Here is a 144,179-nt window from a genome sequence, read left to right on the forward strand (position 1 = left end):
GCTTCGGCGTCAGGCGTTACTATTTAAAGGTCAGAAAATCACCCGCAGTTTGAGCGGTGCCACGCAAGTTTTAAGAGGTGTTAATGTTGCATGAAGACATCCGAGCGATTCACAGCTAGATAAGCAGTCTTGCTCAACATGACCGAAAAGTGAACAGCAAAGAATTCACTTCCGTCTCTTAGAATGGATTCAAGTCTAATCGGAAAAATACGATCAAGATATCAACAGAAACCAATCAAAATGTCTTCTGTACTTCTGTAAACGCTGATAATGTGAAGCTGCTGGTCTCCCTCTAGTGTCACTTGTTGAAGCCTTGCTCTAAATTCCTGATGGTGGTCAGCTCTCGGTCATGTCACTAGACTCAGTGCTGCTAGATCTGATCAATTCTAGGAGCACGTTGGCGATCAGCGTCACACCACAGACTCTCTGACAGAACAGGAGGAACTAGAGGTGAAACTTCGCAGCATTGAGCTGGATGGTGGACCAGTGGAAGACTCTCGGGGATGGAGAAGTGAAAATGGTCACTGCCCAACACTAATAACCACCATCTTACAAACGACGGAAACCAGCATGTGACACATTTTTGGTAACTTTCTGAAACCGAGAATCCAGCTTTCACGCCTGCCTCATCGTGTGTGGCAGGGTGGGACCTCTCGAACTCCATTTTTATATTCTTCACACTTTGGTTTCCGTCACCTGTCGAGCCTTGACTCTTATCAATGACAGCCGTCTTGGGCCCCTGCCTCCAGAACAGACATGCATACTTTAGCTGTTAGTTGGAATGACGCTTACAAAGTAGTTTATCAAAAGGCATAGTTAACGCTTCAATCACCGGCTGCTCAGAGGCCTTCAGACCAGACTGTGGTTGCAGATGTAATTCTCTGAAACGCTCTGAAATCACTTTGTCTGTCCCCATGAGCCACGTATACATCGTATTATGACCTGTAGTCTCAACTGTTCAAGTTGATCTGACAAAGAAGGAGATGGTGTAATATTTACAGCCACAGTCTACACATTTCAACAACATACTTGCACCTAAAGAGCGTTTCATATTCACATATTTATTCTGAAATGCCACGAACAACAGCTGTCTGTGTTGTGCTGCTTCCTGTGCAGCGGTCTGTGACAAAGCTGATAAAAACGCTCTATAAATAAACTTTAACACGACGAGCCCGTAACTCGCCCTCTCTGATACAGGCTCCTTATTTTATGTCTCGTTCTTAATGAAGAGAGATGAGGGCTGAAATCTCTTCAGACTCTGAACTTTTAAACCGATATTTTACGGCCCGAGCTCTGACAAAATGACAAAATTCAGCAATCCAGTTTCATTTTATATGTCCTGTGTTAAGGTGCCATCTGGGCGTGGAGGTGTTGACTGAGGAACTAAAGCGTACGAGGCATTTCAGTCCAGAGCAGAATAAAAATCAGGAGGTTCAAATGGAGTTCAATGGAAATAATCCTCTTAAATGCACAAAAAAAAGAGATAATTACGGTTATTCTCTCAAGCTGCTGCTCTAATTTAGGTCCTGAAAACAGGTGTTCCCATTTAACGCAGCTGATGATGGAGCTGGGTGGAGCCACGCTGAGTTTGTCAAAGTCATCACGATCCATGATAGTTGATTCTCAAGCAGTAGCGTACCGCGGGGAAATGCCCTCTCACACCTCCGAGCCTCGGTGTTAATCTGACACGTACCGGGAAATCTATTCGCTGAACACAAACACCAAACTGATATCAGCCCAACAAAGAACTCCTGCTAATGGCCTGACGATTCCCGGGACATTCATTCATACAGTTTGTAAAAAGTTTTTTGTAGGACGCCAAGACAGAGAGATGGTTAAAGTGAAACTCTCGCCAAAAAGCAACCGAGGCTTTATTTGTGATTGAATATGAGTCAAACCTTTGTGTAAAAGCATAATTACGACGAAAGAGGCACTTTAAAGATTTACCGTAGTTTAGTTTTCAGCCAAACTCATTTTCAATGGGAGTGCTACGGGCACTTTTGCGATAGCATCAAAATCTCTATTTTTAAAACACTAAGAAGGCTCGACACAACATGAAACTTTGCTCGTAGCATCACCAGGGTCTCTACACATGAACACGAGCATTGAGAACATTGTTTGTGTACACAGAGTTTACTAAAAAGAAGGTTTTTGGACAACTAACATACAACACACGTTCCTCCTCTTATAAACATATATACATTCACAAAAAAAGCCTAAGTTTCATTCTATTGAGAGTTTGACTTGAATGCGCGGCTCAGGGAGACTCTGGTCCTAAGTCATAATAATATAAACTGTAAAAAGAGCCCGAAGATCTTTAGCTGCAGCCCCACGTGTATTTACAAACATAATCATTTAAACCAGCATTGAGCATTGAGAACATTGTTTGTGTACACAGAGTTTACTAAAAAGAAGGTTTTTGAACCTCCGCCATAATGGCGGCGTGCCGGAGGTGCTACTGCTAACGTGAGTTGTCCAAAAACCTTCTTTTTAGTAAACTCTGTGTACACAAACAATGTTCTCAATGCTCGTGTTCATGTGTAGAGACCCTGGTGATACTACGAGCAAAGTTTCATGTTGTGTCGAGACTTCTTACTGTTTTAGAATATAGAGATTTTGATGCTAGCGTCAGAGTGCCCCATGCACTCCATTGAAAATCAGCTTGCCCGAAAGCGAAACTACGGTAAATCTTAAAAGTGCCTCTTTCCTTGTAACTATGCATTTACACGAGGTTTGACTCATATTCAATCACAAATAAAGCCTCAGACAGCAGTCTGTCCTTTAATGGTCTCATTTGCTGTTACAGCTCATTCAAAATCATCAGAGGAATCAGAGACTGTTTCATAAACTCTTAAGAGCTCCTCATGGACACTTTAAGTACAATCTGTGATACATATCTTCCTCAAATGTGACTTTTGGGTACTTTTTGGCACGAGTCTCTGGTCACATGACAAGCCCTGAGCCTTCCATGTGCCCCCCTCTTCTCCTTGAGAACCCATAATCCCTTGCTACACCTCTGCTCATCACTCAGTCCCAGTAACGCAGGCTGAGCAGGGAAGTTTCCAAAAGAAGCATTTGCTTTTTGGCAGCTCGTCTTTGCGCGCTGTCAGTGAAGGGACCTCCGCGGACGCATTCCTCCACCCTCCATCCAAGTTATGGCAAGAATGTGGGATGACTCCTTTCTCATTTCTGCATGACCGGGCAGCCTCCTTCTGTTTTTTTTTTGCTGTGTGTGCTCGGATCAGGCTTATGGAAGCAGTGACACAGCGCTGGAGTTAGTGGAACAGAGGAGGAGGTGTTGGTGGAGGGGGAGAAGTGATGATGAGAGGAGTGGCACGCTTCACCAGAAAACTTCCCCGAGTGACGCGCGCCTCCGCCGCTCCTCCCCCCCCTCCTCCCCCTCCCCGTTAACGAGAAAAAGTTTCTCCCTCTTTTGACTTTGAATCCTCCTGATGTAGCGACAGTCGGTCTGAGCAGCGTGAGGAGCGAAAACAAACAGAGGTTTTTTTTTCACGTTTCAAGAGAGAAGTTTGGACATGAGAGATCTCCGCTGGTAGAAAAGCGTCCTGAGTGTTTTCCCCTCCCCGGCATCATGAAGCCACTGCTGCGCCTCAGCGTCTCCCTGCTGGTCCTCGGCGCTCTGCTCAAGGTAACAACACTATTACATTCATATTAAAACCAGATGGTGTTGTTTTGTTGCTGTTTGGATGATGGAGGTCGCCAGTTTTACGCGCACCTGTCGGCGCAGGTGAGCCGCCGCTGCGCTCTCGGCTCCGTCGCTCTCCTCCTGTTGGAGCAGCAAGACAAAGTGACAGCACGGAGAAAGAGCTCGGTGGCGGATAGAGAATGTCGTGGCCTCCTGTATGAGATGAATGATGGCCCTGTGAGAGTTTTAATTGGATTCAAATTTATGTCAGCAAAGTAATTAATAGGCCGACCTTCAGCTGGAGGGAGCTTTAACAATGCTGCTCTATTTATTAGGAGACGTGGACAGAATAAATATGAGCTTTCTTATTATGTTCAGTCTTTTTTTTTTTTTTTTACAAGAATGCTCTAATGAGATTCTTCATATCTGGAATCTGTTTGGACTGTCCAGTTGTTTATTCAGGACTGTACAGGTCAATATCTCAGTGTTCTGTACAGGGCTTGCATAACAGCACATCCACCTGTCCTCGCCCCACTGGTCTTTCTGGAGAGAGGTGGAGGGTGAGAGAGGTTGAGAATGGCATGTGAGGATGTGTGTGGCCAAACACAAAGGGGTCAGGATCGGAATGAGGTGCAGCTTCAGTGTCCCTGTCGCTCCTGAAGACACGGCTCGGGCTCGAACCCACCGAAACAGTTTACTGACTGCAGCCTGGTGGCATCCAGCGCTGCAGAGAGAGAGAGAGAGAGAGGTGTGTGTCGTGACCTCTGGTGATTTTAAAGGCCGTATTAGTTTGAGTGTTGTGTGTGACGACAGTTCTTTGTAATAATCGAGGGTTTTGCTTATGAGGCCTGGTGCTGACAGGCGGTCGCTGGGCGTTTAATTTGTTGCAGCCAAAGTTTAAAACACCAGGAGGTCCTTTGTTTCAACTTTTTCTTTAACACCGACACTTGTGATTATTATTTCCCCACATTTAAAACTTTGTGGAACAGGACAGTTATATATTTGTAGTCATAGTCGCATCAAGGCCCGATCTGCTACATTAGATCAATACTGGCACCGATATCAATCTGGGGAATCTGATCTCGTGGCTTTAATGTGCAATGACTAAAACATTATCTTTCTTTATTTGTTGCACAAATTAAAGCAGAATCTTGCTGCTCTGACTTTCCTTTCTCTAAAGCGAAGGAGGAAGTGACAGAGGTGAGGTGGTTTTTTTTTTGGGTGGGAATCTAAAATGTGCGACTTTGACACCAGAAGTTTGGCGCTTCGAGCAACTTCTCCTCCCCGACGGTCAGCGATGGCTTCCTTTAACATGTTCGCCACACCTCAATGAGAACTTCACCTTCGAAGCGTCAGATTAAAAAACACTCTGACGTACATTTATAACTTTCAGATATGAGGACTCAAAGTCTTCACATCGAGCAGAGAAGCTCTTCCGTCACTCAATATTCAAATACACACATTATGCATCTTCTCACCTGGTACATCCTTTCAGATCTTTTCCTAATTAAAATCCTGTTATGATCGTGGTTATATGACTCACAGCTGTTCTTCCTTTCAGTCAAATTATTATCCCACGCCACTTTCTTCTTCCTGTCCGACACTGGATCTCGATCATGTAGAGGTCAGCAGGTTTAGAGCTCAAAGTTGAACAACAAGTTAAGAAACTGGCAAAGAATCGAGTTAATTCGAGCGTTTATAACTCCTGCAGTTATTCAGAAGAAGCTTCCTTGATTGCAGGTTGAAAGACGGAGATATTTATTTTTCATTCAGCACGAAACTTCAGGAGATGAGACCTCAGTCAGGATTATTTTGTCTCCCTAGTAATTTAATGTTGTGATTACTTGTGCTCAGATGTTCTGTGTCCAGACGACATGAAAACAATAATTCTGTCACGTGTGTGTGTTCAGTTCCTGTGGAGAGGACAGATGTTGAGCAGAGGTGAACAGAGGCCACATTATACACATGCAAATGTGAAGCTGCCACCAAACACAGATGGTTTTAGTACCGTAAAGACGAAGGTCACAGCTTCTGCTTCTGATTGTTAATAAATGTTGTTAATATAAGAAGATGAATCCCGTGTTGCTTCGCTTTAACTTCAAGATCAGTGACCTTAAAGCTGTGATCAGCAATTTCTCCCAAAGTTAGGAGATGTGACAGTCAGGACTTTCTCGTTTAGAGACAAAACCTGCTCTGCTTCCAGCATCTCGTCTTTTGATTGAGAGATTAGAGCTCTGATTGTCTCGTCCGCAGCTTTTGGATAACCTGAAATCTGCCCTCCAGGAAATTATATGAGAGTTGGTCTGTCCGTTTAAACTTTAAACTAAGAAAAATAAAAACAAATGCGTGTTAGAGACTGTTAGAAACAGATGTATTCAGTGTGCTCATGAGAGAGAGAGAGGCAGACGGTACAGTAACAGTTCTCGTCGAGCCTGTTCAGTCCAGGTGTAACCGCCTACCTGAGTGGTCTGAGCGGACGAGTGTGCATCTCAGTTTAACATGTATGTTTATGCACATGAAACAGGTACACCACAGGGACAAAGACAAACAATGTTTTTAACACAAAGACGGAGAAAACTTTACAGCATTAGCCGAATTTACAAGAAGGACCGAATAATTAAGAATTTGTCTTGGACAGTGTTTTACATTGTTGTTAAAGTCTCATACAACTCAAAAACTCACAAAACGGGGCGATTTTTAAAGGGAGTCTGGTGACGGTTCACACTTTACTGGGTCTCAGGGTCCCACACTGGCATGAGGTTATTATTCAGGGACACGAGCATCCTGCACTTGTTGTTGTGATTACAGCTGAGCAGTATTGTCATGATTTGAGTCTATTCTGTATGTCGTGCCTGATTTCTGATAAATCATATGTTGTGTGTTGTCTTTTCCTGGTTTAAAAGGCTGCGTTACAGTAACTGTTCTACATGTTCTGCTACTTCCTTTTACCCGCTCACCTATTATATTCCCATTACTGATTTGGTTCGACCTTTGTCCCCCTCATAGATCATGGAAACAAGTCAGAGAGGACGAGTGCAGACCATCTTAATTATCTTGTTAAAAAATGAGACTTAATACCAAAAATCGAAACAGAAAACAGTATCTTCGTGTGGATTATTCTGCGCAATCCTGAGAATGCATCACAGGTTCGATCTGACCGTCAGATAAGAAACTATGTAAATGTGGAAACAAAGCTGAAGGGAAGTTTCAGTAGAAAAAGGGGAAATATTCTTCTTCCCTGAAGGGCGATTTCTTTTGCATATTGATATTTCCCACCATCAAAAATGTCAATGATCCACTTAACGACGTACACGCTACCGACTGTGTGTCCACTGCCCCTTTAAAGTGGATCGTTCTGGTAAAGATGCTAATCTTAAGTTTCCTTTAATACCTTAATATTTCAGTTCCCCTTTAAAAAGAAGATCTTAAATGTATGTGACCGTCAGATATTGATAAGTCTGATAAGTTTCTTCACACTGTTGGTTGGTTTGTCAGCAGGATTACACAAAAACTTTTGGTGCGGATCCATAAAAAAATGACGGATCCGGAGGTTTTGTTTTGTCACTTTCTTTAAAATTGCTAGATTGCTAGATTCCTCAACATTTCTCTTGATTCCTCAGTGAATAATACTTCTCATTGCCGACTTGAAATTAAACTGAATAATTAAGTGTTAGTCAGTTTCCTTGCAGTGGAATCGGATGTAGCACCTCGCAGCCTTCACTGGAACTCATCATAATGACTTACAATTGTTTTTTTTCTTTCTGTTTTTGGACATGCAGACTTAAGTTCATAAGCTGATATGATGTCCTGATGAACTTTTCAACAGTATAAATGCTCCAGTTTCACATTTGACACGGTTCAGGACGAGTCCAGTTCATGATGGGATGTTAATGATGAGCATAAATACATCAAAAAGCATCTTGTTACAAACGATAAATACTTTCTTATCAGTTATATTAATGTGTGTGTGTATAAAGAACACAAAAAGAAATTCTCTACTAACTGATTTTACATTTTAGCTCATTATTGATGGACTCTGTCGGCCCAGTTGTGAACAGCTACATACGGAGCGCCTCATTTAATATGACGTCATTATTTTAAATTATTTAGTTTTACATCAAAGTAACTTGTTTTTTACTTTATCTGTGACTTTTAACCCTCTAATGTAGCTTTGCATCGAACACAGATCGATTTAGAGGTTAAAACAGTTTGGAAATGGACAATTGTCCGACACATTTTATATATTATTAATCAATAATCGATCGTTAAGGCAGTCGACTATCAAAAGAACTTGTTTATATTATCCGTGATTGATTTTCTAGTTCAATCACACATTTAAAGGTTCACTCTGTAGTTTTCGGGGAAGAAATTGTATTCAGAAGAGACAAACTAAATAAATAAACTCTCTTTTGTTTTCATGACTGAATAAAAAAACTGAGCTTAAAGGACGAAACAATTTACACATTTTACTTTGTTTAAAGTGGATCGTTCTGGTAAAGATGCTAATCTTCAGTTTCCTTTAATACCTTAATATTTCAGTTCCCCTTTAAAAAGAAGATCTTAAATGTATGTGACTGTCAGATGTTGATAAGTCTGATACGTTTCTTCACGCTGTTGGTTGGTTTGTCAGCAGGATTACACAAAAACTACTGAACACATCTCCGTGGATACGGATGGATGGTGGCGGACCCTGCCACCTCTCTAGCCTCAGACAGTGTTCTGGGACCTTGTTTTCCTCTGAGAGCAGCTTGTTTATTCAGTTATGGAAAAATGTTATATTTTACCTCGTTAATAATATCATTATTAAAACTCTGAGTTTGAATTATTTCCAATATATTTAATATATTTGTTTATTCCCTGCTAAACTTAATTTCCTAATGGAGTCTAATAAAGTTTGATGTAAGTGTTTATTATTAATTATTATATATTCAACACTAAATAGAAAGAGAAAATAATAACATCACATCTTCATTCTCCTTCAGTGATTCCTTTCTGTCTGATGTCCACCAGTAGTTAATATAATTGTTTTTTTCTTATACTGAGCAGCTTTTTTAGACTTTCATCTGTCTGACTTCCGACTTCGGACTTAAAAAGACGCCACAAAGTGAAGTTCGGCCTGTTACGCTCAGTTTTGAGTGAATGAGTGTTAAGTAACACGCTGTCACTCGCACGCTGATGATCCTGGAAAAAGTTCAGCACTTTGCATGAGCTCTGTGTCGGAGCCTCACTCTGTTCCCGTCCAATGTTTCAATGCCTCCTCACGGCACGCAGAAATGAGAGGAAGGTGCCGTTTGATATCAGTGGGAAACATCTTGACGTTTGCAAAACACTTAGAAGAAACGTCCCGTCTGTGGCCGCGGGCTGATGAACACTGTCCTCTCGTTTATCTGCCATTCCAACGCTCTACGCTGCTTTAAAACGCGGGTGACGTGTGTTGACGTGTGGTGTGCATCTGAACAGTGCGCTTCTCCTGAAATGTACTATTCTCACTGTATACAAATCAGAAAGCTCGTTGAGTCACGCATGTCGTTGCTGCTCTAAAGTGCAAAAGTGCAAAAGTCAAGTCCTCCTTCACCCGCCGCCCACTCCCGACCGGTCTGCACCAAGACGGTCCAGTTTCAAATTAACGTCCACAAACACGGGTGCGTCTGGAAGCGCTGCATGTACACGACGAATTACAAAGAGTCACAGTTCCCCAGTCCATGTAAATGAGACACAGGCTCCTCTATCGTCCTCAAAGGCCTTATTGTCAGCAGATAGCTATCATTTTACCAGTGGCCTCTGAGCCGGTCATGGCAGGACGAGGCTGCAGCGGGGATGAAGAATTATAAATTCACTTCTCTCTCTATCACTCGGTCATACTGCTCATCTTTTCCAGACTCGAGCGAGACTTTTAATGCCGCATTAGCACAAGATGACCGTTTTACAGGCGATCTGTGGCGGTTTGAGAGGGTTGCTGCTCTCCAATCGATGACGACCTGGTGCTCGACTCAACCCGACTAAATGTGCTGCAGGCTCTGAGGATAGTCTAATGAATCCTAACTAGATTTCAAACCACCTCTCACTGGCGACTGAGACCACTGCTGTCTGCTCAGCTGTGATTCAAAAAGGTGCTTCCTCGTTGAGAGCCTATCAAAATGCCGCAAAAGCCACAGAGACAATCATAATGTGATAACTCGGTCATAAACAGTCGGATGTTGAACTATAAAAACTGCTCGCTGAGCCATCTGGGATCGCTCTCACTCTCCCCCGGCTGCAGATTCATCCTCCTCTCGTCTCTCTCTCAGTCTGGACTCCTTTCCGTTCTGCAGTCCGTGTGAATTCTGTTGCTTTTGCTTTTGAGCTTCGCCTCTCGTGAGTTTGTGTAGTCTGTCCTCTCCTGTCTGAGCTCTTCCTGGTGGAGAGGAAGTCAGGTGACTCACGTCTGTCCCCAAGTGTGATTTATTATGTTGGCTTATTCTGTAGTCACAACAACGACTGCATGTCGGTCCGTCCTGGAGGCAGGGATCCCTGCATTTAAAAAAAAAAATAAAAATAAATGTGTGTTAAAGGTTAGTTTATGGGGGAGTGTGAGTTATTTGAATCAAAGGTCCGGGGATGGAGGGTGTTGTAAACTGTGCGGCGTGAGTATTCGGTTACCGTTTTAGACGGAGCAGATTTGAAGACAGATGCCGGACGTTTACATTTAATGTCTGACGAGGCAATCTATGAATTTAAAGGTGCAAAATAGATTAGAATGGAATAGACTTTTATTCATCCCACATTGGGGAAGGCAGGTAAACAGACATACAATAAGCACAAGTACAGACATTAAACAAGTAGACTAAAAATACTAAAAAACATTTAGATAAGAGAAAGAACGATACAATATATAAAGGACTATACGCTATGTTCATTATATACAGGAGGCTATGTGCTTTGTATACTTTTAAATAAAGTGTAAAAGTATTGCATTGTTGAAGGCTGGATGCATAAATAAATACAGTGTTTGAAATGAACAGACTCAGTGTAAGAATATAAATATATAAATATAAAAATATGTCGTTTTTGGGTATAAATTGTAACCAGAGGAGAAAGATCTTCATTGACTTGAAATGAAATGAATAAACTCTTTACTTTACTTGGCTTCTTTACAGCAGGGGTGCCCAGAGAAATGTTTTATTGGCCAGTGCAAATCTTGAGAAAACCTCTTTATCTGCTGGTACGTAATGAAATGACTGCAACAACTTAGATTAGAAACTCTGACACAAATATTCGTGTTTCCTTCATTATAAAACTTGATCGCACTCTCAGGAGTCACACAGGGATACACTGTGCACTGTTCTTTGGAGTCTAGATGTTTCTAGTCATAGTTTCTTTGATAACTTCAGTAATTACACCCTTGAATAAAGCCCAAGTAGGTCACTAATGAAATGAAACCCACAGCGTGCTTTTTTTTTTTTCAGCTCTTCCTTCCCCGCAGAAGAGCACACATCACACCTTTTGCGCCACTTTGACACTTTCAACCATCACCCCGATCACACATCTCTTCGCTCAGCGTCGTGGCCCGGCCCTCTGCTTCCAGACTCTTTGGGTGTGGGTACATATGTATTCATGCACATTTTTCCTCCTGTGCATGGCGAGAATCATTAACAGGAAGCTCCTCTCACGTACAAGTACACTGTATTCAGATGGGTATCTGCAGCCGGTGGCTCAGCACTCTGTACAGCGCAGCACGGTAAATACCACGTCACTCATTTCCATAGTCGCCGATGAGGCCCGTGATAACAGCGGCAGGACTGAGCCTGATACCGTACCTGCAGACAAACACTCACTCAGAGCTGAAGCCGTCATGTGCCGGGAGTGTTTGGCTGCTGTGGGTATTTTTAGACGTGGCTATCGGCACTTTTTTTTATGATTAGCGCTCCTGTGATATAAGTTATACGGAAGACACAAGCTCACACCCACTTAACAACTGATTAGGCTGTTTGTAAGTGTGCACCGGAACTACATATATATCATTGTTACCAAAACAACATGGCCGTCGCAGCACAACAGCGACACATGTTCACGTACGCCAAAGAAAAGAAAAAATAGAATTTAAATGTTTCTGTACATAATAAATTGGTTTTCTCACAAACTCAATGTGCAAAAAATCACTATGTTGCTGCAGTCTGTCCGTCCTGGCAGCTGATACCAGATAATTAACTCACTCTTGACAATTAATACATGAAAATAGAACATTTTAATGACATCGGTGACTCAGTATTACTAAAAGATTCCTACAAGTTTGTTTGAACAGAGTGGTGTGAGCGATGACGTTAGCATCGCCCAGGTCCCCTACTCAAAAATCTCATGAGGTGTATTAATTAGATTTTAGATTAGGATTAAATAAACCTGATCGTAGGTAAAAATGTCCTCAATACGACCTGTAAGAGGGGTCAAAGGTCAAAGGCCCTGTTATTGTAAATACACAAATAAAGATCTCAGTATTGATGGCAGAAACGGATTTGAATGCACACTTTTACTTTTCAGTTTAAATCAAATATATTTCATAGTTTGCCTGAATTCAAACTAGCGTGATGTCATGCACGTTATTCAGGGAAAGTGGCAGAAGAGCGAGTTTTAAAACATGTTGCTTGATAGTGGAAAAACGACGATACTACACAGGAAGGAGCGGAACAGATTGTCAAGTGATGTTCTGGCAGCAGCATTCCTCTGAGATGGCTCCATGTGAACCGCCATCAGTTTTAAGAGCGACAAGCGTTGATTTATTAGCCGATGTCGTGTGTTTCTTGTCTTCCTATATTTGACCTCTAATGAGCCGCCCGGAGGTGCCGAGTTCAGAGCAATGCTTCTCATGAAAAGCCCTTCATGTTGTTCACATGTGTTATCAGGGGTCTCTGGGCGGGTGCAGGAAGTGCCAGGAAGTTATGCTAGAACAGAAACAATGAGTGTGTCACTCGTGAACTACTGAGGCAATGAACTTAAAATAGAGAACGAGACGCCAATTCATTTAGAGGCGGACGGGAGAAAGTGAGAACTGCAACTTTCACAGATCTCACCACCATCGCGCGAGGACGCTTGGACCGCGAGGAGGGACTTCTGCATTTTGAAGCACAAAGCTAGTAAAGGATGAAGGACAAGGACGCACACATGCAGTTCTTTAAAGCTGAAAACACGACAATATTTGGGAATGAATCAGTGATATAATGAAACAGACCCCAAAACACTCATGTACAAGTATCTCTGAGTAAAATGTGTCAGTATCTGTACTCGTAATGAATGTCAATCCACAGCTGACTGAAGTTTATTAATTCAAGTGTTTAAAAAACTTGTTCTCCTGCTCTTGCGACCAAAAACATTTATATGCAGCTCGAGTCTGAGACTGTTCTGTTGATAGTTTTCAACACATAGTACTTTTAAAGATTCAATTAGAACCTCCTGCTCTCTTCCAGGTGAAGAACGTCCTACCTCGCGTTTAGACCCGGTCGATTCTGAGCGTCACAGTTAAATTAGTTGGTTGAACAGATGTTTATTCAGTTTGTACAGAAAGGTGAAGTCCTTTACATTCAGGTGGACGATCATTTTAGACAAAATGTGCACAATAGCTGAAGGTGAGAGATGTTTTTGTCATCCTGTTTGTCAGTTTGAACGTGATAACTTTAGCAAGTCCCTAAAGTGTGACTGATGAATAATGAGATCGTGAAAATGTGTTTAAGTCTTCGCACCCTGAAGTCTCGATTTCTCATTCGAGAGCCATGTTAGTGTCGGGGACGTATATTGCGCAAGAAGAGAAACAAACTTAAATGAGCGGTTTGCACACACAAATAAATAACAAACTGCAACTTTCCTGACCTGAAGAATTACTTTATAATGTAATGAACATCATATGTATGATTTATGTCATAATTCAAACGGGATCAAACTGATTATTAGTCTTTTGCTGCTGTACTATTGTACATATTTGTATTATTAATTAAAGGGCACTGTAGAGAGGCAATGCACCTCCCTACATTAAAGGGATATTCTGGTGTAAGTTTAATCCATGGTCTAAATCACTGTGAAACTGTGTTAGACTCCCTCTCAAGAGATCAAGTTAGCAGACCGCTAATTTACGGAGTTTTATCAACCTCAGAAACGACCGCACGACAACAATACACTGCAGTAAATGGATCCAAATATAAACCGCCACCAAAAAGCCACAAATAATGCTCAGAACAGCACCAAACTTCAGCAACAGTACAAACAGGGTCTCAGCACATAGTCCGGGGCATCTAACCTCCGCTAGCTTAGCAGGATTTCTATTGGGAAGCTAAAAACAGATTTCAACTCTCCCCCATCAGCTTCCGGGTCGGGGAAGTCCCGACGCGACGATTACCGAGTGTAGTTAGAAATGCTCAATTCTGTTCTTTTCCCTGTTCGCTCTCGATAATAACTGTTATAAACTGGCAGGTAAGACACATATGAACTTTGATTGCTTTTCCATGGAGTCATAATCATACATTTTCATCCATGAGCCGCGGAACTCTACTGCACTCGGTAATCGACTCGTCGGGACTTCCCGTCAACAGGAAGCTGCTGCAGAAGAGTGGTAAATTTAGTCAGCTTTTCAGTAGAAATCCAGCTAAGCTAGCGGAGGTTAGATGCCCCGGACTATGTGCTGAGACCCTATTTGTACTGTTGCTGAAGTTTGGTGCTGTTCTGAGCATTATTTGTGGCTTTTTGGTGGCGGTTTATATTTGGATCCATTTACTGCAGTGTATTGTTGTCGTGCGGTCGTTTCTGAGGTTGATAAAACTCCGTAAATTATCGGTCTGCTAACTTGATCTCTCGAGAGGGAGTCTAACACAGTTTCACGTTGATTTAGACCATGAATTAAATTTACACCGGAATATCCCTTTAAATATCTGTATCAGGCAATCATGGGTAAAGAAACACAGCGAGACAAAAAAGAGAGTTCAGGAAGAGTCCAGTAGAAGAAGGAACAGAAAAACAGCATTATGTACACACACACACACACACATACACTCTTCAGTTTGAGTCAGATAACATGATTTTGCAGAAACCCAATTTCTCCACTCAGCAAGTCAGCGAGGGCACCACCAGCGACTCCTCCGCCGTCCGCAGCTTTGCGTAATTCAAGAAGCAGAAACGAGGCATTGTGCGTTTCTTCCCACTCCGTGTTTTTGTTCCGAGTTATCAGATTCTGAGCAGCTAAGGTGAAACGGGCCGATCCCTGAGCAAACAGCTTTTAAGGTGATTTCTTGATTGTTTTTGGGTCCGAGTGTTGTTATGGAGGAAGGAACCGGGGCGTTATCAGGAGGCGAGCAGCGAAGGCAGACTGTGAGGAATGAAAGGAGGGGGGGATCAGAGAATGGCAGGCGGGCTGCCTTTACTGTTGATGTAATGTTTATATAGTGGTCAGTACAGCCATTTCCTCCTCCTCCTCGTCCTGCAGACGGGCCCAGTCAAAGGGCACGGATACAGTACACAGGGCAAACGGGTCATCGGCTGAGTCGCGGCCAAGTATGTTTCACAATGAACATTAAATATTGCTCGTTGAGTGACAGTAAGGAGAAGTAACCCTTGATAGGCCTCTAAGAACTATAAATCTTCAGACTTTGAGCTCTGTAAACTAACAACCAGCTGAAGTATCATCCACAGAAGATAAAGATGAGTTTAAACAAATTAATTTACCAATAATCTGAGTGATTTTGTAAGAAAAGCAAGAACAGCTCTGGACTGAGACCTCAGCTAAGGGTTAAAGCATAGAGGGAGGATGTACAGATGGGTGGAGCTGAGTCCCAGTGGATGCTTGGAAAAAAAAAAAAATGACGTCCATTATTTGAACTACAGCACTTCTAGGGCAGTATTTCCCAAATGGGATTTGAGCTTTGGTTATTTCTGCACTCTGAGTCAGCGCCAAGGCATAATGGCCTGAGACGTTGTTTTGTTTATTTAGTCAGGAGAAAATAAGTGATACTTAGGAAGAGCGCCAAGGGAAATAAAACATTTGAGAAGTCACAGCCCCGCAGGTCATTCTAACATGAATGTATTCGTATGAGAACATGAGATTGTCATAGTATCAAGATTTAGCTCCCACATTCTGGTATGTGACCTTTACCATTATTTTCTTGCAGCGTCTGAAGAGGTTTTAGTTTGTTAGATTCTGCTCCGAGCAGTTTTTATATCTGGGGGACGGCAGCAGCTGCTCTTAAGTGCAAACTTGGTCTTTTGTAATGTGTTTACCAAGTTCATGTACCGCTAAATTAAAATGTCTTTCGCCACACAAAGTAGCTTTTAAATAGAGGTTACTAAATATATAACCCTACCAAATACTAAACATTAACCGTGGTCGAGGGTTTTGTGGTCGATGTTGACCTCGGAAACAGCGGTTGAGAAAACAGCCTCACCACACGGTCCTATAGAGCGCTGCAGGGGTGAGTCCTAAAACTCAGATGCAAGTCTTGATAAGTAGGTTGTTTGTGGTTGTTTGAATTGTAAAGTGTTTATGTGTCTTTAAAAAGGTCACACAACTGTGATGTAGCTTGTTTATAGCCTAATATTATTGTTATTAGCAACAAAAATCAAAAATAGGCTTTTTGTAGAGGGAACCAGGGCGATGCTAACTACCAGTTAGCCTACAGCGCTCCATTGTTAGCTGTTCTGGAGCTTTTGATCAAACCACATGCTCTTCATCATCAGACTGAGTTTGCCCAGTCGTCCGTACATTTGTAAGATGTTCAGATTTCCACTTTTCCTCATTAGTTTAAGGACTTTTTATCCATGTTGGCTTACAAGCAAAGCTAAGCTGTTTTTCTGTAGTTGGCTGGTTGCCTGTCTCAGTTCACACATTAGCAAACAGTTTCACACACAGAGAAACATTAGCTTTCATGTGGACTCATGTTTACACAGGATGAATGTAAGTCCAATATTTACTCACCTCTTTAGTCTGTTTTTTCGGTCCACACCGGCTCCTCTGATAAATATCTGGGCCTTTAGCCGCTACGTGATGTGCTAGTTAGCTTTATGCTGCTAGCTAGCTGTCTGCTCTTACGTGCTAGACATTTAAACATTGAACTCTGAATTGAAATTGTCCGTCTGTCTTTCCAAGAGATTGAGACTGAACCGTACGGAGAATTAGCAGCCATGAAACCCAAACTGAGCTAATTAGTTTTAGAGTTTGATAGCTAAACTTGAGCTACAGAGTGCAGTGAACATTTTCCATGGGTTCATTAGGTGACCATTCTCATCTGTTTTGGATCCACAATGTCTCCTCTGATAAATATCTGGGCCTTAAGCTTGATGTTCTAGTTAGCTACATGCTGCTAAGCTAGCTGTCTAGCTGTTTTTGTGCTAGACATTTAGGAGGCTACAAACACAAACTGTGTGTTTATTATCAAAACTTGAGCTAATAATTGTCTGTCTCTCTGTTTGGAAACAGCGTTTGAGAGTTTGATAACTTGATAGCTAAAAACTGAAGCTACAGTTCGCAGTGAAAGTTTCCAGTGGGTTCATTAAGTGACCATCCTCATTACAGACACTTTTTAAAATCAACCATGTTTGTTTGGTTGTGTCTTTTACGTTACGTTAGCATATAAAGCTACGTGTCAGCCTGTTGTTTCAGAGCTTCACTGGCAAAACATTTTCCTAAAATCTAGTTAAGTAGGTTGAAACAAGGTAGTTTAGAGACTTGACGTGTGTGATATTATTAGCTTGTGAGGCTCCAGTCCTAATGGAGGGAATTAGCATTGCTACAGAGAGTCAAATGGCTTAAAGATACTTATAATTCATATTCTATATTGCTTATATCATCAGTGGATCCAATGACAAGGTGCACTTTATTTACCATATTATGTTGTCCATAATTTTTATATCAGGCTTTGGCCACACAGGCGATTACGTCTTACTCTTAATGTAAAGACGGATTTGAGTAACTGAATACAGTTCTTCACATTTCAACACAAACTGTACAAAGCAATTTGTAACTGGAATTTCATAATCATCTCATCAGTTCTTAATCCTGCACTGAATTCAGTCTCTGAATCCAAATCGTTCTGGATTGGATCTATTCAGTGTGCAGCACGTTTAGCTTTCAACATTTGTTTTATGCTAATACCTTTATGTAGGATATAAATGTAACTTTGAGAACTAATTATTACAAGAAAAAGGGAGGAAATAAGTAAGAAAGTCTAACACCCATTCACACACTCTCCATGATGGGCGTTAGTGTGAAGCTGAGCCGCGCTAACACTCAACAGGCACAAACAGAAGGAGGCACTCATGCAGATATATACTTCCTCTTACAGGCTGTTCTTCCTGTTAATGCATTAAATACAAATAAGTGAGTTTTTCACACACTACTAGACTAGTTTTAAGGCTTGCAAGGCTTAAATACTGACTTTTTTATGAAGATGAAACATAAATATGAATTAGATTTCATTCAAATGTCATACTTGTGCTGATGATTAAGTGTCTTTACACGCTGTACATTGGATAGATCTTCTCTTTCACACAATGTAAAGACCTTTCACCAGAACCCCTCAGAGAGAACTGAACCCTCGAACTCCTCCGGCACCACTGTGTGGTACTGTTGTTCTTCAGAAAGATGTCCCGGAGGAGTGGGAGGAAGGGAAGGGTCACTGTGGTGAATAGAAAAAGCAAAGTGAAGGAGAGGACACCAGGTCTCCAGGGATGGGTGGGTGAAATGTTTAATGCAGAATGGACCTTTTCTTTCTCTTTTTCCTGGTCCGACCTTTTTATCGAGTTGTAAAACTATTTATTTCTATTTTATTCTGGAAAAAATACAATAGGTTGTTTACACATCTTGACGTTTATGATGAAAGACGAATTCTTGCAAGCGAATTGTTGTAGTTTATTGAGGTTCACGCAGCTAAAACGAATGTAGTCCAGCCTGACAGCCGTAAAACACAGTGACGAAACGACGGCCGATCATTAAGTAGTTATTCAAATATTTGAATTTGCGTCTCCTTTTTGTGATGAGCTGCTTTTCCCTCTTACGTAACATCGTATAATGAATCTCCGCGGAAGGATGATGTTAGATTTTTCACAATGTTCTGACATTTAAGAGAGAAAATGGCAAGACAATAATTTAAAAGTGGCAACTTCTAAGAAAAATTTGAGTTTAAAACATCGACTGTGTATTTTGGTGCAGCGATGTCTACTGACGTTAGCGTGCTAACGTGCTAGCCCTGGCCCGTCCTGAAATGTAATACCACTTTGTATCTCAAGAGGTGATACAACTTTTAGTGTGATATATGAACAAAATAAACCCACAAAAGTGCAAGAAAGGAAATATTTTTACTTGGGGAAACTTTTTCTTCCCCACACAGCCGTCTGAACTCAAATTTCTCTTCTACAGACCCAAGACGAGCTCACGATGCTGCACACTGAGTGATTAATTGCTTGCGCAGTATAGGATACACCGCGTCACGTAGAGCGCGGCATAAAAAGTACAACCTGATCTGATCTTGTGCGATGCGGGGACTGCTGCGAGGGCTATTCTGTCATTGTTTGGGCGTTAATGATTGACCCTGTGGGTGAGAGAACGATGCAGGTTTGAGCAATGATGCCGCGCGTTTAATGTTTAGCTGTCGGGTAAACAGACTGCAAGGCATCGTGTCAGCAGTGAGTCAGGGCTGGTTACGTTTTTGGCTAATAAGTAATGTGGAATCAGAGGCCTGATATCAGGATGCAGACGGTGAGCAGAGTGGAAACACCGAGCTGGACGTGAAGTCTGATGCAGATGTGCGTGACTGTGTGATATTAACGTTTGCTGTGAGCCGCGTTTGTCTGTTTGTTTGTTATTTGGGATGTAATTCTACAAATAGGAAGAATGTCTTCCCGAACACTAGTTCCTCAAATAACGTTACCTGAGGCCACGTAATGATTACACCCTGTTAATACCTGACTCTCAGGTTTTGCCAGAGTTTTACTTCCTTGTTCGGACTGGCACTCAAACCTGATCTTATCACCAGGTATGGACAAAGGGACTTTATCCCACAATACTGAGCTTTTGTGTGTTTGTTTGCACCAATGAAAAGGAAGTGTGTTGATGAATAAACCAACACTCAATCTTGTATGTAATGCTTTTTTTTTCTCTCTGTCTTTATATCTGCATGAATCACAAGTTTATCTACAGGAAGTTTAAATTCTCTAATTAAAAACTTCTATAGGCTGGTTACACATATTTTTAGACTTGATATACATAAATGTGACTACACAACTGATTTATAGAGAATTAGGGCTAAAATTCAACAGGCTTGTGCTGCGAGCTGTGACTCTGAGCAGGTGTTTGGGCCTCCAGTCGTCACTGTGAAGCTGTTTTAAACTCACTGCTGACCTCTGCTGGTGGACAATCATTCATTTTGCTTTTCTCTGTCTTCACAGATCTGCCGAGCACGATGCACCGGTAAGAACAGCTTTTTCTTCACTGTGTTTTACATTTCTTCTAATCTGTCTCTGTGTAGTTTTATATTCAGTGTTTGTATTAGTGTTTAGTATCGACACCACTTCTGTCAGTGTGGCACAAAATGACTTGAAATGAGTTTCATTGCAGGAGAAAGACATTTGTGCTCATATGTTATTGTTTGTCTTGTTTTTCTGCTTCTTTTTCTATATTTTAGTCACTGGATGTACCGACCCTAATCCAGGAAATTTAAGCATTACAACAACGACGGTCTCACTTGTAACAGGATCAAACTGCCCCTTATCCACCGGCAACAACAATTCAACCGATTCGATAAGTAATCTGACTCCTGGAGCAATCTATCCAATCATCTTTGGTTGTTTTACCTGCTGTAAAGAAGTCACCACGAGTAAGTCTGTCTACTTTGTTTAATCACCTCCATTACAGACAGTCACAGACAGATAAATGATAATGCCGTGCTCTTCTCTTCTTGCCTCCACAACCCTCCGTTTCACTCACAGAGCCTGAAGCTGTCGGGAGTCTTGCCGTCGTTAATGTCACAACATCCTCCATGTTTGTACACTGGGACAAACCAAATGGAAGTAGCTCCTTCTATAGTGTACGAGTGGACAATGGAAACCCCATTACGCCTGTAAATGACACATTCATAAACATCACTGGCCGGACTGCTGGTGTCCAGTATGAAATAAGTGTCACTGCAGTGGCAGATGATGGTCAAACTGAAGGAGCGACATCCACCGTTTCAAATTACACAAGTAAGTAGGATGAATTCTTGTCTTTCATTGTGAGATGATTGATTACGTTCCTAATGTCAAGCTGCGTGTGACAGTGGAGTTGAAAGTGTGAGGTTTTGTGTTTCCTCTGTCGTGTCACCCCCGACTGTAACATGTATTAATTGTCATTGTGCTGCCATATTTCTCTTCCTTGCGTCCACCTCTCTGTCGTTCACAGAGCCTGAAGCTGTCAGGGATCTCAGAGTTTCTGATTTCACAACATCCTCTATATCTCTAAACTGGACTGAACCAGAGGGACAGAGATCATTCTATAGAGTGCAGTGGTTTAATGGAACAACTAACGTGTCTGACGATGTCACTGATTCTGATATTAATGTGACTGGGCTGACTGCTGGAGTGCAGTACAGCTTTACTGTCATAGCAGTGGCTGGAGATAACACAACACAAAGTGAAAAGGCTCAGATTTCTCACTATACAAGTAAGATGATGAGTTACATTTTTGCTCATGGAAGAATTTATAATATATTTTGTGCTTCATCTTTGCTCTAACTTTGTTATATACTGAGGTGGAGAACATTGTGCTACAAGTACAATCCTTGTCCATATCATCCCTCTCACTCACAGAGCCTGAAGCTGTCAGAGAGCTCAATGTCACTGATATCACAACATCCTCTATATCTCTAAACTGGATTAAACCAGAGGGACAGAGATCCTTCTATAGAGTGCAGTGGTTTAATGGAAGTGGCAGTGACTCTGAAAATGTGACTCAAACACATATAAAAATTCCTAACCTGACTGCTGGTGTCCAGTATAACATAAGTGTTACTGCAGTGGCAGATGATAAGCTCACTGAAGGACGGAGTGAAGCTGTTACTCAATACACAAGTAAGTATTTAAATGTGGTTCAGACTGTCAGATGTCTGCTGAGGACACCTGGTGGAGAAGACTCTGCACTGAGTTCAGCTTTCACCTCAGAGCTGCACTGAATGTGCTGGATGTAGGTTGTAGCTCTGGACATTGTTGGGATGTTGTTGATGGCTCATCTCTTTAGTGTCGTGCAGATTTCAGGAGCATTTGTTGTGGTTGACAGACAGAGTTGGATGTACCTTATATGATAACTGTACGGCTGTTGGGGTGACATTTAATTTAGATAGTGTCACTGATGAGTGATTGTTTAAATCAGCAAACACAACTACGCATAGTATTACAGATTTCACTCACAGAAGATGTTCCACTTGGTTCGCTCCTCTCCTCTCCTCTCCTCTCCTCTCCTCTCCTCTTTAGGACCTAATACAATTGAGGTACCCACTGTATCCACAACTACCTCCTCCATCTCTCTGACCTGGACAAAACCTCCTGGTGAGGTGCTCGAGTACAGGGTGGAGTGGAATAATGGAGGAGCTTTGATGAGCATGTTAACAAATGTTACCTCTGCTGAGCTATCCCCCCTGATCCCGGGTACTAACTACACAATCACAGTCACTGCTGTTGCTGGAGACAATCAGACAGAAGGAGACGGTCGAACATTAACCTCAGTCACAAGTAACAAAACTTTTATTTCCACTTAAATTGTGGCTTTTGTTACTTATAGTGTTTTGGACGCCGGGCAACTTTGCTCTCATCACTTGTAGGTTTTGCATGATATTCTTTTGTCAGCTCTAATTTTTTCCCTCATCCTACATTCATCCTGCACTCACAGAGCCTGAAGCTGTCAGGAATCTGAGTATCACTGATATCACCACATCCTCTGTGTCTGTAAACTGGACTGAACCAGAGGGAAATGTCTCCTTCTATAGAGTAAACTGGACTGGTGGAAATGTCAATGACTCTAAAAATGTGACTCAAACACATTTTAAAATTCCTAACCTGACTGCTGGTGTCCAGTATAACATAAGTGTCACTGCAGTGGCAGATGATGAGCTCACTGAAGGACGGAGTGAAGATGTTACTCAATACACAAGTAAGTATTTAAATGTGGTTCAGACTGTCAGATGTCTGCTGAGGACACCTGGTGGAGAAGACTCTGCACTGAGTTCAGCTTTCTCCTCAGAGCTGCACTGAATGTGCTGGATGTAGGTTGTAGCTTTGGACATAGTTGGGATGTTGTTGATGGTTCATCTCTTTAGTGTTGTGCAGATTTCAGGAGCATTTGTTGTGGTTGACAGACAGAGTTGGACGTACCTTATATGATAACTGTACGGCTGTCAGCGTGACATTTAATTTAAATAGAGTCATTGATGAGTGATTGTTTAAATCAACAAACACAACTACACATAGTATTACAGATTTCACTCACAGAAGATGTTCCACTTGGTTCGCTCCTCTCCTCTCCTCTCCTCTTTAGGACCTAATACAATTGAGGTACCCACTGTATCCACAACCACCTCCTCCATCTCTCTGACCTGGACAAAACCTCCTGGTGAGGTGCTCGAGTACAGGGTGGAGTGGAATAATGGAGGAGCTTTGACGAGAATATTAACAAATGTTACCTCTGCTGAGCTATCCTCCCTGATCCCGGGTACTAACTACACAATCACAGTCATTGCTGTTGCTGGAGACGATCAGACAGAAGGAGACGGTCTAACATTTACTTCAGTCACAAGTAACAAAACTTTTATTTCCACTTAAATTGTGGCTTTTGTTACTTATAGCGTTTTGGACGCCGGGCAACTTTGCTCTCATCACTTGTAGGTTTTGCATGATATTCTTTTGTCAGCTCTAATTTTTTCCCTCATCCTACATTCATCCTGCACTCACAGAGCCTGAAGCTGTCAGGAATCTGAGTGTCACTGATATCACCACATCCTCTGTGTCTGTAAACTGGACTGAACCAGAGGGAAATATCTCCATCTATAGAGTAAACTGGACTAGTGGAAATGTCAGTGACTCTAAAAATGTGACTCAAACACATGTTGAAATTCCTAACCTGACTGCTGGTGTCCAGTATAACATAAGTGTCACTGCAGTGGCAGATGATAAGCTCACTGAAGGACGGAGTGAAGCTGTTACTCAATACACAAGTAAGTATTTAAATGTGGTTCAGACTGTCAGATGTCTGCTGAGGACACCTGGTGGAGAAGACTCTGCACTGAGTTCAGCTTTCTCCTCAGAGCTGCACTGAATGTGCTGGATGTAGGTTGTAGCTCTGGACATTGTTGGGATGTTGTTGATGGTTCATCTCTTTAGTGTCGTGCAGATTTCAGGAGCATTTGTTGTGGTTGACAGACAGAGTTGGACGTACCTTATATGATAACTGTTCGGCTGTTGGGGTGACATTTAATTTAGATAGTGTCACTGATGAGTGATTGTTTAAATCAGCAAACACAACTACGCATAGTATTACAGATTTCACTCACAGAAGATGTTCCACTTGGTTCGCTCCTCTCCTCTCCTCTCCTCTTTAGGACCTAATACAATTGAGATACCCACTGTATCCACAACCACCTCCTCCATCTCTCTGACCTGGACAAAACCTCCTGGTGAGGTGCTCGAGTACAGGGTGGAGTGGAATAATGGAGGAGCTTTGATGAGCATGTTAACAAATGTTACCTCTGCTGAGCTATCCCCCCCCTGATCCCGGGGTACTAACTACACAATCACAGTCATTGCTGTTGCTGGAGACAATCAGACAGAAGGAGACGGTCGAACATTAACCTCAGTCACAAGTAACAAAACTTTTATTTCCACTTAAATTGTGGCTTTTGTTACTTATAGCTTCTTGGACACCGGGCAACTTTGCTCTCATCACTTGTAGGTTTTGCATGATATTCTTTTGTCAGCTCTAATTTTTTCCCTCATCCTACATTCATCCTGCACTCACAGAGCCTGAAGCTGTCAGGAATCTGAGTATCACTGATATCACCACATCCTCTGTGTCTGTAAAATGGACTGTGCCGGAGGGAAATATCTCCATCTATATAGTAAACTGGACTGGTGGAAATGTCAGTGACTCTAAAAATGTGACTCAAACACATGTTGAAATTACTAACCTGACTGCTGGTGTCCAGTATAACATAAGTGTCACTGCAGTGGCAGATGATAAGCTCACTAAAGGACGGAGTGAAGATGTTACTCAATACACAAGTAAGTATTTAAATGTGGTTCACACTGTCAGGATGTCTGCTGAGGACACCTGGTGGAGAAGACTCTGCACTGAGTTCAGCTTTCTCCTCAGAGCTGCACTGAATGTGCTGGATGTAGGTTGTAGCTCTGGACATTGTTGGGATGTTGTTGATGGTTCATCTCTTTAGTGTTGTGCAGATTTCAGGAGCATTTGTTGTGGTTGACAGACAGAGTTGGACGTACCTTATATGATAACTGTACGGCTGTTGGGGTGGAAATGTTGAAACTAAGATTGGGAGCTGGTCGCCTGTTCAACGTCAGCATGTCAGCACTGATATTGTGACAATATTTACATCCTTAGATTGTCATTTTGCTAAAAGCACAGACTCACAGAGTCACTAGAATGTCTTTGGACTCTTTTAGTCTTAAAACAAATGACCCTGAAGGTTTGTTCTTACGGTCAAGGAATGATATTATTCCTCAAAGGTTGTCATTCCAATGATGAGAAGTCTGTAATTTCAATAAGTTTTAGTACATTTCAAAAAGTGAGTTCTTCTGAGTATTCTGTAGGAGGAGCTGCCAGAACAGGACGTGTTATAATATGCAGTTGAATGATGAAGTTTAAGGGAACCTCAGTCTGGTGTCGCTGGAAAACCTCTTGGCTATATCATCCTCCTCATTCACAGAGCCTGAAGCTGTCAGGAACCTCGCTGTAGCTGAAATCACAACATCATCTGTGTATCTAAACTGGATTAAACCAGAGGGACACAGATCATTCTATAGAGTGCAGTGGTTTAATGGAACAACTGACATGTCTGACGATGTCACTGATTCTGATATTAATGTGACTGAGCTGACTGCTGGAGTGCAGTACAGCTTTACTGTCACAGCAGTGGCTGGAGATAAGACAACACAAAGTGAAAAGGCTCAGATTTCTCACTATACAAGTAAGATGATGAGTTACATTTTTGCTCATGGAAGTATTTATAATATATTTTGTGCTTCATCTTTGCTCTAACTTTGTTATATACTGAGGTGGAGAACATTGCGCTACGAGTACAAAATCCTTGTCCATATCATCCCTCTCACTCACAGAGCCTGAAGCTGTCAGAGAGCTCACTGTCACTGATATCACAACATCCTCTATATCTCTAAACTGGATTAAACCAGAGGGACAGAGCTCATTCTATAGAGTACAGTGGTTTAATGGAAGTGTTAGTGGCTCTGAAAATGTGACTCAAACACATATAAAAATTACTAACCTGACTGCTGGTGTCCAGTATAACATAATTGTCACTGCAGTGGCAGATGATAAGCTCACTGAAGGACGGAGTGAAGCTGTTACTCAATACACAAGTAAGTATTTAAATGTGGTTCAGACTGTCAGATGTCTGCTGAGGACACCTGGTGGAGAAGACTCTGCACTGATTTCAGCTTTCACCTCAGAGCTGCACTGAATGTGCTGGATGTAGGTTGTAGCTCTGGACATTGTTGGGATGTTGTTGATGGTTCATCTCTTTAGTGTTGTGCAGATTTCAGGAGCATTTGTTGTGGTGGACAGACAGAGTTGGATGTACCTCATATGATTACTGTACGGCTGTCGGGGTGGAAATGTCCATTTTTCAGTCTGTCCTCCGCTTCGACCCAGACTGAATAGTCTGCAGAGCCACTTAGTTGGTAACCATGATTTTTTGTATAGACATTCATGTTCTCCCGACGGTGAAGCAAAGTGATGTTGGTGAATACCCGAGTTCTCTTCTAGTGTTTCTGAGTGGTTGCCATTTGATTTAGAGTGAAATTTGTCAAGAATATTTAGATGGGTTGTCATTAAATTTGGCCATGTTAGCTCCACCATGAGGTCAAAATTCACACTTGTCCCATAAATTGTTTCATGAAAATACCTGCAGCATGAGACATTTCCATCAACCTCAACTGTACTGTGTTTTGTGCCAATTAGTAAATGTTTGTGTGCAAAAATACTAAGCTATGATGGACACATGCTACAGCATGTTAGCATTGACATTGTGAAAATAATCTATGCTGACGACATTAGCATGTAGATGAAAGCACAGACTCACACAGCCACAAGAAGAGATGCACATTGAAATGATTCAGAAGATTTCTTCACTTAACATACTTTCCCTCACAGAACCTGAAGCTGTCAGAAACCTCACAGTTGCCAAAATCACAACATCCTCTATATCTCTGAACTGGACTGAACCAGAGGGACAGAGATCATTCTATAGAGTAAACTGGACTGGTGGAAATGTCAGTGACTCTGAAAATGTGACTCAAACACATTTTAAACTTTCGAACCTGACTGCTGGTGTCCAGTATAACATAATTGTTACTGCAGTGGCAGATGATAAGCTCACTGAAGGACGGAGTGAAGCTGTTACTCGATACACAAGTAAGTATTTAAATGTGGTTCACACTGTCAGGATGTCTGCTGAGGACACCTGGTGGAGAAGACTCTGCACTGAGTTCAGCTTTCACCTCAGAGCTGCACTGAATGTGCTGGATGTAGGTTGTAGCTCTGGACATTGTTGGGATGTTGTTGATCGTGCATCTCTTTAGTGTCGTGCAGATTTCAGGAGCATTTGTTGTGGTTGACAGACAGAGTTGGATGTACCTTATATGATAACTGTACGGCTGTCAGCGTGACATTTAATTTAGATAGTGTCATTGATGAGTGATTGTTTAAATCAACAAACACAACTACAGATAGTATTACAGATTTCACTCACAGAAGATGTTCCACTTGGTTCGGTCCTCTCCTCTCCTCTCCTCTCCTCTTTAGGACCTAATACAATTGAGGTACCCACTGTATCCACAACCACCTCCTCCATCTCTCTGACCTGGACAAAACCTCCTGGTGAGGTGTTCAAGTACAGGGTGGAGTGGAATAATGGAGGAGCTTTGACGAGAATATTAACAAATGTTACCTCTGCTGAGCTATCCTCCCTGATCCCGGGTACTGTCTACACAATCACAGTCACTGCTGTTGCTGGAGACAATCAGACAGAAGGAGACGGTCGAACATTAACTCCAGTCACAAGTAATGAAACTTTTATTTCCACTTAAATTGTGGCTTTTGTTACTTATAGCTTCTTGGACGCCGGGCAACTTTGCTCTCATCACTTGTAGGTTTTGCATGATATTCTTTTGTCAGCTCTAATTTTTTCCCTCATCCTACATTCATCCTGCACTCACAGAGCCTGAAGCTGTCAGGAATCTGAGTATCACTGATATCACCACATCCTCTGTGTCTGTAAACTGGACTGAACCAGAGGGAAATGTCTCCATCTATCTAGTAAACTGGACTGGTGGAAATGTCAATGACTCTAAAAATGTGACTCAAACACATTTTAAAATTACTAACCTGACTGCTGGTGTCCAGTATAACATAATTGTCACTGCAGTGGCAGATGATGATCTCACTGAAGGACGGAGTAAAGATGTTACTCAATACACGAGTAAGTATTTAAATGTGGTTCACACTGTCAGGATGTCTGCTGAGGACACCTGGTGGAGAAGACTCTGCACTGAGTTCAGCTTTCACCTCAGAGCTGCACTGAATGTGCTGGATGTAGGTTGTAGCTCAGGACATTGTTGGGATGTTGTTGATGGTGCATCTCTTTAGTGTCATGCAGATTTCAGGAGCATTTGTTGTGGTTGACAGACAGAGTTGGATGTACCTTATATGATAACTGTTCGGCTGTTGGGGTGACATTTAATTAAGATAGTGTCACTGATGAGTGATTGTTTAAATCAGCAAACACAACTACGCATAGTATTACAGATTTCACTCACAGAAGATGTTCCACTTGGTTCGGTCCTCTCCTCTCCTCTCCTCTTTAGGACCTAATACAATTGAGGTAACCACTGTATCCACAACCACCTCCTCCATCTCTCTGACCTGGACAAAACCTCCTGGTGAGGTGTTCAAGTACAGGGTGGAGTGGAATAATGGAGGATCACAGATGGTCAAATACACATATAATACTCCTGCAGTGCAATCGGACCTGATACCTGGTACCAAATACACAATCACAGTCACTGCTGTTGCTGGAGACGATCAGACAGAAGGAGACGGTCAAACATTTACTTCAGTCACAAGTAACAAAACTTTTATTTCCACTTAAATTGTGGCTTTTGTTACTTATAGCGTTTTGGACGCCGGGCAACTTTGCTCTCATCACTTGTAGGTTTTGCATGATATTCTTTTGTCAGCTCTAATTTTTTCCCTCATCCTACATTCATCCTGCACTCACAGAGCCTGAAGCTGTCAGGAATCTGAGTGTCACTGATATCACCACATCCTCTGTGTCTGTAAACTGGACTGAACCAGAGGGAAATGTCTCCTTCTATAGAGTAAACTGGACTGGTGGAAATGTCAGTGACTCTAAAAATGTGACTCAAACACATGTTGAAATTACTAACCTGACTGCTGGTGTCCAGTATAACATAAGTGTCACTGCAGTGGCAGATGATAAGCTCACTAAAGGACGGAGTGAAGATGTTACTCAATACACAAGTAAGTATTTAAATGTGGTTCACACTGTCAGGATGTCTGCTGAGGACACCTGGTGGAGAAGACTCTGCACTGAGTTCAGCTTTCTCCTCAGAGCTGCACTGAATGTGCTGGATGTAGGTTGTAGCTCTGGACATTGTTGGGATGTTGTTGATGGTTCATCTCTTTAGTGTTGTGCAGATTTCAGGAGCATTTGTTGTGGTTGACAGACAGAGTTGGACGTACCTTATATGATAACTGTACGGCTGTTGGGGTGGAAATGTTGAAACTAAGATTGGGAGCTGGTCGCCTGTTCAACGTCAGCATGTCAGCACTGATATTGTGACAATATTTACATCCTTAGATTGTCATTTTGCTAAAAGCACAGACTCACAGAGTCACTAGAATGTCTTTGGACTCTTTTAGTCTTAAAACAAATGACCCTGAAGGTTTGTTCTTACGGTCAAGGAATGATATTATTTCTTCAAAGGTTGTCATTCCAATGATGAGAAGTCTGTAATTTCAATAAGTTTTAGTACATTTCAAAAAGTGAGTTCTTCTGAGTATTCTGTAGGAGGAGCTGCCAGAACAGGACGTGTTATAATATGCAGTTGAATGATGAAGTTTAAGGGAACCTCAGTCTGGTGTCGCTGGAAAACCTCTTGGCTATATCATCCTCCTCATTCACAGAGCCTGAAGCTGTCAGGAACCTCACTGTAGCTGAAATCACAACATCATCTGTGTATCTAAACTGGATTAAACCAGAGGGACACAGATCATTCTATAGAGTGCAGTGGTTTAATGGAACAACTGACATGTCTGACGATGTCACTGATTCTGATATTAATGTGACTGAGCTGACTGCTGGAGTGCAGTACAGCTTTACTGTCACAGCAGTGGCTGGAGATAAGACAACACAAAGTGAAAAGGCTCAGATTTCTCACTATACAAGTAAGATGATGAGTTACATTTTTGCTCATGGAAGTATTTATAATATATTTTGTGCTTCATCTTTGCTCTAACTTTGTTATATACTGAGGTGGAGAACATTGCGCTACGAGTACAAAATCCTTGTCCATATCATCCCTCTCACTCACAGAGCCTGAAGCTGTCAGAGAGCTCACTGTCACTGATATCACAACATCCTCTATATCTCTAAACTGGATTAAACCAGAGGGACAGAGCTCATTCTATAGAGTACAGTGGTTTAATGGAAGTGTTAGTGGCTCTGAAAATGTGACTCAAACACATATAAAATTACTAACCTGACTGCTGGTGTCCAGTATAACATAATTGTCACTGCAGTGGCAGATGATAAGCTCACTGAAGGACGGAGTGAAGCTGTTACTCAATACACAAGTAAGTATTTAAATGTGGTTCAGACTGTCAGATGTCTGCTGAGGACACCTGGTGGAGAAGACTCTGCACTGATTTCAGCTTTCACCTCAGAGCTGCACTGAATGTGCTGGATGTAGGTTGTAGCTCTGGACATTGTTGGGATGTTGTTGATGGTTCATCTCTTTAGTGTTGTGCAGATTTCAGGAGCATTTGTTGTGGTGGACAGACAGAGTTGGATGTACCTCATATGATTACTGTACGGCTGTCGGGGTGGAAATGTCCATTTTTCAGTCTGTCCTCCGCTTCGACCCAGACTGAATAGTCTGCAGAGCCACTTAGTTGGTAACCATGATTTTTGTATAGACATTCATGTTCTCCCGACGGTGAAGCAAAGTGATGTTGGTGAATACCCGAGTTCTCTTCTAGTGTTTCTGAGTGGTTGCCATTTGATTTAGAGTGAAATTTGTCAAGAATATTTAGATGGGTTGTCATTAAATTTGGCCATGTTAGCTCCACCATGAGGTCAAAATTCACATTTGTCCCATAAATTGTTTCATGAAAATACCTGCAGCATGAGACATTTCCATCAACCTCAACTGTACTGTGTTTTGTGCCAATTAGTAAATGTTTGTGTGCAAAAATACTAAGCTATGATGGACACATGCTACAGCATGTTAGCATTGACATTGTGAAAATAATCTATGCTGACGACATTAGCATGTAGATGAAAGCACAGACTCACACAGCCACAAGAAGAGATGCACATTGAAATGATTCAGAAGATTTCTTCACTTAACATACTTTCCCTCACAGAACCTGAAGCTGTCAGAAACCTCACAGTTGCCAAATCACAACATCCTCTATATCTCTGAACTGGACTGAACCAGAGGGACAGAGATCATTCTATAGAGTAAACTGGACTGGTGGAAATGTCAGTGACTCTGAAAATGTGACTCAAACACATTTTAAACTTTCGAACCTGACTGCTGGTGTCCAGTATAACATAATTGTTACTGCAGTGGCAGATGATAAGCTCACTGAAGGACGGAGTGAAGCTGTTACTCGATACACAAGTAAGTATTTAAATGTGGTTCACACTGTCAGGATGTCTGCTGAGGACACCTGGTGGAGAAGACTCTGCACTGAGTTCAGCTTTCACCTCAGAGCTGCACTGAATGTGCTGGATGTAGGTTGTAGCTCTGGACATTGTTGGGATGTTGTTGATCGTGCATCTCTTTAGTGTCGTGCAGATTTCAGGAGCATTTGTTGTGGTTGACAGACAGAGTTGGATGTACCTTATATGATAACTGTACGGCTGTCAGCGTGACATTTAATTTAGATAGTGTCATTGATGAGTGATTGTTTAAATCAACAAACACAACTACAGATAGTATTACAGATTTCACTCACAGAAGATGTTCCACTTGGTTCGGTCCTCTCCTCTCCTCTCCTCTCCTCTTTAGGACCTAATACAATTGAGGTACCCACTGTATCCACAACCACCTCCTCCATCTCTCTGACCTGGAGAAAACCTCCTGGTGAGGTGTTCAAGTACAGGGTGGAGTGGAATAATGGAGGAGCTTTGACGAGAATATTAACAAATGTTACCTCTGCTGAGCTATCCTCCCTGATCCCGGGTACTGTCTACACAATCACAGTCACTGCTGTTGCTGGAGACAATCAGACAGAAGGAGACGGTCGAACATTAACTCCAGTCACAAGTAATGAAACTTTTATTTCCACTTAAATTGTGGCTTTTGTTACTTATAGCTTCTTGGACGCCGGGCAACTTTGCTCTCATCACTTGTAGGTTTTGCATGATATTCTTTTGTCAGCTCTAATTTTTTCCCTCATCCTACATTCATCCTGCACTCACAGAGCCTGAAGCTGTCAGGAATCTGAGTATCACTGATATCACCACATCCTCTGTGTCTGTAAACTGGACTGAACCAGAGGGAAATGTCTCCATCTATCTAGTAAACTGGACTGGTGGAAATGTCAATGACTCTAAAAATGTGACTCAAACACATTTTAAAATTACTAACCTGACTGCTGGTGTCCAGTATAACATAATTGTCACTGCAGTGGCAGATGATGATCTCACTGAAGGACGGAGTAAAGATGTTACTCAATACACGAGTAAGTATTTAAATGTGGTTCACACTGTCAGGATGTCTGCTGAGGACACCTGGTGGAGAAGACTCTGCACTGAGTTCAGCTTTCACCTCAGAGCTGCACTGAATGTGCTGGATGTAGGTTGTAGCTCTGGACATTGTTGGGATGTTGTTGATGGTGCATCTCTTTAGTGTCATGCAGATTTCAGGAGCATTTGTTGTGGTTGACAGACAGAGTTGGATGTACCTTATATGATAACTGTTCGGCTGTTGGGGTGACATTTAATTAAGATAGTGTCACTGATGAGTGATTGTTTAAATCAGCAAACACAACTACGCATAGTATTACAGATTTCACTCACAGAAGATGTTCCACTTGGTTCGGTCCTCTCCTCTCCTCTCCTCTTTAGGACCTAATACAATTGAGGTAACCACTGTATCCACAACCACCTCCTCCATCTCTCTGACCTGGACAAAACCTCCTGGTGAGGTGTTCAAGTACAGGGTGGAGTGGAATAATGGAGGATCACAGATGGTCAAATACACATATAATACTCCTGCAGTGCAATCGGACCTGATACCTGGTACCAAATACACAATCACAGTCACTGCTGTTGCTGGAGACGATCAGACAGAAGGAGACGGTCAAACATTTACTTCAGTCACAAGTAACAAAACTTTTATTTCCACTTAAATTGTGGCTTTTGTTACTTATAGCGTTTTGGACGCCGGGCAACTTTGCTCTCATCACTTGTAGGTTTTGCATGATATTCTTTTGTCAGCTCTAATTTTTTCCCTCATCCTACATTCATCCTGCACTCACAGAGCCTGAAGCTGTCAGGAATCTGAGTATCACTGATATCACCACATCCTCTGTGTCTGTAAACTGGACTGAACCAGAGGGAAATGTCTCCTTCTATAGAGTAAACTGGACTGGTGGAAATGTCAGTGACTCTGAAAATGTGACTCAAACACATATAAACATTACTAACCTGACTGCTGGTGTCCAGTATAACATAAGTGTCACTGCAGTGGCAGATGATAAGCTCACTGAAGGACAGAGTGAAGATGTTACTCAATACACGAGTAAGTATTTAAATGTGGTTCACACTGTCAGGATGTCTGCTGAGGACACCTGGTGGAGAAGACTCTGCACTGAGTTCAGCTTTCACCTCAGAGCTGCACTGAATGTGCTGGATGTAGGTTGTAGCTCTGGACATTGTTGGGATGTTGTTGATGGTTCATCTCTTTAGTGTTGTGCAGATTTCAGGAGCATTTGTTGTGGTGGACAGACAGAGTTGGATGTACCTTATATGATAACTGTTCGGCTGTTGGGGTGACATTTAATTTAGATAGTGTCATTGATGAGTGATTGTTTAAATCAGCAAACAACTACACATAATATTACAGATTTCACTCACAGAAGATGTTCCACTTGGTTCGGTCCTCTCCTCTCCTCTCCTCTCCTCTCCTCTCCTCTCCTCTCCTCTCCTCTCCTCTCCTCTTTAGGACCTAATACAATTGAGGTACCCACTGTATCCACAACCACCTCCTCCATCTCTCTGAACTGGACAAAACCTCCTGGTGAGGTGCTCGAGTACAGGGTGGAGTGGAATAATGGAGGAGCTTTGATGAGCATGTTAACAAATGTTACCTCTGCTGAGCTATCCCCCCTGATCCCGGGTACTAACTACACAATCACAGTCATTGCTGTTGCTGGAGACAATCAGACAGAAGGAGACGGTCGAACATTAACCTCAGTCACAAGTAACAAAACTTTTATTTCCACTTAAATTGTGGCTTTTGTTACTTATAGCTTCTTGGACACCGGGCAACTTTGCTCTCATCACTTGTAGGTTTTGCATGATATTCTTTTGTCAGCTCTAATTTTTTCCCTCATCCTACATTCATCCTGCATTCACAGAGCCTGAAGCTGTCAGGAATCTGAGTATCACTGATATCACCACATCCTCTGTGTCTGTAAAATGGACTGTGCCGGAGGGAAATATCTCCATCTATATAGTAAACTGGACTGGTGGAAATGTCAGTGACTCTAAAAATGTGACTCAAACACATGTTGAAATTCCTAACCTGACTGCTGGTGTCCAGTATAACATAAGTGTCACTGCAGTGGCAGATGATAAGCTCACTAAAGGACGGAGTGAAGATGTTACTCAATACACAAGTAAGTATTTAAATGTGGTTCACACTGTCAGGATGTCTGCTGAGGACACCTGGTGGAGAAGACTCTGCACTGAGTTCAGCTTTCTCCTCAGAGCTGCACTGAATGTGCTGGATGTAGGTTGTAGCTCTGGACATTGTTGGGATGTTGTTGATGGTTCATCTCTTTAGTGTTGTGCAGATTTCAGGAGCATTTGTTGTGGTTGACAGACAGAGTTGGATGTACCTTATATGATAACTGTACGGCTGTCGGGGTGGAAATGTTGAAACTAAGATTGGGAGCTGGTCACCTGTTCAACGTCAGCATGTCAGCACTGATATTGTGACAATATTTACATCCTTACATTGTCATTTTGCTAAAAGCACAGACTCACAGAGTCACTAGAATGTCTTTGGACTCTTTTAGTCTTAAAACAAATGACCCTGAAGGTTTGTTCTTATGGTCAAGGAATGATATTATTCCTCAAAGGTTTTCATTCCAATGATGAGAAGTCTGTAATTTCAATAAGTTTTAGTACATTTCAAAAAGTGAGTTCTTCTGAGTATTCTGTAGGAGGAGCTGCCAGAACAGGACGTGTTATAACATGCAGTTGAATGATGAAGTTTAAGGGAACCTCAGTCTGGTGTCACTGGAAAACCTCTTGGCTATACCATCCTCCTCATTCACAGAGCCTGAAGCTGTCAGGAACCTCACTGTAGCTGAAATCACAACATCATCTGTGTATCTAAACTGGATTAAACCAGGAGGAAATAGATCTTTCTATAGAGTACAGTGGACTAATGGAACAACTGACTGGGATAAAGATGTCAGTGCCACTCAAATTAATGTGACTGGGCTGACTGCTGGAGTGCAGTACAGCTTTACTGTCACAGCAGTGGCTGGAGATAAGACAACACAAAGTGAAAAGGCTCAGATTTCTCACTATACAAGTAAGATGATGAGTTACATTTTTGCTCATGGAAGAATTTATAATATATTTTGTGCTTCATCTTTGCTCTAACTTTGTTATATACTGAGGTGGAGAACATTGCGCTACGAGTACAAAATCCTTGTCCATATCATCCCTCTCACTCACAGAGCCTGAAGCAGTCAGAGAGCTCAAAGTCACTGATATCACAACATCCTCTATATCTCTAAACTGGATTAAACCAGAGGGACAGAGATCCTTCTATAGAGTACAGTGGTTTAATGGAAGTGTCAGTGGCTCTGAAAATGTGACTCAAACACATATAAAAATTACTAACCTGACTGCTGGTGTCCAGTATAACATAATTGTCACTGCAGTGGCAGATGATGAGCTCACTGAAGGACGGAGTGAAGCTGTTACTCAATACACAAGTAAGTATTTAAATGTGGTTCACACTGTCAGGATGTCTGCTGAGGACACCTGGTGGAGAAGACTCTGCACTGATTTCAGCTTTCTCCTCAGAGCTGCACTGAATGTGCTGGATGTAGGTTGTAGCTCTGGACATTGTTGGGATGTTGTTGATGGTGCATCTCTTTAGTGTCATGCAGATTTCAGGAGCATTTGTTGTGGTTGACAGACAGAGTTTGATGTACCTTATATGATTACAGTACGGCTGTCGAGGTGGAAATGTCCATTTTTCAGTCTGTCCTCCGCTTCGACCCAGACTGAATGGTCTGCAGAGCCACTTAGTTGGTAACCATGATTTTTTGTATAGACATTCATGTTCTCCCGACGGTGAAGCAAAGTGATGTTGGTGAATACCCGAGTTCTCTTCTAGTGTTTCTGAGTGGTTGTCATTTGATTTAGAGTGAAATTTGTCAAGAATATTTAGATGGGTTGTCATTAAATTTGGCCATGTTAGCTCCACCATGAGGTCAAAATTCACATTTGTCCCATAAATTGTTTCATGAAAATACCTGCAGCATGAGACATTTCCATCAACCTCAACTGTACTGTGTTTTGTGCCAATTAGTAAATGTTTGTGTGCAAAAACACTAAGCTATGATGGACACATGCTACAGCATGTTAGCATTGACATTGTGAAAATAATCTATGCTGACGACATTAGCATGTAGATGAAAGCACAGACTCACACAGCCACAAGAAGAGATGCACATTGAAATGATTCAGAAGATTTCTTCACTTAACATCTTTTCCCTCACAGAACCTGAAGCTGTCAGAAACCTCACAGTTGCCAAAATCACAACATCCTCTATATCTCTGAACTGGACTGAACCAGAGGGACAGAGATCATTCTATAGAGTAAACTGGACTGGTGGAAATGTCAGTGACTCTGAAAATGTGACTCAAACACATTTTAAACTTTCGAACCTGACTGCTGGTGTCCAGTATAACATAATTGTTACTGCAGTGGCAGATGATAAGCTCACTGAAGGACGGAGTGAAGCTGTTACTCAATACACAAGTAAGTATTTAAATGTGGTTCACACTGTCAGGATGTCTGCTGAGGACACCTGGTGGAGAAGACTCTGCACTGATTTCAGCTTTCTCCTCAGAGCTGCACTGAATGTGCTGGATGTAGGTTGTAGCTTTGGACATTGTTGGGATGTTGTTGATGGTGCATCTCTTTAGTGTCATGCAGATTTCAGGAGCATTTGTTGTGGTTGACAGACAGAGTTGGATGTACCTTATATGATAACTGTACGGCTGTCAGCGTGACATTTAATTTAGATAGTGTCATTGATGAGTGATTGTTTAAATCAACAAACACAACTACACATAGTATTACAGATTTCACTCACAGAAGATGTTCCACTTGGTTCGGTCCTCTCCTCTCCTCTCCTCTTTAGGACCTAATACAATTGAGGTACCCACTGTATCCACAACCACCTCCTCCATCTCTCTGACCTGGACAAAACCTCCTGGTGAGGTGTTCAAGTACAGGGTGGAGTGGAATAATGGAGGAGCTTTGACGAGAATATTAACAAATGTTACCTCTGCTGAGCTATCCCCCCTGATCCCGGGTACTGTCTACACAATCACAGTCACTGCTGTTGCTGGAGACAATCAGACAGAAGGAGACGGTCGAACATTAACTCCAGTCACAAGTAATGAAACTTTTATTTCCACTTAAATTGTGGCTTTTGTTACTTATAGCTTCTTGGACGCCGGGCAACTTTGCTCTCATCACTTGTAGGTTTTGCATGATATTCTTTTGTCAGCTCTAATTTTTTCCCTCATCCTACATTCATCCTGCACTCACAGAGCCTGAAGCTGTCAGGAATCTGAGTATCACTGATATCACCACATCCTCTGTGTCTGTAAACTGGACTGAACCAGAGGGAAATGTCTCCTTCTATAGAGTAAACTGGACTGGTGGAAATGTCAATGACTCTAAAAATGTGACTCAAACACATTTTAAAATTACTAACCTGACTGCTGGTGTCCAGTATAACATAATTGTCACTGCAGTGGCAGATGATGATCTCACTGAAGGACGGAGTAAAGATGTTACTCAATACACGAGTAAGTATTTAAATGTGGTTCACACTGTCAGGATGTCTGCTGAGGACACCTGGTGGAGAAGACTCTGCACTGAGTTCAGCTTTCTCCTCAGAGCTGCACTGAATGTGCTGGATGTAGGTTGTAGCTCTGGACATTGTTGGGATGTTGTTGATGGTTCATCTCTTTAGTGTTGTGCAGATTTCAGGAGCATTTGTTGTGGTGGACAGACAGAGTTGGACGTACCTTATATGATAACTGTTCGGCTGTTGGGATGACATTTAATTTAGATAGTGTCACTGATGAGTGATTGTTTAAATCAGCAAACACAACTACGCATAGTATTACAGATTTCACTCACAGAAGATGTTCCACTTGGTTCGGTCCTCTCCTCTCCTCTCCTCTTTAGGACCTAATACAATTGAGGTAACCACTGTATCCACAACTACCTCCTCCATCTCTCTGACCTGGAGAAAACCTCCTGGTGAGGTGTTCAAGTACAGGGTGGAGTGGAATAATGGAGGAGCTTTGATGAGCATGTTAACAAATGTTACCTCTGCTGAGCTATCCCCCCTGATCCCGGGTACTAACTACACAATCACAGTCACTGCTGTTGCTGGAGACAATCAGACAGAAGGAGACGGTCGAACATTAACCTCAGTCACAAGTAATGAAACTTTTATTTCCACTTAAATTGTGGCTTTTGTTACTTATAGCGTTTTGGACGCCGGGCAACTTTGCTCTCATCACTTGTAGGTTTTGCATGATATTCTTTTGTCAGCTCTAATTTTTTCCCTCATCCTACATTCATCCTGCATTCACAGAGCCTGAAGCTGTCAGGAATCTGAGTATCACTGATATCACCACATCCTCTGTGTCTGTAAAATGGACTGTGCCGGAGGGAAATATCTCCATCTATATAGTAAACTGGACTGGTGGAAATGTCAGTGACTCTAAAAATGTGACTCAAACACATGTTGAAATTCCTAACCTGACTGCTGGTGTCCAGTATAACATAAGTGTCACTGCAGTGGCAGATGATAAGCTCACTAAAGGACGGAGTGAAGATGTTACTCAATACACAAGTAAGTATTTAAATGTGGTTCACACTGTCAGGATGTCTGCTGAGGACACCTGGTGGAGAAGACTCTGCACTGAGTTCAGCTTTCTCCTCAGAGCTGCACTGAATGTGCTGGATGTAGGTTGTAGCTCTGGACATTGTTGGGATGTTGTTGATCGTGCATCTCTTTAGTGTTGTGCAGATTTCAGGAGCATTTGTTGTGGTTGACAGACAGAGTTGGACGTACCTTATATGATAACTGTATGGCTGTTGGGGTGGAAATGTTGAAACTAAGATTGGGAGCTGGTCACCTGTTCAACGTCAGCATGTTAGCACTGATATTGTGACAGTATTTACATCCTTACATTGTCATTTTGCTAAAAGCACAGACTCACAGAGTCACTAGAATGTCTTTGGACTCTTTCAGTCTTAAAACAAATGACCCTGAAGGTTTGTTCTTATGGTCAAGGAATGATATTATTCCTCAAAGGTTGTCATTCCAATGATGAGAAGTCTGTAATTTCAATAAGTTTTAGTACATTTCAAAAAGTAAGTTCTTCTGAGTATTCTGTAGGAGGAGCTGCCAGAACAGGACCTGTTATAACATGCAGTTAAATGATGAAGTTTAAGGGGAACCTCAGTCTGGTGTCGCTGGAAAACCTCTTGGCTATATCATCCTCCTTATTCACAGAGCCTGAAGCTGTCAGGAACCTCACTGTAGCTGAAATCACAACATCATCTGTGTATCTAAACTGGATTAAACCAGGAGGAAATAGATCTTTCTATAGAGTACAGTGGACTAATGGAACAACTGACTGGGATAAAGATGTTAGTGCCACTCAAATTAATGTGACTGGGCTGACTGCTGGAGTGCAGTACAGCTTTACTGTCATAGCAGTGGCTGGAGATAACACAACACAAAGTGAAAAGGCTCAGATTTCTCACTATACAAGATGATGAGTTACATTTTTGCTCATCGAAGTATTTATAATATATTTTGTGCTTCATCTTTGCTCTAACTTTGTTATATACTGAGGTGGAGAATATTGTGCTACAAGTACAAAATCCTTGTCCATATCATCCCTCTCACTCACAGAGCCTGAAGCTGTCAGAGAGCTCAAAGTCACTGATATCACAACATCCTCTATATCTCTAAACTGGATTAAACCAGAGGGACACAGATCATTCTATAGAGTGCAGTGGTTTAATGGAACAACTAACGTGTCTGACGATGTCACTGATACTGATATTAATGTGACTGGGCTGACTGCTGGAGTGCAGTACAGCTTTACTGTCATAGCAGTGGCTGGAGATAACACACCACAAAGTGAAAAGGCTCAGATTTCTCACTATACAAGTAAGATGATGAGTTACATTTTTGCTCATGGAAGAATTTATAATATATTTTGTGCTTCATCTTTGCTCTGACTTTGTTATATACTGAGGTGGAGAACATTGCGCTACGAGTACAAAATCCTTGTCCATATCATCCCTCTCACTCACAGAGCCTGAAGCTGTCAGAGAGCTCAAAGTCACTGATATCACAACATCCTCTATATCTCTAAACTGGATTAAACCAGAGGGACAGAGATCCTTCTATAGAGTGCAGTGGTTTAATGGAAGTGTCAGTGGCTCTGAAAATGTGACTCAAACACATTTTAAAATTACTAACCTGACTGCTGGTGTCCAGTATAACATAAGTGTCACTGCAGTGGCAGATGATAAGCTCACTAAAGGACGGAGTGAAGCTGTTACTCAATACACAAGTAAGTATTTAAATGTGGTTCACACTGTCAGATGTCTGCTGAGGACACCTGGTGGAGAAGACTCTGCACTGATTTCAGCTTTCACCTCAGAGCTGCACTGAATGTGCTGGATGTAGGTTGTAGCTCTGGACATTGTTGGGATGTTGTTGATGGTTCATCTCTTTAGTGTCGTGCAGATTTCAGGAGCATTTGTTGTGGTTGACAGACAGAGTTGGACGTACCTTATATGATAACTGTACGGCTGTCGGCGTGACATTTAATTTAAATAGAGTCATTGATGAGTGATTGTTTAAATCAACAAACACAACTACAGATAGTATTACAGATTTCACTCACAGAAGATGTTCCACTTGGTTCGGTCCTCTCCTCTCCTCTCCTCTTTAGGACCTAATACAATTGAGGTACCCACTGTATCCACAACCACCTCCTCCATCTCTCTGACCTGGAGAAAACCTCCTGGTGAGGTGTTCGAGTACAGGGTGGAGTGGAATAATGGAGGATCACAGATGGTCAAATACACATATAATACTCCTGCAGTGCTATCGGACCTGATACCTGGTACCAAATACACAATCACAGTCACTGCTGTTGCTGGAGACGATCAGACAGAAGGAGACGGTCGAACATTAACCTCAGTCACAAGTAACAAAACTTTTATTTCCACTTAAATTGTGGCTTTTGTTACTTATAGCGTTTTGGACGCCGGGCAACTTTGCTCTCATCACTTGTAGGTTTTGCATGATATTCTTTTGTCAGCTCTAATTTTTTCCCTCATCCTACATTCATCCTGCACTCACAGAGCCTGAAGCTGTCAGGAATCTGAGTATCACTGATATCACCACATCCTCTGTGTCTGTAAACTGGACTGAACCAGAGGGAAATGTCTCCTTCTATAGAGTAAACTGGACTGGTGGAAATGTCAATGACTCTAAAAATGTGACTCAAACACATTTTAAAATTCCTAACCTGACTGCTGGTGTCCAGTATAACATAAGTGTCACTGCAGTGGCAGATGATGAGCTCACTGAAGGACGGAGTGAAGCTGTTACTCAATACACAAGTAAGTATTTAAATGTGGTTCACACTGTCAGGATGTCTGCTGAGGACACCTGGTGGAGAAGACTCTGCACTGAGTTCAGCTTTCACCTCAGAGCTGCACTGAATGTGCTGGATGTAGGTTGTAGCTCTGGACATTGTTGGGATGTTGTTGATGGTTCATCTCTTTAGTGTCGTGCAGATTTCAGGAGCATTTGTTGTGGTTGACAGACAGAGTTGGACGTACCTTATATGATAACTGTACGGCTGTCGGGGTGGAAATGTTGAAACTAAGATTGGGAGCTGGTCACCTGTTCAACGTCAGCATGTCAGCACTGATATTGTGACAATATTTACATCCTTAGATTGTCATTTTGCTAAAAGCACAGACTCACAGAGTCACTAGAATGTCTTTGGACTCTTTTAGTCTTAAAACAAATGACCCTGAAGGTTTGTTCTTATGGTCAAGGAATGATATTATTCCTCAAAGGTTTTCATTCCAATGATGAGAAGTCTGTAATTTCAATAAGTTTTAGTACATTTCAAAAAGTGAGTTCTTCTGAGTATTCTGTAGGAGGAGCTGCCAGAACAGGACGTGTTATAATATGCAGTTGAATGATGAAGTTTAAGGGAACCTCAGTCTGGTGTCGCTGGAAAACCTCTTGGCTATATCATCCTCCTCATTCACAGAGCCTGAAGCTGTCAGGAACCTCGCTGTAGCTGAAATCACAACATCATCTGTGTATCTAAACTGGATTAAACCAGAGGGACACAGATCATTCTATAGAGTACAGTGGACTAATGGAACAACTAACATGTCTGACGGTGTCACTGCCACTGATATTAATGTGACTGGGCTGACTGCTGGAGTGCAGTACAGCTTTACTGTCATAGCAGTGGCTGGAGATAACACAACACAAAGTGAAAAGGCTCAGATTTCTCACTATACAAGTAAGATGATGAGTTACATTTTTGCTCATGGAAGAATTTATAATATATTTTGTGCTTCATCTTTGCTCTAACTTTGTTATATACTGAGGTGGAGAACATTGCGCTACGAGTACAAAATCCTTGTCCATATCATCCCTCTCACTCACAGAGCCTGAAGCAGTCAGAGAGCTCAAAGTCACTGATATCACAACATCCTCTATATCTCTAAACTGGATTAAACCAGAGGGACAGAGCTCCTTCTATAGAGTACAGTGGTTTAATGGAAGTGTCAGTGGCTCTGAAAATGTGACTCAAACACATATAAAAATTACTAACCTGACTGCTGGTGTCCAGTATAACATAATTGTCACTGCAGTGGCAGATGATAAGCTCACTGAAGGACGGAGTGAAGCTGTTACTCAATACACAAGTAAGTATTTAAATGTGGTTCACACTGTCAGGATGTCTGCTGAGGACACCTGGTGGAGAAGACTCTGCACTGAGTTCAGCTTTCACCTCAGAGCTGCACTGAATGTGCTGGATGTAGGTTGTAGCTCTGGACATTGTTGGGATGTTGTTGATGGTGCATCTCTTTAGTGTCATGCAGATTTCAGGAGCATTTGTTGTGGTTGACAGACAGAGTTGGACGTACCTTATATGATTACAGTACGGCTGTCGAGGTGGAAATGTCCATTTTTCAGTCTGTCCTCCGCTTCGACCCAGACTGAATGGTCTGCAGAGCCACTTAGTTGGTAACCATGATTTTTTGTATAGACATTCATGTTCTCCCGACGGTGAAGCAAAGTGATGTTGGTGAATACCCGAGTTCTCTTCTAGTGTTTCTGAGTGGTTGCCATTTGATTTAGAGTGAAATTTGTCAAGAATATTTAGATGGGTTGTCATTAAATTTGGCCATGTGAGCTCCACCATGAGGTCAAAATTCACATTAGTCCCATAAATTGTTTCATGAAAATACCTGCAGCATGAGACATTTCCATCAACCTCAACTGTACTGTGTTTTGTGCCAATTAGTAAATGTTTGTGTGCAAAAATACTAAGCTATGATGGACACATGCTACAGCATGTTAGCATTGACATTGTGAAAATAATCTATGCTGACGACATTAGCTTGTAGGTGAAAGCACAGACTCACACAGCCACAAGAAGAGATGCACATTGAAATGATTCAGAAGATTTCTTCAAGTAACATCTTTTCCCACAGAACCTGAAGCAGTCAGAAACCTCACAGTTGCCAAAATCACAACATCCTCTATATCTCTGAACTGGATTAAACCAGAGGGACACAGATCATTCTATAGAGTGCAGTGGTTTAATGGAACAACTAACGTGTCTGACGATGTCACTGATACTGATATTAATGTGACTGGGCTGACTGCTGGAGTGCAGTACAGCTTTACTGTCACAGCAGTGGCTGGAGATAACACAACACAAAGTGAAAAGGCTCAGATTTCTCACTATACAAGTAAGATGATGAGTTACATTTTTGCTCATGGGAGTATTTATAATATATTTTGTGCTTCATCTTTGCTCTAACTTTGTTATGTACTGAGGTGGAGAACATTGCGCTACGAGTACAAAATCCTTGTCCATATCATCCCTCTCACTCACAGAGCCTGAAGCTGTCAGAGAGCTCAAAGTCACTGATATCACAACATCCTCTATATCTCTAACCTGGATTAAACCAGAGGGACACAGATCCTTCTATAGAGTACAGTGGTTTAATGGAAGTGTCAGTGGCTCTGAAAATGTGACTCAAACACATGTAAAAATTACTAACCTGACTGCTGGTGTCCAGTATAACATAATTGTCACTGCAGTGGCAGATGATAAGCTCACTGAAGGACGGAGTGAAGCTGTTACTCAATACACAAGTAAGTATTTAAATGTGGTTCACACTGTCAGGATGTCTGCTGAGGACACCTGGTGGAGAAGACTCTGCACTGAGTTCAGCTTTCACCTCAGAGCTGCACTGAATGTGCTGGATGTAGGTTGTAGCTCTGGACATTGTTGGGATGTTGTTGATGGTTCATCTCTTTAGTGTTGTGCAGATTTCAGGAGCATTTGTTGTGGTTGACAGACAGAGTTGGATGTACCTTATATGATTACTGTACGGCTGTCGAGGTGGAAATGTCCATTTTTCAGTCTGTCCTCCGCTTCGACCCAGACTGAATAGTCTGCAGAGCCACTTAGTTGGTAACCATGATTTTTTGTATAGACATTCATGTTCTCCCGACGGTGAAGCAAAGTGATGTTGGTGAATACCCGAGTTCTCTTCTAGTGTTTCTGAGTGGTTGCCATTTGATTTAGAGTGAAATTTGTCAAGAATATTTAGATGGGTTGTCATTAAATTTGGCCATGTTAGCTCCACCATGAGGTCAAAATTCACATTTGTCCCATAAATTGTTTCATGAAAATACCTACAGCATGAGACATTTCCATCAACCTCAACTGTACTGTGTTTTGTGCCAATTAGTAAATGTTTGTGTGCAAAAATACTAAGCTATGATGGACACATGCTACAGCATGTTAGCATTGACATTGTGAAAATAATCTATGCTGACGACATTAGCTTGTAGACTCACACAGCCACAAGAAGAGATGCACATTGAAATGATTCAGAAGATTTCTTCAAGTAACATCTTTTCCCACAGAACCTGAAGCAGTCAGAAACCTCACAGTTGCCAAAATCACCACATCCTCTATATCTCTGAACTGGACTGAACCAAAGGGACAGAGATCATTCTATAGAGTGCAGTGGTTTAATGGAACAACTAACGTGTCTGACGATGTCACTGATACTGATATTAATGTGACTGGGCTGACTGCTGGAGTGCAGTACAGCTTTACTGTCATAGCAGTGGCTGGAGATAAGACAACACAAAGTGAAAAGGCTCAGATTTCTCACTATACAAGTAAGATGATGAGTTACATTTTTGCTCATGGGAGTATTTATAATATATTTTGCGCTTCATCTTTGCTCTAACTTTGTTATATACAGAGGTGGAGAATATTATGCTATGAGTACAAAATCCTTGTCCATATCATCCCTCTCACTCACAGAGCCTGAAGCTGTTAGAGAGCTCAATGTCACTGATATCACAACATCCTCTATATCTCTAAACTGGCCTGAACCAGAGGGACAGAGCTCCTTCTATAGAGTGAAGTGGTTTAATGGAAGTGGCAGTGACTCTGAAAATGTGAATCAAACACATATAAAAATTCCTAACCTGACTGCTGGTGTCCAGTATAACATAAGTGTTACTGCAGTGGCAGATGATAAGCTCACTGAAGGACGGAGTATCTTTATTACTCGATACACAAGTAAGTAACCTCTGGGATGTGTACTGTATGTGCTCTGGTTCCAAAGCACTGGCATTGTAACATTTGCTGATGATTGTTTGTGTGGGTGATTAAATATGTCTACTTTCTCCAACATTTGACTATTTGTCTCTCCTCTCCTCTCCTCTCCTCTCCTCTCCTCTCCTCTCCTCTCCTCTCCTCTCCTCTTTAGGACCTAATACAATTGGGCCACCCACTGTATCCACAACCACCTCCTCCATCTCTCTGAACTGGACAAAACCTCCTGGTGAGGTGCTCGAGTACAGGGTGGAGTGGAATAATGGAGGAGCTTTGATGAGCATGTTAACAGATGTTACCTCTGCTGAGCTATCCCCCCTGATCCCGGGTACTATCTACACAGTCACAGTCATTGCTGTTGCTGGAGACAATCAGACAGAAGGAGACGGTCGAACATTACCTTCAGTCACAAGTAATGAAACTTTCATTTCCACTTAAATTGTAGCTTTTGTCACTTGTAGCTTACACACATAATACCGCTGCAGTGCTATCGGACCTGATACCTGGTACCAAATACACAATCTCGATCACTGCTGTTGCCAATGAGACAATGAAAGAGGAGAACCTCACATATTCACTTCAGTGACAAGTAATCCACGTTTTCTGCATGTCTTGGTGCAAAAAATTTAAACAACATGCTTATTTTGAATCTACTCATCTTGTCTTGCGTTGTGCAGAACCTGCTGTGGTCAGGAATCTCAGCATCACTGACGTCACAACATCGTCTGTGTCTCTGAACTGGGATAAACCAGTGGGCAATGCAACCTCATACAGAATCCAGTGGACCTTAGGAGGAAGCACCTTCAATGACAGCTCTACAGAAACCTCCTTTAATATCACTGGTTTAACGCCTGGATCTCAGTACAACATTAAAGTGTCTGCTGTTGCTGTCGATTCCTCAACCGAAGGAGAAAGCATCTTAAAAACCACCTTCACACGTAAGTCCATACTTTGAGAAACTCCCCTAATCAAGCTGGTCGCATTACTTCTGCTTTAAATCCCTCCCGTCCATTCAATATGTTTATCAGCAGTGTATGAACATCGGCTCATTTCTTTAAGCGCACAAAAATGTACAATGCAATGATGTTGATAATTAAATTGTTGGAGTTACCCTTTAATAATACGAAGCATGTAGAGCTGCAACAAGTGGTTTGCATGGTTTTGCTATCAAGAGTTTAGACAATGGAACCGCCATTTTGTGTTTCTTTAATGTCTGTGTGTTGGCACTACTTTTTCAACATTGGATTTTATTATTTAGAAATATGGGAATATGTTGATTCATATATTTACCATGTTGCAGTATTATGTTTTAGTTGATTAAATATCAATTCACTGCAAATATACAGTTTGTACTTCAATCCTAATATGCCGTTTCCAAATGTGACACAAACAGAATGACATGAATATATTGTGTTGTTTGTTTATCACCTTTTACTTCCTTTGTGTCAAGGTCCTGCAATGCCTGAGGTCATTAGCATCACAGCACGCGGAACGAATGACCTGACCGTCACATGGACTTTGCCTGAAGGGGGGTTTGACCGCTATGTGGTGAACATCTCAAACCAAGAATTGAATTTCTTCAGCAGCAATATACCCACAGACAACACAACAAACTTTGCTGGATTACATCCTGGGAGATTGTTTTATATCACAGTGACCGCTGAGGCTGGAAACTTCAGTCAGACGTCTGTACGGTATCCAGCCGCCACCGGTAAGTTCATCACCCTGTACTGTTGTTGTTGTCATGATTTTGTTTTCAGATCTTGCGCATCTCGATATAAGATCAGATCAACTGTGTTATTTATCCGTATGAGTACTCCTCAAATCATAACTGGTGGCAATTTGATTTAATCTTAAAGGGATATTCCGGTGTAAGTTTAATCCATGGTCTGACACACCGTGAAACTGTGTTAGACTCCCTCTCGAGAGATCAAGTTAGCAGACCGCTAGCTAACGTAGTTTTAGCATCCTCACAAACGACCGCACGACAACAATACACTGCAGTAAATGGATCCAAATATAAACCGCCACCAAAAAGCCACAAATAATGCTCAGAACAGCACCAAACTTCAGCAACAGTACAAACAGGGTCTCCGCACATATTTCGAGGCATCAAACAGTTGATATAGTTGCCGTATTTGTTGGAAAAAATAAACGAAACTCACCACCCGAGAAGCCTTCCCTGTTGTGGGGATATTTGGATCCATTTACTGCAGTGTTTTGTTGTCGTGCGGTCGTTTCTGAGGTTGATAAAACTACGTTAGCTAGCGGTCTGCAAACTTGATCTCTCGAGAGGGAGTCTAACACAGTTTCACGGTGCGTAAGACCATGGATTAAACTTACACCGGAATGTCCCTTTAATGGGATATTTTGTGGAAGCACAATGCTAAAAAAAAATACTCTTTAGAAGCTGTGGGTGCATTTCACCAGTCCGTCACAACGTGCGCTTGAAAGTGTCTCAAATCATTGTCAGAGTGTATATTTTTGTTGTTGTTTGTTTTGAGACACTTTGCGGTAATAAAAGTGTGCACACCTGTCATTCATTCCTCTTAGTTCCCACACCTCCTCGTCTCTTCAACATCAGCCACCCGTCAAACTCTTCGCTCCGCCTGCAGTGGGCGACTCCTGCAATGATGGACGGTGCTCCAAACATCCACTACCATATCACCTACCAGCCGATGGCCGGCAGTGTGCTAGTTACAAACTCCACATCCAATAACGCAGATCTGTCCATGCTTTCCTCTGGAACATCTTACAACGTAACTGTTCAGACCGTCGGACCCCAAAATCAAATGAGCTCAGCTGTTCATAACTCTTCTTTCACTTGTGAGTACAACGGGCAGAAACAAAAGCACAAAGAATTGTCTCCTTGCGTTGAGTAATAAGAAATTCTTGGAATATGTGTATTTATTACACCAAGCTGTTAATCCAGTCATCATCATCCACATTTCAATTTATATTTCATAACATATATTTTACGTAAATCTCTTCTCCTTTATCGACTTTTACTAACATTTCTCTCTTTTGTGATTTTTCCAGTGCCCAACCCTGTGTTGAACCTTGCAGCCAGCCCTGAGTCCATTGACTCAATAATAGTGCAGTGGTCCGACCCGCAGGGAGTCCAGGAGTATTACACATACATGGTTGTAGCCTACAATGCTATGGGACGGTATAACGGAACAAACATCAACTCTAACAATTCTACTGTGGGGAGCCTGGAGCCAGGAACTGGATACAATATCAGTGTGACGACGATAGCAGCACCAGGAAGTGAATCCACGGTGGAACAGACATTCAGTTACACAAGTAAGGTCATACATTGAAACATTAGAACGATTGAAAGAAACTACAAACACATAATACGTTTTTTCTACTGTGGTATTTAGTCTCACATAACCCTCTGCTGTGTTTGCTGCAGAGCCCAAAGCAGTGACCAACCTCACAGCGGCGGCCGTGAACACAACGGCCATCCGGCTGACGTGGGTCAGACAAACTGATCATAAGCCCTCCTACTCCTACTGGGTGGAAGCGCTCAACAACACCGGGGTGATCCAGAATGCTTCAACTCAGACTGAGACTTACACCTTCTCCGACTTGACCCCTGGAAAATCTTACACTTTCAACGTGTTCACAGTTATAGAAGGGGTCAAGTCAACTGTGGCAACCGCAAAGAGTTTCACACGTATGTTTTCAAAGTTTCTGTTATGCCAATTTATATATTATACATTGATGCAAGCGTAAAAGATTAACTAACCCAATTAAAAAATACAATCAGTAGCAGTATCTTAAGAGCTGCCAAACCTCATAAATATACTAAAGATCTTTTTACAGGAAACTCCAGAGTTGCTCTTCAGTAATCGTGTGGAACAGATGTCAAAATAAATAAAAACCAAGACAGCAGAGGCCAGCGTAATGGCTTTTAGCCTCTTGTATGTGTCAAACTCCAAAAATACTAGAGCCTTTAGGTTCCATAGTGCAACTCAACAGAGTCTTTCATAGACCCCTGCCTGTTAAATGTCAACATATCTGTCATAGGTTTGACATGAATGAAGAAGGGCCTCTACGTACCTTCGCAGCATGTCACACTCATAAACCTCTTGCGGAAAAGAAAGAAAAAAACAACAGTAAAACAAAACAATTCGCTGTAACTGCCAAGCTGAACCTTCAGCCCAGATTTATAATATATAGTACAGATCGTTTGTCTTCTGCTGCTGAAGATCGATTTTAGGGTTTGGGGATTTTTAGAGTTTCACTTCACTTCATATGACTTTTATTGCACATACATACATGTATACACCCATATCCCAATATCCCAGATTGATTTTGAGTAGTGTATTATGTCAGAGAGGAGAAATAGGAGTTTTTTTTTTGCTTGGTGAAAGTCACAAGTTATCCTTCTAATTCTAATATAATTATTAAAGGGCCTGAATTAGGTTGTTAAATGAGGTAGTAAAAAATACAGGTTAAAAATAATGTATTTCAGGATTCATCCAGAAGTCCCAGAAATAGAATACACTTAAAGATATTATACGTAACATTCATGCATCGAAAGTCTAAAAACAACAAGAGCTTTGTTGTATATTTGGTTGAGTTGTGTACTTAGATTATCTCCAATTTTTCCGATAATGTTCAAACCTAGAGAAGTTAACGGTTCGTTTACTTTGGTTGCCTGTCGCTAGAACTTCCTCTAGAGTCAGAGACTGAAGAAGGAAGTCGGTCAATAACAAGACTAAAACTTTAAAACACAACCTCGTTCATTACACATTTCTGCCTGAAACACGTAGATACATTTTCTTCGGCATTGTTTGTTGTTATCGATGAAGACAGGGACTCCCGTGATCTCGCCGTTAGAATACATAACTGTATTACAAATGCTCCGTTACAACCCAACACATATTTCTACAAGTTGATGTAATGTGTGTAAATCTTCCTTTTCCTTTTTTTTACTACAGAACCTGCAGCGGTTCCTCAAATCACAGTCTCAGGAACCACAACCACCCTGGACGTGAGCTGGACACCGGCAGTCGGGCGTGTGGACTTCTACACTGTCAACCTGTACAGAGACAGCCAGTCGGTGGAAAACAGCAGTAATCTGACAAGTACAACTCTCAGAACACAGTTTTCTAACCTGGTACCAGGAGTGATTTACCGGGTGGAAGTGGTCACCCACAGTGGAAACTTGGTGAACAAAAACACAGTGTACAATGCAACCTGTGAGTTACATCATGAGTTACAAACCTGTGCATTTGTACAGAATGGTGTGTGTGTGTATGTGCCGCAAGTATTTTGACCATAAGCTGATGTATTCCTTCTCCTGTTCAGTTCCAAACCCTCCTGGCGCCATCACGGTGGAGTCTCAGACTATGAACTCCATCACCTTTACCTGGCTCCGTCCTCTGGGCATGAACCATCGTCAGTACAACTTCAGCGTGTCCCACGCACGAGGCTCCAATCTGACTGAAAACAACTCCTTCCTGCTGGATAATCTCCAGTCTGGAAGTCCCTACAATATCACTGTTGTCACTGTTGGTGTGATGGAGTATGAGAGCACAGCAGTGACGACGGAAAATTATACCAGTAAGTGTGGTTAACACACACCTGGTCACACCGGGGTCATAACTGTGGATTTTATTACTTTTTTACATATTTCTCTGAGGTAATTTTATTTATTTCAGTCACGTTCCAGTCAGCTGTGACTTTGGATTTCTAGTTTTATAATCATCTATATGAAAATGTAATGTTTACAGGGGCTCCGTGTAAAGATTTATGGCGACTGTCATGTAATAATCATTTTTATTGACTATATGTGAGCAGAGTGTAACGGATTGCTCACATGAAATAACGACCAGCTTCCAACACAGAAGTGTCAAAGAGCCTCTTTAAGTTTTGTTGTTATTTGTTTCCTGATACACTTTAAAAACATTTTCAGTCATTATGTTTGCGATACAAGGACAGTGACATGAACTGATAATGCTTCGTAAAAAAAAAAAAGAAAGAAAATCTGTTTATTTACACAAAATTTCTCAAGTGAATTCTGATTTATTTGGTTGATGCATAAAGAAATCTGATTCTGACATTCATCGTGATAGTATTTCTCTTCATGATGAGCCAGATAGGTGCTTCTTTTATCATATCAAGGCCATTCAGAGGCGTCAAGTAATCGCTGCAGCGTATATATGTTGTTCTTATACCATAACCACAGGTGCCTATCATACTGTTTTGTCCAAATCTGACACCTGTTCTGTCTTTCCGCTGCATTTCAACAGAACCGTATCCTGTAACCACGCTGGGACCGTCAGAAATCACCACAGATTCAGTGACCTTGGTGTGGATGCAGCCGGAGAGCAAACCTGACTACACGTATTATGTGGAGTACTCCAACGGCACATTTATTAACACCACAACCACAAACTCAACCACAATCTCTCAACTTCTCTCTGGGAGCAACTACAGCTTCACTGTCATCACACTGGCTGCAGATGGCACTCGGTCAGATCCCGCGACAGTTTCCAACTTTACACGTATGTATACATGCAAGCCGAGTAGAAAAAAACAAACATGTGTACCATTGTATCTCTGAGTGAATGTGCTGCATGTTTATTGATCCAGGAAACACTTTGTGCTCTGTTTTTTAGGGCCCCTCAGTATTACAGGGCTGAGGGCTAAAACCTTAAACACAACTGCTGTACGTCTGTCTTGGGATAAACCACCGCAGTACAAGCCGGAGTACACTTACCGGGTTGAAACCACAGGCTGTGGCTCCAAGAGTGAAATCCTGACAGGAGAAGGCGCAGAAATCTCGGCGCTCACCCCGGGGACAAACTGCACCTTCTGTGTTTTTGTGCGGGCAGCCAACGGCATCGAAGGGGATGAAAGCTGCACCTCGCAGTACACCAGTAAGACTTCTCACCTCTCATTTCCCTTTCTTTATTTCATATTGTCGAGGAAGTTAATCACCTTTAATCCGTCCTCCTCTGCACCGGAACAGAACCTGAGACGGTGCAGCCCAGCGTCTCCAGCCAGGGAGCCAACAATTCGATACAGGTGTCATGGACCAGACCAAATGGCAGAGTGGAGCTTTATAACGTCCGTCTAACTGGCAGTTCCTCGTTTTCCAAGGAGCAAAACCTGAGCCTTTCCAACACCTCCTTCCTGTTTGAGGACCTGTCTGCTGGACAGCTTTACAGTGTCACGATAACCACAGTTAGTGGACCCTTCAATGCATCATCTGGATTTGTCACCAATGCAACATGTAAGTATGATATACGCTTTTAAAAAACGGCCCGCAGTAATCTAAAATCTTTGTGTTTTATTCATGCAATATAAAACACTTCAGTGCGGCCCTTTAAGCATTAGTGAGATTATGTCAGAATGATGTTACTGTGCTCGTTGAAGTTGACTTTCTGCAATTTCACCCACCAAGTCCCCAATCCTCCCGGGCCGATCGAGGTCCTGATGAAGACAACCAGCTCCATTGACTTCAGGTGGCAGGAAGCTCCTCTGATGACCGGTGCTTCATTTTCCTACCGGTGCATTATTCCATCCCAGAGAGCAGTAAAGATCCCCAGCACCCTCACCCGTCATAACTTCACCTCCCTGCTGTCTGGGACTCCCTACAACATCTCCGTGTTCACAGTGGGCCCCATGGGCTTTGAGAGCGACAAGGTTCAGATCCACAGGGTCACCACAAGTAAGGGTTTTATTTCTGTATCTGATGCTTCATGTTCACTTTTTAGAAAGACATTCACACTTATCTCTCTCTTTTAAACAACCAGGGCCGTTCACTGTGAGGGATCTCAGGACTTCAACACAAGAGAGGAGCATTACGGTCATGTGGGATCAACCTGAGCAATACAAGGACAGCTATCGCTTCAGGGTGACCTGGCAAAAGTCAAAGAGTGTCTCAGAAACTCAATATAATATCCCTGGTCTGATACCTGGCAGCTCCTACAACATAACCGTCACCACTGAGACCTCTGATGGAACGGGGGGCGATCCGACGCTGGTTTCCAACTGCACAAGTATGGTCATAACAGATCGATTATTTACATATTGACGTACTGCAATCACATTGTGGAAAGCTTATTTTAGGATATCAGGTTAAAAAGAATGTTGCATTCTAAGCTTTAAGAGGTGAATTAAACAGAAGAAAGTCGGGATAAATCATTTAAATGACCTGAAAATAACACATTTGTATAGAACAGACAGTTTTGCTGATGTTGTGTTTCCTGACATTCATTTCTGTTTGATGCTGCAGATGCAAGTCCAGTGACAAACATACAGTGTGAAGCTCCAAACACAGCTATTGCAGAAGTCAAACTGTCCTGGATAAAACCCGCCGGAGTATTTAATGGCTTCCAGGTCGCTGTTGACAACCGGATCGTCGAGACAAGAAGCTGCTGTAACCAAACTGTGTCCAATCTCAGTCACTTTACTGAGTACAGCCTGACGGTGAAGAGTCTGAGCTGTGGGCTGCCGAGCACACCTACAAATAAGACCTGCAGGACCGGCATCACAAGTAGGACATTACGCTTTATGAACATTATAATTCAAGAGTTTGAGGTGCATAAAATAACCAGCCAAAGGAATTTTTTAAAAATCTGATATCGTTTGACTCATATTTTCCCTCAAATGCAGTTTAAAACAGTTTTTTTTAAGTTTAAAAATGCATTTTAACGTCTGAAATGACATCAGTGCACCCAAACAGTAAACTGGGAGTTTAACAATCTGTGCACAGATAACAAAAAGTCTCCAATAAATATGTGATAGGACAGAATCTCAGGGGGAAGTACAACAAAGTACAGCAGGTTGTCTTGTGTTATTAATTCAGCTTAGCACATAGAAAGCAAGCTTAAAATTCCCGCAGTATTTTGAATTTTTGTTTTTGAGTTTAAAAACTTATGACGATCTTTTCTCATTAATTTTTTTTCTAAGATCCACCCATTCTACCTGAAGCTGAAGCTGACAAACTAGTGCTGGAGAAAGAGAAGGTATACAACAAGTTCACCATTCAGATAGAGACCAAACTGCTGGCAAACACCAGCGGGCCGATCACACATGTTGGGGTGCTGGTGACAGATAAACTTCCCAGTAGGTGTTTTTCTTTTAAGAGAGTGCATGTCGCGCTGCCTTAATTCCAATTTTGCCGTCAATGCTGTCAGTAATCGTTTTTGTGTAATACCTGTCTTATCAGGTGACACTTCTGATTGGAGGAAGTATTTGGAGAGCACTTACAGTCAGTGGAAGGAGGGCAAAACTCTGGTGTACCTGGCAACAGTCCAAACCATCAGCCTCACACGCAGCGCTGGGACGCACCTGAACATAGAAATAGGCGATGGATCCACATTCCTGGACTACACTAATGGTGCTCTGTCTGCCAACGGAAAATACAAGTAAGAACAGAAACCAGTTTGTGTAGGAATACGCGTGCTGCAGCAGATAACTTCTCAATGATAGAATACCTTGTGATTACCTTCTTTATGGGTTGTTGATGCAGTATGTAAAATTATTGGTTAGTGAGCTGCTAACTGAAATGAACTATTACTCCATCAAAGCATTATTTTTAATATCTGATTTGTGTAATCCTGCAGTTATGCTATTGTGTTGTTTACCTACCTGAAGAGGAGCAGCAGCTTCATCAGTTCCAGTCAGTCACTGGTGTCAATAACACATTTCTTCCATGTTGAGCTCCCAAGCAACCCAGGTACCACATTCACTACCACTGTTATTCATTTAAATAATTTCCCAGTCTGGGATCATTAAAGTAATTCTATCTATCTATCTTAATGTACCTCTTTGGTGCAATAAAATCCTCCCCTGATGGGAGGAAACGCTCATCCTCGTTGTCTTGATCCTGTTTTCATCTCTGTCACATTTTAGCTGTCACTGCCATTGCCATCGGAGCGACACTGGGAATCTTCTTTGTCCTCTTCTTCATCCTCATCGGCTTCATTATCTACTGGAGAAGGTTTGTCGTTGTTACTATTGCCGACAGTTTTTATTCAAGGGGTGAGATTTAAGAAACATTCAGATTTTATCAACAGAATGTGAATAAAAAGCAGTTGTGTTGTGACATAATGACGTCTATGTATAATATATCTATTGAAGTTAGCATGCTAACCAGGTAGCCCTATTCTGTCCTGGGCCACAGCTCCAAATCCAAACTGCTAACTGCACGGCTAACTGAGCTAACTAGCTAAGGCAGCCACTGTTAGCAGCTACAGTGCAAGTTTGACAGGTAGATCTTACACGTTGCACCTAAATGCTAAACTCACTGTTTACGTTCTGCAGGTTGTCCAACAAAGAATCGTCAGACATTCAGATTGGTGCCATAAGGTGAAGTTTTCATTAATAATAACAATATTTTAAGTTTAAAATAAATGGAAAATAATTGTTTTTGCAACTGTGGCTGAACATTGTTTTTGTTGTGTTTTTCCCCCTTTGTTTTTCCAGGGCTAAAGTGTAAGTATAATAATTCTTTATGTAAAAAGTATCATCAGATCTATGACATGTTGCACAATACGACCAGACTGACTCTTGGCTGACCTCTGGTGTCCACATGAGCAGGAGTGTGGCTGTGAGGGTGGAGGACTACGAGGCTTACTACAAGAAGCAGAAGGCCGACTCCAACTGTGGCTTTGCTGAGGAGTTTGAGGTGAGACGTAATAAACGTAATATTTAAGGGCTGGTGGATGAATTAGTTATTCATAGCAGGTAATTTGTCTTTACAGTAGGGCCAGCATCAAGTTTATTCAGGTACTTCAGGAGCTGCAGACTTGAGGACTTTTAACTTTCAAGACCTTTTACATACACACATTATAACCTGTTTAACCCACTGAGAGAGAGGAACTGCACCAGATTTGAGCCATCCAATCATCAGTCACACTTTTTTTCCCCCTTTCGTTTGAAGGACCTGAAGCTCGTTGGTACGGGTCAGTCGAAAACAAACGCTCTGACTTTGGAGAACAAGCCCAAGAACCGCTACAACAACGTGCTTCCCTGTGAGTCACCTTAACAAATCCACCTCTCCTGCCTTCAACAGTTAACACTCCTCACTCCTTAAACTGCATCATCGCCTGTCTCATACTGAATCTTTCTACTATATCCCATTTAAACCGGTCATCAAATCATAATTATCATTCACCCTCTTTTCTCGCCTCCTAGATGACTCTTCTAGGGTGAAACTCTCTATTATCCATGGGAGTCCCTATGATGACTACATCAATGCTAACTACATGCCGGTGCGTACTGACACTCTCGAAAAAGCGGCTCTCTGCCTCAGTCATCGCTTCAGTATCAGCAAACATTAACTGCTCATACTTTTAACTTAATGTCATGCCCATTTCAGCTATCCACGTCATTCACAACCACGTTTTAAAACATTTGAGTGTCTCCTGGAGAACTGAACAGGGTGGATGTTTGTGTCGCGTGGCTGCGCTGACTGCTTTTTTATCGGCAGGGTTACAACTCGAGGAAGGAATTTATTGCAGCTCAGGGTCCTCTGCCCACAACAGTCAACGAGTTCTGGAGGATGATCTGGGAGAAGAACGTACAGACTTTGGTCATGCTGACACGCTGTAATGAGCAGGGACGAGTGAGTAACAACACACACACACACACACAATGCCTAGCAGCAACATACGTGGGAACACTATGTCCTTCACCACAATGCTGTTGTACCAGAACTAGATCTGTCATTCATGATGACGATGTTATCGAAATATCAATAGAAAAACCACTTTTAACTTTGTTTATATGCTGTTTTGTCTCTTTTTTGGCAATTGCACTGAGAATATAAGTCTAGGAAAGGGACAAAAGCGTACAAAATGAGCAATTACACTTCATTTTACGGTGGGTGGTAACCAGCGTTAGGTCGCACAACTGCCGCTTACTTTGACAAAGTGAGGACGGGAAAGAAAAAGGAAATGATCAGGGACATTGTGCTGTGTACACGATGTAATAATATGTGTATTGTAGTTGACGCAGTAGTTGATTTGTCAATATCATGGTATAATGTAACATCCCCAGCCTGAAAATAAAATATCTCATCCTAAAAGTAGAAGAAATGTGTTCCATGAATGATCCTCCAGGGTCAAACAACAGAGGATGTGGTTGTATGTTGTGCAATAGAATCATGAATGACCGACGAAAAGCTACACCAGATAAGAAGAGAGACAGTTCTATCAAAAGTGTTATAAATGATCACATTTCACACAGTCAATGCATAAGAAGAGCATCGCTCCAGGGGAAGTTCCCTGCTAGCAATCACAGAAAAATGCTAAAATGTGTCTCTTTTAAAAGAAGCAATATGAAAGCATCTCGTCTTAGCTATGCAGATAGCACTGGGGGCTCACATTGGTATTTGTTAGCATGCTAATTTCAGAGGATATCTCTATAACACAGTATGTAGATAGATAGATAGATAGATAGATAGATAGATAGATGACTTTGATATAGCTTCAAAAAACAAGCATCAAATTGTGTTGATACAGCTGCGGACCCACACTGCTTTATATTACATATAAAGCACTGATAAACACTTCACAGTACCCATGATTTATATTTAGAATATCAACATCTCCAAGGTCTGAAGGCAGCCGGCTCTGCAGAGTGTGTGTTCAAACAAGCTGAATGTATGTACAGTGTACGGTTCATCTATTACTCAGCTTCCTGCTGCACTCCACAGCTATGTGTTGTTCACCAGGAGGAGGTGTAGCGTCGCTGGATTGAAAATAGCTCATAAAATGTACCCCCTGAAAAATAATAGAAGAATAGAGATATTGGAGTTGATCGTCTTTTCTTTGTCCTGAATACTCGCAGAACGATTGTGTTCTTTTCCAGGTAAAATGTGAGCAATACTGGGAGACTGGCACCAAAATCTACGAAGACATCAACGTGACAACGACCTCTGAAATACCACTTGAAGACTGGACCATCAGGGACTTTGATATTAAAAACGTAAGTGTCCAGGGTCACAATCAACGCTGTGTGTCAACTATCAGCGCTTATTTAACAACCTAAGTGTGTGATACTTGACCTACATCCATATCATCTTAATGAGTGAACAAACAACACCCTGCTCAACATTTGTCGGTCTGATGAATGTGCAGTAATCACACGGCACTGTGAGTCAGAGTCATTAAAACATGAACCCTTGAAACCGTTGAATGTCCTCGAAACAAGGTCTCAGCAACTATTTTGAGATTGTGTGCGTTCGTGTTCGTCCTTCAGGTGAAAACAGCAGAGACCCGCGCGGTGCGTCACTTCCACTTCACAGCCTGGCCGGATCACGGAGTACCAGAGACCACCGAGCTCCTCATCAGCTTCAGGCATTTGGTCAGAGAACACATGAACCAGTACTCCAGACACTCTCCGACCGTGGTCCACTGCAGGTCCGACAAAACACCAAAACACAACAGGAACACACACTTTTACCTTCAAGTGAAACTCTCGTCAAAATGCAACCGAGGCTTTTTTTGTAAATGCACCCGAGTCAAACCTTCGTGTAAAAGCATAATTACAACGAAAAAGGTGCTTTTATGATTTACTGTATTTTCGTTTTCATTTCATTTTCATGGAGTTCTACAGGCACTTTTACGATAGCATCTAAATCTCTATTTCTAAAACAGTAAGAAGTCTCGACACAACATGAAAATTTGCTCGTAGTATCACCAGGGTCTCTACACATGAACACGAGCATTGAGAACATTGTTTGTGTACACAGAGTTTACTAAAAAAGAAAGTTTGTTGCTTGTTCCGCTCGCCGCCGTCCTGCCAGCAGAGAAGTATCAAACTCTGAATGTGACGTAACCTGGAGGACAGTTAAGGTGGAACGCTCCTAAAGCTTAGTTCCATATAAATGCAGGATAACTTGTTGTTTTGTCGTTAGTGAAAAACAATATTGACCTAGAAGTTGAAAAAGGAGCCTCATATAAGAAACAATACTAATATCAAAAGCCGGAAAAGTCACGTGAGATATCGCGTGGAGAGTTGTTGCCAGAAGACAGTAGTTCCACCTTAACTGTCCTCCAGGTTACGTCACATTCTGAGATTCCCGACTGGCAGGACGGCAGCAAGCGGAACAAGCTACTGCTGACACGAGCTGTTCAAAAACTCCCTTTTAAGTAAACTCTGTGTACACACACAATGTTCTCAATGCTTGTGTTCATGTGTGGTGGTGGTATTACAAGCAAAGTTTCATGTTGTGTTGAGCCTTCTTAGTGTTTTAGAAATAGAGATTTTGATGCTATCGTAAAAGTGCCCGTAGCTCTCCCATTGAAAATGAGTTTGACCCGAAAATGTAAAATACGGTAAATCTTAAAAGTGCCTCTTTCGTCGTAATTATGCTTTTACACAAAGGTTTGACTCATATACATTCACAAAAAAAGCCTAAGCTGCATTTTGGCGAGAGTTTCTCTTTCAGTCCTGAACTGTTTCATCTGATGTTCTGTCTCTCTCTCTCTGCTCCCTCCTACGTTGTCTACACTCAGTGCCGGTGTTGGACGTACAGGCACCTTCATCGCCATCGACCGTTTGCTCTTCCAGATCGAAAGGGAAAACATAGTGGACGTGTACGGCATCGTCCACGACCTGCGCATGCACCGGCCCCTCATGGTGCAGACAGAGGTAGGACACAGTCACACACACTGTCGCTTTTCATGTAGTTTGAAAATGACGCTGCAGCTAACTGGACTTTTTTTCTATTCGACGTCCCCCTGCAGGATCAGTACGTGTTCCTGAACCAGTGCGCCATGGACATCATCAGATCAAGAACTGGAACCAACGTGGATCTAATCTACCAAAACACCGCCGCGCTCTCTATTTACGAGAACGTAGAACCGAAGAAGGGTTATGGCAAAAACGGGTACGACAACGCATAACCTGGCTCTTCCACGTCACTGTTCGCTCCGAGCGTGAAACTGTGCAGACACTCGTAAAGGAAACGCCTTTATCAGATAGTGCTGTGTTTATTTTTTTATTCCTGTCTCGCTTTTTCTTAAGAATCTTGTAGCTTTTCTATTTTCTGGTATTTATTTGTTTAAAAAAAATGGACGTTTTGTTATACGGAAATACAACAGGAGACTAGTAATCACTGACCAAAGATATTTGGATTCTTTCTTATTAATGCAGATCTTTTTGTATTGCTCAGCTGTTTGTTGTCTCTGTAGTTCTGCTTGTTTACTACTGTATGTGACTCACTGATGATACGTGTTCTTCTCAGGTAATATATTGATGATGCTGTATAGGTATTATTACAGACACAACGATGAATCTGTAATTAATTGAACCCTTGAAATTGCTTTGTACAAAACAACATGCTGGTTTAGATACTGTGTGCCTTCTTCCACCACCCATATGCTTTAATACCAATAGGTGGCACTCCTCACTCCTTTACATAACCTTGTTATAGGAACCTCCAGATGAAACTTCTCAGTTTGTCATCTTTTATCGGCACATATTCCGGCCAGTTCTGTATTTTTTGCACCTCTTAAGCCCCATTTGAACTGTGCAATGTCTTTAAATGAAGGAGTTTTGTTGTTTTATTGTCGAGACTTTTATAATTGTTTGCACTGTAGTGAATAATGCACTGGATGCATTTGTCTCTCCACACTGTCCTCCTTTTTGTGTCATCGATTATATTTTGGCCAGTGCTTTGTGAAACTGTCGACGAGACATTTTTGCTACTCGCCCCACATTTGATTGTTACGGTTTTACTTTGATTATTTTCTTACGGATAAAGAGATGGGCCAGGTTAAACAAAAGCTCAGGAACTCAGACAATGAAAATGAACATTTTAACAGGCGGTGTCAGAAAAACCCCATACAGCACCGGCGTGTAGGATACATCTATTGTTTTTTTGTTTATTGTTAATGTCCTTCTTCTCTACCTTGACATTCCTCAAAGAAACAAGGATGTTACGTCCCTTCCTGCTGCACATATGGACATTTCCTGTGATGTTAAAATCACTTTTATTTTCCCGCTTTTTTAAAAGGGCACAGTCTTCCATTAGGGCAGGTACGTTTGTTAAAGACAATTCATGTGCATAGTCGGCTGTAGATATTTTTAGATCTATGTTTTATTATTATTGTATCATAATGTACTTAATGAACGAAAGCACTTGTGTTTTAATGACGACCACGATAGCGTAGAGTCACACAGTTTTAGGAATGTTTATGAAATGCTTTATGAGATGCTTGCTGGTACAACGCCATGATGTATAAAGAAGGAACGAGGAGCGTTAAATATTTGTGTATCCTTCGATCTGTACAACAAAAATTGGATTAAAGATGTTATGAGATTTTACCTCACATTTGTATATGGCTGATGTTGTGTGTTTGAATCAGTTGCTGTGTCTCAATTCAGGGTCTGAGTCCTTCAGAGAGACCTTGTTAACCTGGTCAGCCGTTGTTAAATGTGATGGTCTAGCCTTTGGAGCATTTCCTGGTTGCATCACCAGATGTTTTACCCTTACGTCACGATTTCTGCCGCTCAGGCCCGCGAAAGTGACGATCTACCCCACGTGATGTCGCCATTTTCTCTCTTTCTTTCTTCTTTTTCGGGCACGCAAAGAATCTTGGGATATGTGAGGCCACGCAGGATCGTAGTGGTGCATCCTCCAAAAACAGGGAAAAGAAGGAGCATCTGGAGGAGCCTTCAGATTGTAACAGCCTTTGCACTTCGTAGTGACATAATTGGCCTTCAAATGCTCCTCCGAAGGATGCAGATCCTGAATTGAGACACAGCGAGTGTGTGAGTGAGCGCAGTCTCCTCATCTTCTCCAGATTTTAGATAGTGTCACAAATCTCCACGCTGAATGTCCTCGTTTTTGTGTTGTGCAACATTTCACTCGCTAATAAAATTGTCTCAAGTGGAAAGATGAAAAGAAACAAACAATGAAAACACGCTGAGGAGGAGGAGGAGGAGGAGGAGGAGGGCCGGGCCGCCACACCTCTGCATTATTCAGAGCAACTTTCCGGTCGCAGGTATCTAAGTGCACCCTCGAAGGATGAATAAATAATACCAGCTCTGTCTCGTACTGATAGAGCAAAAAAAGCTTTTTACGCTGAAGCAACGAAATGTCTAATTTTACATCTTACATCAGGACTCCGCTCTGGAGACTATGCACCTGCACAATATGGAGATGTCATACTAACACAGTACAGGACGTTCCCAGCACGGTGGTAATATAAGACTGTGTCAGCATGTCGACTTCAATAATCCTGATATCTTCTACAGTGCGGCCCCTCTTTTTTCTCCCCCATTTTACTCCATCTCCCCCCTCCACTCCCCGACACGGTCCACGTCTCTCAGCTCCAAACGTTGGATCTAAAAATAGATTTGGCATTTGAACGCCTCTTTCTAGTTTTCTAGTTAGTTTGAAAATAAAGAGCGTAGAGTGGAGCTGGAGCCGTGATGACAGCAATCCAACCTGCAATCATAAAAAAGTAAACTAGGACAAAAGATAACTGGGTGATCCACATTTAATGATGAGCTCGGATGTGCCGGTAAATCCACCATAATGGATTACACCGGGAGTTTTCAGCTCCTGATTGTGGCGATAATAGGTTTTTTTTTATTTTCTGTCTTTGAAAGCATTAAAAAAACAGTCTCTATTGTGGATTTGTGACCTATAACAGGAAGTGGAAAAACAAACACACAGCTGTGTCGGGGTCTTGTTTTGACCTTCGTTAAGTTACAACCCACAAAGTTTACGCTCGACTGCACATGTAGCTGTTGATGTCGGGACAGCGGTGTAATATTAACATGTTTGTGACCTTTCACCTACGTTTTTATGTCGGTGAAGCTATGATGGACATTGAGCCTGCAGCAGAACACAATACATGCACAGTCACCCAGCAAGTTGAGACAAACTGATAACGCTCATTATCAAATTGTAAACAACAGAGGGAGTGGGCCGAAGTCAAGCAAAAACAAGGAAACACCAGTGATCTGAGGTAAGTAGATTCACTTGTAATGTTTAGAGGAGTTATGAGCTTCTTGTTCTCTTAAAACTTTCTGAGAAATACTTCAGCATATATATTTTGATGATGACAAACACATGATCACAGTTGCTCATGTAGGCTGAATACAGCTATTCAACTACTGAACTTAAACATTATTTTGAGGCGCTCGCTTGTTTGAAAATATCTTTTTTTTCCCACCTGGATGGAAAAATACTGTCCTCTCAATCCAACGTGACACACATAACTTTCATACGCAACATCCTGTGTGATTGTCTTATTCATGAGATGCATTGTTGTTTAACTACGGTGGCCCTGAGGGTCCAGGGCCATGTTTTGTAAATCGTTTTGTTTGTTGAAATATTGTGTTTAATAAAATGTTGTATATTCAGAAATTGTGTGTTTTGTAAAATTCTGTTTTTTGTTGAATGTCGTTGTGTATTTGGAAATTGTGTGTTTTGTAACATTTTGTGGGTTTCTAAAAATGTGTGTTTGTAAAATGATGTGTTTAATAAAATGTTGGGTATTCAGAAATGTATTTTCCTATATGTTGTTGTATTTTGTTGAATGTTGTTGTGTTTTGTGAAATGTCGTTGAGTATGTGGAAATTGTGTGTTTTGCTTAATTTCGTGGGTTTCTAAAATTATGTGTTTTGTAAAATGTTGTGTTTTGTTGAATGTTGTTGTGTATTCAGACATTTTCTGGGCTTCACAAAATGTCATGTTTTGTGAAATGTCGTTGTGCATTTGGAAATTGTGTGTTTTGCTTGATTTTGGGGGGTTTCCGAAATTGTGTTTTTTGTTGAATGTTGTTGTGTTCTGATGAATGTTGTGTGTTTTGTTAAATGTCGTTGTGTATTCTGAAATTGTGTGTTTTGTGAATTGTTGTTGTGCATTCAGAAATTGTGCGTTTTGTTCGGTTTTGTTGGGTTTCCGAGATTGTGTGTTTTGTCAAATGTTGCTTTATATTCGGAAATTGTGTGTTTTTCTCAATTTTGTGGAGCTTCCGAAATGTTTTGTTTGGTTAAATGTTTTCGAAATGTCGTTGTGTATTTGGAAATTGTGTTTTTTTTGTTCAATTTTGTGGGGTTTCCGAAATTGTATGTTTTGTTAAATGTCGTCTGTTTTGTTAAATGTTGTGTGTTTTGTAAGATTTCATTGTTTATTTCTGAAATGTCATATTTTGTAAAATGCTGTCTCAACTATAAAATACTACTTACATTGAACGCCTCATTAACAGTCTCACCAATCAATACAATTATAAACAACAGTGTCAGGGGCCATTTTGCCTCCTGCTTACCTCTGACACCTTCTACACATTTATCTGAACCAGCTTCTGTACTTTTCACTTTAAATTAAAAAAAAAAACCACAACAACCTGCAGCCCGGCTCTCCGTGCAGCAGGTGTCGTACTCCTCTGCGGCCACAGGTGTCGCCGGTGTGCAGCAGCAGCCATCCGCCAGATGAACCGCAGCAGGAGGATCCAGTCCACTCCACTCTCTCCATATTGAAAGGGGAGCAACTTCTCCTCCAGCCGACTCCCACCGTCCGCCACAAGCCCGCCCGCCCGCTGCTCCCCAGCGCACCCAGCTGTCTCACCCAGCCCCGTGCTATGACGCCGGACCTGGGGAGGAAGCAGAGAAACAACTGTACGAGCGCCACGCTGGTCGACACACAGTAAGTTTACGTGTCTTTACTCTCACCACGCCGCGGACATAACTTGCTATTTTTAGCGAACGGTTCGTCTTCTTGTGTTTTCTTCAACTAACGGCTGTTTTTTAGGCGCTAACTGGCAACTTACGCTAGCTAGCGGCGCTCACGTAGCATCCAACTGGTTTTCTAGAATGAGGAAGATTTTTGTGTGTGTGTGAATGTGTGTGTGTTTGTTTCCCAGGATGAACACGGTAGTTTAGAGCATCATAACGTCGCAATATATTGGAGGAATGTGGTCAGTGGTGGTATTAGCGTTGTCTCTATCTCTCTCTCTATCGTCTGGCTCAGTAACGTTAGTGGCTAACGTGACAAGCTAGCTGTTCCATAAAGTAAACCCTCATCCCCACGTTAGCCGACCATGCCCCATGCGGCTGCGGCTTCGGCTTCGGCTGTCACTTGTTTGCATGGTAACCGTGAACCTAGTCGATGTTCTTGGGGAAGAGGGGGTTGGTTTGGTTGGCTGGCTGTGACAAGCAAGGGCAAGTACATCCGTGTGATCACCTCTCGTTGTTAAATCGTTTTTCTACCTGTCTTGCTACCACCTGCTTCATGTGTCAGATAACGGTCCACTGGATTTGGTAGCACCGATTAGAAAAAATGGATGAGAGGAACGACCACAAGCGATTAATGGTACTTAAACAACCTCCATTACTCAAAGGAGGCATTATGTACGTGGCTGCTGGCAGCATGTTACGGTCATGTGTAATGCAGGGTGGCACTACAGATGATTTTAAAAGGAGAAAGCTGGTGGACATTTAAATGTCAGACGTATATACAGGGGCAGGCTAACACATCTTAAGCATGTTGCTCCTGTTAATGTCAAAGCTGTAAACCTTTTGACATGTCTTTACTTTAGCAGCACGTTAAGATTGTCAGCAGGCTTTTCTGCACATGCCCCCTCTTAATTTAATATTTAGAGCACTGGGTTATTAAATTGTAATAGCTGATACATGATTTTTCTTTTCCTGATACAGTCTTTATATTAGTAATGTGGCTTTCTTGACTAGAATTTCATTGTTCTTGTCATAAGATCAAGACGGATAAATTGCTGTTATTGTCTAGATATGAATATGTATTAATTGGTGGGTTTAAATCACAAGTTTCATGAAGACATCATGTTATATCGATTATTTGCACAACAATATATTTGTCGATATCACAAAGTCTGCCACAATGAGATTTCGATGTGATACAGGGGCTTGCAGTCGATAGGAGATGACATCATCTGCCCATTTAACCCAATGAGTTAGCTACATATAGGCTATATTACCTCACAAAAAGCAACTTAAATAAGATATGACAGTTTTATTACTGAACTCTTCAGTGGAGATTTTATTGTATCAATGGCTCCAAACATTGAAATGGAAAACAATCTATTCTTTTTTATAAAAAGAAAGTGCTGTTTAGAAATGAATTGGTTGGAAACGGTGACACAGACTTGCTATGGGAGTTTCAAAATAAAGGCGTATCTTAACGATGGAGGCGATATGAATCAATGTTTCGTCTTTGCACCGATGCTGTTGGATCGATATATCCACCCAGATCGTTGTATCATTACACCTCTAGTATCAATTTATGTTTCAGCTGATAGGTAACAACACATTGCTGAAGAGAAATGGCAAAATATGTTTTTGGTAATGTTTAAAACAGTCTTGTCATTAAAAAGCTTGTCTGCCAGAGAGGCTTGGCCTGGTTCGGACAAAGACTCTCAAATGATTTCAAGGTTCAGGTTGGGTTCAGTCACATCAATTGACATGATGCTTTCAGCTTCTTTTAGTGGAAGTGTTGATTAAAAATAGGCTAAATAGTTTTTTTTAGTAGAAAGTGATGAACCTGCTGTCTGTGTTGGGGCTGTATGTTCTGTTAAGGTCTGGGGTTTCTTACTTATGTAAGAAAACTGAACACAACACATTTATTATTTGATGCTTTCCAGGTGGCAAACATTCATGTAGGACTCCTCGTGACAGGGTTTTGCTGACATTGACTGTGTCGGGCTCAAGTCGGATTCGGATGTAGAACAAAAAGAACGCCGTTCAAGTTTAGGTTGGGCTCGGTTACTTCTCTCTTGGACTTGGTCTCAAAAAGACTACAGACGAAGATCAATGTCAGATTTTTTTCACTGACACACATAAATCGTCTGCACTGCACAGCAAATTTCATTGCACGGCTGTGTGAAAATGACAATAAAGACATTCTATTCTATTCTGTTCTAAATCAAGTATGGTTTGAGCTATAGTGATATTAGATCTTGATGAGATAATGACCAAATGTGGAGATTGTACAGTGCCACTTCGCCTCATCCATCTCTGTCTATTCCGAGTGTAGGCAAAGATAGAAGAGCTCATCATCTTTAATCGTGTGGTATTATGTGGAGTTGGGCTTTACTAGAGATGAGAATAGCGCAGAAGTGCACTTTAGTTAATAGTTAAAAGGGTTAGTAGAATGTGTTGCTCACACTACTGGAAAAAAAAATAATCTCACGAGAGGACAGTCTAAGCACAAGAGGAAATGATTACCAGAGTGCTAGAAGTGAAAATGTCAGGTGATATTTGGGAAATTGCAGCTGAGTGGGAAGATAGTTTAACTGTCTGCCTCTTGTACTTTACTTTATCTTTTTGTTAAAGCTCTGCAAAATCCTTATTTGCTTTGTTGTCGCAGTGTTTCTGTGAGCTGTCTGCACATTCAGTCCACTCCATCTTACAGAGTGGGTTATACAGAATAATGAAGGCCTGATAGCCAGTTGTTTGGAGTCTGTGTCAGACTGACACTGAACAAAAATTGATCTCATATTGAATGACCGCGAAATGTCAGACTGCAAGTGGTGTCGGTAGCAGGGATGGTAACATATAGGTATTTGAAGGTCATTAATGTTGCCTGGCCATTGGAAATGGGTCACGAGATCAATAGCAACAGACACAACATCTATTTTTGTATGTTTTTATATTAAGTGTGTCTGATGCCCTTCATTAGAGTGAGTTTTAATCTTCTATAACCAAACGGATCATCGTCTATTCCAGTTTGAGTTTTTCCAGTTTAGCTTTTATTATGCTGAGAGGTTTTGTGTGCTGATCTGTTAACACTCGAAGTCTAGTCACACCATGTGCCGGACAGTCTACCTTGCACTAATCAGGTGGGGATATTTAATGGTGTTGGTCCTTAAGCCTATCAACTCGAACTGTGGCTTTGCTCTGCTGTGAATGACAAATGGTGAGAGAGTAGCCGTGGATGAAGGGCAGAGAAAACAGTGGTGAGAATATGAGGAGTTGTTTCAGTGGGTGGTCAGTGCTTTTCTTTTCTTTTTTCAAGCAGGAAGACACAGCAACAGATGTCCCCACTTCCCTGCTGTGCCGCAAGGGATACTCATGTCCGACCACGTACTGTACATCTGACTCTATATGAGAAGCTACCCAAGGATGTCCTACGGGTTAAAGAGGCTGACTGTATAATTAGAGTACCCCTGGTTTAAGTCCAGCTGGGGACCTTTTGTTACACAAATGTTCTCATCTCTCTCCCCTCATTTTCAGTTTAATCTCTAATAGCCACTATAAGAAAACAGGCACCATGTGTTAGAGTGTCAGAACTGGGATATTCATAACCTTTGTGTGGAATTTCTGTCAAACACAGCCAGGATTGCTCATTGTTTTTTTTAATGATCAGTTGGATCCTTCCTCTTTATGCCTGTATTTGGAGAGTAGAGACAGACGGGATGAGAACATGTGAAAAGAGGACTTAGCCGACTGGAATTATTCAGAAACGTCACACCGAACGTTTCTTGGTAAACCTCTTAAACCGTTCAACCACCAGAGTGCTGATCCCATTGGATCTTCAGTTGTATCCATGGGCAGCGGGTCTTTCCCTTAAGCAAGCTGGTGTGCAGTCAGTGTTGGGATTCAGGGTTTTATATTTTAAGGGTATCAGTGGAATCAAATGATAACAAAATGACAGAGCACAAATGTCGGCCAAAGGATTCCATGAATAACCTTCACCTTGCTCCTGTAAAACAAAACTTTTGTTTTGTTGCAACAGAACCTAGAGCGTCACGCTTCCCGTTTACTATCAAAGTTGTAATGAAGTTTATTTGATACGTTTGAATCTGACTGCTCTTAACAATGGATGTTTCCTTTCTGGGGTTTGATAAGTGGCTCAGCACTGTTCCATTTCCCCTGAGATGAAGCTGCTTTCCCCGACATCTAGTGGGGGAATCTAGGCTAATACTGCTCCATATTGAATCTGTCTCCCTGCCCCCAGAGAGCAAATGCACTTTTATCAGCCTCTATTGTGCCAAGATTCTCCTCCCCTCCCATGGTCTTGAGAGTTTTTTTTGTCCAAAGTTATATTACAGATGTGCGTTGGCCTTTATGGCTAAAACGGGTCCCTTTTCTCCGAGAATGTCACTTTTTTCCCAGAGAAAACTCCTCTGTGTGAACACAACACAGCAGTGCTGACATTTTTTAAGGTTGTGATATAGCTGCATCATTATCGAGGTACTGTATGGTCCCATATATGCATAGGAAGGCGTTTTAAAACGTTTAACAAAATAGAGGCATTATCTGTAGAAATGTCACACTATTAAAGCTGCATTACATCATTGTGAATTTTTGCACAAAACCTGTCTGCGAAACACAAATCCCTGCTATAATGTTCGCTGGTCTTTTGGAGCGTTTTAGCATTATAACACCCTGTAATGTCTGTAGACAGTGTAAGTACCACATTAATCTGAGGAAGCAGCTTTTCCTTTTCTCATTACAAAACTGAGACAAAGACAAACAGTGACTTCTTTAAGGCGTCTGAAACCGTTTTTATGACTCAGATGCAACATATTAACATATAAGTGGAAACTAGGTTTTTCCATTATGAGTTTCCATGAGTGCTGGTTATTTGCATATTGCTTCTTCCAGTACTTATAATTATCCATGTCTCTCTTTTTTCCTGTTGCAATTTCTTTACTGATTGCCCAAAACTGCCGCCTTTTCAACAGCATACAAGCTTGACATTGTATTCTTCGTGTTTTTTTGTTGTACACTCTTTGGCACTGGTTAAATTGGAGTCACTTGTGACAGCTTGCGCTTCTTTATTGCAGTAGTACAAGACGTCTTCTTGAGATAATTTGTTAGATTTTCTTCCTCTTCCATCATGAATGCAAATCTCGAGATCTTCATTTCACTGAGTTTAGTCTCACAACCTTGTTTTGCGTTTCTATTCTTCAGACAGAAACAGAATAGCACCTCACAGTTCCTCATTATTTGCACAGGCACAAATTTAGACTTTGCGACCAACCTCCTGACCCCTTGACGTTTGTTCCTAGGCTGCTGGGTAGCTTGTATGTGTGTGTGTGTGTGCGTATTTATAGAGCAGGTTTAACACCATAGAGCCACTGCACTTCTTTTCACAGAGGTAGGAGCGGCCGTAGCATTCTCACAGTAGCTGGCGCCTCTGCAATCGATATCCACCTCTCTCTCATCGCCAGCTTAATGTATGGAGCTGCTGCTTGCATATATGCTGCCAACTCTACTCGGAACCCAGTGTCTGTACTTTGAGTGGAAATTGTAGATGGTGTTCCAAATCTTATCCCAGAAAATCCCACCGATGCAAACACCACAAAACAAAACAGTGTTAAGAAAATTTTGATTTAAGATTTCTGTGTATGGGTGTATTATTCATGCTTGCATGTGCTGCATATAACCTGCAGTACAGGTATGAGGCAGTGGTGCATATGTCTACATTTGTTTTTATGGCTGTATCCGAGAGGCAGGCCTTTGCACAAGGACTTGGTCCAGTCCCTGAAAATGATTGGCACTGTGACCGCCCCATGTCAAATGCTGATAATCTGCAGTTGCAAGGGATAAGCCGCGGTGTCTGTGTTGAGTTCAAAGCAGGGTAGTTGTAGGTTTACATTGTTTTGTTACATTGAGTGTTATGTTATGAAAGATGAGATGCTGAGAGGCTTGATTATGTCATGGTTTTAACGTCAGCCTGGTAAAGCCCTCTTTGGAGGGTCATCATGATGCTCTCTGCTGACTCTGTCAGATTGGCTCTAATTTTTGGCATCTGCCCGCTAAGGTTTCTATGTAATGGCATTTTATTTAGAACAGACAAATCACACAGTAACTAGTACTTTGCTTTAGAAAAAAACTCCAGCTCATCATTGTATTCATGAGGCTGTGTACTGTTTGTTGTCTCTGGTTTCCTAATGGAGTGGTCTGGTGAGGGGAGAAAGTGACACTGTGTTAGATTACACTAAAAGGAAACTTGTGACAGTCAGGCCTAGCTGGCTTTGCCAACCAGCTCCAAGAAAGCAAGCTTTGCCTTAACCTTTTTGAAAGACCTCAGGTTTCAGAGCATGGATGGTTTCCATGACATGGGATCTCGGTCTTAAAGTGATATCCTACCTCAAATCTATGTGGGGCTACAGACATCACCCCATGGATAACAAAGGTGACTGTAAAACTGCTTTAACAATGACAGAGGCCATGGCTACAGTAGTTTCCAGCAGTGCCCAGGTACCACACAGGAAACGAATCAAATATTTTCATTGAAACCTCTTTAACCGCTGCTGCAACATGCATTTCTCTGTGCTCTTTCCCGTCGGTGTTCGTGTCTATCTGCTCCTAGCATTTCCTGCCTGCTTCCGCTCTTTTGTGCTTGGATAAACATGTCTTGGTTTGATCTCAAGACTGAATTCAAAGAGATGAAATTGGTATCGATCTTCCCATCTGACTCCCGGCATGGGAGCAAACAAGTGTGTGTTTGGTTTTTTTTTTTCTAAAATGTCAGAGAATTCCTTTACTACCAGGTGATGATGGTTTTGTTGTTGCTGCTGCACTGCTCCACTGGTTTTGACATTGAAGCAGTTTTTGTTTTTTTTTGTAATTGATCAGTGTCCTCTTTCAATCATGCTGATAATTTCCACACACGGTCCACATACAAAACACAGCTGGCTATTTTTAAAATGGATGATCCACTTACATTTGTATAAACTAGGTGATAAACATCATGAGCGATGGCTCTGTGGTTTTTAACCTACATCCTATTTTGATGCAGACATTCAAATATGAGAAGAATACCGACGTGATGTGCATTTGTTTGTCTGTGACTGATATATATGCGGACATTGCTGTGCTCACCACATGTAAATTGTCAAGCAGTGGATGTGCAGAAGTGCAGCGCAAAAAATATACCTTCTCCACCCCCTTCAGGATCAGTGAGGCTGACTCATGGCTGATCTGACTGGGTTCACAGCTTTTTTCCCACCCTGGGTTCAGCGCAGGTCAGACACTACCAGACTTTGGCAAAAAGGCATTTATATTAGGGATGGAAACTTAATTGAATGATACTGATGTTAAAATGTTATTTAACTGACTCCCAGTAGAGATAAGAAGAGAAAAGGGCAAGAGAGGGCAATTGAATGGGGATAATAATAAACTAAAATCTATTCAGTATTTTACTGGTATTTGTCCCATGTGTCCTGTATAAAACAGGGATTAAGACACCCTCTCCACTCCTCGTAGTATATAACTCTTACCAGGCTGTTTTGCAGTTGTGCTTTAGGTCGGTAACATTTAATGAGAAACCCGGTAATCACCACCTTATTTAATAATCCGGCCACCCAGAACCACACGTATGAAGATAAATTGCCATTTCATAGTTAATATGTTGGTAATTAGTATGAAGAATGTTGGGCTCTCTATCAAGTGGATGTCTGACAACAGTGGACATTAAGTTAAGCAACATCTATTCTAATAATTGGGCTTTGTCAGAGCAAAATGGTACAGACGTTGGTAATAAAAGCTGTTATGAAAGTAGCGTACAGCGGTGCATTATCTATAATTAACATACACCTTCAGCCGCATGTTTCCAAAGCCAGCCATTTTACCAGAGTGACAATAAAGATGTCGTTTACTTTACTAAGAGTGAAGCTGCCCACACAACGCACCCAGTTAAATGTAAAAGACACCGTTAGACAGCTGTTTATTTCTACGGTGCAGTTTGCAAGTTAAGCTATTCGACCATGTTTTTGTTCCCCTATGTTGTTGGATCCCGTAGATCAGTTGCTTATCAGTTTTATTTTGACAACCCAGAGCTAGACCCGATGGCACATGCAACGGGCCCCAGGGTAGGAGGGCATGTGATGAGCACTAATTGGTCGATAAGGTATTTGAGTGCACTTGAGGGTAAGCGTCCTCAGATCCAGTACCATTCCTGTGAAGTCTAATCTGCTAAGAACAGGGAGTGCTCACTTTGTGTCACTGTGTCTCATGCTTCTGATTTCTCTGCCTTCACACAGGGAAAATGATTAAGTTTACGGTCTGTTTGTCTGTTTGCTCCGGCTTACCATGACAAACAATCCGAGCGTACCTAGGGCCACTTGTAAATATCAGCCTCCATTTATCCACTTGGATTAGAATCTCAGATCTGGGAGCAGATGAAGGGCTTTGCCTGATAATCAGTTAACGGAAAATAGAAAGACAGACATTGACTGCATAATTGGCTTTTGACAACTGTCTGCCATCACAGCGGAGACCTGTGCACCCTGCTTCAGCCTGTCTGAAGAAAACATTAAGCGAAGTGGGCATGCATTAATAGAGATTGAAGTGGGGGTGGCTGCTAATACGAGGGTTTTAATGGGTTTTTTAATGGTCAAGGCTTGTTTGTTTCCATTGCACACACTGAATTTATTGAGCAAACTATGATTGGTTGAGGTCTGTTGTGTTTGAGCATTGGCCTTTTGAGATTATGAACAAGTGCACACAATATAAAGGTACAAGTGAGGATTGATAACTACACAACCTTTAGAAAAATAGGTAAAAACCAAAACTGAATAAGTTTGACAGGTTAAATAAGGACAAAAAATTATATTCAGACTAATAGTTCCGAACGAGCTGAATGAACTAAAGAAAGAATCTGAATAATTATGTGCAGAGTTTCAAACAGTGTAGATGGTCGAATGTCGATGTAGGACTTTCGTAAATCTGAGATCATTAAAATCTAATGTCAGGAGGAATATCAGCCAGTTGTTATCACACATCAGTTTTGCCTCACTGTCTAGCCGCTACAATTATTAAAGTTGGAGCACCTAATTCTAGCCTCAACTAATTATTCACTCCCTTCCTATTGTTTCCCTTAATTAAGCCAGAGACACAACTATAAATCAAGTGGGCAGGATTTGGCCTGGACCCCTCCTCTGAGTCAGTCTTGGCTCTCTGCTGGGAAAGTTGGCGAGCTCACAGCGTTCTTATGTAAATGTTACTAAGTCGTAATGCTTGCAGAGCGCTTGTTACACAATATGCATTTGGCAATATTTCACCAATTCATAACTATATAGTTTTCAATTGCAGGGCTAGTATGCCTGATTTTTCCCTTGCTGTGTTTTGGCCCAGTTACTTGAAGTGATGAGTAGGAAGTACAAGACAAACCCACAAGCTAGTGGCAAGTAGCTTCTACACGCCTGGTTCTGTGTGTCATCAAATAAATTTTTCAAATGTTGTATTTGTGGGTACACGTTGTTGGACACAATACATGTCATGTGGTAAAGGCAACTCTTGCAGCACCACCACAGCGTGGCACTAGCTTATTTTATTTTGTTGTGAATCTGTCTTGAGAACAGATACTTAAACTTCTGGTCTGAATGAGAAAATGTAGGACAGCTTGGAGTGTGTATCAGAACGTGGTGTAGTTCTGGAGTCCTTCCATATAAACCATGCCACATTCTGGGTCACAGTGTCTTCCTTCACATCTCATTTCTTGTACATTATGTTATTCTTGTGCCATATATTTGCACGTCAGACAAATCCCTCTTTTGTGTATGATTAAATGGATACATGAATGGAAATTAGTGCTGTTTGATTATTTTGAGGATTCAGTGCCCCTCTGGGACGATCTTTAAATGACTCCTTCCCTCCCTCTTGTTCACGTCTTTCTGTTTTCCTCTAGTTGCTGTCTATGTTTGGCTCCCATCTCCACTGCACTGCCTACCCCCTTTGTCTTTGCCCCTCGAGCGCTGTCAGCTCAGGGAATCTCTCTCAGTTCACTTCTTATTTAGGTTAGACCGTACTCAAGTGTTATGGCTTCCTCCGTTGCTCAGCAATGGCATTTAAAGGCATAGATTCCACCTTTGCTGCCCAACATTTAACACTTGTTGGAGTGTCAGTAATTAACTGCGGTGTTATCCATGAAGATCCATGCCAAATCCTCTCTTTGAGCTGATGATTATTAAGTTATTTTGCTCGTGTTTGCTTTTATGCAGGTTTTATAAAGTTACTGAAAACCTTGGTGAAGTCAGGGAATTGGACATCTTGTATTCTTTTGTTAGTGACTTTTTCTTACCTGTGAAGTAGTAATGATCCAACAAAAACATCAGCGTTATAATGATCCTGGGGAAAATATACATGACATTTCGTAGACAAACCTCTACAGAGCAAATGTGTGTTTTCTGGTGCGATATGGAATTGTTTTGGGTTGAGCGGTTACAATATTGATGCATGTGACTCTGCATCTGTACAGAATGATATGAATGTATTTGTTGTCTATTAGAGGAATGTGTGTGTGCTTGCTTGCCGCTGTTTAAATTGATGTGTGTGTGTTGTTTTGGTTTTTGGATTTGTGGCTTATCACACGTCCCAGCTGTTGAAGAATGCATTGTTCTTTGCGCGGGCAGGATTAAGAGGCATTTCAAGGAAAAACAAAAGTCAGCGAGAATGGGGTGTTGAAAACAACATTTTACGCCTTTAACATTACAGTACATGTCAAGTACACCCAATTAGAATGACAGTAGAAGTTCAAATTTAAACGATAAGTGTGTTTCTTCAAAGCAGGAGTGAGATTCCTTCAGTCTTCCTGGATTCACATCCAATCAGGGTGTGTATTTGTCAAGTTTAAGACTAGTAGTCCTCCATTTATATGAGAGTGTGTTTTAAATGTGTTTGAGTATGGTTAGCTGCTGCTGTGAGTCTGTTGACTTAGTTAACTCGTACACTGAATGGAATCCGGTTTCTCTCAATAAAAATGCTTTGAGCTACACTGTTTCTGTCAGTTACCTTTTTTATTGGGTTTGATCTGCAGTAGACTGCTTCAGCTGGAGACTACTATACCTGTAACTGACTTACAGTGGTGTGTGTGCAGATGGCAAACAGACATGTACGTTCGGCCCGGAGGGACGTTGGCAGCTCCCTTAGGACTGGGACTGGGTGAGGTGGGGCTCCGCCCTTCTCTCACAGTAGTGCGACCAGGAGGAGCATGGGAAGGAGAGACACCAGGACTGAGCCAGTTAGTCAGTTTGTACTGAGTGATTTAAAGTGAAACCTTACTCTTACTTTTGTATCTCTGCAGGTGAGACAGGCTGCTCCAACAAAGGCATCTGGATGCTGTGTCTCCTGCGGCTCAGGTGAAAGGTAAGCTGAGCGCTCACCTGTTGGTCTGCTCTTTAATGTCTTAATAATGCATATGCTTGATTAAATAGACTACACTATCTGTTGTAGCTTCACTTAATCAAATGGTTCGTGTGAGCCATTCATATGTTACAGTACAGGGTTATCTGTTTTCTCTCAGGCGTCAGTCTACTTCCAAAATCTGACACAAATGCGAGCACATTTTTACCCAGTGTTGCCGGGAGGGAGAGCTCACGTTTTGAGCAGAATGGAAATTAGGGCATGTCTCTTAAGGTGTGAAATAGATGTAGTTTCTGTTTAAATGCCAGTTTTAAGTTTACTTGCTCTCTGCCACTATTCGTTTACAGCGCTGTAAAGCTAACAGTTGTGCTGTTCTGTGACTTCTGCATTTCAGCGTAAGCAGTTGTGTGCCAGTGTAGCAAGGCTGGAGTGTAGTTCAGCATTGAAGGAAAAGAAACTGTTTGACAGAAGTGAGATCAGCAGCTTACAGGGTGTGTCAGATTCATTCGGGTTAGAGGGAGTAAATGTTTGGGGTTGCACAAGGACAGTTGGCTAAAGAATAATACTTCAGAGAGGGACACAAAGCCTGAAAACAGGCAGTTTGCCTGGAGAACATGGTGATCTTTCATACAGTGGTAGAGGAGGTTTAATGACTGGCTTCTTTTTTTGCCTCCCATCCTTAGTACACTGTGTATTTTGGGCTCTCCTGGAAACATATGTTAACCAGTATCTTTATTCATGTCGGTTTGATGTATAAACAGTTACTGCAGGCAGTCAACTGTTCAGCACATCTGTCCCTTGGGTTTAAAGATTGAAACCAGGTGTTCTAATTCTGCTTACTCATATGAATTTAGTCCTCGTACTTTAAAGAAGTTTCTTTTGGTGTGTGGAAATCACACCGATGCTGTCTCTGCTTTTGATATCCGTCACTTGGAGATATTGCTTTGCTATTCCATACAGCCCTTAGATGGTAGCAGACTGTGCTGTGGCAGTTGTGAAAAAACACCACTTGCCTGCTCATATCAGTCAGGAAGCGTTTGGATTCAGCCATTCCCAAGCTGTTTGTCTTGGCATGTGTTCGCAGCACGAAGCGCATGAGATTTAACAGCAAATTACACATTAACCAGGAAAAATGTCTCAACCTCCCGTATCCTGCAGGTCACACCCAGGCTACTGTAGCCTCATTTTTTTTCATCTGCCTTGAAAAGCCAGACACAAAATTAGACTTTTAGATTTACAACAGTGTGAAGGTAATGTGTTTCCTCCACATGTGTTCAGGAGTGCTGGTCCACCACAGTAGGAACATTACCATCACAGCTAGATAAAATGGCAAATTGAATATTATGATCAATATAAAAAACAGAAACAGAAATAAGGCCCAGTGCATAGAGATTGCCCTTTAATCATGATCAGGTAACTAAATAAACAACAAAACGTACCCCCTGCAACCAGTGCTACAAAACAATTATAGATTAAACTCTGTGGGTCTAGATACCTCATGATTTATAATGTATTCCATCTTGTGAAGTGCTCACTGGATGGGTGAAATATAGCCTTGATAAAAAATATAAAATTTGATATGTTGGTCGCAACACATTGGTCATTTTAAATATATTTTTTTGCAACCAATCCCACGGTGTGCCTTGGATTGTCTTTGAAGGATACTTGCATTTTATAATTTCTATCAACCCTATATTTCACCCAAGCAATGACCCCCCCAATGAGATATATTACAAGATGAACAGAGCACACCTGAAGCTCCCAAAGAGCACCTGTATGTGATCACCATAAAGACCCAGAAGCACTTCTACTCCACTTTTCTAACCTTTGTAGTTTGTGTTTGTCAGCTGACTGATTGGCCACATAGTACTCTTATCTGTTCTGTGTTCCATTAATAAGGCTTGCACTGTGCGCACAGCGTCGTCTCCATCCCCTCTGGCTTTGTTCATTTCATTGAGCCTATACCAACAGTTTGAAGTTAGTACTGCTTACACAAGTTGGTTTACACAATTGGAAAGAGCAGGCGGTGGAAAACTGTCTTTCCACCAACCTAACTTTGTTTCTCTGCGTTTCATTGAATGAAAGAGGTGCTGCTAGTTAAAGTAGGACGAAGGAGTATAACATAACCTCTACTAGGTGTTCATAACATTTTAACGACTGATTTACTTTGACTCACTGTGGAGAGGGAGAACAAGATAGATAGCTATATGGAAGTCACTTTCATACTTGTTTTTTTTTTTTTGAGAGTCTAATGCTTATCATTTGATCAACATATTACTGGATGTAGCATAGTATAGCATTTATGATTTAAGGCTCAGTGAGAGGAATTGGATTGGACAATGCTATGCTTAAAACACAAAATTATCTTAGGTGTATATGTTTTACCTAATGTTAGCCTGGAGCCAGTGAAAGACTAGTCATACATTCAGGGCCTGGCCTTGTTCAAACGAATCTAAAGGAAAATTAGGTCCAAATTGGTTTTCAGGCAGAATGAATTAGGGGGGCTGCTGTGCTAGTAATGCTAAATAGCATCTGCGCTGGGTATTTTCAGAAAATGGAGAACCCAGCAGTCTCTTTTGATCAGCAAAGCAAAGTGTCATTGAATGAGTCCAACACAGAGGGAGCCAGTGTGAGATCTGACCCTGTGTGAAAGAGACAGTGGGAACCAATCAGGACACCAAAAGTAACACACTACTATTGAAGTATAAATCTCCTTTTCATATGGCCACCATAAAAGTCTATGTAGTTGAGAGCTCAAACCTTGGAAAATTAAACTGAAACCTTACTGGGGGACAGTGTGGAAAAAATGTTTCACGTTATTATGTTGAACTAAACCTTAAAGGGGATCAAGAATGTTCTGGGTTCGAACCCTCCAGCCAGCAGGGGCCTTTAAGTCTCGAGTTTGCATGCTCTCCCCGTAAGCTCTGGGTTTTCTCAGAGTCTTAGAGCCATCTCGACAACTCCGAGTTGCTCATAGGTGTGAATGTGAGCACGAATGGTTGTCCCTATGTGTCAGCTCTTTGATTGACGTATGACGTGTCTGGGTCGGATGCCAACTCTCCCACAATTTCAGCTGGGATCAGCCCCCACAGCCCTTCAAAGGATCAGCGGGTACAGCTAATGATCCTTAGCTATAAGTGGCATCCTTTTTTATGCACATGCACTCCAGTGACTTGAGTATATGATTAGCACTCAAGCTCGGTTAAGCCTGTATAGCTGCCAGTGAAAAGCCTGGGAGCTGCTGCCAGCTTTAAGCATAAAACTGTCCATCATTGTGGGATTGACGAAGAGACAGAAAGGGGGCAGGTGGTAGACCGAAAAGAGGGAGGATGGAGAGGCTGTGGGAAGTGTTGATCCTTTGACCAGAACCTTCATCAGTACAGGTAAACAGGAAAGTAAGAATTAAAAGTGGGGAACGGTGATAAGCTCGCAAAGGCACAGTCACCATGGCATTAATTGTATGAATTTCACTCCAAAATATCAAATAACCTCAAAAATAATAAACCTGCTCTCCTAACCTTTGGAACCTTGTCTGTTTTTGCAGTTTTTCCTTCCTTTGTTTACAAGCTCATAGCAAAGCCTTTACCACTGTTTCCACACATAGACTTTACATGGGCAGGACGCCCAGGTATATTAACTGCCACCCAAGTCTATTTGGCAACCAATTTCAGCGTTTCATACTTTTTTTTTTATCAGTCTGAGAGAAAGATACCATCTGCGATCAGCTAACTAGTGGCCATCCTGTAGCAAACACTGAAAATCTTATCTAGACATGTTGGCGGTATGTAAACAGGAACACCATAATTTGACATGTTAGCATGTGGTACTAATCCTGGCAGTACTTGTGTTGATGAACTGTTTGGCTTTAAGTCCATAAAACCCTTCAAGCATTTTCATTAATAATTTCAGAACAGCACTGGTTGTTGTTCAGTCATTTGATCTATAGGAGAAGTCAAGCCTCTTTACATTATGCTAATTTAGCTCATCGGCTGGCTTGTGACACGACTATCAAGTGACTGTTTGGACAGAGGGTAGAACTTGCACAATTAGCAGTTTGACCCAATTACTTCCCATTCAGTGTTTTACAAATCATGAGCAAGTCTTGTTGTGGCAGTATCCATTCATCTCTGGTGTGAGAGCACCCAGCAGGCCAAGACCAGGAGTGGTCAGCCAACTTTTCTTTTCTTTTTTTTGGGGGGGGGGAAGCGTTTATTTTTTTCCCAGATATGAGAGGCTTGGAGTTTGGTGAGAGGTGGTGTGAAGTTGGCTTATTCCACCTCTTTCAACGCCCCTTGCTGGGAAGAAGAAGAGTTGGAAGAGTCCCGTGCTGTGATCGGAGGTGGGAGAGGAGGGTAGCAGCTCATGGGTCTCACCCAGTATATTTCAGTTTCTCTATAGATGGATCCAGTTAATGCAGTTGGATTCATTTAAGATGGCTGCTTGTCAACTGGCATCAAAACATTCTCTTTTACAATCTAAGGTGATTCATCGCATTACTTCTCGCATTTTCTGTAGACTGAAAATGTACTGAAAATAGAGACAATAGCTGTATGTAGCCGACAACATTCACCAACGTTGTGTGCTTAATATGCCTGTGTAGGTGTGCGATTACTCAGATTGTGACTCATTCAAAATCTCACTGGGACCTCTAGTCTCTCCTCCACTTAGTTCATTCATATAGTTCCATAGCTTCAGGAGAGGCCAAAGTTTTTCCCCAAGTATAATACTTCATATAGGTTTTGCACCACAGTTTTGCTGGCAGAGCAGTTTTATAATTATAGCCACAGCGTTCTTTTTATTCAGTTTTTTTAGAATATGTAGTCAGCATTTGTGCTAACAACCAGCTCATGAGCTGACGGGGAGGTAGAGGCAGCAGGTTTGTTTTTCCCCAAAACAGTTGCTGTTGCAGAAGTAATGACGATCCGACAAATGTTCTTAAAGTTGCCATTTAAAATGCCGCTTAAATAAAATGTTACTTCAGGAGATATATTGGCAGTCATTTATTAATCTTTGGCAACTTGCCATTGATTAAATGGTATTTTACAGTCTGAAGAGTCTGTAATGGGATCCTACCCTCTGCTCTTTGCTTAAGCATCATTAATTGTAGTCATTTATCCGACACCTTTTCATCTACCATCCCTTGCTTAATGACCCTCCTTCTGTCCAGTCACGATAGGCAGCCTCCAGGTCTCTGCTGCCAGACATCTTCCTCCCAGCCCCTCACACCCTCCTGTCTCTCCTGCAGACAGACAGAAGAGCCCTGCCCTCACTACACTCACTCCCCTGAGGACCACACTTCGCCCTGCCTCTAGCCTCTGCTGGCTTAATTAGACACAGGCTCATTTACTGCTTCTTTTCTCTTTCTACACAACCTCCGCACCCTATTATTTCCTTTCCTGCCACAGAGGTTTTCTGCTCTATAAAAAGACCTTGTCATAATGTAACCGGGCCTTTAAAATCGCTGCAGTGACTTGAAGTGGAGCAGAAGGAAGAATGTAATTTGCATCGCCCTCATATATAATACAAGGTGCAGTGTGATAAGTAGAAGTGGGCGATGCATTGCTATTTCACGCTTTGACTTTTGTTGGGACTCGTGTTGGGAATGAAAACGTGGACGTGGCATTTAGAACTGAGGGGATGGGAAGATATGACACCAGGGTGCCTTAGCATTTGTTGATACTGTCAAACTTTTAGATAAGCATTTTTATAAATGAACTGCTCTGTTGGTGCATGAGCGCTATGGGCAGTTTTGAATAGAAAAGTGAATGAAATGAGCTTTCAATTTTGATTGTTCAAATATCTATCCCTGCCTTCTTGCACATGTTCAAAAGAAAAAACTGAAAGACACTTAAAAGGTGACACAGGTAGCTTACTTGTAGCCTGCAGTGGGAGTTCATGCCACATCTCTTATGTGCATGGAGATAATCAACTGACTGATACCAGAGGTGACTCCGACAGCAATAGAGATGTTGGGTTTTACTTTCCTCTTCAATCTGCATAGATTGTTTATTATTTATACTTTTTATTCTACTCTGAGATCTTGATTGTTTATTTATATGACCTAGACTTGCCTAAACCTGCAATAAGCCATCAGGATAAAGTCAAGGTGTGGCAAGAAAAGAAAACCTCATTAAAAGAAAGATTTTAAAATGTTAATGATAGTCGTGCAGGGCATAACACCAGTGATCTGAATAGATTTGATAGTCTTAAAAAGGCAAGTCCTCGGTGCTGAAATAATAAGTGAAAACAAAATCTAATAAAATCGAGAGCCAGATTGAATGGAGGGGAATTTAGAGATTCATGACTCCCCTAATGAGCACAATCTTCTGTTACAAGGACGTACATTCTGTTTCCTGTTTATCTAACCATGGAAAGCATCCGCACGACGCCTCTTCTCCTATAGCAACAACCTGCTGTGCTCCCATACAGGTACATAATGGAAACAGAGGCTGGCCTCGTAAATGCAAAATACATTGCTACATTCCTTCCTTTTTCAGTTTGGGCTTAAGTGCCATGCTGAAGGGCACTTTAAAATAAATTGGACGGAGAGACCTTTACCTCTGTACCTCTCCCAATCAGATTTTCACAGCCAGACAGGAGATTCTGATCTTCAGCTTTGATGTTACCAGACACCTTTTCATTAGTTCGTCCTGCCACTTTGAGCTGTCATTTTCTATATTGCCTTTTCCAATGTTGTCTTCACTGCCTACTACATTTTTTTTGTTCTGTCTCACTTGTGATAGGAGGAGAATTTAAGGTGGTTGAGCCGGTCCAGCAAACTAATTATAATAACGATTGAGTAACACATGTATAAATAAAAGTGCCAGCTTGGATGTTCACAGGAATCACAGGAAACGGCTAGCATTGCAAAATGCAGCAGAGGAATATGTACTTACGGAGCTAAAACATGCAAAATCACTGTTGTGTGCAGTTACTACAGGTGCAAAGTAGTGTTTTTTTATCACACAATTCTTAATAATATCATTAAATATTATGACCAGGCATACTTAATTTCTTGAATATTTACCTAAACTCAAAAAGGAAGAATTCTTAGATGATGCTGACTTTATTTATCATTGGAAAAAAAAGAGGCTTAAATGATAGCTGCAACCGAACGTGTTTATTGACAACAACCCCAGTGTAGCTCCAATCCTCTGGCATGGTCTGAATGTGGGAATCGGTGTGCAGATGCTGATTTTCATGCATCATGTACTGTCAGATTTGTTTCTGTGTCAGGTTCATTCCACTGATCCACTATAATGATCTTTAATGAGGTTGAACCGGTCCTGTGCAATGAGTGCCAACGATGTTCTAAGAGAAAGAACACCCTGAAAACGAAAGCAATGGAGGGATGTGTCGGTGCAAGTCAAAGTCATGGCTGCAGCCTCTCAAAGAACATTATTAAAGTCTTCTGATAGTTGTGATTGCTCAGGGAGTGTCTCTCTCTCTCTGTGCCTGTACATGTGCGTCTGCGTTTGACACATTTGTATGTAAACAAATGGGCCATGCTTGGCACCACTGCATTCATCAGCTCAGCCTGGCTAGGCCTGCCCAAGGCTGGTTCTCACACACAGCCCTCGCTGGCCTCCATCCAACCATATAGACAGCCAGCTGGCTTGAACTGTCTACCAGGTCAAACATGGTTCCAGTGCTTGGAGCAAAGGATTGGTGAATCGTAGAGGTTCAAGAACAGAGCACATGACTGTGTCATTAAAATAATACATACAAACTATGAAAATGATTCTAGGTTGAGCTAACTTAGCTTGACTATTCACCAGCCTTGTGTTTCAGATTATTTTAATTAGATTTGTGTGTAGTTACAAAAAAGAAAATCAAACTTCGGGTCTGAAGTTGGTCATATGTCTGTAATTAATATAGATATTTTGGACACTGCTGCTCTTTTTTTTCCTCTCCTCAAGATCTCAGGCAATGTGCTTGGTGAAGTAACATTTTACTTGTAATGAGACAAGAATAAGGACTGTAGACTGCCAAGATGATGGCTCAGGATTTGTTTAAAGCGAAAAACAAAATGCCCATTTGGCAATAATCAGATTTGGTTAATGAGGTGAAAAGAGTTTGTTACCTGGCTGAAAAGTCGGGTGTGCAGCTCTCCATCTACGATTGCTTCTGGCTCCATTACTCCAACAGACTGAATAAAACTACTCCCTGACATTTAAAATTGACTTGCATCAAAAAATGAGTGATTGTTTTGCTCTTTAGACAAACAATAGCATTGCTAACTGGACACGTTGCATTCCCTGTGACAAGCCTACTTAAACTAAAAGTTTACCCCGTGTTTCACCAGTTAAATTCTTTGAATGTGAAGCTACTGCCGTAGGAAATGTTCAGTTTGGAATAGCAGTAAACACAGTACTCTACAGATAGTGAGCTCCTTTTCTAGTCAAAAGATGGTGAATCATGTAATACCGATGTTGTCACGTGTGTGAAAGTGTTGTAATCGTGGAAAGCCTAGTAGATTCATGATTACAAAAGTCCCCGCTCAAACACACAAGGACGCTAGAGGAAGAGATGATACACAATTTGTTTTGGATCCGTTCTTGTGTTTTGATGTAGCCATATCTCTTGCTCTGTTGGTTAATCTTGCACCCTGACGTTTCACCTTCAGGCTGGGCCAGAATCTGAGCTCATTTCCCACCCTCTTGTAGGGAAACTTCAGTCTCACTTTCAGGCTATGTTTACTTTGCATTTTCCCTTCTCCCTGACAGAAACCACTGTTTCTCAGGAACCGGCTGTGTGTACAAAAGGAGGTTGTGTCTCCTAGTAGCCTAACCTGAATCACAAGGAACAGTGGAGGCACTCTGCCCAAATGACAAATCCTTAATCAGCCCCTCTCCTTCGCCTCATGTCAGAACTGGCCAAGAAGTCTAAACTCAAGTCGCGTGATGCACAATTGTTTACATTACAGCAGCACCAAGGAGGGCCGTGCTGGGGTAGAACAGGGTGGAGATTGCGGTTACAGTGGTATAGGGAAGGTTTGCCATGGACCACCGCAGTCCCCACACAACAAAGGGGATTTCCTATTTTAAGTAAGATCAATTGGGAAGTCTGGCTGGAAGGCATTTTCTCCACGTGAGTTCCCTAAAATACACCTGCAACCCCCGCCAGACTCAGAATAGAACAACTAAACCACACATCCGCCTACTGAGTGTCACTGAATTAGCCTCCTGTGCGCCTCCTGTCTAACAGCAGACCTAGTTTTGCCTTCTTCATGTCCTCTTCCACAGTAGTTACAGTTTTTGATATTTAATTTGTTTGTATTCACCTAAAGATTTTAAGAGCTTCTGAATAAAAGTTTGAGGCTGTTTCTTTCATTTCTCAATCAGAAAAGCAGCTTAAAAACTTGGAGCTGTGACCATCACATGTTATTACACCAGTAGTTTTCATTTTCCTTCTCGTTTTTGTTGATGGAAATACCAAACTGTGTTTGGAAAGAAAACATTTGTGTTGTGTTTCTTGGCAATAGTTAAATGTTTTACAGGATGTGGCAGTAGATGAATAGCTACACAGTGTTTCTGGTGTTTCTTGTGCGTGAATAATGGACACAATTAAAAATGTAGATGTTGTGAAGATAGAAACAATGGCTGTGAGCAATCCTGCAGCAGCAGAATGAGAAGCAGTAGTTGAAATGAGCAAATGGAAGACGAAATGTCTGCTGCTTGTGTTTCTGTATGCCCACTCTCTCCATCACACCATTTACAGTATGTTGCAGTGTGCATTGTTGATGCACTTACTGTACTTGCCGACAGCCTATTGGTGTATATCTAGGTCATACGGCCATCCATTAGTCCCATCGTCACTGGAGACGGGGGGTTAACAGGGTTGGGGGTGTTGAAAGGAGGACAGATGGAGTGATGGAAGGATGGAAGGAGTGTCTGGACTTAATCTGAGCCATCATATTAGCAACAGCTGGCTTGGTGCTGGCTGTCAGTGGTGCGATGCTGTCACACTCTCACACACATTTTTCCTTGTGTCAAGCCTGGTGTTCTCCAATACCCACTTTATTTTTTTAGAATTTATAGCTTTTGTGTCTTGAACTGTCATAAGTCCGGTTGAAAATTTGAGGTAGGTGTCAAGAATATATGTTTTCTAATCATGATTAGGTATATTTTTATGTTACATCTGTTCCCACTACCTAATGTTAGAGACTAAATGTGTGTCACTGTGTTCCTAGATGCATTTGCATTTTTAAAATGTGGCAAACTGCATCAGTCAGGGTAGCACTTTTTTGAATTATTTATGTAATATCGTCCCACACAGCTCCTGTGTTAGCTCAAGATGTGTATCCAACCCTTCCCAACCGCTTTTCTATCACAGGCCATTTTTATATGGACAGAATTGTTGTGGACCTGCTGGCATGGAGGGGGTCACGACTGAAATAAGGGTCGGGTCTAAAAGTAGGTCAACACACATCACGTCTTTCATCTCCCGTCATCTTCTGAAGAAACTGTCAAGCTTTCTCATGTTAGCTGGTTCCAACATTCATAGGGCAACAGCAGATGCAGCTTTTTTGTGTTATAATATCATATTCCTGTTGCCAGGAAGCGAATCTTCTGTGGTCCGTTCCACTTCACGGTCCGGTGGTAGGGAACAAGTGCTGCAGATCACTGGTAACCAAAAATCTTTACCCAGGTTTGCTCAGAATCATTACAGATCTTTACTTGTCCAGTCTTCTGATTCAATCTAAAGTTAATAATCTTGTTAATGATAACAAGAGTACCACGCTAGTCAGACAGATGCACACCTAGTGTTGTGATTCGCGGCTCAGGGTGGTTTTTGCTCACTGCTACTTTTCACAACAGAACAAAATAACATTACTAGCTAAGTTTACTGATGAAGTCAATAGATCATGCAATAGCACCATTTTCAGAGCACCCTCTGCCGGATCACAAAGGAACCTACTTCAAATGGTCTGTTGAGCTGTTAATTCTGAATATGATCAAGTCATTACAGGTCGAACTATTCCCCTCGCAGTTGAATTGATGTTTGAATTTCAGTGCTGGATTATGAGATACTTGTAAAGCTACAGAAATTCACAGTCTGTGAAGGGAATAGAAACCATCTAATGAACATCTAGTTTGTCTCATCCCATTTCACAAACCGAATGTATTTTACATTCAGCTAAATTTTATATTTGAACATGTTCTGAGTCTGACACTTGATGCGTGTGATTGCTGAGATACATATGGTGGAATGACATCGGGGATGGAGCTTCGAGGGGCAACATGAGTGCTAAATAAGGGAACTTAAACTCTGTATGACATCCTCCCTTAAATAGCAGTAGTGTTGACAGTTTGTATGGCAGTGTATAAATTAAACTCATCTTGATAACCTTAACACAGACACTAGGTTGACCTCTATCACCTGATAAACAACAATGTCTTACTTCACAAACAGGGACAGATGCAGTCTGGTTGCTCCACTTGGTTTCAGATGCTGTGAGACTAAAAACATTAGACTATAGACTACTGCTGTAATTCTGTTTCAGAAACTATTTATACTCATTGATATGTATTTATATTTCAGTTCCAGTTGTCAGACAGTTCCATTATAAAACCATTATTTGATGTCAGCTAAAAACACTCTTAACCCCATTATGACTAAAAGGTATTGACATGTGTGTGTGTATGCATGTAATGTGTGGCTTTTGGATTTATGCAAATTAGCAAACGACAGGGAGTGTCCGTGCAGACACAGACAGTCTGTGAACACATGCCAAGGTTTTGGATAAAGCTTTAGACAGGGATTGCGTTTGAAAAGCACACTTTCAATGTGTGAAAATTATGATGCAAATAGTGTGGATGTAAAGACCAGTATGAACAGGAAGAGATGGGTTTTTAAATTTAGCCGCGTTAATGTAGAAATGTCCTTTGTGCAACTGCCAAAACCCAGCATGAGACCATGTCACCCTGCTGCTTCAGTGTGCTGTGCATGTGTGTGTGTGCTCAATTAATTGAGTCAACAGTCTCTCAGCAGATTCTAATACAGCGTCTGTGAGTAGAATTTAGGTTGTGAACTGTGTGCAGAACTGGTCTACCCACTAAACCTGGATCTGTGGAACAAAAAGCAAACTGTGACTTTTTCCTAACTCAGCCAAGGTTACTATCAGGCAGCCTGCCTCGTATTCCCTGAGACTGAAGATTTATGCTAGTTAGATCAGTCAAGCATGTAAACAATAAACTGTGCAGGTTAGAACATGTCAACATGTTCCCTTCCAAGACGCCTCCCTCTGTTTTTCCCACCTCCTCCTCCCGGTTGGTGTAATGATTACTAAAAACGAGCATGCCCCATGTGACAGCCTGTCAAGTGCTTTCACCTCGACAAGGTAACTGTGGGTCACATGCTTTTGTTGTTGTTGGTGGTCTGTCCTTCTCAAAGTTCAAGGTTAATGTTTGACACATGAATGTGGGTTATTGACTGGACTGGCGCTGCTACCTTGCTGTTATCTTTTGAAAGATGTTGCTATCACAGGGTAAATATTATCCTCGCACCTGTGTAGCATAACTGTGGTGTATAAAGTTAATGCTAGCCTAGCTTGGCAAACTTTAAGTAGTGTGTAGAGTGAGTTATGTGAGTTGAGGTTTGGCATGATTGCATTCTGTGTTTCAGTATAAATAGAAGGTCAGTCAAAGGGTAGAATGACTGTCTAGGGGCAAGTAAAATGGTGCTTGAATTCCTCCCAGGACTCATTGAATAGTTTCCTCTCACATTATTTGTCAAAGTGATTATCTGTTGATGTCTCTTCGTGGCACACTTGTTACATACACTGCACCTTCTTTTACTTCTTTAAAGGTGCAATATGCAAGAATTTATGTTTGAAAATTTCAAAAATGAAGATACCAACAAAATACTGTATAAAGAAATAACAGTTTTGATTATATGTCGGACGTGCGTTTATTAACAACACTCCCCAGGTGCTCCAAGCTCCCAATCTGGGCAGAGAGAGCTAATATGACCGCTAGCTACACAGTTAACTGAGCTTAATGGCTAACTACAACTACATTTAGCAGCAGTAGTTTGTAAGTAAAAAAGTAAAAAGTAAGACTAATAAAATAAATAAAATAAATCCTATTTTTAATGTGCCCCGAATTGTGAGTATGCAACAATGCACATTATTCTGCAAATCTCTACAAGTGCCAATTAACAGCTGCATCTCAGACACGGCAGTTAACCAGCGTTAACATTAGTAACAGGTGAATGATTTTCAAGGAAAAATTAAGACATGACTGTGTGTTAGCAAATTATGTCAATGTGTAATTTAGATAATACGTTTAACTGACTAGTATTGCTGTTGCTGACAAGATAGGGTAGCGACAATTGATCAACTTCTCAATTTATAGCCCACATCCCCAGTAATAAGATATTGGCTGTAGATTGAATTTATGGATAAGACCACCTGTGATTTCTGTTTTTTCTTATTGTAACTCACACAACTGCTGGTGTGTGTGTGTGTGTGTGTGGCCTGCTCCACCACTGTTGCGTGGATTGGCTAGTTGGAGAGCAGCGTCTTCTCTTTCCTTTGGCACTACAACATGTGCATGTGTAATCCTCCTTTCAGTCTGCAGCAACTAGGCGGGCACACGCTCACTGTCACGTATGCACAGCCACACACTCATTTTTTACCCTTACGTCATTCACTGCACAAACACTGTTGGACCGGCCTCTATAAGGCCCACACACAACACAAACACATTAAGCATGCATGGGTTCCACACCCATGCTCAGTCTAGACTGCGTAATATGGCCATAGACTTTCTCCCAACGAGTCCCGCCCTGCAGCTGCGAGAACCAGCTGTGATTGGTTCGTCGTGTCAGTCTGCATGTCTGCCCACGTCTTGACCCGCCCTCGGGTCGGTACTGTAAGTGGTATTAATTCTCTGTGTGCGACTGGCCTGGGACAGTTTGACAGTCTATTGTGTTTACTATAGTACCAAAGCTTCCTGCTCTTTTCCATGCAGCCTGCAGGGCTAAGGACTGTACTACACATGCACACATGCACTGCAGCATCCGAATGCTATTTATAGACCTGTCCCACAAGGACAGAAAAAAGGCTCCTTTTTCGGGAGGAATAAATGTACCTTTTCTCACTCATATCTTGGTCGTTCATAGCTGCCTATTTGAAAGGACAAAGGAGCAGAGGGCAGTAGGAAGGAATGCAGAGAAGAGATTGCACGATCAGAAACAAGAAGGAGTCAGGAGGAGAGTGAGTCACAGAAGCAGGAGGGAAGGAGAGCAGGGAGTGGTGTGATGAGTATACGGATGTGAGTGTGCTCAGTTTCCAATTTAAGCCACTTTCAACCTACAGGTTTTCCTCGTGTCACTTACCAGTATATACCCAGTGACATACTGCACCAGTGTAATCACAGTTGAATGATGTGGGAGAAAGATGAATCAGTTTGAGAAAACGCTCTATGAATGAATTTTATGTAACACTCTGCTCTTGGATGTCATAATTGAGGACTTGTGGGCGAGACTGCTCTGTAGGCTGGGAGTCAGAGGGTCGTGTCTACTGTATGTGTTTGTGCACTGAAAGAAAATGAATGGGATTATATTGATCTGAGCGGAGCACATTGTGGCCGTCCAAACAGACCCAGGTGGTAACAGCTACGCTCCATTTACCTCAGTGTTTAACCGTCAGCTCGAATTTGCTCCGAACAGCTCGCTGCCCTTAGCAGTTGTTTAACATGCTATGAATAGTTTACAACTTGTCGATAGCTCAGTAGAGGAGAAAACAAAGCATAATAGAGAGAGGACAAAACAGGCAATGTGAGGCTAAGTGCTTCGTCATTAAGTCTCTGGGTATCAAAGAATAACAAAACATGTCATAACAGAGCACAGATACACAGGAGAATTGAAGCCTTGACACATTTTTGTCTCAGTACGTGCAGACCTGTAAGGTTTCCTATGTGTGTGCTTGTTTTTGTCTCCTGTATGTGGCCATTGTTTCCTAGAAAATATGACTAATCCACTCACAGCTGTAAATAAGCAACAGTGACAGCATGAGACTGCAGAGCCGCAGCCTGATTCTGTAACACATCTGCAGTAGCTGAATTTGTCCCCATTTGTGTGCAGAGACGTGCATCTCATTAGTCGGTGGAATCCTTGTGGATATTAAGGCAATGACTAAGGAAGCAGCATTTTAAGGGCGAAGCAATTTGTGGACTGTAGCCTGTTGATGCAGGCAGATGCAGAGGATGGAGGCGTGGTGCTGGTGATGGTGTGTGGGGGTCGTGTTGGACAGTGGGTCCCGCTGTCTGTCGCATACACTGTCACGGCCATGCACAGTGCTGTTATGTGGACAGGCTGACATGTCGTGGTACAGTAGGTCTTTGTCAGTGCTGGAGAGGAGAGAAAGGGTGGGGGTCCAGACAGAACGATTGATACACACAGAGTTTAAAAGCTCACAGTCTGTGACGCAAAGAGAGACAACAAGTAAGATTATATTCAAAAGAATGAGAGCTACAAAGACAGGATGTGTCATTTAATTTGTTTGTGAATCCTAATATTAGATTAATAAATGGATATGTACAAAAATCCTGAGAGACACATTTTGTTTTAATCTAAAATGTTCTTTCTTCCTGTGTTTCCAAATCCTCCCTTCCCTCCTGTCTTCCCTTGCAGACAGGGTGGAAGACGAGCAGGCTGTCAGGATGAAGGAGGAGAATTTGTTCCATCGGAGGTTTTCTCTGTGCCCCAATGCCACCTCCCCACCCAAAATCGACCCCAGCACCCTCACCCGGAACCTGTCTTATGGAGAAGACAACGACCTCTACAACCTCAGCCCAGGTAAAGAGGCCAAGAGTTCAAATGTGACTTTGAAATGTGAATACAACTAAACACGATTTTCCAGTGTCTGTGAAATGATGGCTGTACTTACTGCATTTATATCAACAAACCTCATACCTGCATATTAGCTGCTTTTAGGGCTGCCATGCTTTGATTGTCTGTCAGCAGGTTTAATGGCAGAGTTCATTTGTATGTGACTGTGTGTTGTGGGTTCCCACCAGGCAGTGAGACAGACAGGGACGGTCTCTCCATGCTGAGTAATGAACTTAGTCCTGCCCAATCACCAGGCAGCAAGGTAAGAACACGGTACCTGATTGGGCAGCTCTTCAGCAGCTCAGTCTAACTGACTCATTAGGTGAGCTGCTTGCCTTTTGTATTCTGTGATGATTTATTTTCCTCTGATAGCTTGAAACATCAAGATTTGAAGTAGACAGACCTACAATTTAAATATCAGGATTTTATTTTACAAATTATTTCCAACTTGTTTCAAACAGTCGGTGCCTTTTTGAAAATGGAAAACAGGTGAATCAACCTGAACACACCAGGAATTCATAACTGCACCAGTACGGTTTCATAAATGAAGCTGTGGGATTTTATATGTCCGGGCCATGGTGGGAACTGTGTCTTTAACACCTCCAGCCATTTATTTGGCAATCCAGACCTTTATGGTGCTGGTGCTGCCTCTCTTGCTTTGGATGTATTAGTCGTAACAATCCGTCTGCATCCTTCAGTAATACTAATTAGGAGTGGTCACTAAATGTTCCCAATGGCAACTGGGTGATCTCATCTTGTCTTGTCTCCTCTCCTCTCGTCGTCTCGCCTCGTCTCGCCTGTTTTATATGTGGAATAATTCACAGGCGCAGCTGCATCTCTGACCTTTTGCCCTTCTTCCGTCCTGAAAGCCTTTATGGGACAATAGGAGACTGAGCGCAGGCTCATCCTTGCATGTTGTCATTTATTCAGGGTTGCAGCAGCATCCTACGCTTTCAGAACAGCTTTTTTCAACACAAATTGATAAAACTAAACGCTTGTGTGGGCTCGCCAAATATTATTGACTCATATTGGTTTAGTGCATTCAGAACAAGGAGTTATGTAATTACACACTGCAGTGAAAATCACAGCACAATCTAGAACCGAGATTCAAACCTCCACTTAGTGATCAGAGGGGACCATCAAACAGTCAGGGCCCTTTGCTGCCTAACCGCGGAAGTCAGTGGGTTTGTGGTCACAGTGCCAGAGCTCACCGGTTGAAAGGGCCACCCACCTGCTTCATACACACTGGTGGCAGATCAGTTGTGCTACATGGCAAAGGGAAACATTAAACAATGTGGTTTTCACAACGCAACAAAGTTAAGTTAGTGAACTCTTGTGGTAATACATCACATGCTTTGTTTGTTTAATGAGGCTGCACCATTATCTCCCACGATATGATCACAAAAGTCTGTTTAAAACTGTCCTCACTGTTAATATGTTCAAAGTTTTGTTTAGTTTTGGCTACTTGTCTACAACTGAAGTCTCTACAGAAGTTATTTCTGCGTCTCTGCGTCCTCACTGACAGTCTTCTCTTCTCTCTCTTCCAGTCTGAGTCCAGGATGTTTAATGGTGTTGAGAAGGACTGCCCCTCCCCAACAGAGAAGCTGGCCCGGAAGGAGTCTCTCAAGGTACACATCACTTCCTTGCATGAGGCTGTCATTCAAAATGTTAATTATTATCGAATATGATTCATCATAATTTTGCTCTTCTGCATCTCTATCAGAGGTTTAAACCTACATGAGCTATTGTGTATGCTTTTTAAATGTCTTTCCATATGCTCTATGTGCTAATTGTGTACCCTTTAAATGATCAACAGTTAATCATGTTCACGATGATCAAAGATGACAGTATGACAGCATGATTTCAAGCTTTGTTGGACTCTGCTTCCACCTAGTGTTGATGCTCCCAGTCCAGTCCTCTTACCAGTGGGACTGATGACTCATCCATGTGTTTTGTTTTTCCTTTTTTTTTCTGTTTCACAGGTACAAAAGCAGAATTACAGGCAAGAAAAGAAACGGGCAGCTAAAGAACTGTTCAGCGCACTAAAAGATCCCAGTGTCGTCATCATGTCCAACTGGCTAAAGGTGTGGGGATGTTTAGTATTTAACAGAGCCACTATATCGACTCCTAGAATAGTTATATCTCTGTAGTCACACTTACAGCATGCTTCAGACTTTGTATGGTTTGTCATTTACACCTTTTGCTAATTATCATCCTTGTTGTAGTTAGCACATTTGCTGTGCAACAATAGAACAATGCTGCAGCTAAGAATGATTTCATAATCAGTTTACTAAACACAAAATTAACCCTTTTTTGCACCGTGCATGTCGCTTCTGTAGTTTCTTGTTATGTGTAATTGTAGAATCCCATCATATGTCTTGTGTTCCCAGTTTTTGTGATGTTCTTTTCTCATCATCTCTCTTCTTTCTTTAGATCCGTGGCTCTTTAAAGAGTTGGACCAAGCTGTGGTGTGCTCTGAAGCCTGGAGTGCTTTTGATCTATAAGACACCCAAAACGGACCACTGGGTGGGAACCATCCTGCTCAGCGCATGCAAACTGATCGAAAGACCCTCAAAGAAGGACGGCTTCTGCTTCAAGCTCTACCACCCACTGGAGAAATCCATCTGGGCTGTCAAGGTCAGACATGTTTGTGGGCTGGTATTTGTATAAACCTAATAATAACAGATGATCAAGAAGACTTCAGACTAAGATTTAAATAAAACTATACAACGTAGTTCCAGGATTGTTCTATATATAATTAGATTAGCTTTAATTAAGTCTGATCTATTTTTGCAACAAGCAACAGGGTTAGTGCTTATACAAACACTGACAAAGCTCCTGTGTGTAGGTTTGGAAATGTGTCCCTTTAGTGCCTCCTAGTGGTTATATCAGAAAAGATACTGTGGCTGTCAGAAATGTAAATAATACAATTAATTACACATTAGAAATGAACAGCCGTGCATCATACAGTCTGACCAGCGGTGAAAAAAAAAAGCTCTCTTCAACAGCGATTTTAAATAAAAAGCGTTTTCTCACCACTGAATGAAAATGCAGGACTTACTTGCGCTGCTTGATTAAAACAAAAGCACCATTATCTATAATTGTGTTCGATTTCAGTTAGATTTGACACTCAGTTTTCTAATTTTAGTCATTTTTAAGTGACCATTATCCTGTTCAGTGCTCCATTATGCTCACAGCCCTTGAGAGAGCCATTTGCTTCTGTTGGTACAACATGACTAAAATGGCATGAAGCGTGACTCATGGTTTCATCCATATGCTCAGGGTCCCAAAGGAGAGAACGTCGGCTCCATCACGCAGCCGCTACCCAGCAACTACCTGATCTTCAGAGCAGCATCTGAGTCCGATGGTGAGGTTCATGTTTGGTTGCTGATTTTTTTTTTTCTTTTTTTATGAATTTAATTTAATGAAGGCTCTCGTTCCCGCCTCTAATAATGTGTCTTTCTCTCCAGGCCGGTGCTGGATGGATGCTCTGGAGCTGGCTCTCAGCTGCTCCAGTCTCTACAAGCTGACAGCCAAAGCAGGGAGAGAAGCAGATATTAGCACATCTTCAGAGTCCTCACATATACTCCACCTGCTGCAGTCTACCGCACTCAGTGATACAGAGCTGCTACAGTAAGCAATACACTTGTACAGCTGCACACTCAGATATCATTTTAATCTATCTTACATTTATTAGTTACTGTTGGGCGATCTGCGTTTCCTGTGATCACATCACAATCACAAGTTGTTGTTCTTGCCCGTTTACGCACAAGACTGCTGGCAGTTTTACCCGACATATTGTTGCTGTCTTATGTGTGCAGTATTCAGAAATCCCAGATGGTAGATCTAAAATATAGACTCTACAGTTTCTGGTCATTAACTCGGTGTAACGGCTTAAGCAACACGAACTCCCTGAGACATTCCATGCTAATTGCAGAACACTGTTCCCCAATGCAACAGACAAGCTTAGCTGTGCTAGTGTGATAAGGTGCACCATTTTTATATATTTTTTTATATTTTTGGCAAACGATTACTCAAGCATGTGATCTGACGTCGTGTTGTGCCTACAAGTTGTGGGGAGATCATTTCTGTGACCTTTAGAACTGCTTATAAAAGAAGAATGAATATGTTTCACACATAAATACATTCAGTTAATCATCATTACAGTGTCTGGAAACAGCAAAATAGCTGTAGTTTGTTTACTTATTGACAAGTCCCACATAGCGATTACTCAAGATACACTCACATACTACACATTTATAGAAGTTTTAAAAAATGCATACATTTCTCTGTGTCTGGATTTCCTGAGACCGTAATTTGAAACCACACCAGCATCTAGTCAGATGCGGGTATTCATCAGCGACACATACGTACTTGTGGACATGAACAATAACACTGTAATGACTGCGCACACATGATTTTATGCTTCACTGAGACGTCAGCACAAAGACAAACAGCATGAAAAATAGGTGATCCAGCACGTCATTAGTCATATTAGAGCCTTGACGTTAATGGTTGCCCCCGGCAACTAGCTTTGGCCGTTGCTGAACATTTCTTTTCATTGTGTGGCCCCAGTTGAAAACCAATTTTCCTGTCTTAAAAGTGATTCGTTGTATCCTTTTGGTTTAGTACGTTGAGCAGAAACATTTCCGAATGTGAGAGGTGAAACAGGCCTGAAGTGAACACAACACGACTCCTCACTTTTTAACAGCAGGTAGCAGCATTCTTATAAACAAAATGCTATTTTCAGCTTGACCTCTTTTGCGCATCTGTGACTTCTGCAACTGATCTTGTTGTCATATAGGATGTAGCAGCTGTAGCCCCTCCACCTGTTGGAGCTAATGTACCATTGAAAAGCCATTACCCTGCAGACTGAATCTAAATGTAGTGTCCTAAAACAAGTCTGTCTGTGTTTTATTTTGTCATATTTTTTCTAGTTTAGCTGAGTCATATGTGCCATTTATGTTGTGTGTTGGCTTTACTGTATGTGTATGATGCACAGAGGTAATGAGGGGCGTCTAAAGATAAATTAGCTGTGTTGTTTTTTTGCAGTGTGTCATTTCTCAGTGATGAAACGAGGAATATTTTTACAAAGCAGCAGTATGACGCTTTTGTCAAGTGCTGGAACAGTGTGTCGTAGTGTGATGTTGCCCTAGTTTCAGCCTCGTATAATCCTGTTTTTTATTTTTTATTTTTTTACATTTGAACATTACAGCTTGTTGACCTTTGCTAGTCTCCTCTGCTTTATTGAGTGTAATCATGAGGTTAAGTGGTTGAAAATCTGCTTTACTGGACAGAGTATTGATTGTAGATGGATTATTAAAGTGTGGAAATGTCTTCCAAACAGGAAGTTATGTAAAACTGCAGAGGTTTTTAAACCATTGTTTGCTTTATATCGTGTTGACATTTACTTCGACATTATTCTCTACTTTCTGAGGACGGATTCATCGACAATGACAATAAATTCTTGTAGCTCCATTAGGTGGTGAACAGTAGCAGACTGTGGCAGTGTTGAACTCTGAACGTGATGAGGAGCAGTACAGGGGACAAGTGTGCTTGCGTCAGTGTGGCAATCCATTAACTGTTGTGTAACAGAGCTATTAAACACCGAACCACCCAGGATGTGTAGGAGCATCTGATAATAGCTCTGTATATGCAAAGACCCACCCTGCTCTGCATCTGTTTTATTATTTATCATAAATATTTAACAACCTGTTAGTGTGCTCCTGCTTGTGAGTCTGCCTGTTACATTTTTTTATGCATGCTGGTTTTCATCCATTCTAATTATTCCTCTGGTTTCTTCCTTTAAGTATGCATTGCTGTTTTTTGTTCGTCCTACATGACATCCACTTCCTCCCCACCCCCCCTCCTCCCCTCACCTCCCCCAACGGCTGAACCCTCCCTCTGGCCATCCATCCCCGCTCTCCGTCCTCTCCTGCTCCTCTCCCAGCCAATCACAGCTGCCCGTACGCTCATGTGACTGACAGAGGAGCAGGAAGATGGAATAGTGTGTGAACCATACACCGCCCAGAAAGAGACGGCAGCAGCACAGCCGTTGCGAGCCCGCACACAAACACTGGCACACGGACCGAGATATACAAATACACATTCAGGAAGCAGGCGTGCCAGAGTCGAGGACACAGAACTGCACCTTTTTAGCCACTAGATTAACAACACACATACACACGCAGGCAGAGACAGACAGGAGAGCAGATAAGGACAGACTGCGTCTGTGTTTGGATTTACTGGCAATATCATCGAGGGTGTTTTGATTCCTGTGGAAGAGTTTGTGTGTATGCTGCATGTCTCTGAGGTAAGAAAGGCTAGCTCTGTTCCAGGGCGTGTTTGGGTCAATAAATAACATCGGTGGTTGGTTAGTGATTCACAGAGTGTGCAGGAATGTGACTCGACTGGTATGTCGAGCCCTCTGGCTTTTTGAAAAATGAGCTCCCTTCCATGGCTGTTGGACAAATAAGCTATGTCCTTGTTGTGGGACCATACTCCCCTCATTGAATGTGGTTTTGAAAGCATATGACACACTGCAATTATCTTCTTCTGCTCTAATGTTTGTATGCAATTGTTTGGTAGGAATTTAGTGAAATATCTGTCTTGAATCTTGGAGTAAGCATATGATTAAGAGCTCTTTTTAATATCTGTCTGTCCACACAGACGTCCACTGTCTGAGTTGTAAAATGGCTGTATGATTGAAACCATGATGTTCCTTTTTAAGTGTCGATTTCACCCTCCCGTCTCTCTCGTTCTCGCTTCTCTTTTCTTTGTTCATTTATAGGCTGATGCGTGACTTTCTTCTCTGTGTTTCTGATTTTTCGGCTTTGTTCTGCCTGTCAGAGAGCTGACAGATCCTTGTCTGAGTTTGGTGTGTTCAATATTGGAACATTCCACATCGAGACAATGATAAATCAGCAGAGGATGCAGTTGAGTTGATTATCTCTCAACTCTGTGTTCATCTGAAGTACATTAATTTGCATACTTTACCTCGTGTCCCTTGATGGTAGCCATTCACATCCAGACCACGTGAATGGGAGGTGGGGATTGAAGGGCGGATAAGGATGAGGTAATGTGGTTTTGGGCTCACTGAGGACACCAGACGACATCACATATTCACATTCAAAGGTCATCCAGAGCTTTGAAGGTTCATAGCAGATAGTTATTGTAAGTCTGCGTCATGTTTGAATCACCAAAGCTTTGACAGCACTGAAGTGAAATGAAGACGGTTGCAAAGTCACGTGGCGTTACTCATCTCTAATATCAAATCGTTCTCATGCGTCCACTCTCAGTTAGATTCTCCCTTTTAATGACTTTAGTGACGATATATGAGTCGCTTATTAAACCAGCTCAAATCTATTAAGATGCAACAACAAGTCAAAGACTAGATCATCGCGCACATTTGTAGAGCGGAAGCGTCTCATTAAATCATGTGATTATTAATTAGCTGCATCATGTAGTAGCAGTAAAGTGATTGAAAATTAGATTTGCTCAATATAGATCTCATGTTGTTCTTGTTTGCTTCTCCTCTGTTCATCTTAGGTTAAATGACACCCTGCTGCTGGGCAACCACCACATGGAGCATGACGGCTTTTCAGACAAGTCTGAGCGCGAGGCTCATGATGACTGGGACACTACGGCCAATGAGAACGGTGGAAGGCTGACCGAGGAGAGCGACATGGACCAATCAGACGAGCTGTCCCCCGGGCCACAAGCCACAGCCTATGTAGAGCAAAGCAACGAGGAGATGGCCGAGGTGAGGTGCTGAGATTACAGTCACGGTATTTATGAGGGATCTCTGTTTGAGTTACAGTTCCCTCAGAGACATTTCTTTATACCTATTCTATGCTCAAAATGTAGAAACAAACAAATCTCGTATGCTGAAATCCTCAAAACATATCTGTTCTGTCCTAGTATTAATTAAAACATATCTGGTTGCCTTTGAGTATTTCTCAACCCAGGCCTCTTAACTGGAAAGCCACCAGTGTCACTCTTTGCTGACTCACATTGTACTTATATTCTTGTACTCATATTCAGGCTGGGGAGGCGTCCCAGGTGGAGACGGTATCAGAGGAGAACAAGGGTCTGATCTGGGGCCTTCTGAAGCAGCTGCGGCCGGGCATGGACCTGTCGAAGGTGGTGCTGCCCACCTTCATCCTGGAGCCGCGCTCCTTCCTGGACAAGCTGTCAGACTACTACTACCACGCTGATCTTCTCTCACAGTCAGTAACTTAAAATCACTGTAATCTGTGTGTGTGAAGTCTGACAAAGACTGGAAATATTGTCTGCCTTCTTCTCTCGTCATAATTGTCCTCCTCACTGTGTGTCCTGCCGCAGAGCTGCACTGGAGGAGAGCGCATATGGCCGGATCAAGCAGGTGCTCAGATGGTACCTGTCTGGCTTCTACAAGAAGCCCAAGGTAATTTTCCTTTACCTGCTACTCCAGATGGCTTATTGTCATCATAGTGGCCCAAATATAGGATAAGATGCATCACCTGTTTTTGGATAAAGACTTTTTAAAGATGATAAATAGGCAGTATTTCAAGGTACTGTTAACATTAAAAAATATCAGGCATACGGGGTAAAAAATCATATGAACGAATAAGTATTATTAATAAAATACAGTAAACTACAGCTTAGTCTTCTTTCCATAGCAGGAAGATTTTCTGTTGGCATACTTCACACTGTCCCTGAGAGGCACACCATCTCCTAACACGACAGTCTCTGATGCTGTATTTCTTGGCCAGCTTGAAGAATGACTCTGCCCCCGATCTATTTCTGCAGTAAAAACGTCAGGAGACTCTTCCCATTAGTTTCTTCCCCTTAGGAATATATTTCCTCAGTGGCAGCAAAACACCCCACATGAGCCAGCAGATAATGTTCACAGATTACACCGGGCTTATTCAGCACTTTTTGGGCTGACTACCGCTGATGATGGATGGGTAGAAACCTGATGACCTCTCGTTATTAGGACATGTGCAGGATCGTCTGGCTGCAATGTTGTGCATTTTTTCCTGCTGAATATTTGACTCCAGACAAGTGGTAAAGTGTTCAGATGTGATGCTGATCACCTGCGACTTAACCTTTAAATCTCAGGCCAGTTTCGTACATGTGCAGTGTAACTGATCCTCAGCACCGGGTGTTGAGAAAGTGTGCAGAAACTGTAATCTTGCCCAACTGTTTCCACATTTGACCAAAGACAGAAAACCTCTTTGTGTCAGAAGTTGCTCACAGTCATACTAACGCTGCTCCATGTGGTTGTATTTTCCAGGGTCTAAAGAAGCCTTACAACCCAATCCTGGGGGAAAGATTTCGCTGCTGCTGGCTCCATCCTCAAACCGACAGCTGCACTTTCTACATAGCTGAACAGGTTAAACCAGCCTCAGTGCACAGGACATGATTTATCCCTTGTGTGAAATATTTTGCATAGACCACACACCTGTGAAGTGCACCATGTGTAAAATGAATACATGCCAGTGGGCATTTCTCTCTCCGCAGTCTGCTCAAATGTCTCTCTCTTTTTCCTCTGCCAGGTGTCCCACCATCCGCCCATCTCTGCCTTTTATATCTGCAACAGGAAGGATGGTTTTTCTATCAGCGGGAGCATCCTGGCCAAGTCCAAGTTCTATGGTACAGCAATGTGTAATCTGTTTTACAAAGCTGGTCATGTGTGTCTCGATAAATCCTCACCCTTGCTTTGAGACACCACACGTGGCTGTCAGTTTAAGCTTTTTAATGATCTACACAGGAAAGTGATACCTGTGTTCTTGACCGTGGTGCTTCTCTGTCCTGCTGCTGTAGGTAACTCTCTGTCAGCTATTCTGGATGGCAAAGCCAGGCTGCTGTTCTTGAGCAGGGACGAGGAGTATGTCATCACCATGCCATACGCTCACTGCAAAGGTAAAAGATCTACAGTAAATATTGACCATGACTATTAATTATTCTGTCCGTGTACCTCGTTGCTATGTTGATATCAGCAGTAGCTTCCCTTAATCTCCATAACGCTGCCTCATCTATTTTTGGAAAAATATATTGTGCAGAGGTTTTTATTGCCATACGTTGTTCATACTCTGAAGCGGGATAAAAGGTCGACTTTGGTGTCGATGTCCTCCTTAGAGCTGTTATATTAAAAGCAAACCAAAGTACCGTACTTAAGATAATCACACAGAGCAATCAAAGTTCTTACACAACTTACATTTGATGCAGAAAAAGATGGATTTAGTTTGTCTACACAGGAAATGTTCCAGTTGCAATTTTTAGTAGTTCATGTAAAAATAGAACGTGCGTCTCTTTTATTCAATCCGGCCGTCTCCACAGGCTGCGTAACAGCTCCAAGCACATTTTAATAAATCAGGTGTTTGCTTCTGCGTTTCTCAAATAACTACTCTGATTATTTGTCGGGTTCTGAGCGCTGCCAAAAATTCAGGTGAACTGCAGTTGTATTGTGCCTGAAAGCAAAGTATGATTAAGAAACATGTGTGATCCCCCTTGTTATATCTTCCAGCATGATTTTATTCCTTTATTCCAGCCTCATTATCACACTTAAGGAGTTAAACATCCAAACTCATCCACCGTGGATACAAATATTGTGACAAATCATGTGTGGGCGGAAAGTTCTGCAGCCATCTGTCAGCGCCAATATGTCTGAGCTACTGTAAATCAACAGCTATGTTCTGAACATGAAAACTCACATGGCAAAAATTAGAGATGGATGATCTAAGTCGGGCTGAGTTTCTCCTTTGTTCTCTGAGTGTAAATGATGAGTATATTGTAAATTATCACCTTTATCTTGTCTCACAGTCGAGTCAAAGAATGCGCTCGCCGTGAGTGCCTGAATCATAAATTAAAACCGAGCCATACAAAAACTGAGGGATTGGTTTGATTTATTTATACACTTCCAGCAGGATCATCTTCGTTCTGGTTATTGATGTTCATGATTGTTGGTCTGATGTTGTCAAACTGTATCTGTCCCTCAAAAGGTATCCTGTATGGCACCATGACACTAGAGCTGGGAGGGAAGGTCACCATCGAGTGTGAGAAAACCAAATGTTTCACAGAGCTGGAGTTCAAACTAAAGGTATATCTTTTAATGGGCTGTAGCCTGACCATCAGCAGTTGATCCTGAGGTAACAGCAGTTTCAGTGCAGGTGTGACAGTTTCTTCTTTGTTCACTGCAGCCTTTCCTCGGAGGCTCTTGCTCTGTGAATCAGATCAGCGGGAAGATCTCTGTAGGAGAGGAGCTGCTGGCCACTGTTGATGGACACTGGGTGAGAGCTTTTATCCAACCTTTTTAATCCTTTTATCCATGTCCCTCCGCCTCAATCTCCCTCTTAAATGCATCTGTTAGCATCCCTCTCGACTACTTAGTCACTGCCACCTGATATTCAGTAATTCTCTGTGGTAATTGGGGCAGAAGTGGTGAGTAGAGGTTTAGGAGCAGCAGGGAGACGTAACAGGTTCTACGACTCCACGTAGGCTCTGAAAAAGTAAGGAAAAGATTAAAGCTTAGCTCATGTTACATTCTGGAAATTGTTTGACCGAGCCACAAATATTGTTCAGGTCTTCCAGAGTCAAAATAGTTAAGATGTCTGATTGTTTGGACTGAATATTTTGTTGCTTAATTTTGTCGTTATTCAGGACAGTGAGGTGTTCATTCACGAGAAGCGCTCAGGACTACAGGAGACGTTGTGGAACCCGAGCCAGGAGATCCGCAGCAGCCGCCTCAAGAGACAAGTGGTACAAATAGACCAGCAGGGGGAGTTTGAGTCTGAAAGGTAAATCGCAAGGTTGTTGATTAGGGGAACGTGGATTTAAAATGTTTCTCACAGCAAACATTTTTTAGGTAAAACAGAAATAACTTGTCTGCCCCTCACGTTGACGTATGTTTGACCTGCTCCTGACAGACTGTGGCAGCATGTGACCAGCGCCATCATGGATCGGGACCAGATGCGGGCCACCCAGGAGAAGTTTGTTCTGGAGGAGGCTCAGCGGAGAGAGGCCAGGGAGAGAGGGGACAAACCCTGGGTCCCACGACTTTTCCAGCAGGACCCCGTCACCTCTGAGTGGAGCTACAGGCACATGGAGTATGAACACACTCTCACACACACCACACGGATAAAATACAGATTTAGATTTAGACTTTAGGTCAGCATGACATTTAAATTACTCTGCATCCTCAACTTGATGTGTTGTCCTGTTTGACAGTGTGCAGCCATGGGACCCTGAGCGCTGTCTGGTTCAGTTTGAGAAGGACGGAGTGATTCAGACGCACGAGAAGAGCCAGAGGCAGCACAACGGGCTCTCCTACAGTCACAGCTGGGCCAGCCAACAGAAGGTCAGCCAGTCAAATCAGACACATCCAAGCTATAGTGATATATTTGTTTAATGAAAATGAAGGCACTCTGCTTCCTGTCAAAGCACACTGCAGCTGCTCCAACATCACTGACGAGCGAGATCAGCCCCGCTCTGTCTCACTTGTTATTCACTCAGTGCGTTTACATGCACAGCTTGGTCGGATTACAGCCATAGTTCGACTATGCTACTCAATCGGACAACTGCAACTGTCCGAGTATACATGCCTGTGAGAAAATCGGAGTATTGGCTGGAGCATGTCATACCCTGGTACGACAGGTGGCACTTTACCCATCTCAACTAGTGGTAACAGAAACACCTCCAGCTGACCTCTTTATGTCACCAGCAACAACAAACTGCCTCGGCATTCAAGAAAGATGGTGCACGAAGAGCGAGACGAAGCTACATCTGTGTACATTTCGTATATGGTGTACATGATAATTACACAAACTAGATGCACAATGGTGCTCTTGCTTGCAGTTATTTTGGAGGAAAGGCGCCGCTTTCCTTCTACTTCCGGCTCACGGCCCCGGGAAAGAAATCTCACGCCTGCCCAGAACTTGAAAATCCGATCGGATCTGATGGAACGTATACATGCAGGAGTAATTCGACTATCAATCGAATAATCTAGGTGTTTTAATTCGACTGTGAGAAATCCGATCCGGTCCGATTTTAGTCAGACTAAGGTGGATACATATATTTTAAATATCCGATCATAGTCGGACTAACACAGTAATTCAGTTTTCCTGAGTGCCATGTAAACGCACTGAGTGACGCCTCAGCAAATAAAACCCGTCTTGATTTAAGTGTTAGCATGTTGCATATAGCAGCTTATGGTTGATTTTACCTCCTGCCAGGCTGAGGTCAACGGGAAACGCAGGAAGGCCAGCAGCCAGCCGTCCAGCTGCAGCCAGAACACAGAGAGCAGCAGCACCACCCCAGAGCCCACACATGAGTCATCTGACAATGAAGGTGAGGTGCACACACACACAAACAAACACACAAACACACACACACACAGTTTCTCTCACAAAATGCAGTCTGTAGTCTAATGTTCTCGTCTGTCGTGTGCGCAGGATTTTCAAACCAGTGTGCACGGTGCAATAAAGAGGTGAAGGACATCGCACTGATAGAGGCCTCCATCACATCTATACAGAAGACACAGCAGGACATCCAGAGGTGAGAAATAACACGTGTGTTCATACTGTCACGCCCGCATTTATGGAGAGAATCGGGGTTAATGTCCCTTGAATATATTGACTCTAATCAGTTTCCTACTGGTGGAAAGAAACACATTGGAAACCTCTTGTTTAGATTCAGAGTAAGGATGTGCTAAGACAGGATTTGTTCAAAACAAAAATAAGAAACATTCGTATCCACTATTGGCTGAAAGCAAAATGGATTCAGTACATGTTTAGAAATAATATCCAGGATTAGTTTGAGTTTTCCTTCGTGAGGGTAGACTTCATTAACACTTGACCCTTCTCTCTCCCTGTAGGAACCTGGTGGCTCTGAGCCGTCAGCTGGCTCGTCAGAGGGCGACAGACGACGGCGTGTCGTTAACAGGCCGTCACTGTCTCATCCTCTGCGTCCTGCTTCTCTCACAGCTCCTCCTCAACTACGTCTTCACCTGAGCCCTGCTCCTCTTGGGGGGAGGGAGGAGTTTCCCTCCGGCACTGATCTGGCATTCCATCCCACTAAAAGAAGCACAGACTCTAATCAGCAGATGAGGGCGGAGACCTCAGATCAGTGCTAACGAGGGCAACTTAGCCCCTTTATTTGTTTCCTCTAAGAGGGGAGGAGCACGGACATTATAGCAATAAACACAGCCACAGCCACCGCCTGTCAGTCATCTGCAGAGAGGAACGGCACCCCCTAGTGTAGCCAGACTGAAACAGCACCGGCACCCACGCACTTTGGACAGGAAAGGAGGGATGAGAGACGAGCACGGCTAAAAAAAAGGAAAAAAAAGATTTTGAATTAAACAAGAGGAAATGTATGATGAAGAATGATTTTGCAAAAAGAAATGACAGAGAGGATGTTTCACCATTCCTTAGTGTCTTTTTATATATCGCCCTGCAATACTGTCTATTCTGTTAGTGTGACTGTATGTGTGTTGTTCGTACCTACAGTACAGTAGGCCCTATGGGCGCAGGCAGATCACCGCTTGGACTTCTACTCTCCTTCCACTCCAGATTCTTGGGCCTTAACGCTGAAGCCAAAAAGCAGACGAAGATGAAGAAGAAGAAAAACACAACAAATACAAACGAAGAAGGAAATATCTTCCAACAGTGCAATTCTGTGTGTTTTGTATCGATGTGCGCTCGAATACACTCTGTCTCATCTTTTAATGATGACGATTTTACCAAAACAGTATTTATAATCCGAGGAGGACAAAGCCTACTTGTTTACAGGGAGAGCACTGTGTGTGTGTTTTTAAGGAAGCACGGAGGGATAATGGGGACGAGGCAGGGCAGAGAGCCAAACAGAGTGTCTTTGTATTTGTGTGCCTGTAGTGCTGTAACAGAAGGGATAATAGCATAGCACTGCTCTGGTCTAGACCATGACACTAGTGTGTACAATCAGTTATATAGAGAAGCAGCGTGTGGAGGAAGGGACAGAAGGAGCGAGTGGGAAGGAAAAACAAGAAAATACTTAAATAACTTTGGCCTAATAGAACGAGTCTGTGTGTGCATCTCGGTCCACACCATGTTCAAGTGACTGTTTTAAGATGTAAACACTTAGTAATAAGTTGTTGTTTTTTGTTTTTTTCTCTTCGTTTTAATCAATTTGTATATATTTGTCTGTTGTTTCACAAAGAGATTTCAGAATGTATTTATTGGGTGATTAACCTTGACTTTCCTAATCTAATTCAGCTTGGAGGACGGAGACCAGGGGTGACAATCGCTCTCCCAGGGTTGTGTGGGTTCGTCATATTTGTGTACATGTGTATGTATATGTGTGTGTGTGTGAGTGTGTGTGTGTGTGTGTGTGTGTCTCAGTGTGAGGGAGCACATGTGTGCGAGTAAGCCATTCTGGTCGTGCTACACAAAGCCGGGTCTGTGATCTCGGCTTTTATCGGTTTTTAACCCCCCTTGCACTTCAGTCTCCATTGTCAGTACTGAATCTACCCAATGGGAGAGACTCGGGGAGCACAAAGAAGGAAGTCGACTCTTTGAATGCTTTTTATTTACACCTTAATCTGTTCATGTATTTTTTTTTTCTTTTTCATTGTTTTCCTTTTTTCTACTCTACTGCCATGTTGTGGGAATTCTACATGCCAGATACTTTTGTCATATGGAACGAAACTACAGAAAACATGATGTTGCCCGATGTTTTCATTCATACCTGTTGCGTACTGTAGCACTACAGTAAAAACATTTTAACCCTGAAGCTGCCTCTGACTTTTATTTACGTGTTTGTAACAGAAAAAATGCATCCAGAGCTTCAAAACAACAAGAAATATTTTACTTTGCAGAATAAATTTCTTTCCTGTGTTGTTACGAGTTGTCCACTAGAGGGCGATGTTGGTGCAGCTAAACTGCAAAGTTTCCGTGCAGCGAATGTCCCTTTTACAAGCTGGAAACTCTCTGAGGCTTTGGATACAAATGAATAGACAAAACTGGAGGATAACCGCAGGCGACATACTCACGGCAGCCCACACACACACACACACACACACACGAGACTGAACGACGTTGGTGGCAACTTTGTTTTGCCGACTTCCAACGAGGTGTGAGTTGCGTGGCCGATGCTATCTGCTGAGAGTTGAACCTGAGCAGGTGTAAATCTCTTTGTAGACACCACATGGATCAACATCTCTGCCACACACACAGATTTAAGCCCCTGTGAGAGGAACTGCATTGTGTTCAGGAGCCTCCACACAACGCCGGAGGCCACGAGAGCCACTGCTGACACGTCGTCTGCTGTCGGTTATCCAACCTTTGGATTAGACGTGTGTCAGTAAATGTAAAGATGAGTTTATTTATCAGGTGACAAAGACAGGAGCAGCACTACTTTGTGAATTCAAACTGGATTCAGCTGTTAGAAATTAAATAATACTCACAAAGCAAGTCAGTTGTATTATATAGTCCAATATCACAAACAACAAGGAGCTTAACAATCGTCACCACACAACAATGTTTAGATCCTCAGAGTTAGAGAAGGAGAAACTCCTGTAAAATCTGTCTGGTTTACAGTGCTTGATAAGAAGCTGACACCATTTTTTTAGTTTAAGAAATGTCCCAACTAGTAAAGCGGCAATAAATCTAAAGTAAGAGCAGCATTACTGGCTCAAACAAAACTGTTAAAGGGGCACTGCGTGTCTTTAGAGAAGAAATTCAAACTCAAAGTATTTATTTTTTCCATCACTGAATAAACAAGCTGTTCTCAGAGGAAGATAAGATCCCAGAACACTGTTTGAAGGCTAGAAAGGTGGCAGGGTCCGCCACACATGAAGTAAAAACAGTATGAAACTGTGTTGTCCTTTCAGATCAGTTTGTTTATTCAGTTAATTCAGTCATGAAAACAAAGAGAGTTTGTTTATTTAGCCATTAAAACCATCAATCCATGAAGATCTTTCCCTGAAAACTACATAGTGCACCTTTAAAATTTACTGTAAGAGAGGCTCAGTAAACTTGTTATTTCCATCCTCCTACTCAAACAAAACACAGCAGGAACATTTTTGTAAGCTGAATTTGAAAACCCATCTCAGGATCACTGCGTGGGGGGAATCAGTTCAGTCGATGAAGAAGCAAGAACTCCAGACGGGATAAAGTTCTGCTCATTCTTCATTCTTGTGTTAATTGTGCCATCGTACGCAGTCGACAGCCCGCCGCATCTCCTCCCGCCATACGTGACACGGCTGGATGACGTCACTGATGAGTCTAGTTCCCACCCGCTTCACTGAGAAAGCCTTTGAAGGGTGCTGAGGTGAATGCCTGTCATGTTTGAGTGTCAGGTCGATGCAAACACACACGTATAGCTGCACAGGTGGAACGTGTTTGTGGCTTAGCGGTCACAGTTGTTACCTGGAGCCTAAAACCTTAAAAAGCTTCAGTTGTTAGTAACTGTTTGTTACACAAAGGGTTATAATGATACGGCCTGCAGCAAATCCCCATTGTACTGTTACTCTTGTCACCATGAAGGATTCGAGCTCTGACTGCTTTTGTAAAACCTGCTGAAACATAAACATCCAAGTAAATGCTCTTATACTCAGATTGTAACATGCTGTGTTCTGGTGTTGGTGGACCGGGTCGCGGGTTGAAGCAGCAGCAGCAGGAGTGGGCAGATTGGTAGCAGTGTGAGGATCAGAGGGTAATCTCCTCCTCCTCCCCCCCCCCGCGGTGTGTTTTCTGTTCTCCAGTTAGCTCCAGTTAGCTGGATGTTTGAGTGGGTGCACACTGAGCCATTGTGCTGCCCGGCTGCATGTGTGGGGCGGAAGGAGCGGCGGCCCAAATTAGGCCAGAGGAGAGTGTGTGTGTGTTTATTCTGCAGGCCGTAAGAACTCCATCAAAGGAGATTCCTGTCAGTGTGTGTGTGTGTAACAGTTCCCCTGCTCTGGATCCCTCTTTGTCTCCGTGTGTGTGTGTGTGTGTGTGTGTCGGTGTGTGTTTACTTCTCCTGGCACTGGGCGAGCGACGAGTGTAAACTGCTCTCTGGTCAGATGCCCACACACTGCCAGCATCAATGAACACAGTGAGGGGAACGTACAAACAGCTCTGAGTCACATGGAGGTGGAGGCGTCTGACCTCAGCCCGACTAAATGAATCTGCTCAGACTCTCTGACGCTCTGATAAAATGCTTCTCTGCCCCCAAAATCTGAAGACATCGATTAGTAAATCGTTAGCTTAGCGGTAGTTAAACAGCAGGATGGTTTAGAAGGACATTTCTGTTGAATTGATGACAATTTAGCCTTGATTTAAAAAATATATCTTATATGCAAGATAACAAAAACAAAAAGTCAAAATGTTATTTCAACTTTTTTTGTCACATACTTTTGACTTTCCGTCTTATAATTCTTTACTTTTTGTCTGAGGATTTTGTATTTTTATCTCATAATTTTTGTCTCTACCCATAATTCTGACCTTTAATTTAATAATTGTGACTTTTTGTCACACCACCACCTCCACAGCTCCACTGATTGAGGAGGACTCACTTCATGTCACAAAGACTGATGAGAGAAAAAGTCACAATTATGAGACAAAAAGTCACAATTATGAGACAAAAAAGTCAAAATTATTAAATTAAAGGTCAAAATTATGGGTAAAGACCAAAATTATGAAACAAAAAGTCAAAAATTATGAGGTGCTGTTTAGCTCAGTTGTGTCCCGTGTAAAAAGGCTTTGTCCTCGCTGCAGCGGTTCCGGGTTCGAGTCCTGCTGCCGGGCCCTTTGCTGCGTGTCACTCCTTCTCTCTCTCATCCTGCTTCCTGTCATATCTCAGTCTGTCCTGTCAGAAAAAAAAGTTCTGAAATTCTTGCCAAAATTCTGACTTTTTATCTAAAAGTTCTGACATTTTTTCATAAAAGTTCTGATGTTTCAGGGCGCCGTTCAGCTCAGTTGGTAGAGTGGGCGTCCCATGTACAGAGGCTTTGTCTTTGCTGCAGCTGCCCCGGGATCCAGTCCCGGCCCAGGATCCAGTCCCGGCCCGGGGCCCTCTGCTGCCCGTCACTCTGTCCTGCCAAAAACAAAAAGTTCTGACAATTTTTCTGAATTTTAATTTTTTTTATTATCAAAGTTCAATTTTTTGTTCTAAAAGTTACAAAAGTTCTGACATTTTGTCTAAAAAATCTGGCATTTTCTCTAATAATGCTGAAATTTTTAGAAAAAAATTCAGAATTATTTTTAAAAAGTCTGTTTTTTTTTCTCAGAGTTCTGACTTTTTACGAATAAAAAAATAGAAAATAAAGATAGAAATAGAAATAGAAAGTCAAAATTATGATACAAGAATTTAAATTATTAGATAGAAATTCAAAACTGTGAGACAAAAATTCATGATAGCAAAATTTTAAGTATGAGACAAAAAAACAAAATTACAAAACAAGTAAAATTTATGAAACAAAAAGTCAAAATTATGAAACAAGAATGTGAAATTATGGGACAAAAAGTTTAAATTATCAGACAAAAAGTTATTAGCAAAGTTTAAATGTGTTACTTTTCATGGACTGACAGAAAGAGTCTCCACAGGAAGCAGCTTGACTATACTGGTGTTCTGTTCACAACGAGGAGCAGCTCCTGTGAAATCCAACACTGGTGAACTGTACCTTTAATGTAAGCCGACATGAGACTGATAGATTATAAAAGATGAATTTACTGTAGTGGGCAGAAATCATCGTTTAATCTTTGAGCTTTTATCCCTCTAACTTTCAACATCACTGAGCCGTAGACATCAGTAATCCCTTTATTCAGTCCTGAGATCCGCGGCCTCCCCTCCCTCCCTCCCTCCTCCCTCCTCTGTGTTTCCTCCCTCCTCTGTGTTTCCTCCCCAGGTAAGTGATCAGGAGGCCGGCTGCTCTGAGGCGTGTGCTGCTTGTTTTGGCTGGAGGGCGGCAGCAGCAGCAGCAGCAGCAGCAGCAGCAGTCGGGTCAGATGTTTGCTCTGCGGGCTGCAGCTCTGTTGTGCAGCTCGGGCAGGCACCGGCCCGAATGAGGCCGAGACAGAGGACTTGTCTGGACTTGTCTCTCAGAGAGGATGGAGAACAGAGGGAGGGAGTGTGGCAGCGTGGAACAGCCCGAGGCCGATGTGTCATGTGTCTGTTCCTGTATGCAGCAGAAGATGACAGGCTGTCAGGTGAACCAGCGCTGATGATTCAGTGATTTATTGATGATCCTGATTTAAACAAAAGTCCCTTTATGAAGTGAAGCTCTTCGTCTGGAGCAGAGTTAAGTGCTGGTGCTTTACTTCAAGGAGTTCTCTTAAAGTGAAAGCTCTCGCCAAAAAGCAACCGAGGCTTTATTTGTGATTGAATATGAGTCAAACCTTCGTGTAACTGCATAATTACGACAAAAGAGGCACTTTTAAGATTTACGGTACTTTAGTTTTGCGGGGGAACTGACACGATAGCATCAAAATCTCTATTTTTAAAACAGTAAGAAGTCTCGACACAACATGAAACTTTGCTCGTAGTATCACCAGGGTCTCTACACATGAACACGAGCATTGAGAACATTGTTTGTGTACACAGAGTTTACTAAAAAGAAAGTTTTTGAACAACTCACGTTAGCAGTAGCTTGTTCCGCTCGCCGCCGTCCTGCCAGTGGAGAAGTGTCGATCTCAGAATGTGACGTAACCTGGAGGACAGTTAAGGTGGAACGCTCCTAAAGCTTAGTTCCATATAAATGCAGGATAATTTGTTGTTTTGTCGTTAGCGAAAAACAATATTGACCTTGAAGTTGAAAAAGGAGCCTCATATAAGAAACAATACTGAAATCAAAAGCCGGAAAAGTCACGTGAGATCTCGCGTCGCGTTGTTGCTGGAAGACAGTAGTTCCACCTTAACTGTCCTCAAGTCACGTCGCATTCTGAGATTGATTTTTTTGACTTTTTGTCTGCCATGATGACTGGGAGAGGAACGAGCTACTGCTAACGTGAGATGTTAGAAAAACCTTCTTTTTAGTAACTCTGTGTACACAAACAATGTTCTCAATGCTCAAGTGCCCGTAGCACTCCATTGAAAATGAGTTTGACCCGAAAACGAAAACTACGGTAAATCTTAAATCTCTCTACCGTCAAGGCAGACAAAAAGTGTTGATCCCCGAGTGCGACCTAACAGGCAGGAGAGTAATGGTGGACCTCCTGCCTGTTAGGTCGCACTCGGGGATCAACACTTTTTGTCTGCCATGACGGCAGCGCGCCGGAGGTGCTACTGCTAATGTGAGTTGTTCAAAAACCTTCTTTTTAGTAAACTCTGTGTACACAAACAATGTTCTCAATGCTCGTGTTCATGTGTAGAGACCCTGGTGATACTACCAGCAAAGTTTCATGTTGTGTCGAGCCTCTTCACTCCCATTGAAAATTAGTTTGACCCGAAAACGAAACTACGGTAAATCTTAAATCTCTTCACCGTCAAGGCAGACAAAAAGTGTTGATCCCCGAGTGCGACCTAACAGGCAGGAGAGTAATGGTGGACCTCCTGCCTGTTAGGTCGCACTCGGGGATCGACACTTTTTGTCTGCCATGACGGCAGCGCGCCGGAGGTGCTACTGCTAATGTGAGTTGTTCAAAAACCTTCTTTTTAGTAAACTCTGTGTACACAAACAATGTTCTCAATGCTCGTGTTCATGTGTAGAGACCCTGGTGATACTACGTTTCATGTTGTGTTGAGACTTCTTAGTGTTTTAAAATAGAGATTTTGATGCTATCGTAAAAGTGCCCGTAGCACTCCCATTGAAAATTAGCTTGCACGAAAATGAAACTATGGTAAATCTTAAAAGTGCATCTTTGGTCGTAATTATGCTTTTACACAAAGGTTTGACTCATAAACATTCGCAAATAAAGCCTCGGTTGCTTTTTGCCGAGAGTTTCACTTTAAGCTACTCGAGTCTCCACTGAAGGTCCAACTTCCTGCTTCATCTGGATCTTTCAGCCCCGTCGTATGAGCTGAATTAATTGTTTTATTAAAATCAGTGTAAATAGCTCCATGTTTCAGCAGCAATCACTGTTACAGAGCGTCTGAGGTCTCTTACTGACACCAGCCTGGTGGTTCTCAAAGTTCCCGCGGTTCCCAAGAAAATGGTTCCTGCTGCCGGTTTGGGACGTGGTGCATGAGCAGAACGCAGAGACCAGTTCAGGTCCAACTGAGACGTATACATGAAAGAATAAATCACCTGGACGTGTCGGTCCGACTGCGTGAAATTCAATTTAGTACGATTTAAGTCGGACTAACACACAACATTCTTTCTACACGTTGCACCTTTAGGTCACGTCTCAGCGTCTGTGTTGTGAAGGTTTACTTGTCATAAAGTATCCTGACTGTGTGATTTGACTACTTTAACATCAGATTCTGCTTCATTCAAACATTTTAAATCAGTTTACCTGAAGAAAAAAAGCTTCTCAGGTTCATCTGATGAGTGTTTTTAATGTTTCACAGTCTTATTATTGTGTTTTTCTTGTTCTTGTTCGTGTCAGAGTGCAGATAAAGTCCCCCGGTTAATGATTTAACCTCACTCGGTTTGATTTAATTCAATCCAGTAATTCATGTGAGGTGAATCTGGGCCTTGAGACTTCAGCACTCTGTGTTTACTGTGCGATCGTCTGTCTAACTTTCTTGATTTCATTGATATTCACTGACCCTGAACAAACTCCGCTTCCTTTAAAAGATGAAACCAAACTCTTTCTTTTAGTTTCCTTCTACATCAACTGGTTGAACTCGGCCTCTGATGATACAAAGGATGAATCATTATGTTTGACTATAAAAGGAAAACTCTTCTGAGGCGAGTGCTGATTTGTTTGCGGTGGCTGCTGGCGCTGCCCTGCCTGTCTGTTGCCGTGCCAGCCCGCCCACAGCGTGTGATGTGATTATGAGGGGGAAAAAAGAAAAGGATGCGGGGTCGTCTTCCTGTGCAGACAGGTAGACACCGACCTGTTACGACACAGGCGGGAGGCGGATTCGGCCGACGTCTTCTGTTGACCTCCCAGGATGCATCACAGTCGAGGTGGGACGCGTTAAAAAAAGCACTCAGGTGTGATAATGTAAGAAAATCACCACCGAGCAGCAATTACATCACTTTCAATCACAGTTATTAGCAGCTGCGGTGTAACGCTGCCCGCCTGTCAGGTTTCCAAGCGGAGCTGCTGCTGCTGCTCCTGTCGGGTCTTGTCCCGCACACACACACACACACACACACACACACACACACACACACACACACACCCATCAGCACCTCCCTTTAACTTACAGTCTCCTCGGAGAAGAAAATAGGCCATCGAATCTCATCTGTTCGAACACATAAGAGAGCAGATGTGATCGATCGCTTTTTTTAATCGCCTCTCTTAAACTTTTACGAACCGCCGTGTCACTGGAGGAGTGACCTTTGACCTCTGGAGCAATGCGTGCAATCCCGCGGCCTCACTGAGGACGTATGGCGTCTAAATATAGTCGAGGCGTCTCCGCACGGAGCGACGTGCCGAGGTCGTGTTTGTGTTGGATGCTGTTTGATCGTGTCCACGCACGTTAAAGACGCGCTGACTGATCTCAGCTTCCTGCTTCCTGTCTGCGTCTCATTGTTTCGTCCTGTCAGCATCGGTCAGTTACCGAAACTCGCGGAGGACTGACTGTTTCGAACCGCCGCCATCTTCTCCTCTCTTCTCTTCTTTTCTCCGTCCGACGGTCAAACAGTTGCTCGTGATCTAATAAACCGGAGAGTGAAAGCCGTGACATGAGGTCACAGCTGGTGTGTATGCTGACTGTGTGTGTGTGTGTGTGTGTTTGAAATCCTATACGCACTTGCTTCCTATACTCACCACCAGCAACATTAGCGGAGTTGACACAATGATGTGTCACGAGAGAGTTTGTTGCCGGCAGGTTGTTGTTGTGTTATTCGAACAAACACGATCTTGTGTCTAGGCAGCATGAAAACCACAGGAAGAGACATTAAAATGAGGAAGTTACAGACTGTAAAACACAGAATGTCTTAAAAACCACATGAAAACTCTTCTTGAACGATAAAAAAGGGCTTGTATGGTCGTGTTAGACCTCAAAACAAACTTTTTGTGATTTTTATGTCTGTAAAAGCGCGTCTAACAAACTCCAGGAGTCCAGGAAGCTCCTTCACCCTCGCATCTTTTGATTCGACGGATATCTCAGTTGATAATTAGTTAAATAATTAATTACTAATTCAACCCCATACTGGTGGAAAGTCAAGTGAAGTTTTGCAGCCAACAGAACATTTCTGGAGCAAAACAACTTTGCAGAATTCTCCTGAACAACTATCGAAGACGGGGACGTGTTTGAAAAGTTACAAAACTACTGAAAGCAAAGATAAAACGGCTCCGTACAGCTCCTGCAGCGGAATCGTACAGACATTATTATGACCCTCCACTCATCCAACCCAGACAGGGAGCATGCTAGCAATTTTAGCTTCGCAGCTACATCTCTGGGCTTCTTAAGACGTGATGCATGGAGTCATTTTAAAACAATTCCCGCGTCTACTTCAACTGTTGCGGCTCTGCTTTGCCGTGAAGCTTCAGAAAAAAAACCCCCAAACTTTCTGTCTGCTGCAGGGCGAGTAGATGGTTTCAGTTCAGGATGAGTCCACATCAAACTGAAACTGTGTTCAGCGCCTCGCTCGAACGTACAGGCCGCAGCTTCACGGCGTGCACAGCAGCTCGCTACGGAAAGATAATAAATTGCGTTGCACTTACACAAAGTACAGACAAGCACACACTGTCTGTGCACCCTGCAGATATTCTACAGTACAAGTCTTTGTTGCAGGAGCCACATCCTCTGAGCCGAGATCCTGACCCTAGTTAGATTGTGTGTGTGTGTGTTCATGTGTGTGTGTGTGTGTGTGCTGCCCACTCAGCCCTTCCATAGGTCCAGATTCCAGCGGACCTCCCTGCTCGGGTGCTGGGGTTGGAGAGCAGGCTTTGAAGGAGGCTCCAGTGACTCATTACCCAACAATCCACCCACCCTCCGCGTCCTCTACACCCCCCAAACATCTCCATCCTCGCCTCAGCCTCTGCCCCTTGTCCTCTGGCACAGTTAGCCGCAACACACACTGACACACACACACACACACACACTTGTTGAGTTGTGAAGAAAAGAGATTCTGTTTCAGTGTAGCATGGATTGTGTGGATCGAACCGCTGTGAAAGACTCCTCTGTGTGTGTGTGTGTGTGTGTGTGTGTGTAGATGTCGTACTGTATGTCAGCGTTCATGCGTGCAGCTAATGCAGCAGCTCATCTAATATCTCTCAGGTTTTAACAACATGTGGAACAAGTTTGACCGGATCCAGATCTCAGTTTTCACGTGTAATCTTCTCGACTTTTCATGTATAAACCTGACATCCTAATCTGTGCCTCCAGATCTGCTGGAGCTGTTTCTTCATGTTTCCTCAGGGGGGGGGGGGAGGTTGTGTAAACCTACACCTCAAACTCCCGTTTTCCCACCGCTCGCGCTGGTCATACCCCCACCTTCACCCCCACCTGGTGCGAACACACATCTGCGACACATCTCGTCGGGGGGGGGGGAAGAATCCAGACATCTGCGCCCCATGTTTTAGCAATCTGGGGTCTGGGAGAAGTGTATGTTTTTAACATACTGCTGGGTGTCTGTGTACGAGCCTGGTCATTAGAGACGACATCCGCAGGAGGTGACATCACTCGGCCTTCCTGTCTGGAGCGCAAAGAGCAAAATTAGATTTTTAAAATGCGTACGGCTTCACGAGACGTTAGAATGATTCGTGGGAAAATGTTTCAGAAGAGCGAACGAGCATGAAGTGAAATGTGAAACTCCCGCCTCACAGTTGATCATAAAGCAGGGTGGAGGACAGGTGGAGTCGGTGGAGGGCCTTCAGTCCTCTCCGACTTAAAGAAAACATCAACACTTTCCTGATTAAAAGCTTCATCAACCACAGCTCAGGATGTGAGTCGTGTTCCTCCCGGCATATAAACGTCACGGCCGTGTGATGTTAGCGAGGACGCGACAGATGAAGGACTCTGCCGTGTGGACAAGGTGCCGACAGACGTAACGGTTCTGTGTGGATGCTGTGTTTACACTGCTGGAGTGCGCTCGTGCTGCATTTTAAGCGCGCTGTCTAATTTGATTCACGCTGACCTCCAACACAACCGTAGCCTATTTGGCAAAAGGTCCGCCACTGTGCTCGGTCGCAGGGGCGGCGTGTGGACAGAGGGGACCATTGTGAGGCTCCCTGCTCCCTTTGGGAAAGACCCTTGAGCCATGACAAACAGGATTTCCTCTTATTTCAGGCTTCAGTCTTCCCATGTCCGTCTTCTATGGGGAATTTATGGAGCAGCTACTTTAGTGTCACATAAATTCTGCTCCGGGCAGCGGCGGGGTTTGACGAGGTCGGAGTGTCAACTGAGTTATGTTCTGCTCTGTTCTGAAGTTTTCGCGGCAGACATTGCGACCTGTCGTAGCATGTGAAGAGGACAGGTGTATCTAATGAAAGGAAATGTTGGCGAGGCCCTTTTGAAGGTGATGAGTCATTAAGGTAATTAGTTCCACCCGTGCCTCTCCTGGCTGTTTCTGCTGTGAGACGGAGTTAGAATATATAAAAGATGTTCAACTATTTCATCAACCACGGAGCAAAACTAAAATAAAATACTATTTATTTGGACTGTGCTGAAATTACCAATGGATGAGCTGCAGTTTAGCTCAAATTAAAGCTTTGTCAGTGTTGATGTGCTGCATGTTAACTGATAATCAGCGGCTACAGCACCCAACTCATAACCACAACATATTATTATTATTCTACATGTTGTTATGTGAGTATTTAATGGCGGCCGTTCACCCATAGAGGCCTCAGTTTACCCCGACCACAAGTTTCCATGGTTACACAACAGCCTGAGGTCAATATTGTAACTATAATTAGGAACAAAAACACGCTCAAATGTAAAAAGTGGCTCATCTTATCTTGTTCTCCACACATTAGCTGCTAACAAGCTAAATGTCTCAATATAAAAGGAGTTGATGGCGACAAAAAACAAACAAAAACACATAAAATACAGGAGGAGTTACTGAAACACATTTAAAACATGACTCTAAATCAATGCTAATGTTGCTTCAGCCATTGCTACTGCAGTATTACTAATAGCACTGTAGCTACTAGCTAGTCAACTGTAGGCCAACTAGTAGCTAGCTAATGCTTTTGCTGTCAGGCTACTTAAAAACCTGTATTAAACGTATAGTAAGGTTTAAAGTTAGCGGTGTAATGCCTCAGCATTTATTTTGTCGAATGCAACATCATCAGAACTGATGATCAGGGCTGTGAAATAAAGTAAAACCCAGTTTATAATAAATCTAAAGTTGTCCTGCAGTAAGAAACAAAATGAAATAAGAGCAGCTCATGTGAAACTTGGTGTGTCCTTTTGTTTGGACCCTCCTGCCCTCCATCCATCCGTCCATCTGTCCACCGAATCAACATGTCCGCCCACACAGGCGTCCAGTTCCTGGGCGGCTGCTGAGAGATCGGCTCACCTCAGAGAAAGGTATGCAGACTCGGAAACACAAACCTACGCCCCGATCGTCGGTGTTTAAACACCCTTTGAACAATCCGCCCCTGCTGCGTCCTGCTGTGATTGATGGAGACATTTGTTGCCGGGTCAATACCACACTGCTGAAGTGATCAGGGAGCCGGAGCCAAGCAGCGAAACAATACAGAGGACCTGGGACTGAAGGGAATGCATTGTGTGAGGATCTGTACTCTTATAAAGGGACTTTCCAGCCTCCCCCTCCCCTCCGCCTCCTGCTGCTGCTCCTCGTGGCCTCATCACACTGAAAGAGACATTTTCAGACAGAACAGCCCTTAATATCCCAGTTGTGCACGAAACAATAAGTGTCCAGTAAAATATAACGTGTTCCAAATGTTTCTCACGCAGTGTTGTTAAAAAAGCACCAAACGTAGTCCTCAAAGAAGCAACAATAAATATACTGTCACTCATATGAATAGTTATGGAGTAAAAAAATAAAGCAGTTATACTACATGCTGACTGATTATCTGATCTGATGTTCAGCGTTATTCTGATTATTTGAATCAATGTTTTTGTTTTTTTGTTTTCTTGGCATTAAGTTAAAAAAGAAGGTACTTTACCTGATGCAGTATTCAATCTGCAAATAAATAGCAACTAAAGATATCAAATAAAATTATAATATCTGCCGACAAAATGTAGAAGAGTGGAAGTATAGAAGTAGCAAAAGTACTTGTAGTCTCTAAACAAAGGTACATGACAGGTAAGTCTCTCTCTCTCTCTCTTCTTTTGTTAAAGTAATAACATGTAATTATCTAATATTGACAAAATATTCTTTGGAGACGGATGAAACTGATTAACGAAGAAGCAATTAAAGTTTGTGGTTTCCTCAAAAGCCCGCAGTGATTTCCTGAACCTCCAGCGCCGACTGTTTTGTACACAAAATTTGGCAAAACCAAAAACCTAAACCGACTAAATAAATGTTTTGAAAACCAAAGATATATATAAACTTCACATTTCTTTGTTTTTAAGGAGTCATTTTCAATTTTATGTTGTTAAAATGCTTTGTTTAAAGTGAAACTCTCACCAAAATGCAACCTAGGCTTTTTTTGTGAATGTACCCGAGTCAAACCTTCATGTAACCGACTCTCCTCCGTGTTACAATACTAAAATCAAAAGCCGGACAAGTCACTTGAGATATCGCATGGATAGTTGTTACTGGAAGACAGCGGCGTTCCACCTTAACTGTCCTCCAGGTTACGTCACATTCTGAGATCGACACTTCTCGGCTGTCATGACGGCGGCGAGCGGAACAAGCTACTGCTAACATGAGTTTTTCAAAACCTTTCTTTTTAGTAAACTCTGTGTACACAAACAATGGGCATCATTCACCAATATCTTCTTAAGAATCTTCTTAGATTCTTTCTTAAGTTGTTCTTAAGAGGTTCCTTAAGAAAACCCTACGTCAGATTCACCAACTCGTTCGTAAGCCTCAGAATTGTTTGCAGCTGTGTTCTTACATTGATGAAAGCCGCAGGAGCAAAATATATGCCATTGTTTTGTGGGCCTTGGATGGAGAAATGCCACGTATAAATAGGGTGGGGGGGTTACTAATTGATGGCATGTTTCCAATTTACTTGATTTATCTTAAATCATTGGTACATTTAATTTATTTTAGAATTTAAATTCTTTGTAAATTACCAAAAATATGAAATAAATAAATAAATGAATAAATATGACAGAATTATCACTGTAATATTGCATTTTATTGAACTACACAAGAGAAGAAAACACAACCATGCCAACATTTCGGCACTGAAATGTGCGTAAGAGTACTCCTGAGTGTTCGTAGGATTTGTTCTTGCCTAAGAAAAAATTCTAGATAAGAAAAAATTCATGAATGACACAATCTTCGTAAAGTCTTCGTAAGTGGGACTTAAGAACAAATTTGTTCGTAAGAACGGTTCATGAATGAGGCCCAATGTTCTCAATGCTCGTGTTCATGTGTAGAGACCCTGGTGATACTACGAGCAAAGTTTCATGTTGTGTCGAGACTTCTTACTGTTTTAAACAGAGAGATTTAGATTTATTGTAAAAGTGCCCGTAGCACTCCCTTTAAAAATGAGTTTGACCCAAAAACGGAAATACGGTAAATCTTAAAAATGGTTCTTTCATCGTAATTATGCTTTTATGTTTGACTCGGCTACACTCACAAAAAAAGCCTAGGTTGCATTTTGGCGAGAACATCACAAACATGTTGAAACACAGTCCTGAACAGTGGTCTCCGGCTTGTCGCGGAGCTCTAACTCCACCTGAATCCTCTTCATCACCACATGGTCTGTCAGCAAAATCAACTCCTAAATGTTTCTTCAAATCATTACAGTTTAAAAATAAGCTTCCGGTGAACAGATTGTAAAACGCTCTTCTCATGAAGGTTTGTCATTCTTCATTATGCTCCGTATGTTTGCTCATGTCAAACCATTTCCTAAGAATAAACACAGAGTCAGGGATGGATTGAAAATCATTTAGCGGACTGTTTGTGCAGGGTGCAGCGTCCCTGCTGAGCTCCCCGTTGATTAGATCCTGGCTGATGTGTGTTGTTGGCTTTTGGTGCGGCACCGGGGGAATTCCTGCATCCATCTTTTTTACTTCCCTCTCTTCTCCGACTTGTAATCTTCTCCGTGCTGGAATTTTTTCCTCCCTCCCTTTATGTGCTCATTTATCTTTCTCTTTCACCCACTTGCTATCCTCTTGTGCAATATCCACCGTGAACTCATTTCCTCCCGCCCTGATAACGCGCTCTGGACCCGGGGTCATCATTACTGGTTATTACAGCCATTTGTTTCACCTTCGGTTTCGTGTCAGGTAACGTCGATCGTGTTGCAGCCTCATTCGGTGAGCCAACAGCCTGATGTAACCGTCGGTAACTCACGTGGTCGACGATCAGCTGCTGTGGCACGACACTTTCTCTTTTGCTGTACTCTCATCTGATTTTCTCACACTAGCTACTCATGATTATATCAGCTGGCATATGTAAATAATGAACATAGAATCTGGAGGAAATGGTGAAACAATGCCTTCAATCAAAAACCTCATCACTTAAAGGGATATTCCGGTGTAAGTTTAATCCATGGTCTAAATCACTGTGAAACTGTGTTAGACTCCCTCTCGAGAGATCAAGTTAGCAGACCGCTAATTTACGGAGTTTTATCAACCTCAGAAACGACCGCACGACAACAATACACTGCAGTAAATGGATCCAAATATAAACCGCCACCAAAAAGCCACAAATAATGCTCAGAACAGCACCAAACTTCAGCAACAGTACAAATAGGGTCTCAGCACATAGTCCGGGGCATCTAACCTCCGCTAGCTTAGCTGGATTTCTACTGAAAAGCTGACTAAATTTACCACTCTTCTGCAGCAGCTTCCTGTTGACGGGAAGTCCCGACGAGTCGATTACCGAGTGCAGCAGAGTTCCGTGGCTCATGGATGAAAATGTATGATTATGACTCCATGGAAAAGCAATCAAAGTTCATATGTGTCTTACCTGCCAGTTTATAACAGTTATTATCGAGAGCAGACAGGGAAAAGAAAGGAATTGAGCATTTCTAACCGCACTCGGTAATCGTCGCGTCGGGACTTCCCCGACCCGGAAGCTGATGGAGGAGAGTTGAAATCTGTTTGTAGCTTCACAATAGAAATCCAGCTAAGCTAGCGGAGGTTAGATGCCCCGGACTATGTGCTGAGACCCTATTTGTACTGTTGCTGAAGTTTGGTGCTGTTCTGAGCATTATTTGTGGCTTTTTGGTGGCGGTTTATATTTGGATCCATTTACTGCAGTGTATTGTTGTCGTACGGTCGTTTCTGAGGTTGATAAAACTCCGTAAATTAGCCGTCTGCTAACTTGATCTCTCGACAGGGAGTCTAACACAGTTTCACTGTGATTTAGACCATGGATTAGACTTACACCGGAATATCCCTTTAATGTTTCATATGTTCTCCAGACGTTGTATCTCCATGCATCACTGCGTCTTCACACACTCTGTCGGCAGCGATGGTCAAAACAGACATTTACTTCTTTAAAATAAAAAAAAAGTCAAGGATTAGACGTTCTGTGTGATGTCTAACATTAGACTTCCAGGCTGGGAAATGTAATGTTATTGTAATCTGTTCTTGGTCATCTCTTCACACACCCACTCAGGCAGGTGCTGGTAACCGAACCCCCCCTCAGGAGCCCGGTTGTGATCAGAACTCATGAACTCCAGCTGCTCTGCTCCGCCGCTCAAAGCCTTATCATCGTCCTGCTGTGATCCGAGAAGTCGAAGGATTTGGTTTTCGTCAAAATATAATCGTTTACCTCTCACGCATTTTCTGTCTGACTCATCCAGAATTGTTTCTGTAAGGGGCTTAACACAAAGGGGAAACAGAAGTAATCCAAGAGCCCAAATCACAAAACAAAGTGCAAACCGCAAGTACTCAGGAAGAAACAGGATCTGTAGACAGGACGAGGAAACACAAGAACCAAACAAACAAACAGGGAGTGAGGGGAAAACACTGGCTTCAGTATACAGGAGGTGATTAACTTATGAGACACAGGTGTACAAAGAAGACGGGCAGGAAAACAGACAAAGGGAGGAAGTGGAAAGTGACGAGACACGAGGAGAGAAAATAAAACAGAAAATAACTCAAACAGAAACTCAAACCATGACTGAGTTTCTGAGATTTCTAATGTTATGTTGACAGCATTGAAATGGATTTAATTGAATAAAATATATATATCTGAATATGTAAAATATCTCAACATCTACCACCAAAAGGTTCGGCACACGATTTGTGTGACATCGCCGTCCCAGGTGATGAATCCTCGTCATGTTGGTGCTTTTAAATTTGCCACAGATGGTCATAACTTGATGTTCCACCTTTAGAAAAAGTTATTTGTCAAAACATTTTGCTCTTTTCATTATACAACTTTGAACAGCTGATAAAGCAGACTTTTGTGTAAATTACTTGCTTATAATTTAATTGTATGTTTTTCGTGATGTTATTTCAAAGTGTGTACATCTGACACACTGCTCCTGTACTGCCTGGTTTGGAGTCAAGCTTTTACTTTCCGTAAACTACGTTTGTCACTATGTAACAGCCGTTAACTTGATATATATATATTTATTTAAAAATATATGTATTTTATATAGTCAGTCAGCCGACATATAGTTGCTACTTCTGCAGCGCCGTTATTTTAGATCACACTACCTCGCTCAGTATGACCAGCACTCCTCTGCCTCTGATTGGCTACATGCTGCCCGATAAGTAATGTGCATGTGCAACTCTCAACCAAGTTTGAACAGAGGCGAGATGTCTCACTCTGTAGCCAAAACGAAGCGTTCAGGACAAAGTGTGAAAAAGGAATGCTGCATTAATACACCACATGAGAAAAATAATGTGTTTTTTGAAAATTAAAGTATGTAAAGTTATTCAACTCGACCCCGAAATAAAAGTATGAACATAAATGTGTTATTAGCATAACATGAGCTCTTTAAAAAGCACAGCAGAAATGTCAGGCAGGTCAGAGCATTGTGTTTAACTGTATAATTTCCTCGGTGCAAATCAGCCGCCACTTGTCTACCCAGACGTAACTGTGGTTGTTGGCACGACATCACAGTGATTTGTCTTTTAGTGTGAATATATGCTCAAGGTATGTCTACTTCTAATTCTACCTCTGAGTCCAACCCGAACCTCTGAGGTCTGGTTCTGATCCTGATCTCTGCCCTCCCACTCAGGCCACAGAGTGCACGTGGAGCTCCCTCGTCCTCGGCCGTCCGCCCCCTCGCTGCCTTGTAGACATTCCTGACAGCGTCTCCTCTCTCTGTCTGAGGCTTCTCTCCGGACAGCTGGGTCTTAAGCAACATGATCCCACTCAGCAGCGCAGCTCCGGCCGACACTCTGTGTGTGTATATATACAGCATGTGTGTGTGTGGTTGTGTATATCCAATACAGACGCATGTCTTAGATACGAGAGGTGCCACATTCGTAAGATTCTCACTGAAAACAGGCCTACAAAGACAGAGACTCCGTCTATATTTGGGAAAATATCGCGTTACTCCGACATGTGTTGGGTTTCTTGTTGTTGACTTTTTTTCCCGGAGCAGCGGAAGTGGTCTGGATGTAGAAAGCTATTAGGTTGCATCAGGGGAATGTCCCACAAACAGAAGATGACGAGTCGACCCCTCGCTGATATTTTGTTGGAGGAGGGTTCGTCAAGATCAATCTGAATGTATACGACATGATATTAACTAAGTTACAGGTTTGTGAGGGTGGGACGACGGACCTGAAGATGCGGGTCTGGTGTTTTCTTTCCCAGTGACTCAGCAGACAAAAATGGACATCTGAAAAACACAAACACTGTTGACATGGCAACAGACGATTAGGAGAATGACGCCTTTGTGGCTAAAATGAGGGGGGGGGGGGGGAGGAGATTGGTCCATTTTATCCACAAGGCCAGATCTGGGAATCGGATGACCTTAACTTGGATGAAGGAATGATAAATGGGAAACAGCAGTGAATCCGCGGAGGACTTGGCTGTCATTTTTCCTCTCTGGCAGCCTAATTTCGATTCTCAAGAAGTTCTCTTTTCCTGCAGATTCCTCGCGACTTCTACCTCAGCCGCGGCCGGAGGGCGTGTGCCGCTCTCTGCTGAGGTATGCACTCAGGTATGCCCTCACCTGAGGTATGCGTCACAAAGTGAAATACCAAGGGAGGTCATTTCCCGTCAAACAAGCCCATTAATAGCACCTCTCTGAGATAATCCCATTCCTATGGTTGCACAAAAGCCGAATCCTGAGCGAAGTGCTTCAGGCCTGTAGAGACGGCTGCTGTGTTTGAGGATCACCACAGAGACACGACACGCATCGTGGAGGTTGTTAGTAATCGAACCATCTCTCATGGCCTTGCATAATATCCTGGTAGTCTCTGCTGTTTGGGTTTTAGGAGGTTTATATTTACACGAAGCACGAGTGTTGTGTCCTGCCGGCCCGCCTGCGTCAGCTCGGCCTCTGACGGGAAGAGCGAAGGAGGAAATGACACAACAGGTTAACGCGAAAACAAAGACACAAGTTCCGACATCAGAGCGGCTTACAGGAAGCGGGGCGATACCCTCAATCAGCGCGGAGAGCCGCAGCGATGACGCATAACGAGAAGTCGGGCTGTGGAGTGAAGTGGTGTTATCGCGTCATCAAACTATGCTGATAAAACTCCCTGAAAGGCCCAGACACGCTTTTTAATGAGCTGCACGGCCGCACAAAGGTGAGACTCTCTGTAAAAACAGACTCGTCATCACGACCTGAATCACAGCTTAGTCTATATTTAGAGTCTGAACCTCGCAGCTATGAAATCGAGAGCCTTTCATTTTTTCGAATCCAGAGGAAGACGATTCCACCGCGGTTTGATCTTTATCCTTTAAATCTATAATAACTTATGATGAAGGAGTTAATATAAAAATCTTCAGGTGCAGGAGTCACCACGAGAACACTGAAGATGAGATGTGACTGAAGGAAGGTGGAACAGGACCACAGCCAGGACTGTTTAGAAATAAAGAGGTCTGTCCTGGTTCTGGTTCTGGTCTTGTGTTTCCTCGTGGTCCTCGCCGCTCCACATCTTCCTCTTTATCCTTTCCCTCCTTCCAGAGTTTCTCCGTTCATTTCCCTCACCTGTGTTTCCTCCACCTGCAGCTCGTCCCCTCGTTAGATTTGTCTGTATTCAAGCCGTCGTGCTTCATTCTGTCTTCGTCAGTTCGTTCTTGCGTTCATCCCGTTTCTCCTTTTTTTTTTGTTCCTCGTGTTTTTACCAGTTTGTGCTCTGCTTTGTTTTGCTACTTTTGGTACAAACGCTTTGTGTTTTTTGGATCTTGCAGCTTGTTTTTTGTTCCTCGTCCTGCGTCATTTGTTTTTACAATCGAGTCTCCGAAAGGTCAAAACTCCTAATCTGACAAAACAAAACAAACTCTGCACATCTTCATGAAGAAACTTTTGTAAACACACTAAAAACTTATTATGTGGATTATATTAAAGGGTATTAGTATGTTTAACTGTTCAGTAAAACTATATTTCTGGTAACCGATTATTTATATCATGGGAATCTTAGAGCTTGAATGTAAATCTGGCAGCACAAATACTATTTTTTTTTAAAGAAGAAGAAGGTGATCCCCTCGCTCTGAATACACATAAATGTAACAAGCAAGGTATAAAATGCCAAATAATCTTAAAATATATATATATTTATTAAAAGCCAACACAGCAACACGCGTGTGGCCAATCAAACGACACGGATTATAGAAGACAGATTCAATAAATGATGAAGAAACGCTGACAACAAAACAACATAACATAAAATGAGATATCTTAATTTATGCACATAATGTTAGAAAATAGATGTACAGACAGGAATGTTGTATTTTGTGTGTGTGTGTCTGAAAAGAATCACATGTAATGGTATTAAGTTTAAAAAATATGGACTCAATATTCATCATGAAGACATAATATCTCTTGTCTGGAGATATCCAAGCTCAATAGAATATTTTTTTCTAGAATATGAATAAAACGAGTTGCTGTGTTAAACTCTGAACTCTCCGCATGAACTAAACCCAAACAAAGAAAAGACTACAAGATAAAAACGACTCTGCTTGTTGAGTGCAAACAAACTCTCAGCGCCACAAAATCGCTCCTCAATCCCGTCCCTGCTCTCTGCGCATCACGGTCCTCTGATGGACTCTTGGATGGAGCCTTTTGTCCGGCCGTGTCAAACAATATAAAAGATTTCTATCTGCGTGCGGAAACTCGCCGATGTCCCGAGATGTTGTGGAGTCGAAGCTGCTGAGGATGTTTGTGTGGGAGTGCAAGTGAGCTCTCTCCGAATGATGAAACGGGGGGAGTGAGACATGTTCCCTCTGGCCTCCAACCTTCACCTCACAGCACCCTGCTCAGCTGTTGCTACACACACACACACACACACACACACACACACACACACACACACACTCAGCTTGTCAGTACCACATCTCCTGTTTACAATAAACGCCTCTGAATCTGACATTTTGTCCTGCTCGGTTTAAAAAAAAAAAAAAACAACAGATGATTAATCGAAGATGTGTGTTTGGGTCGTGGCCCTGCACACACACACACACACACACACACACACACACATCCTCTCTATTTATTACATGTATCTGCTCCTCTGGGATGCAACAATGCCTTCAGTGTTGCGCAGCCGTGCCCCGTCCACATAATGACGGCCTATGGAGCGATGACGCCGAGGCTGTGAGTATGGCCTGAGTGTGTTCCAGTGCTGCGTCAGAGGATGTTTATACAGCCTGAGACGCAATGTGTGTGTGTGTGTGTGTGTGTGTGCTGTAAAGAAGACAAACCTTACACTTTTGTGGCCCGAGACGTACATATGGATTATGACGCATTTTGGATGCACTTTCCTCGACTGAAGTGTTTTCAGAAAAGAACAGTGAGCCTCCGGTAACACGATCCCCGGCGTGGCCCTTGGCTCGGGGCCCAAAGGTGTGTATGTGTTTGTGCAAGATTAAAGTGGTGCCAATTTGTGAGGCGGTATTTTTAGAGAGGTCCGGTAATACTCCTCAGATCAGCGCAAACCCTTTGATGCGTTCATTGTAAACGCGATCCTACTTCAAAGCTGCACACACGGACGGGGGGGACGCGAGCGGAGAGGAGGGGGTGACGCTGCTACACACTTCATTACTGAAGGCCCAGAGATTCAGCTCTCCGTCACCTCTGACCTTTCGGGCATTTGTGCACATAACACACTTCCAATCCATAAGATCCTCCAGCAGGAGGTATTTATGTGCAGGAGGGCTCTGCAGGGTTCATCTCCAACACTGCAGCGTCAGAATCAGATCAGCTCCGACTTTAAAGTTAAAGAAGCATCTGATCCGGTGTGGGACTTCTTGATAGTGTCACTGTATCTGTGTGTGTGTGTGTGTGTGTGTGTGTGTGTGTGTCATCATGCAGCTTTCGTCACAGGAACTAACACAGCAGCAGTTTTAGTGGCCTGCAGGGTGTTTATATGTCTGTCTCTGTTTATATGTCTGATTTCTGTAAATGTGATACAGTCACGAAACTTAATCTTTGGTCCGCGAGATGTCACGATATCAGATTTTCACTACATGATCGTCCGGGATAAACAAAGTCATGACATCATCCATCTGAATCTGAGAGGAAAAGAGAGATCTAATCTTTCTTTATCTTTGTTTACTCTGAGTTTTGTCTCCTTTTTGGCCAATAAATTCACATTAAAACACAGCTGTGGAGGTGGAGAGACTAATATTTTATTTTTTTTAAAGTACAGTTACTATCAAATACTCAGTTACTGGTGAAAAACCAAGCAGATGAACTCATCACCAAGAGTTGCAGCATCTTCACAGGATCATTCAGACATGATCTCATGTGTAATATCAACACAAATATCAATATTTCATCATATAATATAATAATAATATCATGGTTACCGTGAATACCATCATAATGAGACACCTCTGGATTTATCTCAGGTGATGATGTTGTAATAACTCTTGAGCAGTCATGTTTAATTTCTCTCAGTTCGATCAATACCAGAAATAGAATTAAATTAAAATGTTTTATATAGATCTATTTATATAGTGTATTAATTCCTGTTTGTATAGTTTTTTTTCCCCTATTTGTGCTTGTATTGTTTTAAACAAGTCCACATTTATATCTCATTTTTAATAAAAATCTAATTTTACTTGTCTGTATTTGGCATTTGGCAGTCTCGCATCTCTTATTTTGAAAGGTTCATTAGAAATAAAGTCAGTAAAGTTAATAAAGTCATCGCTCTGTCTTCTTCTTCGACTCTCTGTGTATCCAACCCCAGATTTAAAAGTTAACTACTTCTATTTACTACGAATGTCAGATATAAATCAGAAGTTATGACACATCAGACATGTTAAACGTTCCCACCCAGCCCCTGGATGTTATGTTATAAAGATAATAGTTTCACGTAAACCTTTTTAATCTCTCTTTTATGAACCCTGGAAGGTTTTTTTCTGAGCATGACTGAAGCCGTGCTGGCTGAGTTTACAGCAGTGATTAAATAGGTGTGTAACTTGGTGCCACATCAATCCATTCAAACATGATAACAGGGCAGTAAAGCGGACTTCCTGTGTGTGTAGAGAACACAGGTGTGTGATAACAGGATCACCTGTCTGTGAGAAACAGCCTGAACATGAACTCAGAGCAGTGTCATCCTCTGTGGAGCAACACCAGATATTACAACAGCATGAAATGTTTAAATCTGAACTTTTTAAGCGTGTCCATCCAATCTGAGGCTCAGCTAACCTCGCCACACCTTTTAGGCGGTTAAGGTGTGTTCAAAGGCGCCAGCGTGTCTTTCAAGCGTCCCGTGCTTCTGACTAAATCTGTCCGCTTATCAGTCGTGACTCAAGCTGAAACCCTCCCAGTGACAATAAAGAGCCGCATTCCACCTGACAGCGGAGAGGAAAGGGACTTTCCTGCGCTTCCACTCCCTTTTTACTGCCGTATGTCTGGAATTTACTGCAGAAATGTTGCTCCTGAAGTGTCACATATGAGATGACTGTCATTATAACGCTGTGATCACATTAAAATACCCTGAGCACCTTAAAAACCAAGTGGGAAATACGAGGAATAATCAGAGGAGAGCTTTCAACTTTATGTCAAAAACAATGCATGATTTGTTTTATTCAAATAAATACACACACACTCAAACACACATTGAAATAGTAAATAATTTAAAAAACAAAAAAGACAACAAAAAAAAAATGTTTGCTAGTAAAAAACAAACAAACAAAAAAAAACAACATACATCATGTCAGATTCTGGAAAACAAATAAATAAATTAACATCATGGTTTTAGGAGACATTTCCCTCCCAGGAGAGCAAACTTGAAATAGTTTTGACAATTCAAGGGTTCAGTCCTGTTCGTGTGTGTGTGTGTGTGTGTGTGTGTGTGTGTGTGTGTGTGTGTGTGTGTGTGTGTGTGTGAGCTTCTCGTGGGTCTCTGTCTCTCCTCTCCTCTCTCTCAGGGAGCTCAGTCCCGAACAATCCTTCATCTCCGGACCGGATGACCTCGTCTTCCTTTCTTTTTTTTGGTCCGCGTTTTATTTCTCTGTATGGTCCAAACTGACACTAGAAAACAAAGGAGATGAAACAGAAACACGTCATTAGTTTCACGAGTCTCCCTCTGCGTTATTTTTACTCATATTTGCCTTCATGTCAGCTTCATGTCCCCCCTTTCCCCGCTCACCATATTAGGAGTGGTGAAGCGCCGGGGAGCCTCCCGCCGGCTCACGGCGCCCTCGCCATGCGCCTCTCCTGCTGTCCGGGCGACGCGCTCTCGTTGTCCTGCCGCGTTTTAAAGTCCTGGATGGCCTTTCTGTTCTGGAAGTCAATCAGCGCCATGGTGATCACCGCGTTCCAGCAGTTCTCCTCCCCGGAGCACCGGAAATCGATCTCCTTATTGTCCGTGGTTACGATGGTGAAGTAGACGAACTTGCCGGTGCGCTCCACGCAGTCCACCTTCTTGATGGACTGCAGCTTGAGCTCCTTGCCCTTGGAGCGCTTCTGCGTGTCCGCGTAAATGTTGAGGCTGTCCGTGGTCAGGACGCACGTCTTCCTCTTCCAGAACTGGAGCAGGTTGTCGCTCCTCTTCTCCAGCTCTCCCTCCTTGAGGACCTGGCTGATCTCCTCCGCTGACATTTTCATCGTTTCCGGCGGGCAGGTTCGTGAACTCCCTGCTTCCCTGCTGCGTCGTCCGAGGAGCCCGAGTGAGGAGCCTCTCCACGAGCTGTGTGGTAATCCAGAGTGGCGTTGTGAATGAACCAAGGTAGCAGAGGACTTTTTATAGTCAACTCTGGCCCGAGCCCTTCCCACTTGACGTCAGATGATTTGGGAATGCATCAACAGTTGCCAGTGGAGTAATTCAAGGCTGTGTGGGCGGAAGCTGCGGCGCAGGCGGGCGGGGTGGTGCTGGTGGAGCAGAGGGCAGAGGAAGTCCTAACGTGGACCTAATTACACCGCCAGCATGTTAATTACTAATCCACATCCTGCCGAGGAGATTAGTGCAAATATTTGCCCACTGCGCATTAAGTGATTCAGTCTAACATGGTTAATTACCAGATGTGTGCGCGCAGAGAGAGAACTGAGCACATGCGTAAAAACTCAGCCCGCTGCTCCTCTAAACCATTAAGATCATCATTCATCTCAGATGGGTTTTTGAATTCACCTATAAAGTTTATGATCCAGGCGTTTTTTTCCGTGACTACCTGGTAATTCATCCCCTCTAACGACCCTTCACTGTGCCAACGAGCTCCCCCGGTGACTCCAGACTAAACCTGCTACATCTGAGTGGCTGTTCCTGTCTGTGGATGTCAAAACTCACCAAAAACAGCCCACGAGCACAAGTTTCCACTGGGTGAGAGGAGGACTCATCATGTCAGCGGCTAAAAAAAAAAAAAGCAGGGTCACAAACTTTAGAGAGAAACTGTAGTTTTGTAAGTTTTCCTGCAGTGATGGAGCCAAAAACTATCAGACAGAGCGCAACCAAACATTTATTTAAGTTTCCCTGCTGCCTTGAAATATGAGCTCACTGAACTCAACTTGATTATTTAGTTCACAGTCGCCTCAGGAGGGCTGAACTTTGGTCCTTCTGTGTTCTCAGTGTGAGACACAAGCTGCTCCCTGTACGACTGGGAGGGTTATTTTTAAAAAAAAAAAGTATTCGGATACAGTTACTGAAAGAAAAGTACAGAAAATATCACAAGATTCAATTTATGTGATTTACTCAGGTTACGTTTGGATTACTTTGATATGCAAATAAACACAAAAGTGTAATAAATGTCTTTGATTTCATCTTAACACACTAAAAAACATGTAATCCACCGTTTTACTACATGTGTCTGTAATCTAATTACATCTTTTTAACTGTAATTTATAAGACAGTTACCTTTATCCTCTTCCATGTATTATTTTACCTGCCCAAGCCTTCATCTTGTTCTCATTATTATTATAAAAACAAGAAACTTAAACTTAAATCTATCTTAATGTTGCAAAAAATGCAACAAATTCCCATTAATTTCCTCAAACAACCAACAAAAAACTGTGTGTCTCCTCAAACTGAACAAATTGAATTCACTATCCAACTCATCATTTCAGAGTCGGGTGTTTATCTGAAATGTAAAGTCGAATCAACTTTAAAGATATGAAACTCTCACATTTACTTGAAGTGACAGACCGGCTGATTCCTGTAAGCGTTTTTAAAGAAAGACAAAAGGAAAGGTCAGCCGTTGTTCAGTCCATAATGAAAGCTTCACTGAGTGAGTCAGATGCCCTTTGATATCACTGACTGAGGTGTGTCCAGCTCTGATATTATCCTCCCACGCTGAGCTGCTCCACTAACAACTGACCACAGTGTCGCTCATGTCAGACTGACGGCAGCAGAACTTCAGACGAGCGGATCGATCTTTGAAGCATCGACACAAAGTCTTGATACCAACGCCACGTCCTCAGCACACAAACCTCCTTCTAAGCGTTGAAATATTTGCATTTCCTCTCGTGTGTTTACAGAGAACAGTTAAAGAGAAATGTCTCATGTTTAGCAAGTTATTTTGTGTTGATTAAGAAGCAGATCAGCTTCCTCACACGACGAAACAATCGCTGCTTTTAACGGCACAAGTGATCGATATCTGGTGCGTCTTTGCGCGGAATAGAAACCAAACTTGCTCAGCGCGGGCCTGTGTGAGTCAGCAGCAGGTGGAGGAGGAGGAGGATATGGTGGTAAGAAGGCAGATGTCATCGACTCTTCCTCTCTGCGTCCTGCTCGGTCCGCTGAGGGATCATCGCCCACACACACACCTGACCCCCCCGAGTCCAGATCAGATGGACAGATCAGATAACTCGTCTGGACGCTGTGGGCGAACGTGCACCGGGCACCCACTCCAGCCTCATATCAGTCTCCTCTCACAGACATGTTTGGAAAAAATCCCCCTTCAAGTTTCCCCTCAGGAAGTGACATACCAGCGAAGACTCTCAACACGACACACGGCCACACAAACACACACCAGTTCTTCACAGTCGTCCAGTAATTACTCAAATATCTTGGTGACCTCAAGCTACTTTCTAGAGAGAAACCACCCAGAAGACATGAACGCTGCCGTGATCACACACACACATTTGACAGCACCGGAGGCCGTAACCATGGTGAATCACTTCCAAAAAAAACCAGAGCGCTGCCGAGCGACCCCGACTGACACCAGAGCGGGATGTGGCGACAAGTTTAATCCTCCTATCTCAAAGAAGAGGAAACCACATGCGTGTGTGTGCCGAGGCCGACAGCTTCTGTCTCGACCGGCCACTTTGTTTTGGGGGCTTTTCTCTTTGTTGCTTGGTAACACATATGTGTGTGTGTGTGTGTGTGTGTGTGATGTGTACATGTGTGCATACATAGGTTTTTGTTTGAAGGAAGACTGCGGTGGAGCCTCACAGACGTGCCCAGGCAGTGACTCAGCAGGAGGTGGAGCGCCTTACTTTTTGGCGGAGTTTGCTTGCCAAAGGAGGCCAGGTGTGTGTGTGTGTGTGTGTGAGACAGAGTGTGTGCACATATGAGTGGCTAAATATGTTGTGTCTATCAGTGTGTGTGTGTGTGTGTGTGTGTGTGTATGTAGGGACCATAATTCATTGCAGCAGCAGTGTTCATGTTTGTACGTGTTTCTGAGAACACGATCAGATTTCTTTGAATTCTGTGAATCTCAATAAATCTTGTTTCTATAAACCGCCGATGCGTTGTTGACGTTGTTCGTAGACGGCGTCGCTCACATACCGTGTCGACATGACTTCAAAATGTGTTACAGCACGTTCAGCAGTACGTGTTTTTGACCTGACTTTAGTTTCTGGAAGTTCAAAAGGACGGCGGCGGCGTTACAGGCAAGAACGCTGCAGAGCTGATGACCTCGAGACAATCTTCAGCAAAAAAACAAATAGCTTCTCCTGTAAGATCTATTATTTCACTCATTAATCTCACAATTTCAAAGCGATACAAATCAAAAAGAAGGTTTCTCAGCTTCTTTCTTCAACACAGAAGCAAAGACGGAGCTCTCTTCCTCCCTCCTCGCTCAGTTAGCCTGAAAAAATGGCAGCAAGGGGAAGAAATAAGCTTCAAAATGAGATAATCTCCCTCTGTTTCACAGCCTGATGTTAGCAGGTACGCTACAGCTGTGTTTTCAGCACATTTTAAGCTAAAACATGAGCATTTCTTCACCCTAACCAGGCGACTTTGTGCCCAAACCGAACCAGAATCATAAACATAGATTTGTCACAACATGAAATAGAAATTTTAACCCAAAGAAAAGTTTCAACATGTCCGCAGTTTGCAGAAATGTGCCACATTGTGACAGCTGAGCACTCAGTACATCATAAACCACATAATGTGTCAGCTGAGTAACAACAACAACAGCCAGCGTGTCCCCGCTTTCCTTGTTTTTCCGGCTTGTGGGAAGGTACAAGTATTTCTGGAGGGAGTCAGACGGCGCGATGGATCTCAGGAGGTGTGTTGTGACAACCTCGGGCCTCAAATCAGCGTCCTCACCGACTCCGCTCAGACAAAACAAAACCCGCAGAGGGAGGAAGCGCCACAATGTGTCACCTGCAACAACCGAGGAGGCTTTTGATTTGTAAAATAAAGAGATAAAGTGTGAGTTACAGAGCACAAAGATTAAAACTGAACAAAACAGTCACAGGATGTTCTCTTCAGCGTGCGATCGGGCGCTGCAGCCATCGGGCACATGGGTGTGACGCGAGAGACAGCAGGTGGAAGGACCAGAAAGGCTCGGAGTCTGTCGGTCGTGTCGGGGCATGAAGCCGCTGAGTGTTTACTTTGAGTCACAGCGCGCATAACACAGGAATACAGAGGAAGTCAACCCGCTGACCCTGCAGGAGTCCGCTCGTTTAGCCTCAAAATAAAACACCATGTGCAAGAGATTAATGTCCTTCTTGTTTTGGAATTGCAACCGGAATAATGGAGAGCAGATAAATCTACTTTGTTACAGCCACTGATTTGATTTAATGTATTCAAACCTGCAATAACTTCCTTTTTTTGTCCATTTGTCATTTGGAAAAATAGGGAAAAACAGACATATTATCGCTTTTTTAAGATGATAAAACAAACTAGTTAACAAACAATAATTGCATTTCTTTGTCTAACCACTGTAGCAGCTGAATGTTCAGACAGTTCCTGACCTCGTCCTGCTCTTTAGTGCTGAGCAGGTAAACAGGTTACCAGAATCAAACAGCTGACTGCTCGCGGGCAAAACCGCACAATAAGAACAATGACAGTGAACTGACAGTTGACAGCCGCTGGGAAAAAACACAAAGCAATTAGTTGAAGGAAGTTCAAACAATCTGTAGAGCGCAGATGACCCGCAGACTCGGGTTCCCCGTGTGATCCATTGCTTCTATAAATATCGATTATAGCCGCTTTATCCTTTTAAGTGGCCTAATAAAGATTTAGAGTCTCTGATGAAAGAGCGCCCTGCCAGCACGGCAGCAATAAAGGTGTCGATTAACGATTAACAAACCGCCACACCCAGCAGTCACACCAGCAGCACACACAGTTCAGAGACCAGAGTGCAATAACCTCAACTTGGTAAAAGTAATGTAGAACTCTGTGGTTCTGAACCTGGTCGAGTCGCGACCCCCTCAGAAAAACTAGGTTGGTTTTTAAAAAAACTCACAACCTGGACTTTAAAACCTCTTGGTCGTTCATGTTTACTCTCACAAACACACTCCGGAAAAAGTATGTTAGCGTAAATGAAATAAATGATGCATAAAACTATTCCCCAATCTGATAAATGTTTACATGTTTTGTCCACAACTGTCTTAACAGCTTGTTGAAAAAAAAAAAAAGAAAAGATGATTATACTTTCATAATTGATAAATAAGACTTCAGGAAGTCAGAAAAAATAAATGAATATAAGAACATTTTCTTAACCTGCAGCTGCACGCAATCAGATAAATATCTTCACGCTGTGTCACGCTGTGGTTGTGATGCATTGTGGGTAGTCAAGTAGGTGCCAGGTTGTGAAAAGGAAGAAGAATGCGCGGAATTAAAAGGGTCACGTTTTATGATTTCTATCATTTGTTTGTGCACCTACATCACCCACAATGCAGTTTATGCACTGAGTGACATCACTGGAGGTAATTTACTGTACAATTTGTATACCTGAGACCTGTAAACACACTTTTAATATGTAAAACTGGCGGCGCTACCCTTTAAGAATAATTTGTTAACCTCCCTCAGACAGCGAACTAAACATAGTCGAGCTAACAATGGGCACCGTGTGGATGAGCTGACTGTGACGGGCCGCTGACAAGTACAGCAGAGCCGGCAGGTAACAGCTGCATACTGTGACACGTTTATGACTTAGAAACACACACATACACACACACACTGACACATACATACATGCACACACAACCACACACACACACACATCCTCTCTTGCTCTTTTGCTCTTTGGTGACATGCCCTTGTGATGAGACTCGGCAGCTATTTGAGGCATTGTTCTGATAAGCCCAGTGTGTGTGTGTCTGAGGCCACGCTGGCATTCAGCAGCGTGGGAAAAAGAACAAATGGCTGATGAGGGCAGCGAGCAGGCGAACACACACACACACACACACACACACACACACACACAATGCTGCAGGAGGAAACCTCGTCGCAGGACGATGAAAACAGACGCGGCCGCTGGACGATTCCTGTGTGATGACGACGAGGCTCAAACCTGCATCACGTTCTCTATAATCAGTTTTCTTATCAGGCGATCAGAGTACTTTATATTTATTAAATGGATCATAATTCCTGCATTAAGGTGCTACATGTCATTTAAACCCACATTTCTGTTGTTCCATACCTTCATTGTTTTGCATTATAACGTTTCAAACATCTCCCAAAACCAGCACGACCGGAGAATGCACATGTCACCTGATAAAGAAAACATCTGTAAACTATAAAATATGATTCGAGTTTGAATTTCTTTGTGCTAATTTCATTTATATCACAGCTGCTTGAGAGCTCCTTGTAGTTTAATCTATGAAGTGTATCAAAATTGATCAGTTGATGTGAAAGGAAACATTAAAATCATCTGAAATTAAAAATAGGAGCGAGGCTTTTGGAAGATAGATAAATAAAACTAACTGAAACAATATTACTCACAAAACTACCGCAAATAAAATATAAATACACCTGAAATATCTTATAAATCCTAATTAATATAATATTGATTGGAGGCATTAGATTGCGTATGTTTTATTACACTGAGACTGAGATCCGTGTGTGACCGGACTTCTTAAATCTTCTTCCCGATAGTAACACCGTATATTATGATTATAAAAACTAAAGCTTAGACTTGTAAAAATTTAATCAGAACAAAAATTAAAGCAGACGTGAACATCAGCGAACCATTATCTGGAAAGCTAAAATGTATATTTATAATATGTTGTGTAATAGAAGCACAATTAATGGAGAATTTAAGTAAAAGTATTTAGTCACATTCCTTCACCCGGGCTTCATTACTCTGGTATGTGTTTCCAGAATGCCGTTCAGGAATCCATCTCTTAAATGTCGCCGCATATTAAACGCCTAACTGGAATCATTGTGTCCCGCTGTCATTAAACACAACACACAGGTGTGTGAACGATGTGACTTATGATAACCACACTTCCCTTCACACCCTAATGAGCCGTGTGAAGTCACTCAGGTGGCGGTTAGAAGATGCGATCCAGCGCGCCGCTCTCAGAGTCCAGCGCCTCGCTCATGCACGACCCGCCGCTGCTGAAGAATGGCAGGTATGCAGGTCTGCGATCCCTCTGCCGGGCCTGGAATGCAGCATTCACTGCGCCGTCTGCATAGCTTCACCGCGGCTTAGATGATAAAACCTAAAGTCTTTCCATAGAACCTAAACTAATCTGTGTTTGGAAGCAGGGCCGCAGACCGGACTTTTTGGGCTTGATGGTTAAACCTGTCGGAGGCCCGTGCCGTCCGATTCCAACAACTCAAAAGAGTTGCTGGTTCATCCGCCGGTGTTGTGCAGAAACAACGCGGACTAAGACAAGGACTCATTGTCCGATAAGCCACATAAAACCAAAAGTGACAGTGAAAAGTTGATGAGTTAGTCAGGAAATTCCCCCCTTATGCACCGGAGCTCCTACAGGCCTCAGTTTGATTATGATGAATCACCTCTTTCTCTCGATTCTAAGACCAGATGATGTGAAAACCTGTCGTGGTGTTGTAACCCTGGAACAAAGCGGAGCATGGCCCTGCATGCAGCATTTGCACATATTTACTTTGCCCTGTGCTTCGCATTTATGTAACCTACTGCCTGTTCGTGTAATCCAGGTATGACTGGCAGCTTTATCAGTTCTCATGAAGGAGCGTGATTCAGGTTAAACACGCCACACCCAGCTGGCTATTCACTCACTGATTCATTCATGAATCCAGACGGAGGTGTGCTGCCCCGGCGCTGCGCTGCGATTGGGTGTGAAGCTTGCTTTCCCACACATACCGGGGCAAGAGAAATAACTGGTGATAATGCAGCAAGGCCAATTAGATTAGCCCGGTTACAGCGGCCATTGTTTATAGTTATTCATGTTAAGCACACGTAGATTAGCGTGAATGAACAAAGTGTGCCTGACTGACCGGTCGCTCGATTGCAGCAGATTGCGATATAAAGATACATAAAGAGTTTCTCTCCACACTGCTTTTCTTTTCTCCCACCATCCAAAGACGTGCCAGTCGGATGGACCGGACGCGCTCCAGCCTGAAAAACAAGTTCGAATAAAAATAAGTGCATGGACGGGTTTTTTGGCCAATAGCTGTCAAAGTCCCTCCATGTTTCCATCGTTAGAAGGACCGGCAGCAGTCTGAAAGAGTTCTGGCTCGAGACGATGGAAAAGCTATTGCGAAACCCACGCTGGAGTGTTTAGTCACGGCCCTGTTTGGTCTCTGTGCTGGAGGAGATTGTGAACTGCTCTCTCCAAGGACGCTGCCCTTCCTGCACACAGTTTCACACGAGCCCTCAGTAGTGATTAGCAGGTCTTGTTTGTACGCTGACAGCTGATCTGTTGCCTCCGTGTGTTTTCTGGCCTTTGATTAAGTAAGACACAGCATCATTTAGCTCGAGGTAAACCATTACTTTGATTTATAGGAATGGTTCGCTTCAGAAGGATGTCTTAGTTGGTACCACCGGAGATTGTCGGACGGCCAAACATGAAGGGCGCCATGCAGATGGACCATTATTTTAAGACCTCAATAGGACTGAAAGCCCCGTCTGTCCCATATCTTATTATAAGGATAAACAATGTTCTGAAAGTCTGTGGTTGAAAATGTCGACTACGATATCTCACATAAGTATTCACTTTAACCCAGAACATTATCCTTCCCGGAACCTAATCAGAGACGAGCAAGAGAAGTTGTTTTGGTTCAACTGTCCTGCTAATAACTGAGTGAACTGAGTCTCTTTTCGCTCCTAGGATCAAAATGTTCAGTGTAGATCTGAGCGACAGGTCCTGACTTCCATTAAACAAGACTGAGAATTAACAGCCATGCTAGCTGTTCTGTGAGGCTAGGTTGTTTGAGCTAAATGCTAGCGTGCACACAGTGAAAACATGCGCATGTTTAGCAACTAACAGCGCTGTCGAGCTTGTTAACCGACTTGTGCTGAGCTCCAGACCACTCAGACGTTATCCTCCTACAATAACTACATATTTAAAAGGGTTTCCGAGTACAAAAGTGATGTAAATGAATATGTATAATGTCTGTTATCCTCGTCAGTTTCCTCCTCTGTTTTTTTATGCTGTTTATACAAGGAAGTTTGTGCTGCTGATTGCACAACTGTGTGCACGCTTGCCAAAGAGATGTCACTTGGTCACAGATCGTAGCTTTTGGCATTCTGCACCGGAACGCCTGGAGGTCGGAAGTTCAGAAAAATTCAGCTTTGAAATTCCAACCTTGGTCTTTGACGCAGCATCAGTTAAGTGCATTAGGATGCAAACATTAGCTGATTAGCTCTAAAGTACCGCTGAGGCTGACGGCTACGTTGTCGACCTTGTGATGGCACGACAGGAAAAAAAGTCGGGGGATCACCGGAGTTGTTGGGATATTCTCTCCTGGCTCAGATGGGTCATTGCCCTCTTCTGTTTTACCATCTCCTATATCTCTACATCTGTAAAATGTGACCCGTTCACCGCTTGGTGATGCCCAGGTTCCCCTGAGGTTTCTTCCATCTTTTTGCCGCTCACTCTGCAGATTGTAAAACCCACTCAGACGATGTGATTGTGATTTTGTGCTGTATAAATAAATAAAACTGATCTGATATTTCAGTCAAAGCGGTGGACCGACCAGCCGACTTGCCATTTATTCAATCGAGCTGCTGGCATGGCTTTTACTTTCTTTGTGCCACCAGCTGATCAAAATGCGCGTAAAGCTGCAAGTCTTTGTGTCAACGCCATCAGTAACATTATCAGATCTAAGAGGTAATGGGCTCTTTATCGCACTGCCAGTTCAACTCATTCAGTCGTGCAGACCGAGCCGGCGTCAGCAGCATAAAGCGCCTCTCTATTCCCTCCTTTCTCTGGAACTCAGTCTGGCTCGCATCACTTCCGACTGGACGATACAAAAGAACCCACAGAGACAAACTCGTTCACGGACAACAGTGTGTGTGCTCACGTACACGGAGAGGCTCCGCCAGAAGCACCTTGAGGCCAAGAGTGGGCCGGCGGGTGCAGCTGCAGCTGGGAGGAGGAAGAAGAAGAAGAAGACTGCACCTCTCACACTCCTGCTGGACGAGGATGACACGATGGCAGGAGGCGTCATTTAGGGATAATCCCAGCAGAGTGAATACTTCTCTTTGTTCTGCTGCTCTGGTCGTGTCCACCAAAGTGATTTCTGTTGTTCTCTCCAAGCACACACACACTCGACAAAAACATCAAACCGCCGAGGAGCTGCGTGCTGAGGATGTCAAAGAGAGCACGTCAGATAAAGCCTCACTGTGGTGGCTCTCTTTTTCTGTCCGTCAGTGGGAACACATGAGTTGACTT

At 42.5% G+C, this 144,179-nt stretch overlaps 3 protein-coding genes across 7 annotated transcripts; 2 read left to right on the forward strand and 1 right to left on the reverse strand.

Moving 5' to 3' along the window:
• The first annotated feature begins 3,416 nt into the window (after nt 1–3,416).
• On the forward strand, nt 3,417–62,927 carry LOC115586430 (tenascin-X). The gene is made up of 65 exons (XM_030425487.1): nt 3,417–3,649; nt 20,039–20,060; nt 20,275–20,466; nt 20,579–20,833; nt 21,030–21,290; nt 21,437–21,697; nt 22,097–22,354; nt 24,635–24,895; nt 25,561–25,821; nt 25,970–26,230; nt 27,024–27,284; nt 27,675–27,932; nt 28,090–28,350; nt 28,736–28,993; nt 32,604–32,864; nt 33,250–33,507; nt 33,665–33,925; nt 34,349–34,606; nt 34,764–35,024; nt 35,690–35,950; nt 36,099–36,359; nt 37,154–37,414; nt 37,800–38,057; nt 38,215–38,475; nt 38,861–39,118; nt 39,276–39,536; nt 40,203–40,463; nt 40,608–40,868; nt 41,017–41,277; nt 41,662–41,919; nt 42,077–42,337; nt 43,003–43,263; nt 43,412–43,672; nt 44,465–44,725; nt 44,874–45,134; nt 45,915–46,175; nt 46,324–46,584; nt 46,775–47,032; nt 47,298–47,558; nt 48,071–48,331; nt 49,174–49,446; nt 49,660–49,926; nt 50,039–50,302; nt 51,573–51,833; nt 51,943–52,197; nt 52,887–53,141; nt 53,256–53,516; nt 53,609–53,872; nt 54,044–54,310; nt 54,396–54,641; nt 54,878–55,138; nt 55,555–55,710; nt 55,814–56,012; nt 56,211–56,323; nt 56,500–56,587; nt 56,911–56,955; nt 57,073–57,081; nt 57,187–57,274; nt 57,530–57,620; nt 57,784–57,860; nt 58,079–58,213; nt 59,461–59,577; nt 59,851–60,011; nt 61,110–61,245; nt 61,341–62,927. The coding sequence occupies exons 1-65, from the start codon at nt 3,593–3,595 to the stop codon at nt 61,497–61,499; spliced, it is 14,343 nt and encodes a 4,780-aa protein (XP_030281347.1). The 5' UTR covers nt 3,417–3,592; the 3' UTR covers nt 61,500–62,927.
• Nucleotides 62,928–65,828: 2,901 nt separating this feature from the next.
• osbpl5 (oxysterol binding protein-like 5) lies at nt 65,829–109,263 on the forward strand. Of its 5 annotated transcripts, none has more exons than XM_030426042.1 (24): nt 65,829–66,256; nt 77,618–77,679; nt 91,804–91,955; nt 93,320–93,480; nt 93,702–93,775; nt 95,061–95,141; nt 95,496–95,597; nt 95,947–96,150; nt 96,796–96,880; nt 96,984–97,146; nt 101,062–101,275; nt 101,557–101,741; nt 101,857–101,938; nt 102,791–102,889; nt 103,053–103,149; nt 103,321–103,419; nt 104,499–104,596; nt 104,697–104,786; nt 105,157–105,293; nt 105,423–105,602; nt 105,724–105,853; nt 106,728–106,842; nt 106,947–107,049; nt 107,369–109,263. In XM_030426042.1, exons 3-24 carry the CDS (start codon nt 91,942–91,944, stop codon nt 107,502–107,504), a joined length of 2,649 nt encoding a protein of 882 aa, XP_030281902.1. In that variant the 5' UTR covers nt 65,829–66,256; nt 77,618–77,679; nt 91,804–91,941; the 3' UTR covers nt 107,505–109,263. The 5 variants fall into 5 exon arrangements, with proteins under 5 accessions (XP_030281902.1, XP_030281905.1, XP_030281903.1 ...); XM_030426045.1 differs by having other exon boundaries at nt 65,830–66,256; nt 93,316–93,480; XM_030426043.1 differs by lacking the exon at nt 91,804–91,955 and having other exon boundaries at nt 65,830–66,256; nt 93,316–93,480.
• A 23,631-nt stretch (nt 109,264–132,894) lies between these two features.
• phlda2 (pleckstrin homology-like domain, family A, member 2) lies at nt 132,895–133,946 on the reverse strand. The gene is made up of 2 exons (XM_030424729.1): nt 133,339–133,946; nt 132,895–133,220 (listed from the first exon to the last, which is right to left on the reverse strand). The coding sequence occupies exon 1, from the start codon at nt 133,794–133,796 to the stop codon at nt 133,380–133,382; it is 417 nt and encodes a 138-aa protein (XP_030280589.1). The 5' UTR covers nt 133,797–133,946; the 3' UTR covers nt 132,895–133,220; nt 133,339–133,379.
• Between the last annotated feature and the right edge of the window lie 10,233 nt (nt 133,947–144,179).

Source organism: Sparus aurata, chromosome 8, assembly GCF_900880675.1.
Source record: "Sparus aurata chromosome 8, fSpaAur1.1, whole genome shotgun sequence".
Lineage (NCBI taxonomy): Eukaryota > Metazoa > Chordata > Actinopteri > Spariformes > Sparidae > Sparus > Sparus aurata.

Bases quoted from the DNA above. Each gene is read 5' to 3' on its own strand.
- LOC115586430 (XM_030425487.1), top strand. From the start codon at position 3,593: ATGAAGCCACTGCTGCGCCTCAGCGTCTCCCTGCTGGTCCTCGGCGCT. The intron at 39,119-39,275 runs GTAATGAAACTT...CTGCATTCACAG, and splicing joins AACATTAACCTCAGTCACAA to AGCCTGAAGCTGTCAGGAAT. The intron at 57,621-57,783 runs GTGAGTCACCTT...CTCGCCTCCTAG, and splicing joins CTACAACAACGTGCTTCCCT to ATGACTCTTCTAGGGTGAAA.
- osbpl5 (XM_030426042.1), top strand. The intron at 96,151-96,795 runs GTCAGACATGTT...CCATATGCTCAG, and splicing joins AATCCATCTGGGCTGTCAAG to GGTCCCAAAGGAGAGAACGT. The intron at 106,843-106,946 runs GTGAGGTGCACA...TCGTGTGCGCAG, and splicing joins TGAGTCATCTGACAATGAAG to GATTTTCAAACCAGTGTGCA.
- phlda2 (XM_030424729.1), bottom strand. From the start codon at position 133,796: ATGAAAATGTCAGCGGAGGAGATCAGCCAGGTCCTCAAGGAGGGAGAG.